This window comes from Zalophus californianus, chromosome 10 (assembly GCF_009762305.2).
Source record: "Zalophus californianus isolate mZalCal1 chromosome 10, mZalCal1.pri.v2, whole genome shotgun sequence".
Classification (NCBI taxonomy): Eukaryota; Metazoa; Chordata; class Mammalia; order Carnivora; family Otariidae; genus Zalophus; species Zalophus californianus.
In genome coordinates this window covers 91739176-91883354 of record NC_045604.1, presented here as the reverse complement: position 1 = coordinate 91883354, position 144179 = coordinate 91739176, and the positions used below count along the sequence as shown (strand labels likewise).

Genomic DNA, 144179 nt, shown 5'->3' with positions numbered 1-144179 from the left:
ACAGGAGAGGAAGAGAAGGGGAGTATGTCAGAGGGGGAGACGAACAATGAGAAATGATGGACAGTGAAAGCTAACTGAGGGTTCTAGAGGGTAGGGGGGTAGGGGGATGGGTTAGCCTGGTGATGGGTATTGAGGAGGGCACGTTCTGCATGGAGCACTGGGTGTAACGAACAAACAATGAGTCATGGAACACTGCACCAAAAATTAATGATGTAATATATGGTGATTTACATAACAATAAAGAAAGCTTTTGCACAGCAAATGAAACAGTCCACAAAACCAAAAGACAACCGACAGAACGGGAGAAAATATTTGCAAATGACATATCAGATAAAAGGATAGTATCCAAAATCTATAAAGAACTTATCAAAGTCAACACCCAAAGAACAAATAATCCAATCAAGAAATGGGCAGAAGACATGAACAGACATTTTTCCAAAGAAGACATTCAAATGGCCAACAGGCACATGAAAAAGTGCTCACCATCGCTTGACATAAGGGAAATCCAAATCAAAACCTCAATGAGATACCACCTCACACCCGTCAGAATGGCTAAAATTAACAAGTCAGGGAACGACTGATGTTGGCGGGGATGGGGAGAAAGGGGAACCCTCCTACACTGTTGGTGGGAATGCAAGCTGGTGCAACGACTCTGTAAAACAATATGGAGGTTCCTCAAACAGTTGACATTAGAGCTACCGTTCGATCCAGCAATTGCACTACTGGGTATTTACCACAAAGATACAAATGTAGGGAGGCGAAGGGGTACGTGTACCCTAATGTTTACAGCAGCAATGTCCACAATGGCCAAACTGTGGAAAGAGCCAAGATGTCAATCGACAGATGAATGGATAAAGAAGATGTGGTTTATATACACAATGGAATATTATGCAGCCATCAAAAGGAATGAGATCTTGCCATTTTCAACGACGGGGATGGAACTGAAGGGTGTTATGTTGAGTGAAATAAGTCAATCAGAGAAAGACACGTATCGCATGACCTCACTGATATTAGGAATTCTTAGTCTCAGGAAACAAACTGTGTGTCACAGGAGCGGTTGGGGGTGGGAGGGATGGGGTGGCTGGGTGATAGACATTGGGCAGGGTATGTGCTACGGTGAGTGCTGTGAATTGTGCAAGACTGTTGAATCAAAGGTCTGTACTTCTGAAACAAATAATACAACATATTTTAAGAAAAAAGAAAATGAAGAAGATAACAGGAGAGGAATCGAAGGGGAGTATGTCAGAGGGGGAGACGAAGCATGAGAAATGATGGACTCTGAAAACAAACTGAGGGTTCTAGAGGGTAGGGGGTTAGGGGGATGGGTTAGCCTGGGGATGGGTATTGAGGAGGGCACGTTCTGCATGGAGCACTGGGTGTTATGAACAAACAATGAATCATGGAACACTGCACCAAAAACTAATGATGTAATATATGGTGATTAACATAACAATAAAAAATTAAAAAAAAGCTTTTGCACAGCAAAAGAAACAGTCCACAAACGAAAAGACAACCGACAGAATGGGAGAAAATATTTGCAAATGACATACAAGATAAAGGGCTAGTATCCAAAATCTATAAAGAACTTATCAAACTCAACACACAAAAAACAAATAATCCAATCAAGAAATGGGCAGAAGACATGAACAGATATTTTTCCAAAGAAGATATCCAAATGGCCAAGAGGCACAAGAAAAAGTGCTCAAGATCGCTCGGCATCAGAGAAATCCAAATCAAAACCTCAATGAGATACCACCTCACACCCGTCAGAATGGCTAAAATTAACAAGTCAGGGAACGACAGATGTTGGCGTGGATGGGGAGACAGGGGAACCCTCCTACACTGTTGGTGGGAAGGCAAGCTGGAGCAACCACTCTGGAAAACAGTATGGAGGTTCCTCAAACAGTTGACATTAGAGCTACCGTTCGATCCAGCAATTGCACTACTGGGTATTTACCACAAAGAGACAAATGTAGGGACTCGAAGGGCTATGTGTACCCCAATGTTTAGAGGAGCAATGTCCACAAGAGCCAAACTGTGGAAAGAGCCAAGATGTCCATCTAGAGATGAATGGATAAAGAAGAAGTGGTATATATACACAATGGAATATTATGCAGCCGTCAAAAGGAATGAGATCTTGCCATTTGCAACGACGTGGTTGGAACTGGAGGGTGTTATGTTGAGTGAAATAAGTCAATCAGAGAAAGACATGTATGGCATGACCTCACTGCTATGAGGAATTCTTCATCTCAGGAAACAAACTGAGTGTTACTGGAGTGGTTGGGGGTGGGAGGGATGGGGTGGCTGGGTGATAGACATTGGGGAGGGTATGTGCTACGGTGAGCGCTGTGAATTGGGCAAGACGGTTGAATCACAGATCTGTACTTCTGAAACAAATAACGCATCATATTTTAAGAAAAAAGAAAAAGAAGAAGATCACACGAGAGGAAGAGAAGGGGAGTATGTCAGAGGGGGAGACGAACCATGAGAAATGATGGACTCTGAAAACAAACTGGGGGTTCCTGAGGGTAGGGGGGTAGGGGGATGTGTTAGCCTGGTGATGGGTATTGAAGAGGGCACGTTCGGCATGGAGCACTGGGTGTTATGAACAAACAATGAATCGTGGAACACTGCACCAAAAACTAATGATGTAATATATGGTGATTAACATAACAATAAAAAAATAAAAAAAAAGCTTTTGCACAGCAAAAGAAACAGTCCGCAAAACCAAAAGACAACCGACAGAATGGGAGAAAATATTTGCAAATGACAAAGCAGAGAAAGGGCTAGGATCCAAAATCTATAAAAACTTATCAAACTCAACCCCCAAAGAACAAATAATCCAATCAAGAAACGGGCAGAAGACATGAACAGACATTTTTCGAAAGAAGACATCCAAATGGCCAACAGGCACATGAAAAAGTGCTCAACATCGCTCGGCATCAGGGAAATCCAAATCAAAACCTCAATGAGATACCACCTCACACCCGTCAGAATGGCTAAAATTAACAAGTCAGGGAACGACAGATGTTGGCGGGGATGTGGAAAAAGGGGAACCCTCCTACACTGTTAGTGGGAATGCAAGCTGGTGCAACCACTCTGGAGAACAGTATGGAGGTTCTTCAAACGGTTGACATTAGAGCTACCGTTCGATCCAGTAATTGCACTAGTGGATATTTACCACAAAGAGACAAATGTAGGGACCCGAATGGGTATGTGTACCCCAATGTTTATAGCAGCAATGACCACAATAGCCAAACTGTGGAAAGAGCCAAGATGTCCATCGAGAGATGAATGGATAAAGAAGTGGTGGTATATATACACAATGGAATATTATGCAGCCGTCAAAAGGAATGAGATCTTGCCATTGGCAGCGATGTGGATGGAACTGGAGAGTGTTATGTTGAGTGAAATAAGTCAATCAGAGAAAGACATGTATTGCATGACCTCACTGATATGAGGAGTTCTTAATCTCAGGAAACAAACTGAGTGTTACTGGAGTGGTTGGGGTTGGGAGGGATGGGGTGGCTGGGTGATAGACATTGGGGAGGGCATATGCTACGGTGAGCGCTGTGAATTGTGCAAGAGTGTTGAATCACAGTTCTGTACTTCTGAAACAAATAACGCAACATATTTTAAGAAAAAAGATAAAGAAGAAGATAACAGGAAAGGAAGAGAAGGGGAGTATGTGAGAGGGAGAGAGGAACCATGAGAGATGATGGACTCTGAAAAACAAACTGAGGGTTCTAGAGGGGAGGGGCGTAGGGGGATGTGTTAGCCTGGGGATGGGTATTGAGGAGGGCACGTTCTGCATGGAGCACTGGGTGTTAGGAACAAACAATGAATCATGGAACACTGCACCAAAAACTAATGATGTAATATATGGTGTTTAACATAAGAATAAGAAAATTAAAAAAAAACTGAGGGAGAGAAAGGCCGGTGGCGGAGATGCCTCTCGGCTCAGCTCTTGTTCCTGTGGCTAGTACCCTTTCTCCGGTGTACTTGCAGGCCGAGAGCCCACCAACTAAGTCGATGGAAACACGCTGCAGAAAACCCCGACTTCGGCCAGATTAGGCCTTCCTGAGTGTGGAAACCTTTTGCTGTGTGAATGCGGGCGAGCGCTACCAGCGAGTCCAAAACCATTTTCCAGGGAGATGGATTCCGCGGCAGAAGGGAGCCTCACTGTTCCAGAGAGTGGAAACACTTGGAGTGTGTGTGCGTGAGAGCCTGGGAGACGAGTTCCCTACGTTACTGGGCGTAAGAAACGAACTCGGGCATCCGCACCTCTCCCACCAGCTCTCAGTGGCAGAATGCTAGCAGTCCTCAGGCATGTGTGCATGCAGGCTTAAGTTGCAGGAACCTCCCTGGAAGGCACAACAATGTGGAGAAACCGCGCTTTAGCTCTCGCCGGTCCCTAGCGTAGAGGACGCTGTATGCTGTGCGCTGTGCTTGAGAGCCCGGCGAACGGCTTCCTTATGTAAAACTGAGATAAAGAAAGGCCGGTGGCGGAGACGCCTCTCGGCTCAGCTCTTGTTCCTTGGGCTGGTACCCTTGCCACGGTGTGCTCGCAGGCCGAGAGCCAAGCAACTAAGTGGAGGGAAACACACTGTAGAAAATCCCGTGTTCGGCCAGATTAGGCCTTCCTGAGGGTGGAAACCTTTTTCTGTATGAATGCGGGCGGGAACAGCCAGCGAGTCCAAAACCATTTTCCGAGGGACACTGAGGTCGCGGCAGAAGGGAGAACACAACTCCCCACTTGTTTCCTGAAGCGAGGCCTGCGGCCACCCCCTTGAGCATACAAGTCTCACTGCTCCCGTACCAACGCAAGGAAACAGTAGGGTAGGGGACCAAGTTGCACAGAGCCTCACTGTTCCGGAGAGTGGAAACACTTGAAGTGTGTGTGTGTGAGAGTCTGGGAGAAGAGTCCCCTACTTTACTCGGCGAGAGAAACGAACTCCGGCAGCCGCACGTCTCCCACCAGCTCTCAGTGGTAGAATGCTAGCACTCCTTCAGCATGTGTGCGTGCAGGCCTAAGCTGCAGGCCCCTCCTTGAAAGGCCCAACACTGTGGAGAAACCGCGCTTTAGCTCTCGCCTGTCCCTAGCGGAGAGGACGCTGTATTCTGTGCGCTGTGCTTGAGAGCCCGGCGAAAGGCTTCCTTATGTAAAACCGAGGGAAAGAAAGGCCGGTGGCGGAGACCCCTCTCGGCTCAGCTCTTGTTCCTGGGGCTAGTACCCTTGCCCCGGTGTGCTTGCAGGCCGAGACCCAACCACCTAGGTCGAGGGAAACACACTGTAGAAAACACCGACTTCGGCCAGTTTAGGCCTTCCTGAGGGTCGAAACCTTTTGCTGTGTGAATGCGGGCGAGCACTGCCAGCGAGTCTAAAACCATTTTCCGAGGAAGACTGAGGCCGCAGCAGATGGGAGAACACAACTCCCCACTTGTTTCCTGAAGCCATCCCAGCGGCCGACCCCTTGGGCTTGCAAGTCTCACTGCTCGTGTACCAAAACAAAGAAACAGGAATGTAGGGGAACCGTGTTGTAATAGCCTCACTGTTCCGGAGAGTGGAAACACTTGAAGTGTGTGTGCGTGAGAGCTTCGGAGAAGAGTCCCCTACGTTACTGGGCGAGAGAAACGAACTCGGGCAGCCGCACCTCTCCTACCTCCTCTCAGTGACAGAATGCTAGCAGTCCTCTGGCATGTGTGCGTGAAGGCGTAAGTTGCAGGCCCCTCCTTGAAAGTCCCAACACTGTGCAGGAACCGCGCTTTAGATCCCACCGGTTCCTAGCGGAGAGGACGCTGTATGCTCTGCGCTGTGCTTGAGAGCCCGGCGAACGGCTTTCCTATGTAAAAGCGAGGGAAAGAAAGGCCGGAGCCGGAGACGCCCCTCGGCTCAGCTTTTGTTCCTGGGGCTAGCACCCTTGCCCCGGTGTGCTTGCAGGCCGAGAGCCAACCAAATAAGTCGAGGGAAACACACTGCAGAAAATCCCGACTTCGGCCAGATTAGGCCTTCCTGAGGGTGGAAACCTTTTGCTGTATGAATGTGGGCGAGAAGAGCCAGCGAGTCCAAAACCATTTTGCGAGGGAGACTGAGGCCGGGAAGAAGGGAGAACACAACTCCCCACTTGTTTCCTGAAGCCAGGCCTGTGGCCGCCACCTTTACCATACAAGTCTCACTGCTCGCGTACCAACGCAAGGAAACAGTAAGGTAGGGTACCGTGTTGTTGTACAGCCTCACTGTTCCGGAGAGTGGAAACACGTGGAGTGTGTGTGCATGAGAGCCTGGGAGACGAGTCCCCTACGTTACTGGGCGAGAGAAACGAACTCGGGCATCCGCACCTCTCCAACCAGCTCTCAGTGGCAAAATGCTAGCACTCCTCCAGCATGTGTGCGTTCAGGCCTATGTTTCAGGACTCTCCTTGAAAGGCCCAACACTGTGGAAAAACCGCGCTTTAGCTCCCGCCGGTCCCTAGCGGAGAGGAGGCTGTATGCTGTGAGCTGTGCTTGAGAGTCCGGCGAACGGCTTCCCTATGTAAAAGCGAGGGAAAGAAAGGCCGGTGGCGGAGACGCCTCTCGGCTCAGCTCTTGTTCCTGGGGCTAGCACCCTTGCCCCGGTGTGCTTGCAGGCCGAGAGCCAACCAACTAAGTCGAGGGAAACACAGTGTAGAAAAATCCGTCTGCGGCCAGATTAGGCCTTCCTGAGGGTGGAAACCTTTTGCTGTGTAAATGCGGGCGAGCACTGCCAGCGAGTCCAAAACCATTTTCCGAGGGACACTGAGGTCGTGGCAGAAGGGAGAACACAACTCCCCACTTGTTTCCTGAAGCCATCCAAGGGGGGGCCCCCTTGGGCTTGCAAGTCTCACTGCTCGCGTACCAAAACAAAGAAAAAGGAATGTAGGGGAACCGTGTTGTACAGAGCCTCACTGTTCCGGAGAGTGGAAACACTTGAAGTGTGTGTGCGTGAGAGCCTGGGAGACGAGTTCCCTACGTTACTGCGCTAGAGAAACGAACGCGGGTAGCCGCTCCTCTCGCACCAGCTCTCAGTGGCAGAATGCTAGCAGTCCTCCGGCCTGTGTGCGTGCAGGCCTAAGTTGCAGGCCCCTCCCTGTAAGACAGAACACTGTGGAGAAACCGCGCTTTAGCTCCCGCCGGTCCCTAGCGGAGAGAACGCTGTATGCTGTGCGCTGTGCTTGAGAGTCCGGCGAACGGCTTCCCTATGTAAAACCGAGGGAAAGAAAGGCCGGTGCCGAAGACGCCTCTCGGCTCAGCACTTGTTCCTGGGGCTGGTACCCTTGCCACGGTGTGCTTGCAGGCGGAGAGCCAAGCAACTAAGTCGAGGGAAACCCACTGTAGAAAATCCCGTCTTCGGCCAGTTTAGGCCTTCCTGAGGATGGAAACATTTTGCTGTATGAATGCGGGCGAGGACTGACAGAGAGTCTAAAACCATTTTCCGAGGGAGACTGAGGCCGCGGCAGAAGGGAGGACAAAACTCCCCACTTGTTTCCTGAAGCCATCCCCAGGGGCCGCCCCCTTGGGCTTGCAAGTCTCACTGCTCGCGTACCAAAACAAAGAAAAAGGAATGTAGGGGAACCGTGTTGTACAGAGCCTCACTGTTCCGGAGAGTGGAAACACTTGAAGTGTGTGTGCGTGAGAGCTTGGGAGACGAGTCCCCTACGTTACTGGGCGAGAGAAACGAACTCGGGCAACCGCACCTCTCCTACCTCCTCTCAGTGGCAGAATCCTAGCAGTCCTCCGGCATGTGTGCGTGCAGGCCTAAGTTGCAGGCCCCTCCCTGGAAGGCAGAACACTGTGGAGAAACCGCGCGTTAGCTCCCACCGGTCCGTAGCGGAGAGGACTCTGTATGCTGTGTGCTGCGCTTGAGAGCCCGGCGAACGGCGGCCCTATGTAAAACCGAGGGAAAGAAAGGTCGGTGCCGGAGACGCCTCTCGGCTCAGCTCTTTATCCTGGGGCTAGTACCCTTGCCCAGTGTGCTTGCAGGCCGAGGCCCAACCAACTAAGTCGAGGGAAACACACTGTAGAAAATCCCGACTTTGGCCAGATTAGGCCTTCCTGAGGGTGGAAACCTTTTGCTGTGTGAATGCGGGCGAGCACTGCCAGCGACTCCAAAACCATTTTCCGAGGGAGACTGAGGCCGCGCCAAAAGGGAGAACACAACTCCCCACTTGTTTCCTGAAGCCAGCCCAGCGGCCGCCCCCTTGAGCATGCCAGTCTCACTGCTCGCGTACCAAAACACAGAAACAGTAGTGTAGGGGAAGCCTATTGAAGATAGCCTCACTGTTGCGGGGAGTGGGAACACCTGGAGTGCCTGTGCGGAAGAGCCTGGCACACGAGTCCCCTAAGTTACTGGGCGAGAGAAATGGATTCGTGCAGCCGCAACTCTCCCACCAGCTCTCAGTGGCAGAATGCTAGCACTCCTCCGGCCTGTGTCCGTGCAGGCCTAAGGTGCAGGCCCCTCCCTGGAAGGCACAACACTGTGGAGAATCCGCGCTTTTGCTCCCGCCGTTCCCTAGCGGAGAGGACGCTGTATGCTCTGCGCTGTGTTTGAGAGTCCGGCGAACGGCTTCCCTAAGTAAAACCGAGGGAAAGAAAGGCCGGTGGCGGAGACGCCTCTCGGCTCAGCTCTTGTTCCTGGGGCTAGTACCGTTGCCCCGGTGTGCTTGCAGGCCGAGAGCCAACCTCCTAAGTCGAGGGAACCACACTGTAGAAATTCCTTACTTCGGCCAGACTAGGCCTTCCTGAGGGTGGAAGCCTTCTGCTGTGTGAATGCGGGCGAGCACTGCCAGCGAGTCCAAAACCATTTTCCGAGGGAGACTGAGGCCGCGGCAGAAGGGAGAACACAACTCCCCACTTGTTTCCTGAAGCGAGGCCTGCGGCCACCCCCTGGAGCATACAAGTCTCACTGCTCCCGTACCAACGCAAGGAAACAGTAGGGTAGGGGACCAAGTTGCACAGAGCCTCACTGTTCCGGAGAGTGGAAACACTTGAAGTGTGTGTGCGTGAGAGTCTGGGAGAAGAGTCCCCTACTTTACTCGGCGAGAGAAACGAACTCCGGCAGCCGCACGTCTCCCACCAGCTCTCAGTGGTAGAATGCTAGCACTCCTTCAGCATGTGTGCGTGCAGGCCTAAGCTGCAGGCCCCTCCTTGAAAGGCCCAACACTGTGGAGAAACCGCGCTTTAGCTCTCGCCTGTCCCTAGCGGAGAGGACGCTGTATTCTGTGCGCTGTGCTTGAGAGCCCGGCGAAAGGCTTCCTTATGTAAAACCGAGGGAAAGAAAGGCCGGTGGCGGAGACCCCTCTCGGCTCAGCTCTTGTTCCTGGGGCTAGTACCCTTGCCCCGGTGTGCTTGCAGGCCGAGACCCAACCACCTAGGTCGAGGGAAACACACTGTAGAAAACACCGACTTCGGCCAGTTTAGGCCTTCCTGAGGGTCGAAACCTTTTGCTGTGTGAATGCGGGCGAGCACTGCCAGCGAGTCTAAAACCATTTTCCGAGGAAGACTGAGGCCGCGGCAGATGGGAGAACACAACTCCCCACTTGTTTCCTGAAGCCAGGCCTGCGGCCGCCCCCTTAACCCTGCAAGTCTCACTCACGTACTAACACAAGGAAACAGGTAGGGGACCGTGTTGTACCGAGCCTCACTGTTCCGGAGAGTGGAAACACTTGGAGTGTGTGTGCATGAGAACCTGGGAGACGAGTTCCTTACGTTACTGGGCTAGAGAAACGAACTCGGGCAACCGCTCCTCTCGCACCAGCTCTCAGTGGCAGAATGCTAGCAGTCCTCCGGCCTGTGTGCGTGCAGGCTTAAGTTGCAGGCCCATCCCTGGAAGGCACAACACTGTGGAGAAACCGCGCTTTAGCTCCCGCCGGTCCCTAGGGGAGAGAACGCTGTATGCTGTGCGCTGTGCTTGAGAGTCCGGCGAACGGCTTCCCTATGTAATTCGTTACACTGGCCAGACTAGGCCGTCCTGAGGGTGGAAACCTTTTGCTGTGTGAATGCTGGCGAGCACTGCCAGCGAGTCCAAAACCATTTTCCGAGGGAGACTGAGGCCGCGGCAGAAGGGAGAACACAACTCCCCACTTGTTTCCTGAAGCCAGGCCTGCGGCCGCCCCCTCAAACATGCAAGTCTCACTGCTCGCGTACCAACACCAGGAAACAGTAGGGTAGGGGACCGTGTTGTACAGAGCCTCACTGTTCCCGAGAGTGGAAACACTTGGAGTGTATCTGCGTGAGAGCCTGGGAGAGGAGTCCCCTACTTTGCTGGGTGAGAGAAACGAACTCGGGCAGCCGCACCTCTCCCACCAGCTCTCAGTGGCAGAATGCTAGCACTCCGCCGGCATGGGCGCGTGCAGGCCTAAGTTGCAGGCCCCTCCTTGAAAGGCCCAACACTGTGGAGAAACCGCGGTTTAGCTCCAGCTGCTCCCTAGCAGAGAGGACGCTGTACGGTCAGCGCTGTGCTTGAGAGCCCGGCGAACGGCTTCCCTATGTAAAACCGAGGGAAAGAAAGGCCGGTGCCGGAGACGCCTCTCGGCTCAGCTCTTGTTCCTGGGGCTAGTACCGATGCCCCGGTGTCCTTGCAGGCCGAGAGCCAGCCTCTTAAGTCGAGGGAACCACACTGTAGAAATTCCTTACTTCGGCCAGACTAGGCCTTCCTGAGGGTGGAAACCTGCTGTGTGAATGCTGGCGAGCACTGCCAGCGAGTGTACAACCATTTTCTGAGGGAGACTGAGGCCACGGCAGAAGGGAGAACACAACTCCCCACTTGTTTCCTGAAGTCAGTCCTGCCGCTGCCCACTTGTGCATGCAAGTCTCACTGCTCGCGTACCAACGCAAGGAAACAGTAGGTTAGGGGACCGTGTTTTACAGAGCCTCACTCTTCCCGAGAGTGGAAACACTTGGAATGTATGTGCGTGAGACCCTGGGAGACGAGTCCACTACGTTATTGGGTGAGAGAAACGAACTCGGGCAGCCGCACCTCTCACACCAGCTCTCAGTGGCAGAATGCTAGCACTCCTCCGGCATGGGTGCGTGCAGGCCTAGGTTGCAGGCCCCTCCTGGGAAGGCCCAACACTGTGGAGAAACCGCGCTGAAGCTCCCGCCGGGCCCTAGCGGAGAGGACGCTGTATGCTGTGCGCTGTGCTTGAGAGTCCGGCGAACGGCTTCCCTATGTAAAACCGAGGAAAAGAAAGGCCGGGGCCGGAGACGCCTCTCGGCTCAGCTCTTGTTCCTGGGGCTAGTGTCGTTGCCCCGGGGTGCTTGCAGACCGAGAGCTAACTTCCAAGTCGAGGGAAGCACACTGTAGAAATTCCTTACTTCGGCTAGACTAGGCCTTCCTGAGGGTGGAAACATTTTGCTGTGTGAATGCGGGCGAGCACTGCCAGCAAGTCCAAAACTATTTTCCGAGGGAGACTGAGGCCGCGGCAGAAGGGAGAACACAACTCCCCACTTGTTTCCTGAAGCCAGGGCAGCGGCTGCCCCCTTGAGCATGCAAGTCCCACTGCTCGTGTACCAACGCAAGGAAACAGTAGGGTAGGGTACCCTGTTGTAGAGCCTCACTGTTCCGGAGAGTGGAAACACCTGGAGTTTGTGTGCCTGAGAGCCTGGTATACGAGTGCCCTACGTTACTGGGCGAGAGAAACGAACTCGGGCAGCCGCACCTCTCGCATCAGCTCTCACTGGCAGAATGCTAGCACTCCTCCTCCATGTGTGCCTACAGGCCTAAGTTGAAGGCCCCTCCTTGAAAGGCACAACACTGTGGAGAAACCGCGCTTTAACTCCCGCCGGTCCCTAGCGGAGAAAATGATGAATGCTGTGCGCTGTGCTTGAGAGGCAGGCGAACGGCTTCTCTATGTAAAACCGAGGGAAAGAAAGGCCAGTGCCGGAGACGCCTCCCGGCTCAGCTCTTGTTCCTGCGTCTAGTAACGTTGCCCCGGTGTGCTTGCAGGCCGAGAGCCAACCACCTAAGTCGAGGAAAACACACTGTAGAAATTCCCGACTTTGGCCAGATTAGGCCTTCCTGAGGGTCTAAACCTTTTGCTGTGTGAATGGGGGGGAATACGGCCAGCGATTCCAAAACCATTTAGCGAGGGAGACTGAGGTCGCGGCAGAAGGGAGAACACCACTTGTTTCCTGAAGCCAGGCCTGCGGCCGCCACCTTTACCATGCAACTCTCACTGCTCGCGTACCAAAGCAAGGAAACAGTAGGGTAGGGGACCGTGTTGTACAGAGCCTCACTGTTCCCGTGAGTGGAAACACTTGGAGTGTGTGTGCGTCAGAGCCTGGGAGACGAGTCCCCTACGTTACTGGGCGAAAGAAACGAACTCGGGCATCCGCACCTCTCCCACCAGCTCTCAGTGGCAGAATGCTAGCACTCCTCCGGCCTGTGTGAGTGCAGGCCTAAGTTGCAGGCCCCTCCCTGGAAGGCACAACACTGTGGAGAAACCGCGCTTTACCTCCCGCCGTTCTCTAGCGGAGAGGACGCTGTATGCTGTGCGCTGTGCCTGAGAGTCCGGCGAACGGCTTCCCTATGTAAAACCGAGGGAAAGAAAGGCCGGTGCCGGAGACGCCTCTCTGCTCAGCTTTTGTTCCTGTGGTGGTACCCTTGCCCTGGTGTGCTTGCAGGCCGAGAGCCAACCTCCTAAGTCCAGGGAACCGCACTGTAGAAATTCCTTACTTCGGCCAGACTAGGCCTTCCTGAGGGTGGAAACCTTTTGCTGTGTGAATGCGGGCGAGCACTGCCAGCAGCTCCAAAGCGATTTTCGGAGGGAGACTGAGGCCGCGGCAGAAGGGAGAACACAACTCCCCACTTGTTTCCTGAAGCCAGCCCAGGGCCGCCCCCTTGGGTGTTCAAGTCTCACTGCTCGCGTACCAAAACAAAGAAACAGTACTGTAGGAGAACCGTGTTATAGATAGCCTCATCGTTGTGGGGAGTGGGAACACAGGCAGTGCCTGTGCGTAAGAGCCTGGCATACGAGTCCCCTAAGTTACTGGGCGAGAGAAACGGTTTCGTGAAGCCACACCTCTCCCACCATCTCAGTATCAGAATGCTAGCACTCCTCCGGCCTGTGTGTGTGCAGGCCTAAGATGCAGGCCTCTCCCTGGAAGGCACAACACTGTGGACCGGCGGGAGTTAAAGCGCGGTTTCTCCACAGTGTTGTGCCTTTCAAGGAGGGGCCTTCAACTTAGGCCTGCAGGCACACATGGAGGAGGAGTGCTAACATTCTGCCACTGAGAGCTGGTGGGAGAGGTGCGGCTGCCCGAGTTCGTTTCTCTCGCCCAGTAACGTAGGGGACTCGTCTCCCAGGCTCTCACGCACACACACTCCAAGTGTTTCCACTCTCCGGAGCAGTGAGGCTCTGTACAACACGGTCTCCTACCCCACTGTTTCCTTGCGTTGGTACGCGAGCAGTGAGACTTGCATGGTTAAGGGGGCGGCCGCAGGCCTGGCTTCAGGAAACAAGTGGGGAGTTGTGTTCTCCCTTCTGCCGTGGCCTCAGTCTGCCTCGGAAAATGGTTTTGGACTCGCTGGCAGTGCTCGCCCGCATTCACACAGCAAAAGGTTTCGACTCTCAGGACGGCCTAATGTGGCCGAAGACGGGATTTTCTACACTGTGTTTCCCTCGACTTAGGTGGTTGGCTCTCGGCCTGCAAGGACACCGGGGCAACGTTACTAGACGCAGGAACAAGAGCTGAGCCGAGAGGCGTCTCCGGCACCGGCCTTTCTTTCCCTCGATTTTACATAGGGAAGCCGTTCGCCGGACTCTCAAGCACAGCGCACAGCATACAGCTTCCTCTCCGCTAGGGACCGCCGTGAGCTAAAGCGCGGTTTCTCCACAGTGTTGTGCCTTCCAGGGAGGGGCCTTCAACTCAGGCCTGCACGCACACAGGCCGTAGGAGTGCTAGCATTCTGATCCTGAGAGCTGGTGGGAGAGGTGCTGCTGCACGAATCCGTTTCTCTCGCCCAGGTACTTAGGGGACTCGTATGCCAGGCTCTTACGCACAGGCACTGCCTGTGTTCCCACTCCCCACAACGATGAGGCTATCTATAACACGGTTCTCCTACAGTACGGTTTCTTTTTTTGGTACGCGAGCAGTGAGACTTGAATACCCAAGGGGGCGGCCCTGGGCTGGCTTCAGGAAACAAGTGGGGAGTTGTGTTCTCCCTTCTGCCGCGGCCTCAGTCTCCCTCGGAAAATCGTTTTGCACTTGCTGGCAGAGCTCGCCCGGATTCACACAGCAAAAGGTTTCCACCCTCAGGAAGGCCTAGTCTGACCGAAGTAAGGAATTTCTACAGTGTGTTTCCCTGGACTTAGGAGGTTGGCTCTCGGGCTGCAAGCACACCGGGGCAAGGGTACTACCTCAGGAACAAGAGCTGAGCCCAGAGGCATCTCCGGCACCGGCCTTTCTTTCCCTCGGTTTTACATAGGGAACCCGTTCGCCGGACTCTCAGGCACAGCGCATAGCATACAGCGTCCTCTCCCCTAGGGAACGGCGGGAGGTAAAGCGCGGTTTCTCCACAGTGTTGTGCCTTCCAGGGAGGGGCCTGCAGCTTAGGCCTGCACGCACACATGCCGGAGGAGTGCTAGCATTCTGCCACTGAGAGCTGGTGTGAGAGGTGCGGCTGCCCGAGTTCGTTTCTCTCGCCCAGTAACGTAGGGGACTCTTCTCCCAGGCTCTCACGCACACACACTCCAAGTGTTTCCACTCTCCGGAGCAGTGAGGCTCTGTACAACACGGTCTCCTACCCCACTGTTTCCTTGCGTTGGTACGCGGGCAGTGAGACTTGCATGGATAAGGGGGCGGCCGCAGGCCTGGCTTCAGGAAACAAGTGGGGAGTTGTGTTCTCTCTTCTGCCGTGGCCTCAGTCTCCCTCGGAAAATGGTTTTGGACTCGCTGGCAGTGCTCGCCCGCATTCACACAGCAAAAGGCTTCCACCCTCAGGAAGGCCTAGTCCTGTCGAAGTAAGGAATTTCTACAGTGTGGTTCCCACGACTTAGAAGATTGGCTCTCGACCTGCAAGCACACCGGGGCAACGGTACTAGCCCCAAGACAAGAGCTGAGCCGAGACACGTCTCCGGCACCGGCCTTTCTTTCCCTCGATTTTACATAGGGAAGCCGTTCGCTGGACTCTCAAGCACAGCGCACAGCATACAGCGTCCTCTCCGCTAGGGAATGGCGGGAGGTAAAGCGCGGTTTCTCCACACTGTTGTGCCTTCCAGGGAGGGGCCTTCAACTCAGGCCTGCACGCACACAGGCCGTAGGAGTGCTAGCATTCTGATCCTGAGAGCTGGTGGGAGAGGTGCTGCTGCACGAATCCGTTTCTCTCGCCCAGGTACTTAGGGGACTCGTATGCCAGGCTCTTACGCACAGGCACTGCCTGTGTTCCCACTCCCCACAACGATGAGGCTATCTATAACACGGTTCTCCTACAGTACGGTTTCTTTTTTTGGTACGCGAGCAGTGAGACTTGAATACCCAAGGGGGCGGCCCTGGGCTGGCTTCAGGAAACAAGTGGGGAGTTGTGTTCTCCCTCCTGCCGCGGCCTCAGTCTCCCTCGGAAAATAGTTTTGCCCTTGCTGGCAGAGCTCGCCCGGATTCACACAGCAAAAGGTTTCCACCCTCAGGAAGGCCTAGTCTGGCCGAAGTAAGGAATTTCTACAGTGTGTTTCCCTGGACTTAGGAGGTTGGCTCTCGGGCTGCAAGCACACCGGGGCAAGGGTACTACCTCAGGAACAAGAGCTGAGCCCAGAGGCGTCTCCGGCACCGGCCTTCCTTTCCCTCGGTTTTACATAGGGAACCCGTTCGCCGGACTCTGAGGCACAGCGCATAGCATACAGCGTCCTCTCCGCTAGGGAACGGCGGGAGGTAAAGCGCGGTTTCTCCACACTGTTGTGCCTTCCAGGGAGGGGCCTGCAGCTTAGGCCTGCACGCACACATGCCGGAGGAGTGCTAGCATTCTACCACTGAGAGCTGGTGGGAGACGGTGCGGCTGCCCGAGTTCGTTTCTCTCGCCCAGTAAAGTAGGGGACTCCTCTTCCGGGCTCTCACGCACACACATTCCAAGTGTTTCCACTCTCTGGAACAGTGAGGCTCTGTACAACACGATCCCTTACCTTACTGTTTCCTTGCGTTGGTACGCGAGCAGTGAGACTTGCATGGTCAACGGGGCGCCCGCTGGGTTGGCTTCAGGAAAGAAGTGGGGAGTTGTGTTCTCCCTTCTACCGCAGCCTCAGTCTCCCTCGAAAATGATTTTGGACTCGCTGGCAGTGCTCGCCCGCATTCACAGAGCAAAAGGTTTCCACCCTCAGGAAGGCCTAATCTGGCCCAAAACGGTGTTTTCTGCAGTGTGTTTCCACCGAGTTAGTTGGTTGGCTCTCGGCCGGCAAGTACACCGGGGCAAGGGTACTAGCCACAGGAACAAGAGCTGAGCCGAGAGGCGTCTCCGCCACCGGCCTTCCATTCCCTCAGTGTTTATTTTTTAATTTTTTTAATTGTTATGTTAATCACCATATATTACATCATTAGTTTTTGGTGCAGTGTTCCATGATTCATTGTTTGTTCCTAACACCCACTGCTCCATGGAGAACGTGCCCTCCTCAATACCCATCACCAGGCTAAGCCAACCCATAGCCCCTCCCCTCTAGAACCCTCAGTTTGTTTTTCAGAGTCCATCATCTCTCATGGTTCGTCTCCCCCTCTGACATACTCCCCTTCTCTTCCTCTCCTGTTAACTTCTTCTTTTTCTTTTTTCTTAAAATATGTTGCGTTAATTGTTTCAGAAGTACAGATCTGTGATTCAACACTCTTGCACAATTCACAGCGCTCACCGTAGCACATACCCTCCCCAATGTCTATCACCCAGCCACCCCATCCCACCCAGCCACAACCACTCCGGTAACACTCAGTTTGTTTCCTGAGATTAAGAATTCCTCATATCAATGAGGTCATGCGATACGTGTCTTTCTCTGATTGACTTATTTCACTCAACATAACACCCTTCAGTTCCATCCACGTCGTTGCAAATGGCAAGATCTCATTCCTTTTGACAGCTGCATAATATTCCATTGTGTATATATACCACCTCTTCTTTATCCATTCATCTGTCGGTGGACATCTTGGCTCTTTCCACAGTTTGGCTATTGTGGACATTGCTGCTATAAACATTGGGGTACACGTACCCCTTCAGGTCCCTACATTTGAATCTTTGTGGTAAATACCCAGTAGTTCAATTGCTGCATCGAACGGTAGCTCTAATTTCAACTGTTTGAGGAACCTGCATACTGTTTTCCAGAGGGGTTGCACCAGCTTGCATTCCCACCAACAGTGTAGGAGGGTTCCCCTTTCTCCACATCCCCGCCAACATCTGTCGTTCCCTGACTTGTTAATTTTAGCCATTGAGACGGGTGTGAGGTGGTATCTCACTGAGGTTTTGATTTGGATTTCCTTGATGCCGAGCGATGTTGAGCACGTTTTCATGTGCCTGTTGGCCATTTGGATGTCTTCTTTGGAAAAATATCTGTTCATCTCTTCGGCCCATTTCTTGATTGGATTATATGTTCTTTCGTTGTTGAGTTGGATAAGTTTTTTATAGATTTTGGATACAAGCCCTTTATCTGATATGTCATTTGCCAATATTTTCTCCCATTCTGTCGGTTGTCTTTTGGTTTTGTGGACTATTTCTTTAGCTGTGCAAAAGCTTTTTTTTTTAATTTTTTATTGTTATGTTAATCACCATATATTACATCATTACTTTTTGGTGCAGTGTTCCATGATTCATTGTTTGTTCATAACACACAGTGCTCCATGCAGAACGTGCCCTCCTCAATACCCATCACCAGGTAACACAAACACCTACAGCCCTCCCCTCTAGAACCCTCACTTTGTTTTTCAGAGTCCATCATCTGTCATGGTTCGTCTCCCCCTCTGACATACTCCCCTTCTCTTCCTCTCCTGTTATCTTCTTCTTTTTCTTTTTCTTAAAATATGTTGCGTTATTTGTTTCAGAAGTACAGATCTGTGATTCAACAGTCTTGCCCAATTCACAGCGCTCACCGTAGCACATACCCTCCTCAATGTCTATCACCCAGCCCCCCCATCCCTCCCACCCCCAACCACTCCAGTAACGCTCAGTATGTTTCCTGAGATTAAGAATTCCTCATATCAGTGAGGTCATGCGATACGTGTCTTTCTCTGATTGACTTATTTCACTCAACATAACACCCTCCAGTTCCATCCACGTCTTTGCGGATGGCAACATCTCATTCCTTTTGAAGGCTGATAATATTCAATTGTGTATATATACCACCTCTTCTTTATCCTTTCATCTGTCGATAGACATCTTGGCTCTTTCCACAGTTTGGCTATTGTGGACATTGCTGCTATTAACTTTGGGGTACACGTACCCCTTTGGGTCCCTACATTTGTATCTTTGTGTTAAATACCCAGTAGTCAATTGCTGGATCGAACGGTAGCACTAATTTCAACTGTTTGAGGATCCTCCATACTGTTTTCCAGTGTGGTTGCACCAGCTTGCATTCCCACAAACAGGGGAGGAGGGTTCCCCTTTCTCCACATCCCCGGCAACATCTGTCGTTCCCTGACTTGTTAATTTTAGCCATTCTGACGGGTGTGAGGTGGTATCTCATTGAGCTTTTGATTTGGATTTCCCTGATGCCGAGCGATGTTGAGCACTTTTTCATGTGCCTGTTGGCCATTTGGATATCTTTTTTGGAAAAATGTCTGTTTATGTCTTCTGCCCATTTCTTGATTGGATTATTTGTTCTGTGGGTCTTGAGTTTGATAAGTTCTTTATAGATTTTGGATACTAGCCCTTTATCTGATATGTCATTTGCAAATATTTTCTCCCATTCTGTCGGTTTTCTTTTGGTTTTGTGGACTGTTTCTTTTGCTGTGCAAAAGCTTTTTTTATTGTTATTTTAATCACCATATATTACATCACTAGTTTTTGTTGCAGTGTTCCATGATTCATTGTTTGTTCCTAACACCCAGTGCTCCATGCAGAACGTGCCCTCCTCAATACCCATCACCAGGCTAACCCAAACCCCTACCCCCTCCCCTCTAGAACCCTCACTTTGTTTTTCAGAGTCCATCCTCTCTCATGGTTCGTCTCCCCCTCTGACATACTCCCCTTCTCTTCCTCTCCTGTTATCTTCTTCTTTTTCTTTTTCTTAAAATATGTTGCGTTATTTGTTTCAGAAGTACAGATTTGTGATTCAACAGTCTTGCCCAATTCACAGCGCTCACCGTAGCACATACCCTCCTCAATGTCTATCACCCAGCCCCCCCATCCCTCCCACCCCCAACCACTCCAGTAACACTCAGTTTGTTTCCTGAGATTAAGAATTCCTCATATCAGTGAGGTCATGTGATACATGTCTTTCTGTGATTGACTTAATTCACTCAACATAACACCCTCCAGTTCCATCCACTTCTTTGCAAATGGCAAGACCTCATTCCTTTTGACGACTACATAATATTCCATTGTGTATAATACCACCTCTTCTTTATCCATTCATCTGTCGATGGACACCTTGGCTCTTTAAACAGTTGAGCTCTTGTGGACATTGCTGGTATAAACCTTGGGGTACACGTATCCGTTCGTGTCCCTACATTTGAATCTTTGTGGTAAATACCCAGTAGTCAATTGCTGGATCGAACGGTAGCTCTAATTTCAACTGTTTGAGGAACCTCCATATTGTTTTCCAGAGTGGTTGCACCAGCTTGCATTCCCACCAACAGTGTAGGAGGGTTCCCCTTTCTCCACAACCACGCCAACATCTGTCGTTCCCTGACTTGTTAATTTTAGCCATTCTGACGGGTGTGAGGTGGTATCTCATTGAGGATTTGATTTGGATTTCCCTGATGCCGAGCGATGTTGAGCACTTTTTCTTGTGCCTGTTGGCCATTTGGATGTCTTCTTTGGAAAAATGTCTTTTCATGTCTTCTGCCCATTTCTTGATTGGATTATTTGTTCTTTGGGTGTTGAGTTTGATAAGTTCTTTATAGATTTTGGAGACTAGCCTTTTATCTGATATGTCATTTGCAAATATTTTCTCCCATTCTGTCGGTTGTCTCTTGGTTTTGTGGACTGTTTCTTTTCCTGTGCAAAAGCTTTTTTTACTGTTATGTTAATCACCATATATTAGATCATTAGTTTTTGGTGCAGTGTTCCATGATTCATTGTTTGTTCATAACACCCAGTGCTCCATGCAGAACGTGCCCTCCTCAATACCCATCACCAGGCTAACCCAAACCCCTACCGCCCTCCCCTCTAGAACCCTCACTTTGTTTTTCAGAGTCCATCATCTGTCATGGTTCGTCTCCCCCTCTGACATACTCCCCTTCTCTTCCTCTCCTGTTATCTTCTTCTTTTTCTTTTTCTTAAAATATGTGGCGTTATTTGTTTCAGGAGTACAGATCTGTGATTCAACAGTCTTGCACAATTCACAGCGCTCAACGTAGCACATACCGTCCCCAATGTCTATCACCCAGCCACCCCATTCCGCCCACCCACAACCACTCCATTAACACTCAGTTTGTTTCCTGAGATTAAGAATTCCTCATATCAGTGAGGTCATGCGATAGGTGTCTTTGTCTGATTGACTTATTTCACTCAACATAACACCCTCCAGTTCCATCCACGTCGTTGCAAATGGGAAAATCTCATTCCTTTTCATGGCTGCATAATATTCCTTTGTGTATATATACCACCTCTTCTTTATCCATTCATCTGTCGATGGACATCTTGGCTCTTTCCACAGTTGGGCTATTGTGGACATTGCTGCTATAAACATTGAGGTACACGTACCCCTTCCTGTCCCTACATTTGAATCTTTGTGGTAAATACCCAGTAGTCAATTGCTGGATCGAACGGTAGCTCTAATTTCAACTGTTTGAGGAACCTCCATACTGTTTTCCAGAGTGGTTGCACCAGCTTGCATTCCCACCAACAGTGTAGGAGGGTTCCCCTTTCTCCACAACCCCGCCAACATCTGTCGTTCCCTGACTTGTTAATTTTAGCCACTCTGAGGGGTGTGATGTGGTATCTCATTGAGGTTTTGATTTGGATTTCCCTGATGTCGAGCGATGTTGAGCACTTTCTCATGTACCTGTTGGCCATTTGGATGTCTTCTTTGGAAAAGTGTCTATTCATGTCTTCGGCCCATTTCTTGATTGGATTATTTGTTCTCTGGGTGTTGAGTTTGATAAGTTCTTTATAAATTTTGGATACTAGCCCTTTATCTGATATGTCATCTGCAAATATTGTCTCCCATTCTGTCGGGTGTCTTTTGGTTTGTGGACTATTTCTTTAGCTGTGCAAAAGCTTTTTTTTAATTTTTTATTGTTATGTTAATCACCATATATTACATCATTAGTTTTTCCTGGAGTGTTCCATGATTCATTGTTTGTTCCTAACACACAGTGCTCCATGCAGAACGTGCCCTCCTCAATACCCATCACCAGGCTAACCCAAACCCCTACCGCCCTCCCCTCTAGAACCCTCACTTTGTTTTTCAGAGTCCATCATCTGTCATGGTTCCTCTCCCCTTCTGACATACTCCCCTTCTCTTCCTCTCCTGTTATCTTCTTCTTTTTCTTTTTTCTTAAAATATGTTACGTTATTTGATTCAGAAGTACAGATCTGTGATTCAACAGTCTTGCACAATTCACAGCGCTCACTGTAACACATACCCTCCCCAATGTCTATCACCCAGCCACCCCATCCCGCCCACCCCCAACCACTCCATTAACACTCAGTTTGTTTCCTGAGATTAAGAATTCCTCATCTCAGTGAGATCATGCGATACGTGTCTTTGTCTGATTGACTTATTTCACTCAACATAACACCCTCCAGTTCCATCCACGTCGTTGCAAATGGAAAGATCTCATTCCTTTTCATGTCTGCATAATATTCCATTGTGTATATATACCACATCTTCTTTATCCAATCATCTGTCGATGGACATCTTGGCTCTTTCCAAAGTTTGGCTATTGTGGACATTGCTACTATAAACATTGGGGTACACGTACCCCTTCGGGTCCCTACATTTGTATCTTTGTGGTAAATACCCAGTAGTCAATTGCTGGATCGAACGGTAGCACTAATTTCAACTGTTTGAGGAACCTCCATACTGTTTTCCAGAATGGTTGCACCAGCTTGCATTCCCACCAACAGTGGAGGAGGGTTCCCCTTTCTCCACATCCCCGCCAACATCTGTCGTTCCCTGACTTGTTAATTTTAGCCATTCTGACGGGTGTGAGGTGGTATCTCATTGAGGTTTTGATTTGGATTTCCCTGATGCCGAGCAATGTTGAGCACTTTTTCATGTGCCTGTCGGCCATTTGGATGTCTTCTTTGGAAAAATGTCTGTTCATGTCTTCGGCCCATTTCTTGATTGGATTATTAGTTCTTTGGGTGTTGAGTTTGATAAGTTCTTTATAGATTTTGGAGATTATCCCTTTATCTGATATGTCATTTCCAAATATTTTCTCCCATTCTGTCGGTGTCTTTTGGTTCTGTGGACTGTTTCTTTTTCTGTGCCAAAGCTTTTTTTATTGTTATGTTAATCACCATATAGTACATCATTCGTTTTTGGTGCAGTCTTTTATGATTCATTGTTTGTTCATAACACCCAGTGCTCCATGCAGAAGCTGCCCTCCTCAATATCCATCACCAGACTAACCCATCCCCCTACCACCCTCTCCTCTAGAACCCTCAATTTGTTTTTCAGAGTCCATCATCTCTCATGCTTCGTCTCCCCCTTTGAAATACTCCCCTTCTCTTCCTATCCTGTTGTCTTCTTCTTTTATTTTTCTTAAAATATGTTGTGTTATTTGATTCAGAAGTACAGATCTGTGATTCAACAGTCTTGCACAATTCACAGCGCTCACCGTAGCACATACCCTCCCCAATGTCTATCACACAGCCACCCCATCCCTCCCAACCCAACCATTCCAGGACCAATGAATAATGGAACACTGCACCAAAAACTAATGATATAATATATGGTGATTAACATAACATTAAGAAATAAAAAAAAAGCTTTTGCACAGCAAAAGAAACAGTCCACAACCCCAAAAAACAACCGACAGAATGGGAGAAAATATTTACAAGTGACATATCAGATAAAGGGCTTGTATCCAAAATCTATAAAGAACTTATCAAACTCAACACCCAAAGATCAAATAATCCAACCAAGAAATGGGCAGAAGCCATGAGGAGACATTTTTCCAAAGAAGACATCCAAATGACCAACAGGCACATGAAAAAGTGCTCAACATCGCTCGGTATCAGGGAAATCCAACTCAAAACCTCAATGAGATACCACCTCACACCTGTCAGAATGGCTAAAATTAACAAGTCAGGGAACGACAGATGTTGGCGGGGATGTGGAAAAAGGGGAACCCTCCTACACTGTTAGTGGGAATGCAAGATGGTGCAACCACTCTGGAAAACATTATGGAGGTTCCTCAAACAGTTGACATTAGAGCTACCGTTCGATCCAGAAATTGCACTAATGGGTATTTACCACAAAGAAACAAATGTAGGGACCCGAAAGGTTATGTGTACCCCAATGTTTAGAGGAACAATGCCCACAATAGCCAAACTGTGGAAAAAGCCAAGATGTCCTTCGAGAGATGAATGGATAAAGAAGTTGTGGTATATATACACAATGGAATATTATGCAGCCGTCAAAAGGAATGAGATCTTGCCTTTTGCTACGACGTGGATGGACCTGGAGGGTGTTATGTTGAGTGAAATAAGTCAATCAGAGGAAGACATGTATCGCATGACCTCACTGATATGAGGAATTCTTAATCTCAGGAAACAAACTGAGTGTTACTGGAGTGGTTCCGGGTGGGAGGGATGGGGTGGCTGGGTGATAGATATTGGGGAGGGTATGTGCTACGGTGAGCGCTGTGAATTGTGCAAGACTGTTGAATCATAGATCTGTACTTCTGAAACAAATAACGCAACATATTTTTAGAAAAAAAAAAGAAGAAGATAACAGGAGAGGAAGAGAAAGGGAGTATGTCAGAGGGGGAGACGGACCATGAGACATGATGGATTCTTAAAAACAAACTGAGGGTTCTAGAGGGAAGGGGGTTAGGGGGATGGGTTAGCCTGGTGATGGGTATTGAGGAGGGCATGTTCTGCATGGAGCACTGGGTGTTATGAACAAACAATGTATCATGGAACACTGCACCAAAAACTAATGATGTAATATATGGTGATTAACATAACAATAAAAAATAAAAAAAAAGCTTTTGCACTGCAAAAGAAACAGTCCACAAACCAAAAGACAACCGACAGAATGTGAGAAAATATTTGCAAATGACATACCAGATAAAGGGCTAGTATCCAAATCTATAAAGAACATATCAAGCTCAACACCCAAAGAACAAATAATCCAATCAAGAAATGGGCAGAAGACATGAACAGACATTTTTCCAAAGAAGACATCCAAATGGCCAACAGGCACATGAAAAAGTGCTCAACATCGCTCGGCATCAGGGAAATCCAAATCAAAACCTCAATGAGATACCACCTCACACCCATCAGAATGGCTAAAATTAACAAGTCAGGGAACGACAGATGTTGGCGTGGATGTGGAGGCAGGGGAATCCTCCTACACTGTTGGTGGGAATGCAAGCTGGAGCAACCACTCTGGAAAACAGTATGGAGGTTCCTCAAACAATTGAAATTAAAGCTACAGTTCGATCCATCAACTGCACTACTGGGTATTTACAACAAAGATACAAATGTAGGGAGCCGAAGGGGTACGTGTACCCAAATGTTTAGAGCAGCAATATCCACAATACCTAAACTGTGGAAAGAGCCAAGGTGTCCATCGACAGATGAATGGATAAAGAAGAGGTGGTATATATACACAATGGAATATTATGCAGCCGTCAAAGGGAATGAGATCTTTCTACTTGCAACGACGTGGATGGAACTGGAGGGTGTTATGTTTAGTGACATAAGTCAATCAGAGAAAGACACGTATCGCATTACCTCACTGATATGAGGAATTCTTAATCTCAGGAAACAAACTTAGTGTTACTGGAGTGGTTGGGGGTGGGAGGGATGGGGTGGCTGGGTGATAGACATTGGGGAGGATATGTGCTACTGTGAGCGCTGTGAATCGTGCAAGACTGTTGAATCACAGATCTGTCCTTCTGAAACAAATAACGCAACATATTTTAAGAAAAAAGCAAAAGAAGAAGATAACAGGAGAGGAAGAGAAGGGGAGTATGTCAGAGGCGGAGACGAACCATGAGAAATGATGGACTCTGAAAAACAAACTGAGGGTTCTAGAGCGGAGGCGGGTAGGGGGATGGGTTAGCCTGGTGATGGGTATTGAGGAGGGCATGTTCTGCATGGAGCACTGGGTGTTATGAACAAACAATGAATCATGGAACACTGCACCAAAAACTAATGATGTAATATATGGTGATTAACATAACAATAAAAAATAAAAAAAAAGCTTTTGCACAGCAAAAGAAACAGTCCACAAACCAAAAGACAACCGACAGAATGTGAGAAAATATTTGCAAATGACATACCAGATAAAGGGCTAGTATCCAAATCTATAAAGAACTTATCAAGCTCAACACCCAAAGAACAAATAATCCAATCAAGAAATGGGCAGAAGACATGAAGAGACATTTTTCCAAAGAAGACATCCAAATGGCCAACAGGCACATGAAAAAGTGCTTAACATCGCTCGGTATCAGGGAAATCCAAATCAAAACCTCAATGAGATACCACCTCACACCCGTCAGAATGGCTAAAATTAACAAGTCAGGGAACGACAGATGTTGGCGTGGATGTGGAGACAGGGGAATCCTCCTACACTGTTGGTGGGAATGCAAGCTGGAGCAACCACTCTGGAAAACAGGATGGAGGTTCCTCAAACAATTAAAATTAAAGCTACCGTTCGATCCAGCAATTGCACTACTGGGTATTTACCACAAATATACAAATGTAGGGACCCGAAGGGGTACGTGTACCCCTATGTTTAGAGCAGCAATATCCACAAGCGCCAAACTGTGGAAAGAGCCAAGATGTCCATCGACAGATGAATGGATAAAGAAGAAGTGGTATATATGCACAATGGAATATTATGCAGCCCTCAAAAGGAATGAGATCTTGCCATTTGCAACGACGTGGATGGAACTGGAGGGTGTTATGTTGAGGGTAATAAATCAATCAGAGAAAGAGATGTATCGCATGACCTCACTGATATGAGGAATTCTTAATCTCAGGAGACAAACTGAGTGTTACTGGAGTGGTTGGGGGTGGGCGGGATGGGGTGTCTGGGTGATAGGCATTGGGGAGTGTATGTGCTACGGTGAGCCCTCTGAATTGTGCAAGACTGTTGAATGAAAGATCTGTACTTCTGAAACACATAATACAGCATATTTTATGAAAAAAGAAAAAGGAGAAAATAACAGGAGAGGAAGAGAAGGGGAGTATGTCAGAGGGGGAGACGAACAATGAGAAATGATGGACAGTGAAAGCTAACTGAGGGTTCTAGAGGGTAGGGGGGTAGGGGGATGGGTTAGCCTGGTGATGGGTATTGAGGAGGGCACGTTCTGCATGGAGCACTGGGTGTAACGAACAAACAATGAGTCATGGAACACTGCACCAAAAATTAATGATGTAATATATGGTGATTTACATAACAATAAAGAAAGCTTTTGCACAGCAAATGAAACAGTCCACAAAACCAAAAGACAACCGACAGAACGGGAGAAAATATTTGCAAATGACATATCAGATAAAAGGATAGTATCCAAAATCTATAAAGAACTTATCAAAGTCAACACCCAAAGAACAAATAATCCAATCAAGAAATGGGCAGAAGACATGAACAGACATTTTTCCAAAGAAGACATTCAAATGGCCAACAGGCACATGAAAAAGTGCTCACCATCGCTTGACATAAGGGAAATCCAAATCAAAACCTCAATGAGATACCACCTCACACCCGTCAGAATGGCTAAAATTAACAAGTCAGGGAACGACTGATGTTGGCGGGGATGGGGAGAAAGGGGAACCCTCCTACACTGTTGGTGGGAATGCAAGCTGGTGCAACGACTCTGTAAAACAATATGGAGGTTCCTCAAACAGTTGACATTAGAGCTACCGTTCGATCCAGCAATTGCACTACTGGGTATTTACCACAAAGATACAAATGTAGGGAGGCGAAGGGGTACGTGTACCCTAATGTTTACAGCAGCAATGTCCACAATGGCCAAACTGTGGAAAGAGCCAAGATGTCAATCGACAGATGAATGGATAAAGAAGATGTGGTTTATATACACAATGGAATATTATGCAGCCATCAAAAGGAATGAGATCTTGCCATTTTCAACGACGGGGATGGAACTGAAGGGTGTTATGTTGAGTGAAATAAGTCAATCAGAGAAAGACACGTATCGCATGACCTCACTGATATTAGGAATTCTTAGTCTCAGGAAACAAACTGTGTGTCACAGGAGCGGTTGGGGGTGGGAGGGATGGGGTGGCTGGGTGATAGACATTGGGCAGGGTATGTGCTACGGTGAGTGCTGTGAATTGTGCAAGACTGTTGAATCAAAGGTCTGTACTTCTGAAACAAATAATACAACATATTTTAAGAAAAAAGAAAATGAAGAAGATAACAGGAGAGGAATCGAAGGGGAGTATGTCAGAGGGGGAGACGAAGCATGAGAAATGATGGACTCTGAAAACAAACTGAGGGTTCTAGAGGGTAGGGGGTTAGGGGGATGGGTTAGCCTGGGGATGGGTATTGAGGAGGGCACGTTCTGCATGGAGCACTGGGTGTTATGAACAAACAATGAATCATGGAACACTGCACCAAAAACTAATGATGTAATATATGGTGATTAACATAACAATAAAAAATTAAAAAAAAGCTTTTGCACAGCAAAAGAAACAGTCCACAAACGAAAAGACAACCGACAGAATGGGAGAAAATATTTGCAAATGACATACAAGATAAAGGGCTAGTATCCAAAATCTATAAAGAACTTATCAAACTCAACACACAAAAAACAAATAATCCAATCAAGAAATGGGCAGAAGACATGAACAGATATTTTTCCAAAGAAGATATCCAAATGGCCAAGAGGCACAAGAAAAAGTGCTCAAGATCGCTCGGCATCAGAGAAATCCAAATCAAAACCTCAATGAGATACCACCTCACACCCGTCAGAATGGCTAAAATTAACAAGTCAGGGAACGACAGATGTTGGCGTGGATGGGGAGACAGGGGAACCCTCCTACACTGTTGGTGGGAAGGCAAGCTGGAGCAACCACTCTGGAAAACAGTATGGAGGTTCCTCAAACAGTTGACATTAGAGCTACCGTTCGATCCAGCAATTGCACTACTGGGTATTTACCACAAAGAGACAAATGTAGGGACTCGAAGGGCTATGTGTACCCCAATGTTTAGAGGAGCAATGTCCACAAGAGCCAAACTGTGGAAAGAGCCAAGATGTCCATCTAGAGATGAATGGATAAAGAAGAAGTGGTATATATACACAATGGAATATTATGCAGCCGTCAAAAGGAATGAGATCTTGCCATTTGCAACGACGTGGTTGGAACTGGAGGGTGTTATGTTGAGTGAAATAAGTCAATCAGAGAAAGACATGTATGGCATGACCTCACTGCTATGAGGAATTCTTCATCTCAGGAAACAAACTGAGTGTTACTGGAGTGGTTGGGGGTGGGAGGGATGGGGTGGCTGGGTGATAGACATTGGGGAGGGTATGTGCTACGGTGAGCGCTGTGAATTGGGCAAGACGGTTGAATCACAGATCTGTACTTCTGAAACAAATAACGCATCATATTTTAAGAAAAAAGAAAAAGAAGAAGATCACACGAGAGGAAGAGAAGGGGAGTATGTCAGAGGGGGAGACGAACCATGAGAAATGATGGACTCTGAAAACAAACTGGGGGTTCCTGAGGGTAGGGGGGTAGGGGGATGTGTTAGCCTGGTGATGGGTATTGAAGAGGGCACGTTCGGCATGGAGCACTGGGTGTTATGAACAAACAATGAATCGTGGAACACTGCACCAAAAACTAATGATGTAATATATGGTGATTAACATAACAATAAAAAAATAAAAAAAAAGCTTTTGCACAGCAAAAGAAACAGTCCGCAAAACCAAAAGACAACCGACAGAATGGGAGAAAATATTTGCAAATGACAAAGCAGAGAAAGGGCTAGGATCCAAAATCTATAAAAACTTATCAAACTCAACCCCCAAAGAACAAATAATCCAATCAAGAAACGGGCAGAAGACATGAACAGACATTTTTCGAAAGAAGACATCCAAATGGCCAACAGGCACATGAAAAAGTGCTCAACATCGCTCGGCATCAGGGAAATCCAAATCAAAACCTCAATGAGATACCACCTCACACCCGTCAGAATGGCTAAAATTAACAAGTCAGGGAACGACAGATGTTGGCGGGGATGTGGAAAAAGGGGAACCCTCCTACACTGTTAGTGGGAATGCAAGCTGGTGCAACCACTCTGGAGAACAGTATGGAGGTTCTTCAAACGGTTGACATTAGAGCTACCGTTCGATCCAGTAATTGCACTAGTGGATATTTACCACAAAGAGACAAATGTAGGGACCCGAATGGGTATGTGTACCCCAATGTTTATAGCAGCAATGACCACAATAGCCAAACTGTGGAAAGAGCCAAGATGTCCATCGAGAGATGAATGGATAAAGAAGTGGTGGTATATATACACAATGGAATATTATGCAGCCGTCAAAAGGAATGAGATCTTGCCATTGGCAGCGATGTGGATGGAACTGGAGAGTGTTATGTTGAGTGAAATAAGTCAATCAGAGAAAGACATGTATTGCATGACCTCACTGATATGAGGAGTTCTTAATCTCAGGAAACAAACTGAGTGTTACTGGAGTGGTTGGGGTTGGGAGGGATGGGGTGGCTGGGTGATAGACATTGGGGAGGGCATATGCTACGGTGAGCGCTGTGAATTGTGCAAGAGTGTTGAATCACAGTTCTGTACTTCTGAAACAAATAACGCAACATATTTTAAGAAAAAAGATAAAGAAGAAGATAACAGGAAAGGAAGAGAAGGGGAGTATGTGAGAGGGAGAGAGGAACCATGAGAGATGATGGACTCTGAAAAACAAACTGAGGGTTCTAGAGGGGAGGGGCGTAGGGGGATGTGTTAGCCTGGGGATGGGTATTGAGGAGGGCACGTTCTGCATGGAGCACTGGGTGTTAGGAACAAACAATGAATCATGGAACACTGCACCAAAAACTAATGATGTAATATATGGTGTTTAACATAAGAATAAGAAAATTAAAAAAAAAATGAGGGAGAGAAAGGCCGGTGGCGGAGATGCCTCTCGGCTCAGCTCTTGTTCCTGTGGCTAGTACCCTTTCTCCGGTGTACTTGCAGGCCGAGAGCCCACCAACTAAGTCGATGGAAACACGCTGCAGAAAACCCCGACTTCGGCCAGATTAGGCCTTCCTGAGTGTGGAAACCTTTTGCTGTGTGAATGCGGGCGAGCGCTACCAGCGAGTCCAAAACCATTTTCCAGGGAGATGGATTCCGCGGCAGAAGGGAGCCTCACTGTTCCAGAGAGTGGAAACACTTGGAGTGTGTGTGCGTGAGAGCCTGGGAGACGAGTTCCCTACGTTACTGGGCGTAAGAAACGAACTCGGGCATCCGCACCTCTCCCACCAGCTCTCAGTGGCAGAATGCTAGCAGTCCTCAGGCATGTGTGCATGCAGGCTTAAGTTGCAGGAACCTCCCTGGAAGGCACAACAATGTGGAGAAACCGCGCTTTAGCTCTCGCCGGTCCCTAGCGTAGAGGACGCTGTATGCTGTGCGCTGTGCTTGAGAGCCCGGCGAACGGCTTCCTTATGTAAAACTGAGATAAAGAAAGGCCGGTGGCGGAGACGCCTCTCGGCTCAGCTCTTGTTCCTTGGGCTGGTACCCTTGCCACGGTGTGCTCGCAGGCCGAGAGCCAAGCAACTAGGTCGAGGGAAACACACTGTAGAAAACACCGACTTCGGCCAGTTTAGGCCTTCCTGAGGGTTGAAACCTTTTGCTGTGTGAATGCGGGCGAGCACTGCCAGCGAGTCTAAAACCATTTTCCGAGGAAGACTGAGGCCGCGGCAGATGGGAGAACACAACTCCCCACTTGTTTCCTGAAGCGAGGCCTGCGGCCACCCCCTTGAGCATACAAGTCTCACTGCTCCCGTACCAACGCAAGGAAACAGTAGGGTAGGGGACCAAGTTGCACAGAGCCTCACTGTTCCGGAGAGTGGAAACACTTGAAGTGTGTGTGTGTGAGAGTCTGGGAGAAGAGTCCCCTACTTTACTCGGCGAGAGAAACGAACTCCGGCAGCCGCACGTCTCCCACCAGCTCTCAGTGGTAGAATGCTAGCACTCCTTCAGCATGTGTGCGTGCAGGCCTAAGCTGCAGGCCCCTCCTTGAAAGGCCCAACACTGTGGAGAAACCGCGCTTTAGCTCTCGCCTGTCCCTAGCGGAGAGGACGCTGTATTCTGTGCGCTGTGCTTGAGAGCCCGGCGAAAGGCTTCATTATGTAAAACCGAGGGAAAGAAAGGCCGGTGGCGGAGACCCCTCTCGGCTCAGCTCTTGTTCCTGGGGCTAGTACCCTTGCCCCGGTGTGCTTGCAGGCCGAGACCCAACCACCTAGGTCGAGGGAAACACACTGTAGAAAACACCGACTTCGGCCAGTTTAGGCCTTCCTGAGGGTCGAAACCTTTTGCTGTGTGAATGCGGGCGAGCACTGCCAGCGAGTCTAAAACCATTTTCCGAGGAAGACTGAGGCCGCAGCAGATGGGAGAACACAACTCCCCACTTGTTTCCTGAAGCCATCCCAGCGGCCGACCCCTTGGGCTTGCAAGTCTCACTGCTCGTGTACCAAAACAAAGAAACAGGAATGTAGGGGAACCGTGTTGTAATAGCCTCACTGTTCCGGAGAGTGGAAACACTTGAAGTGTGTGTGCGTGAGAGCTTCGGAGAAGAGTCCCCTACGTTACTGGGCGAGAGAAACGAACTCGGGCAGCCGCACCTCTCCTACCTCCTCTCAGTGACAGAATGCTAGCAGTCCTCTGGCATGTGTGCGTGAAGGCGTAAGTTGCAGGCCCCTCCTTGAAAGTCCCAACACTGTGCAGGAACCGCGCTTTAGATCCCACCGGTTCCTAGCGGAGAGGACGCTGTATGCTCTGCGCTGTGCTTGAGAGCCCGGCGAACGGCTTTCCTATGTAAAAGCGAGGGAAAGAAAGGCCGGAGCCGGAGACGCCCCTCGGCTCAGCTTTTGTTCCTGGGGCTAGCACCCTTGCCCCGGTGTGCTTGCAGGCCGAGAGCCAACCAAATAAGTCGAGGGAAACACACTGCAGAAAATCCCGACTTCGGCCAGATTAGGCCTTCCTGAGGGTGGAAACCTTTTGCTGTATGAATGTGGGCGAGAAGAGCCAGCGAGTCCAAAACCATTTTGCGAGGGAGACTGAGGCCGGGAAGAAGGGAGAACACAACTCCCCACTTGTTTCCTGAAGCCAGGCCTGTGGCCGCCACCTTTACCATACAAGTCTCACTGCTCGCGTACCAACGCAAGGAAACAGTAAGGTAGGGTACCGTGTTGTTGTACAGCCTCACTGTTCCGGAGAGTGGAAACACGTGGAGTGTGTGTGCATGAGAGCCTGGGAGACGAGTCCCCTACGTTACTGGGCGAGAGAAACGAACTCGGGCATCCGCACCTCTCCAACCAGCTCTCAGTGGCAAAATGCTAGCACTCCTCCAGCATGTGTGCGTTCAGGCCTATGTTTCAGGACTCTCCTTGAAAGGCCCAACACTGTGGAAAAACCGCGCTTTAGCTCCCGCCGGTCCCTAGCGGAGAGGAGGCTGTATGCTGTGAGCTGTGCTTGAGAGTCCGGCGAACGGCTTCCCTATGTAAAAGCGAGGGAAAGAAAGGCCGGTGGCGGAGACGCCTCTCGGCTCAGCTCTTGTTCCTGGGGCTAGCACCCTTGCCCCGGTGTGCTTGCAGGCCGAGAGCCAACCAACTAAGTCGAGGGAAACACAGTGTAGAAAAATCCGTCTGCGGCCAGATTAGGCCTTCCTGAGGGTGGAAACCTTTTGCTGTGTAAATGCGGGCGAGCACTGCCAGCGAGTCCAAAACCATTTTCCGAGGGACACTGAGGTCGTGGCAGAAGGGAGAACACAACTCCCCACTTGTTTCCTGAAGCCATCCAAGGGGGGGCCCCCTTGGGCTTGCAAGTCTCACTGCTCGCGTACCAAAACAAAGAAAAAGGAATGTAGGGGAACCGTGTTGTACAGAGCCTCACTGTTCCGGAGAGTGGAAACACTTGAAGTGTGTGTGCGTGAGAGCCTGGGAGACGAGTTCCCTACGTTACTGCGCTAGAGAAACGAACGCGGGTAGCCGCTCCTCTCGCACCAGCTCTCAGTGGCAGAATGCTAGCAGTCCTCCGGCCTGTGTGCGTGCAGGCCTAAGTTGCAGGCCCCTCCCTGTAAGACAGAACACTGTGGAGAAACCGCGCTTTAGCTCCCGCCGGTCCCTAGCGGAGAGAACGCTGTATGCTGTGCGCTGTGCTTGAGAGTCCGGCGAACGGCTTCCCTATGTAAAACCGAGGGAAAGAAAGGCCGGTGCCGAAGACGCCTCTCGGCTCAGCACTTGTTCCTGGGGCTGGTACCCTTGCCACGGTGTGCTTGCAGGCGGAGAGCCAAGCAACTAAGTCGAGGGAAACCCACTGTAGAAAATCCCGTCTTCGGCCAGTTTAGGCCTTCCTGAGGATGGAAACATTTTGCTGTATGAATGCGGGCGAGGACTGACAGAGAGTCTAAAACCATTTTCCGAGGGAGACTGAGGCCGCGGCAGAAGGGAGGACACAACTCCCCACTTGTTTCCTGAAGCCAGGCCTGCGGCCGCCCCCTTAAACATGCAAGTCTCACTGCTCGCGTACCAACACCAGGAAACAGTAGGGTAGGGGACCGTGTTGTAAAGAGCCTCACTGTTCCCGAGAGTGGAAACACTTGGAGTGTATCTGCGTGAGAGCCTGGTAGAGGAGTCCCCTACTTTGCTGGGTGAGAGAAACGAACTCGGGCAGCCGCACCTCTCCCACCAGCTCTCAGTGGCAGAATGCTAGCACTCCGCCGGCATGGGCGCGTGCAGGCCTAAGTTGCAGGCCCCTCCTTGAAAGGCCCAACACTGTGGAGAAACCGCGGTTTAGCTCCAGCTGCTCCCTAGCAGAGAGGACGCTGTATGGTCAGCGCTGTGCTTGAGAGCCCGGCGAACGGCTTCCCTATGTAAAACCGAGGGAAAGAAAGGCCGGTGCCGGAGACGCCTCTCGGCTCAGCTCTTGTTCCTTGGGCTAGTACCGATGCCCCGGTGTCCTTGCAGGCCGAGAGCCAGCCTCTTAAGTCGAGGGAACCACACTGTAGAAATTCCTTACTTCGGCCAGACTAGGCCTTCCTGAGGGTGGAAACCTGCTGTGTGAATGCTGGCGAGCACTGCCAGCGAGTGTACAACCATTTTCTGAGGGAGACTGAGGCCACGGCAGAAGGGAGAACACAACTCCCCACTTGTTTCCTGAAGTCAGTCCTGCCGCTGCCCACTTGTGCAGGCAAGTCTCACTGCTCGCGTACCAACGCAAGGAAACAGTAGGTTAGGGGACCGTGTTTTACAGAGTCTCACTGTTCCCGAGAGTGGAAACACTTGGAATGTGTGTGCGTGAGACCCTGGGAGACGAGTCCACTACGTTATTGGGTGAGAGAAACGAACTCGGGCAGCCGCACCTCTCACACCAGCTCTCAGTGGCAGAATGCTAGCACTCCTCCGGCATGGGTGCGTGCAGGCCTAGGTTGCAGGCCCCTCCTGGGAAGGCCCAACACTGTGGAGAAACCGCGCTGAAGCTCCCGCCGGGCCCTAGCGGAGAGGACGCTGTATGCTGTGCGCTGTGCTTGAGAGTCCGGCCAACGGCTTCCCTATGTAAAACCGAGGAAAAGAAAGGCCGGGGCCGGAGACGCCTCTCGGCTCAGCTCTTGTTCCTGGGGCTAGTGTCGTTGCCCCGGGGTGCTTGCAGACCGAGAGCTAACTTCCAAGTCGAGGGAAGCACACTGTAGAAATTCCTTACTTCGGCTAGACTAGGCCTTCCTGAGGGTGGAAACATTTTGCTGTGTGAATGCGGGCGAGCACTGCCAGCAAGTCCAAAACTATTTTCCGAGGGAGACTGAGGCCGCGGCAGAAGGGAGAACACAACTCCCCACTTGTTTCCTGAAGCCAGGGCAGCGGCTGCCCCCTTGAGCATGCAAGTCCCACTGCTCGTGTACCAACGCAAGGAAACAGTAGGGTAGGGTACCCTGTTGTAGAGCCTCACTGTTCCGGAGAGTGGAAACACCTGGAGTTTGTGTGCCTGAGAGCCTGGTATACGAGTGCCCTACGTTACTGGGCGAGAGAAACGAACTCGGGCAGCCGCACCTCTCGCATCAGCTCTCACTGGCAGAATGCTAGCACTCCTCCTCCATGTGTGCCTACAGGCCTAAGTTGAAGGCCCCTCCTTGAAAGGCACAACACTGTGGAGAAACCGCGCTTTAACTCCCGCCGGTCCCTAGCGGAGAAAATGATGAATGCTGTGCGCTGTGCTTGAGAGCCAGGCGAACGGCTTCTCTATGTAAAACCGAGGGAAAGAAAGGCCAGTGCCGGAGACGCCTCCCGGCTCAGCTCTTGTTCCTGCGTCTAGTAACGTTGCCCCGGTGTGCTTGCAGGCCGAGAGCCAACCACCTAAGTCGAGGAAAACACACTGTAGAAATTCCAGACTTTGGCCAGATTAGGCCTTCCTGAGGGTCTAAACCTTTTGCTGTGTGAATGGGGGGGAATACGGCCAGCGATTTCAAAACCATTTAGCGAGGGAGACTGAGGTCGCGGCAGAAGGGAGAACACCACTTGTGTCCTGAAGCCAGGCCTGCGGCCGCCACCTTTACCATGCAACTCTCACTGCTCGCGTACCAAAGCAAGGAAACAGTAGGGTAGGGGACCGTGTTGTACAGAGCCTCACTGTTCCCGTGAGTGGAAACACTTGGAGTGTGTGTGCGTCAGAGCCTGGGAGACGAGTCCCCTACGTTACTGGGCGAAAGAAACGAACTCGGGCATCCGCACCTCTCCCACCAGCACTCAGTGGCAGAATGCTAGCACTCCTCCGGCCTGTGTGAGTGCAGGCCTAAGTTGCAGGCCCCTCCCTGGAAGGCACAACACTGTGGAGAAACCGCGCTTTAGCTGCCGCCGTTCCCTAGCGGAGAGGAAGCTGTAGGGTGTGCGCTGTGCCTAGAGCCCGGCGAACGTCTTCCCTATGTAAAACCGAGGGAAAGAAAGGCCGGTGCCGGAGACGCCTCTCATCTCAGCTTTTGTTCCTGTGGTGGTACCCTTGCCCTGGTGTGCTTGCAGGCCGAGAGCCAACCTCCTAAGTCCAGGGAACCGCACTGTAGAAATTCCTTACTTCGGCCAGACTAGGCCTTCCTGAGGGTGGAAACCTTTTGCTGTGTGAATGCGGGCGAGCACTGCCAGCAGCTCCAAAGCGATTTTCGGAGGGAGACTGAGGCCGCGGCAGAAGGGAGAACGCAACTCCCCACTTGTTTCCTGAAGCCAGCCCAGGGCCGCCCCCTTGGGTGTTCAAGTCTCACTGCTCGCGTACCAAAACAAAGAAACAGTACTGTAGGAGAACCGTGTTATAGATAGCCTCATCGTTGTGGGGAGTGGGAACACAGGCAGTGCCTGTGCGTAAGAGCCTGGCATACGAGTCCCCTAAGTTACTGGGCGAGAGAAACGGTTTCGTGAAGCCACACCTCTCCCACCATCTCAGTATCAGAATGCTAGCACTCCTCCGGCCTGTGTGTGTGCAGGCCTAAGATGCAGGCCTCTCCCTGGAAGGCACAACACTGTGGACCGGCGGGAGTTAAAGCGCGGTTTCTCCACAGTGTTGTGCCTTTCAAGGAGGGGCCTTCAACTTAGGCCTGCAGGCACACATGGAGGAGGAGTGCTAACATTCTGCCACTGAGAGCTGGTGGGAGAGGTGCGGCTGCCCGAGTTCGTGTCTCTCGCCCAGTAACGTAGGGGACTCGTCTCCCAGGCTCTCACGCACACACACTCCAAGTGTTTCCACTCTCCGGAGCAGTGAGGCTCTGTACAACACGGTCTCCTACCCCACTGTTTCCTTGCGTTGGTACGCGAGCAGTGAGACTTGCATGGTTAAGGGGGCGGCCGCAGGCCTGGCTTCAGGAAACAAGTGGGGAGTTGTGTTCTCCCTTCTGCCGTGGCCTCAGTCTGCCTCGGAAAATGGTTTTGGACTCGCTGGCAGTGCTCGCCCGCAATCACACAGCAAAAGGTTTCGACTCTCAGGACGGCCTAATGTGGCCGAAGACGGGATTTTCTACACTGTGTTTCCCTCGACTTAGGTGGTTGGCTCTCGGCCTGCAAGGACACCGGGGCAACGTTACTAGACGCAGGAACAAGAGCTGAGCCGAGAGGCGTCTCCGGCACCGGCCTTCCTTTCCCTCGGTTTTACATAGGGAAGCCGTTCGCCGGGCTCTCAAGCACAGCGCACAAAATACGACTTTTTCGCCGCTAGGGACCGGCGGGAGCTAAAGCGCGGTTTCTCCACAGGGTTGGGCCTTTCAAGTAGGGTCCTTCAACTTAGGCCTAGAGGCAAACATGCAGCAGGAGTGCTACCATTCTGCCACTGAGAGCTGGTGGGAGAGGTGCGGCTACCGAGTTCGTTTCTCTCGCCCTATAACGTAGTGGACACGTCTCCCAGGCTCGCATGCACACACACTGCAAGTGTTTCCACTCTCCGGAACACTGAGGCTCTGTACAACCCGGTACCCTACCCTACTGTTTCCTTGCGTTGTTTCGCGAGCAGTGAGTCTTGCATGGTCAAGGGGGCAGCCTCAGGCCTGACTTGAGGAAACAAGTGGAGAGTTGTGTTCCTCCTTCTGCCGCGGCCTCAGTCTCCCTCGGAAAATGGTTTTGGACTCGCTGGCAGTGCTCGCCCGCATTCACACAGCAAAAGGCTTCCACCCTCAGGAAGACCTAGTCCTGTCGAAGTAAGGAATTTCTACAGTGTGGTTCCCACGACTTAGAAGATTGGCTCTCGACCTGCAAGCACACCGGGGCAACGGTACTAGCCCCAAGACAAGAGCTGAGCCGAGACGCGTCTCCGGCACCGGCCTTTCTTTCCCTCGATTTTACATAGGGAAGCCGTTCGCCGGACTCTCAAGCACAGCGCACAGCATACAGCTTCCTCTCCGCTAGGGACCGCCGTGAGCTAAAGCGCGGTTTCTCCACAGTGTTGTGCCTTCCAGGGAGGGGCCTTCAACTCAGGCCTGCACGCACACAGGCCGTAGGAGTGCTAGCATTCTGATCCTGAGAGCTGGTGGGAGAGGTGCTGCTGCACGAATCCGTTTCTCTCGCCCAGGTACTTAGGGGACTCGTATGCCAGGCTCTTACGCACAGGCACTGCCTGTGTTCCCACTCGCCACAACGATGAGGCTATCTATAACACGGTTCTCCTACAGTACGGTTTCATTTTTTGGTACGCGAGCAGTGAGACTTGAATACCCAAGGGGGCGGCCCTGGGCTGGCTTCAGGAAACAAGTGGGGAGTTGTGTTCTCCCTTCTGCCGCGGCCTCAGTCTCCCTCGGAAAATCGTTTTGCACTTGCTGGCAGAGCTCGCCCGGATTCACACAGCAAAAGGTTTCCACCCTCAGGAAGGCCTAGTCTGGCCGAAGTAAGGAATTTCTACAGTGTGTTTCCCTGGACTTAGGAGGTTGGCTCTCGGGCTGCAAGCACAACGGGGCAAGGGTACTACCTCAGGAACAAGAGCTGAGCACAGAGGCGTCTCCGGCACCGGCCTTCCTTTCCCTCGGTTTTACATAGGGAACCCGTTCGCCGGACTCTCAGGCACAGCGCATAGCATACAGCGTCCTCTCCGCTAGGGAACGGCGGGAGGTAAAGCGCGGTTTCTCCACACTGTTGTGCCTTCCAGGGAGGGGCCTGCAACTTAGGCCTGCACGCACACATGCCGGAGGAGTGCTAGCATTCTACCACTGAGAGCTGGTGGGAGACGGTGCGGCTGCCCGAGTTCGTTTCTCTCGCCCAGTAAAGTAGGGGACTCGTCTTCCGGGCTCTCACGCACACACATTCCAAGTGTTTCCACTCTCTGGAACAGTGAGGCTCTGTACAACACGATCCCTTACCTTACTGTTTCCTTGCGTTGGTACGCGAGCAGTGAGACTTGCATGCTCAACGGGGCGGCCGCTGGGCTGGCTTCAGGAAAGAAGTGGAGAGTTGTGTTCTCCCTTCTACCGCAGCCTCAGTCTCCCTCGAAAATGATTTTGGACTCGCTGGCAGTGCTCGCCCGCATTCACAGAGCAAAAGGTTTCCACCCTCAGGAAGGCCTAATCTGGCCCAAAACGGTGTTTTCTGCAGTGTGTTTCCACCGAGTTAGTTGGTTGGCTCTCGGCCGGCAAGTACACCGGGGCAAGGGTACTAGCCACAGGAACAAGAGCTGAGCCGAGAGGCGTCTCCGCCACCGGCCTTCCATTCCCTCAGTGTTTATTTTTTAATTTTTTTAATTGTTATTTTAATCAACATATATTACATCATTAGTTTTTGGTGCAGTGTTCCATGATTCATTGTTTCTTCATAACACCCACTCCTCCATGCAGAACGTGCCCTCCTCAATACCCATCACCAGGCTAAGCCAACCCCTAGCTCCTCCCCTCTAGAACCCTCAGTTTGTTTTTCAGAGTCCATCATCTCTCCTGGTTCGTCTCCCCCTCTGACATACTCCCCTTCTCTTCCTCTCCTGTTAATTTCTTCTTTTTCTTTTTTCTTAAAATATGTTGCGTTAATTGTTTCAGAAGTACAGATCTGTGATTCAACACTCTTGCACAATTCACAGCGCTCACCGTAGCACATACCCTCCACAATGTCCATCACCCAGCCACCCCATCCCACCCAGCCACAACCACTCCGGTAACACTCAGTTTGTTTCCTGAGATTAAGAATTCCTCATATCAGTGAGGTCATGCGATACGTGTCTTTCTCTGATTGACTTATTTCACTCAACATAACACCCTTCAGTTCCATCCACGTCGTTGCAAATGGCAAGATCTCATTCCTTTTGACAGCTGCATAATATTCCATTGTATATATATACCACCTCTTCTTTATCCATTCATCTGTCGGTGGACATCTTGGCTCTTTCCACAGTTTGGCTATTGTGGACATTGCTGCTATAAACATTGGGGTACACGTACCCCTTCAGGTCCCTACATTTGAATCTTTGTGGTAAATACCCAGTAGTTCAATTGCTGCATCGAACGGTAGCTCTAATTTCAACTGTTTGGGGAACCTGCATACTGTTTTCCAGAGGGGTTGCACCAGCATGCATTCCCACCAACAGTGTAGGAGGGTTCCCCTTTCTCCACATCCCCGCGAACATCTGTCGTTCCCTGACTTGTTAATTTTAGCCATTGAGACGGGTGTGTGGTGGTATCTCACTGAGGTTTTGATTTGGATTTCCTTGATGCCGAGCGATGTTAAGCACTTTTTCATGTGCCTGCTGGCCATTTGGAGGTCTTCTTTGGAAAAATGTCTGTTCGTGTTTTCTGCCCGTTTGTTGATTGGATTATTTGTTCTTTGGGTGTTGAGTTTGATAAGTTCTTTATAGATTTTGGATACTAGCCCTTTATCTGATATGTCATTTGCAAATATTTTCTCCCATTCTGTCAGTTGTCTTTTGGTTTTGTGGACTGTTTCTTTTGCTGTGGAAAAGCTTTTTTTATTGTTATGTTACTCACCATATATTACATCATTACTTTTTGGTGCAGTGTTCCATGATTCATTGTTTGTTCCTAACACCCAGTGCTCCATGCAGAACATGCCCTCCTCAATACCCATCACCAGGCTAACCCATCCCCCTAACCCCCTCCCCTCTAGAACCCTCACTTTGTTTTTCAGAGTCCATCATCTCTCATGGTTCGTCTCCCCCTCTGACATATTCCCCTTCCCTTCCTCTCCTGTTATATTCTTCTTTTTCTTTCTTCTTAAAATATGTTGTATTATTTGATTCAGAAGTACAGATCTGTGATTCAACAGTCTTGCAGAATTCACAGCGCTCACCGTAACACATACCCTCCCCAATGTATATCACCCAGCCACCCCATCCCTCCCACCCCCAACCACTCCAGTCACTCAGTTTGTTTCCTGAGATTAAAAATTCCTCATATCCGTGAGCTCATGCGATACGTGTCTTTCTCTGATTGACTTATTTCACTCAACATAACACCCATCAGTTCCATCCACGTCGTTGCAAATGGCAAGATCTCATTCCTTTTGACGGCTGCATAATATTCCATTTTCTATATATACCACCTCTTCTTGATCCATTCATCTGTCGATGGACATCTTGGCTCTTTCCACAGTTTGGCTATTGTGGACATTGCTGCTATAAACTTTGGGATACACGTACCCCTTCGAGTCCCTACATTTGTATCTTTGTGGTAAATACCCAGTAGTGCAGTTGATGGATCGAACGGTAGCTCTAATTTCAACTGTTTGAGGAACCTCCTTATTGTTTTCCAGAGGGGTTGCACCAGCTTGCATTCCCACCAACAGTGGAGGAGGGTTCCCCTTTCTCCACATCCCCACCAAAATCTGTCTTCCCTGAATTGTTAATTTTAGCCATTCTTACGGGTGTGAGGTGGTATCTCATTGAGGTTTTGATTTGGATTTCCCTGATGCCGAGCGATGTTGAGCACGTTTTCATGGGCCTGATGGCCATTTGGATGTCTTCTTTGGAAAAATATCTGTTCATGGCTTCGGCCCATTTCTTGATTGGATTATATGTTCTTTGGGTGTTGAGTTGGATAAGTTCTTTATAGATTTTGGATACTAGCCCTTTATCTGATATGTCATTTGCCAATATTTTCTCCCATTCTGTCGGTTGTCTTTTGGTTTTGTGGACTATTTCTTTAGCTGTGCACAAGCATTTTTTTAAATTTTTATTGTTATGTTAATCACCATATATTACATCATTACTTTTTGGTGCAGTGTTCCATGATTCATTGTTTGTTCATAACACCCAGTGCTCCATGCAGAACGTGCCCTCCTCAATACCCATCACCAGGTAACACAAACACCTACCGCCCTCCCCTCTAGAACCCTCACTTTGTTTTTCAGAGTCCATCATCTGTCATGGTCCGTCTCCCCCTCTGACATACTCCCCTTCTCTTCCTCTCCTGTTATCTTCTTCTTTTTCTTTCTCTTAAAATATGTTGCGTTATTTGTTTCAGAAGTACAGATCTGTGATTCAACAGTCTTGCCCAATTCACAGCGCTCACCGTAGCACATACCGTCCTCAATGTCTATCACCCAGCCCCCCCATCCCTCCCACCCCCAACCACTCCAGTAACGCTCAGTATGTTTCCTGAGATTAAGAATTCCTCATATCAGTGAGGTCATGCGATACATGTCTTTCTCTGATTGACTTATTTCACTCAACATAACACCCTCCAGTTCCATCCACGTCTTTGCAGATGGCAACATCTCATTCCTTTTGAAGGCTGATAATATTCCATTGTGTATATATACCACCTCTTCTTTATCCATTCATCTGTCGATGGACATCTTGGCTCTTTCCACAGTTTGGCTATTGTGGACATTGCTGGTATAAACTTTGGGGTACACGTACCCCTTTGGGTCCCTACATTTGTATCTTTGTGTTAAATACCCAGTAGTCAATTGCTGGATCGAACGGTAGCACTAATTTCAACTGTTTGAGGATCCTCCATACTGTTTTCCAGAGTGGTTCCACCAGCTTGCATTCCCACCAAAAATGGAGGAGGGTTCCCCTTTCTCCACATCCCCGCCAACATCTGTCGTTCCCTGACTTGTTAATTTTAGCCGTTCTGACGGGTGTGAGGTGATATCTCATTGAGGTTTGATTTGGATTTCCCTGATGCCGAGAGATGTTGAGCACTTTTTCATGTGCCTGTTGGCCATTTGGATGACTTCTTTGGAAAAATGTCTGTTCATTTCTTCTGCCCATTTCTTGATTGGATTATTTGTTCTTTGGGTGTTGAGTTTGATAAGTTCTTTATAGATTTTGGATCCTAGCCCTTTCTCTGCTTTGTCATTTGCCAATATTTTCTTCCATACTGTCGGGTGTCTTTTGGTTTTGTGGACTGTTTCTTTAACTGTGCAAAAGCTTTTTTTTCAATTTTTCATTGTTATGTTAATCACCATATATTACATCATTGGTTTTTCGCGCAGTATTCCATGATTCATTGTTTGTTCTTAACACCTAGTGCTCCATGCAGAACGAGCCCTCCTCAATACCCATCACCAGGCTAACCCAAACCCCTACCGCCCTCCCCTCTAGAACCCTCACTTTGTTTTTCAGAGTCCATCATCTCTCATGGTTCGTGCCCCCTCTGACATACTCCCCTTCTCTTCGTCTCCTGTTATCTTCTTCTTTTTCTTTTTCTTAAAATATGTTGCGTTATTTGTTAAAGAAGTACAGATCTTTGATTCAACAGTCTTGCACATTTCACAGAGCTCACCGTAGCACATACCCTCCCCAATGTCTATCACCCAGCCACCCCATCCCTCCCACCCCCAAACACTCCAGTAACACTCAGTTTGTTTCCTGAGATTAAGAATTCCTCATATCAGTGAGGTCATGTGATACAGGTCTTTCTCTGATTGACTTAATTCACTCAACATAACAACCTCCAGTTCCATCCACTTCTTTGCAAATGGCAAGATCTCATTCCTTTTGACGGCTACATAATATTCCATTGTGTTTAATACCACCTCTTCTTTTTCCATTCATCTGTCGATGGACATCTTGGCTCTTTCCACAGTTGGGCTATTGAGGATATTGCTGCTATAAACATTGGGGTACACGTACCCCTTCGTGTCCCTACATTTGAATCTTTGTGGTAAATACCCAGTAGTCAATTGCTGGATCGAACGGTAGCTCTAATTTCAACTGTTTGAGGAACCTCCATACTGTTATCCAGAGTGGTTGCACCAGCTTGCATTCCCACTAACAGTGTACGAGGGTTCCCCTTTCTCCACAACCGCGCCAACATCTGTCGTTCCCTGACTTGTTAATTTTAGCCATTCTGAGGGGTGTGAGGTGGTATCTCATTGAGGATTTGATTTGGATTTCCCTGATGTCGAGCGATGTTGAGCACTTTCTAATGTGCCTGTTGGCCATTTGGATGTCTTCTTTGGAAAAATGTCTGTTCATCTCTTCGGCCCATTTCTTGATTGGATTATTTGTTCTTTGGGTGTTGAGTTTGATAAGTTCTTTATAGATTTTGGATACTAGCCCTTTTTCTGATATGTCATCTGCAAATATTTTCTCCCATTCTGTCGGGTGTCTTTTGGTTTTGTGGACTGTTTCTTTAGCCGTGCAAAAGCTTTTTTTTTTAATTTTTTATTGTTATGTTAATTACCATATATTACATCATTAGTTTTTCGTGGAGTGTTCCATGATTCATTGTTTGTTCCTAACACCCAGTGCTCCATGCAGAACGTGCCCTCCTCAATAACCATCACCAGGCTAACCCAAACGCCTACCGCCCTCCCCTCTAGAACCCTCACTTTGTTTTTCAGAGTCCATCATCTGTCATGGTTCGTCTCCCCCTCTGACATACTCCCCTTCTCTTCCTCTCCTGTTATCTTCTTCTTTTTCTTTTTTCTTAAAATATGTCACGTTATTTGATTCAGAAGTACAGATCTGTGATTCAACACTCTTGCACAATTCACAGCGCTCACTGTGACACATACCCTCCCCAAAGTCTATCACCCAGCCACCCCATCCCTCCCACCCCCAACCACTCCATTAACACTCAGTTTGTTTCCTGAGATTAAGAATTCCTCATATCGGTGAGGTCATGCGATACGTGTCTTTGTCTGATTGACTTATTTCACTCAACATAACACCCTCCAGTTCCATCCACGTCGTTGCAAATGGAAAGATCTCATTCCTTTTCATGTCTTTATAATATTCCATTGTGTATATATACCACCTCTTCTTTATCCATTCGTCTGTCGATGGACATCTTGGCTCTTTCCAAAGTTTGGCTATTGTGGACATTGCTACTATAAACATTGGGGTACACGTACCCCTTCGGTTCCCTACATTTGTATCTTTGTGGTAAATACCCAGTAGTCAATTCCTGGATCGAACGGTAGCACTAATTTCAACTGTTTGAGGAACCTCCATACTGTTTTCCAGAATGGTTGCACCAGCTTGCATTCCCACCAACAGTGGAGGAGGGTTCCCCTTTCTCCACATCCCCGCCAACATCTGTCGTTCCCTGACTTGTTAATTTTAGCCATTCTGACGGGTGTGAGGTGGTATCTCATTGAGGTTTTGATTTGGATTTCCCTGATGTCGAGCGATGTTGAGCACTTTTTCATGTGCCTGTCGGCCATTTGGATGTCTTCTTTGGAAAAATGTCTGTTCATGTCTTCGGCCCATTTCTTGATTGGATTATTAGTTCTTTGGGTGTTGAGTTTGATACGTTCTTTATAGATTTTGGAGATTATCCCTTTATCTGATATGTCATTTGCAAATATTTTCTCCCATTCTGTCGGTGTCTTTTGGTTTTGTGGACTGTTTCTTTTGCTCTGCAAAAGCTCTTTTTTATTGTTATGTTAATCACCATATATTACATCATTCGTTTTTGGTGCAGTCTTCTATGATTCATTGTTTGTTCATAACACCCAGTGCTCCATGCAGAAGCTGCCCTCCTCAATATCCATCACCAGGCTAACCCATCCCCCTAACCCCCTCTCCTCCAGAACCCTCAGTTTGTTTTTCAGAGTCCATCATCTCTCATGCTTCGTCTCCCCGTTTGAAATACTCCCCTTCTCTTCCTATCCTGTTATCTTCTTCTTTTATTTTTCTTAAAATATGTTGTGTTATTTGATTCAGAAGTACAGATCTGTGATTCAACAGTCTTGCACAATTCACAGCGCTCACCGTAGCACATACCCTCCCCAATGTCTATCACACAGCCACCCCATCCCTCCCACCCCAACCATTCCAGGATCAATGAATAATGGAACACTGCACCAAAAACTAATGATATAATATATGGTGATTAACATAACATTAAGAAATAAAAAAAAAGCTTTTGCACAGCAAAAGAAACAGTCCACAACCCCAAAAAACAACCGACAGAATGGCAGAAAATATTTACAAGTTACATATCAGATAAAGGGCTTGTATCCAAAATCTATAAAGAACTTATCAAACTCAACACCCAAAGATCAAATAATCCAACCAAGAAATGGGCAGAAGACATGAGGAGACATTTATCCAAAGAAGACATCCAAATGACCAACAGGCACATGAAAAAGTGCTCAACATGGCCCGGTATCAGGGAAATCCAACTCAAAACCTCAATGAGATACCACCTCACACCTGTCAGAATGGCTAAAATTAACAAGTCAGGGAACGACAGATGTTGGCGGGGATGTGGAAAAAGGGGAACCCTCCTACACTGTTAGTGGGAATGCAAGATGGTGCAACCACTCTGGAAAACATTATGGAGGTTCCTCAAACAGTTGACATTAGAGCTACCGTTCAATGCAGAAATTGCACTACTGGGTATTTACCACAAAGAAACAAATGTAGGGACCAGAAAGGTTATGTGTACCCCAATGTTTACAGGAACAATGTCCACAATAGCCAAATTGTGGAAAAAGCCAAGATGTCCTTCGAGAGATGAATGGATAAAGAAGTTGTGGTATATATACACAATGGAATATTATGCAGCCGTCAAAAGGAATGAGATCTTGCCTTCTGCTACGACGTGGATGGACCTGGAGGGTGTTATGTTGAGTGAAATAAGTCAATCAGAGGAAGACATGTATCGCATGACCTCACTGATATGAGGAATTCTTAATCTCAGGAAACAAACTGAGTGTTACTGGAGTAGTTCTGGGTGGGAGGGATGGGGTGGCTGGGTGATAGATATTGGGGAGGGTATGTGCTTCGGTGAGTGTTGTGAATTGTGCAAGACTGTTGAATCATAGATCTGTACTTCTGAAACAAATAACGCAACATATTTAAAGAAAAAAAAAAGAAGAAGATAACAGGGGAGGAAGAGAAGGGGAGTATGTCAGAGGGGGAGACGAACCATGAGACATGATGGATTCTTAAAAACAAACTGAGGGTTCTAGAGGGAAGGGGGTTAGGGGGATGGGATAGCCTGGTGTTGGGTATTGAGGAGGGCATATTCTGCATGGAGCACGGGGTGTCATGAACAAACAATGAATCATGGAACACGGCACCAAAAACTAATGATGTAATATATGGTGATTAACATAACAATAAAAAATAAAAAAAAGCTTTTGCACAGCAAAAGAAACAGTCCACAAACCAAAAGACAACCGACAGAATGTGAGAAAATATTTGCAAATGACATACCAGATAAAGGGCTAGTATCCAAATCTATAAAGAACTTATCAAGCTCAACACCCAAAGAAAAATAATCCAATCAAGAAATGGGCAGAAGACATGAACAGACATTTTTCCAAAGAACATATCCAAATGGCCAACAGGCACATGAAAAAGTGCTCAACATCGCTCGGCATCAGGGAAATCCAAATCAAAACCTCAATGAGATACCACCTCACACCCATCAGAATGGCTAAAATTAACAAGTCAGGGAACGACAGGTGTTGGCGTGGATGTGGAGACAGGGGAATCCTCCTACACTGTTGGTGGGAATGCAAGCTGGAGCAACCACTCTGGAAAACAGTATGGAGGTTCCTCAACAATTGAAATTAAAGCTACCGTTCTATCCTGCAATTGCACTACTGGGTATTTACCACAAATATACAAATGTAGGGACCCGAAGGGGTACGTGTACCCCTATGTTTAGAGCAGCAATATCCACAAGCGCCAAACTGTGGAAAGAGCCAAGATGTCCATCGACAGATGAATGGATAAAGAAGAAGTGGTATATATGCACAATGGAATATTATGCAGCCCTCAAAAGGAATGAGATCTTGCCATTTGAAACGACGTGGATGGAACTGGAGGGTGTTATGTTGAGTGTAATAAATCAATCAGAGAAAGAGATGTATTGCATGACCTCACTGATATGAGGAATTCTTAATCTCCGGAGACAAACTGTGTGTTACTGGAGTGGTTGGGAGTGGGCGGGATGGGGTGTCTGGGTGATAGGCATTGGGGAGTGTATGTGCTACGGTGAGCCCTCTGAATTGTGCAAGACTGTTGAATGAAAGATCTGTACTTCTGAAACACATAATACAACATATTTTATGAATAAAGAAAAAGGAGAAAATAAAAGGAGAGGATGAGACGGGGAGTATGTCAGAGGGGGAGACGAACAATGAGAAATGATGGACAGTGAAAGCAAACTGAGGGTTCTACAGGGTAGGGGGGTAGGGGGATGGGTTAGCCTGGTGATGGGTATTGAGGAGGGCACGTTTTGCATGGAGCACTGGGTGTAATGAACAAACAATGAGTCATGGAACACTGCACCAAAAATTAATGAGGTAATATATGGTGATTTACATAACAATAAAGAAAGCTTTTGCACAGCAAATGAAACAGTCCACAAAACCAAAAGACAACTGACAGAACAGGAGAAAATATTTGCAAATGACATATCAGATAAAGGGATAGTATCCAATATCTATAAAGAACTAATCAAAGTCAACACCCAAAGAACAAATAATCCAATCAAGAAATGGGCAGAAGACATGAACAGACATTTTTCCAAAGAAGACATTCAAATGGCCAACAGGCATATGAAAAAGTGCTCACCATCGCTTGACATAAGGGAAATCCAAATCAAAACCTCAATGAGATACCACCTCACACACCTCAGAATGGCTAAAATTAACAAGTCAGGGAACGACTGATGTTGGCGGGGATGGGGAGAAAGGGGAACCCTCCTACACTGTTGGTGGGAATGCAAGCTGGTGCAACGACTCTGTAAAACAATATGGAGGTTCCTCAAACAGTTGGCATTAGAGCTACCGTTCGATCCAGCAATTGCACTACTGGGTATTTACCACAAAGATACAAATGTAGGGACGCGAAGGGGTACGTGTACCCTAATGTTTACAGCAGCAATGTCCACAATGGCCAAACTGTGGAAAGAGCCAAGATGTCAATCGACAGATGAATGGATAAAGAAGATGTGGTTTATATACACAATGGAATATTATGCAGCCATCAAAAGGAATGAGATCTTGCCATTTTCAACGACGTGGATGGAACTGAAGGGTGTTATGTTGAGTGAAATAAGTCAATCAGAGAAAGACACGTATCGCATGACCTCACTGATATTAGGAATTCTTAGTCTCAGGAAACAAACTGAGTGTCACAGGAGCGGTTGGGGGTGGGAGGGATGGGGTGGCTGGGTGATAGACTTGGGGAGGGTATGTGCTACAGTGAGTGCTGTGAATTGTGCAAGACTGTTGAATCAAAGGTCTGTACTTCTGAAACAAATAACGCAACATATTTTAAGAAAAAAGAAAATGAAGAAGATAACAGGAGAGGAATCGAAGGGGAGTATGTCAGAGGGGGAGACGAAGCATGAGAAATGATGGACTCTGAAAACAAACTGAGGGTTCTAGAGGGTAGGGTGTTAGGGGAATGGGTTAGCCTGGGGATGGGTATTGAGGAGGGCACGTTCTGCATGGAGCACTGGGTGTTATGAACAAACAATGAATCATGGAACACTGCACCAAAAACTAATGATGTAATATATGGTGATTAACATAACAATAAAAAATTAAAAAAAAGCTTTTGCACAGCAAAAGAAACAGTCCACAAACGAAAAGACAACCGACAGAATGGGAGAAAATATTTGCAAATGACATACAAGATAAAGGGCTAGTATCCAAAATCTATAAAGAACTTATCAAATTCAACACACAAAGAACAAATAATCCAATCAAGAAATGGGCAGAAGACATGAACAGACATTTTTCCAAAGAAGACATTCAAATGGCCAACAGGCACATGAAAAAGTGCTCACCATCGCTTGACATAAGGGAAATCCAAATCAAAACCTCAATGAGATACCACCTCACACCCCTCAGAATAGCTAAATTAACAAGTCAGGGAACGACTGATGTTGGCGGGGATGGGGAGAAAGGGGAACCCTCCTACACTGTTGGTGGGAATGCAAGCTGGTGCAACGACTCTGTAAAACAATATGGAGGTTCCTCAAAAAGTTGACATTAGAGCTACCGTTCGATCCAGCAATTGCAGTACTGGGTATTTACCACAAAGATACAAATGTAGGGACGCGAACGGGTACGTGTACCCTAATGTTTACAGCAGCAATGTCCACAATGGCCAAACTGTGGAAAGAGCCAAGATGTCAATCGACAGATGAATGGATAAAGAAGATGTGGTTTATATACACAATGGAATATTATGCCGCCATCAAAAGGAATGAGATCTTGCCATTTTCAACGACGTGGATGGAACTGAAGGGTGTTATGTTGAGTTAAATAAGTCAATCAGAGAAAGACACGTACCGCATGACCTCACTGATATTAGGAATTCTTAGTCTCAGGAAACAAACTGTGTGTCACAGGAGCGGTTGGGGGTGGGAGGGATGGGGTGGCTGGGTGATGGACTTGGGGAGGGTATGTGCTACGGTGAGTGCTGTAAATTGTGCAAGACTGTTGAATCAAAGGTCTGTACTTCTGAAACAAATAATAGAACATATTTTAAGAAAAAAGAAAATGAAGAAGATAACAGGAGAGGAATCGAAGGGGAGTATGTCAGAGGGGGAGACGAAGCATGAGAAATGATGGACTCTGAAAACAAACTGAGGGTTCTAGAGGGTAGGGGGTTAGGGGGATGGGTTAGCCTGGGGATGGGTATTGAGGAGGGCACGTTCTGCATGGAGCACTGGGTGTCATGAACAAACAATGAATCATGGAACACTGCACCAAAAACTAATGATGTAATATATGGTGATTAACATAACAATAAAAAATTAAAAAAAAGCTTTTGCACAGCAAAAGAAACAGTCCACAAACGAAAAGACAACCGACAGAATGGGAGAAAATATTTGCAAATGACATACAAGATAAAGGGCTAGTATCCAAAATCTATAAAGAACTTATCAAACTCAACACACAAAAAACAAATAATCCAATCAAGAAATGGGCAGAAGACATGAACAGATATTTTTCCAAACAAGATATCCAAATGGCCAAGAGGCACATGAAAAAGTGCTCAACATCGCTCGGCATCAGGGAAATCCAAATCAAAACCTCAATGAGATACCACCTCACACCCGTCAGAATGGCTAAAATTAACAAGTCAGGGAACGACAGATGTTGGCGTGGATGGGGAGACAGGGGAAACCTCCTACACTGTTGGTGGGAAGGCAAGCTGCAGCCACCACTCTGGAAAACAGTATGGAGGTTCCTCAAACAGTTGACATTAGACCTACCGTTCGATCCAGCAATTGCACTACTGGGTATTTACCACAAAGAGACAAATGTAGGGACTCGAAGGGCTATGTGTACCCCAATGTTTACAAGAGCAATGTCCACAATAGCCAAACTGTGGAAAGAGCCAAGATGTCCATCTAGAGATCAATGGATAAAGAAGAAGTGGTATATATACACAATGCAATATTATGCAGGTGTCAAAAGGAATGAGATCTTGCCATTGGCAGCGATGTGGATGGAACTGGAGGGTGTTATGTTGAGTGAAATATGTCAATCAGAGAAAGACATGTATCGCATGACCTCACTGATATGAGGAATTCTTAATCTCAGGAAACAAACTGAGTGTTACTGGAGTGGTTGGGGGTGGGAGGGATGGGGTGGCTGGGTGATAGACATTGGGGAGGGTATATGCTACGGTGAGCGCTGTGAATTGTGCAAGAGTGTTGAATCACAGTTCTGTACTTCTGAAACAAATAACGCAACATATTTTAAGAAAAAAGATAAAGAAGAAGATAACAGGAAAGGAAGAGAAGGGGAGTATGTGAGAGGGAGAGAGGAACCATGAGAGATGATGGACTCTGAAAAACAAACTGAGGGTTCTAGAGGGGAGGGGCGTAGGGGGATGTGTTAGCCTGGTGATGGGTATTGAGGAGGGCACGTTCTGCATGGAGCCCTGGGTGTTAGGAACAAACAATGAATCATGGAACACTGCACCAAAAACTAATGATGTAATATATGGTGTTTAACATAAGAATAGGAAAATTAAAAAAAAACTGAGGGAGAGAAAGGCCGGTGGCTGAGATGCCTCTCGGCTCAGCTCTTGTTCCTGTGGCTAGTACCCTTTCCCCGGTGTACTTGCAGGCCGAGAGCCCACCAACTAAGTCGATGGAAACACGCTGCAGAAAACCCCGACTTCGGCCAGATTAGGCCTTCCTGAGTGTGCAAACCTTTTGCTGTGTGAATGCGGGCGAGCGCTACCAGCGAGTGCAAAACCATTTTCCAGGGAGATGGATTCCGCGGCAGAAGGGAGCCTCACTGTTCCAGAGAGTGGAAACACTTGGAGTGTGTGTGCGTGAGAGCCTGGGAGACGAGTTCCCTACGTTACTGGGCGTAAGAAACGAACTCGGGCATCCGCACCTCTCCCACCAGCTCTCAGTGGCAGAATGCTAGCAGTCCTCAGGCATGTGTGCATGCAGGCCTAAGTTGCAGGAACCTCCCTGGAAGGCACAACAATGTGGAGAAACCGCGCTTTAGCTCTCGCCGGTCCCTAGCGTAGAGGACGCTGTATGCTGTGCGCTGTGCTTGAGAGCCCGGCGAACGGCTTCCTTATGTAAAACTGAGATAAAGAAAGGCCGGTGGCGGAGACGCCTCTCGGCTCAGCTCTTGTTCCTTGGGCTGGTACCCTTGCCACGGTGTGCTCGCAGGCCGAAGGCCAAGCAACTAAGTGGAGGGAAACACACTGTAGAAAATCCCGTGTTCGGCCAGATTAGGCCTTCCTGAGGGTGGAAACCTTTTTCTGTATGAATGCGGGCGGGAACAGCCAGCGAGTCCAAAACCATTTTCCGAGGGACACTGAGGTCGCGGCAGAAGGGAGAACACAACTCCCCACTTGTTTCCTGAAGCGAGGCCTGCGGCCACCCCCTGGAGCATACAAGTCTCACTGCTCCCGTACCAACGCAAGGAAACAGTAGGGTAGGGGACCAAGTTGCACAGAGCCTCACTGTTCCGGAGAGTGGAAACACTTGAAGTGTGTGTGCGTGAGAGTCTGGGAGAAGAGTCCCCTACTTTACTCGGCGAGAGAAACGAACTCCGGCAGCCGCACGTCTCCCACCAGCTCTCAGTGGTAGAATGCTAGCACTCCTTCAGCATGTGTGCGTGCAGGCCTAAGCTGCAGGCCCCTCCTTGAAAGGCCCAACACTGTGGAGAAACCGCGCTTTAGCTCTCGCCTGTCCCTAGCGGAGAGGACGCTGTATTCTGTGCGCTGTGCTTGAGAGCCCGGCGAAAGGCTTCCTTATGTAAAACCGAGGGAAAGAAAGGCCGGTGGCGGAGACCCCTCTCGGCTCAGCTCTTGTTCCTGGGGCTAGTACCCTTGCCCCGGTGTGCTTGCAGGCCGAGAACCAACCACCTAAGTCGAGGGAAACACACTGTAGAAATTCCTTACTTCGGCCAGACTAGGCCTTCCTGAGGGTGGAAACCTTTTGCTGTGTGAATACGGGCGAGCACTGCCAGCAAGTCCAAAGCGACTTTCGGAGGGAGACTGAGGCCGCGGCAGAAGGGAGAACACAACTCCCCACTTGTTTCCTGAAGCCAGCCCAGGGCCGCCCCCTTGGGTATTCAAGTCTCACTGCTCGCGTACCAAAACAAAGAAACAGTACTGTAGGACAACCGTCTTATAGATAGCCTCATCTTTGTGAGGAGTGGGAACACAGGCAGTGCCTGTGCGTAAGAGCCTGGCATACGAGTCCCCTAAGTTACTGGGCGAGAGAAACGGTTTCGTGAAGCCACACCTCTCCCACCATCTCAGTATCAGAATGCTAGCACTCCTCCGGCCTGTGTGTGTGCAGGCCTAAGTTGCAGGCCTCTCCCTGGAAGGCACAACACTGTGGACCGGCGGGAGTTAAAGCGCGGTTTCTCCACAGTGTTGTGCCTTTCAAGGAGGGGCCTTCAACTTAGGCCTGCAGGCACACATGGAGGAGGAGTGCTAGCATTCTGCCACTGAGAGCTGGTGGGAGAGGTGCGGCTGCCCGAGTTCTTTTCTCTCGCCCAGTAACGTAGGGGACTCGTCTCCCAGGCTCTCACGCACACACACTCCAAGTGTTTCCACTCTCCGGAGCAGTGAGGCTCTGTACAACACGGTCTCCTACCCCACTGTTTCCTTGCGTTGGTACGGGAGCAGTGAGACTTGCATGGTTAAGGGGGCGGCTGCAGGCCTGAATTCAGGAAACAAGTGGGGAGTTGTGTTCTCCCTTCTGCCGTGGCCTCAGTCGACCTCAGCAAATGGTTTTGGACTCGCTGGCAGTGCTCGCCCGCATTCACACAGCAAAAGGTTTGGACTCTCAGGACGGCCTAATGTGGCCGAAGACGGGATTTTCTACAGTTTGTTTCCCTCGACTTAGGTGGTTGGCTCTCGGCCTGCAAGCACACCGGGGCAACGTTACTAGACGCAGGAACAAGAGCTGAGCCGAGAGGCGTCTCCGGCACCGGCCTTCCTTTCCCTCGGTTTTACATAAGGAAGCCATTCGCCGGGCTCTCCAGCACAGCGCACAAAATACAACTTTTTCGCTGCTAGGGACCGGCGGGAGCTAAAGCGCGGTTTCTCCACAGGGTTCGCCTTTGAAGTAGGGTCCTTCAACTTAGGCTTAGAGGCAAACATGCGGCAGGAGTGCTAGCATTCTGCCACTGAGAGCTGGTGGGAGAGGTGCGGCTACCGAGTTCGTATCTCTCGCCCTATAACGTAGTGGACACGTCTCCCAGGCTCTCACGCACACACACTGCAAGTGTTTCCACTCTCCGGAACACTGAGGCTCTGTACAACCCGGTACCCTACCCTACTGTTTCCTTGCGTTGTTTCGCGAGCAGTGAGTCTTGCATGGTCAAGGGGGCGGCCTCAGGCCTGACTTCAGGAAACAAGTGGGGAGTTGTGTTCTCCCTTCTGCCGCGGCCTCGGTCTCCCTCGGAAAATGGTTTTGGACTCGCTGGCAGTGCTCGCCCGCCTTCACACAGCAAAAGGCTTCCACCCTCAGGAAGGCCTAGTCCTGTCGAAGTAAGGAATTTCTACAGTGTGGTTCCCACGACTTAGGAGATTGGCTCTCGGCCTGCAAGCACACCGGGGCAACGGTACTAGCCCCAGGACAAGAGCTGAGCCGAGACGCGTCTCTGGCACCGGCCTTTCTTTCCCTCGATTTTACATAGGGAAGCCGTTCGCCGGACTTTCAAGCACAGCGCACAGCATACAGCTTCCTCTCCGCTACGGACCGCCGTGAGCTAAAGCGCGGTTTCTCCACAGTGTTGTGCCTTCCAGGGAGGGGCCTTCAACTCAGGCCTGCACGCACACAGGCCGGAGGAGTGCTAGCATTCTGATACTGAGAGCTGGTTATGTTAATCACCAGATATTACATCATTAGTTTTTCGAGCAGTGTTCCATGATTCATTGTTTGTTCATAACACCCAGTGCTCCATGCAGAAAGTGCCCTCCTCAATACCCATCACCAGGCTAACCCAAACCCCTACCGCCCTCCACTCTAGAATCCTCATTTTGTTTTTCAGTGTCCATCATCTCTCATGGTTCGTCTCCCCCTCTGACATACTCCCTTTCTCTTCCTTTCCTGTTATCTCCTTCTTTTTCTTTTTCTTAAAATATGTTGCGTTATTTGTTTCAGAAGTACAGATCTGTGATTCAACAGTCTTGCACAATCACAGTGCTCACCGTAGCACATACTCTCCCCAATGTCTATCACCCAGCCACCCCTTCCCACCTACCCCCAACCACTCCAGTAACACTCAGTTTGTTTCCTGAGATTAAGAATTCCTCATATCAGTGAGGTCATGCGATACATGTCTTTGCCTGATTGACTTATTTCACTCAACATAACACCCTCCAGTTCCATCCACGTCTTTGCAAATGGCAACATCTCATTCCTTTTGAAGGCTGCATAATATTCCATTGTGTATATATACCACCTCTTCTTTATCCATTCATCTGTCGATGGACATCTTGGCTCTTTCCACAGTTTGGCTATTGTGGACATTGCTGCTATAAACTTTGGGGTACACGTACCCCTTCGGGTCCCTACATTTGTATCTTTGTGTTAAATACCCAGTAGTCAATTGATGGATCGAACGGTAGCACTAATTTCAACTATTTGAGGATCCTCCATACCGATTTCCAGAGTGGTTTCACCAGTTTGCATTCCGCCCAACAGTGTAGGAGGGTTCCCCTTTCTCCACATCCCCGCCAACATCTGTCGTTCCCTGACTTGTTAATTTTAGCCGTTCTGACGGGTGTGAGGTGATATCTCATTGAGGTTTGATTTGGATTTCCCTGATGCCGAGAGATGTTGAGCACTTTTTCATGTGCCTGTTGGCCATTTGGATGACTTCTTTGGAAAAATGTCTGTTCATTTCTTCTGCCCATTTCTTGATTGGATTATTTGTTCTTTGGGTGTTGAGTTTGATAAGTTCTTTATAGATTTTGGATACTAGCCCTTTATCTGATATGTCATTTGCCAATATTTTCTTCCATACTGTCGGGTGTCTTTTGGTTTTGTGGACTGTTTCTTTAACTGTGCAAAAGCTTTTTTTTTAATTTTTTATTGTTATGTTAATCACCATATATTACATCATTGGTTTTTCGCGCAGTATTCCATGATTCATTGTTTGTTCTTAACACCTAGTGCTCCATGCAGAACGAGCCCTCCTCAATACCCATCACCAGGCTAACCCAAACCCCTACCGCCCTCCCCTCTAGAACCCTCACTTTGTTTTTCAGAGTCCATCATCTCTCATGGTTCGTGCCCCCTCTGACATACTCCCCTTCTCTTCGTCTCCTGTTATCTTCTTCTTTTTCTTTTTCTTAAAATATGTTGCGTTATTTGTTAAAGAAGTACAGATCTTTGATTCAACAGTCTTGCACATTTCACAGCGCTCACCGTAGCACATACCGTCCCCAATGTCTATCACCCAGCCACCCCATCCCTCCCACCCACAACCACTCCAGTAACACTCAGTTTGTTTCCTGAGATTAAGAATTCCTCATATCAGTGAGGTCATGCGATACGTGTCTTTCTCTGATTGACTTATTTCACTCAACATAACACCCTCCCGTTCCATCCACGTCTTTGCAAATGGCAAGATCTCATTCCTTTTGAAGGCTGCATAATATTCCATTGTGTATATATACCACCTCTTCTTTATCCATTCATCTGTCGATGGACATCTTGGCTCTTTTCGCTATTGTGGACATTGCTGCTATAAACCCTGTGGTACACGTACCCTTTCGGGTCCCTACATTTGTATCTTTGTGTTAAATACCCAGTAGTCAATTGCTAGATCGAACGGTAGCACTAAATTCAACTTTTTGAGGATCCTCCACACTGCTTTCCAGAGTGGTTGCACCAGCTTGCATTCCCACCAACAGTGGAGGAGGGTTCCCCTTTCTCCACATCCCCGCCAACATCTGTCGTTCCCTGACTTGTTCATTTTAGCCATTCTGACGGGTGTGAGGTGGTATCTCATTGAGGTTTTAATTTGGATTTCCCTGATGCCGAGCGATGTTGAGCACTTTTTCATGTGCCTGTTGGCCATTTGGATGTCTTCTTTGGAAAAATGTCTGTTCATGTTTTCGGCCCATTTCTTGATTGGATTATTTGTTCTTTGGGTGTTGAGTTGGATAAGTTCTTTATAGATTTTGGATACTAGCCCTTTATCTGATATGTCATTTGCAAATATTTTCTCCCATTCTGTCGGTTGACTTTTGGTTTTGTGGACTGTTTTTTGCTGTGCAAAAGCTTTTTTTTAATGTTATGTTAATCACCATATATTACATCATTAATTTTTGGTGCAGTGTTCCATGATTCTTTGTTTGTTCCTAACACCCAGTGCTACATGCAGAACGTGCCCTCCTCAATACCCATCACCAGGCTAACCCAGACCCTTACCCCCTCCCCTCTAGAACCCCCACTTTGTTTTTCAGAGTCCATCATCTCATGGTTCGTCTCCCCCTCTGACATACTCCCCTTCCCTTCCTCTCCTGTTATCTTCTTCTTTTTCTTTTTTTTTTAAATATGTTGCGTTATTTGTTTCAGAAGTACAGATCTGTGATTCAACACTCTTGCACAATTCACAGCGCTCCCCGTAGCACATACCCTCCCCAATGTCTATCACCCAGCCACCCCATCCCTCCCAACCCCAACCACTCCAGTAACACTCAGTTTGTTTCCTGAGAGTAAGAATTCCTCATATCAGTGAGCTCATGCGATACATGTCTTTCTCTGATTGACTTATTTCACTCAACATAACACCCTTCAGTTCGATCCACGTCGTTGCAAATGGCAAGATCTCATTCCTTTGAATGGCTGCATAATATTCCACTGTGTATATACACCACCTCTTCTTTATCCATTCATCTGTCGATGGACATCTTGGCTCTTTCCACAGTTTGGCTATTGTGGACATTGCTCCTATAAACATTGGGATACACGTAACCCTTCGGGTCCCTACATTTGTATCTTTGTGGTGAATACCCAGTAGTGCAGTTGATGGAAGAACAGTAGCTCTAATTTCTACTGTTTGAGGAACCTCCATATTGTTTTCCAGAGTGGTTGCACCAGCTTGCGTTCCCACCAACAGTGTAGGAGTGTTCCCCTTTATCCACATCCCCGCCAAAATCTGTCGTTCCCTGACTTGTTAACTTTAGCCATTCTGACGGGTGTGAGGTGGTATCTCATTGAGGTTTTGATTTGGATTTCCCTGATGCCGAGCGATGGTGAGCACTTTTCATGTGCCTGTTGGCCATTTGGAAGTCTTCTTTGGAAAAATGTCTGTTCGTGTCTTCGGCCCATTTCTTGATTGGATTATATGTTCTTTGGGTGTTGACTTTGATTAGTTCTTTATAGATTTTGGATACTAGCCCTTTATGTGATATGTCATTTGCCAATATTTTCTCCCATTCTGTCGGGTGTCTTTTGGTTTTGTGGACTGTTTCTTTAGCTGTGCAAAAGTTTTTTTTTAAATTTTTTATTGTTATGTTAATCACCATATATTACATCATTAGTTTTTCTTGCAGTGTTCCATGATTCATTGTGTGTTCATAACACTCAGTGCTCCATGCAGAACGTGCCCTCCTCAATACCCATCACCAGGATAACCCAAACCCCTGCCGCCCTCCCCTCTAGAACCCTCACTTTGTTTTTCAGAGTCCATCATCTGTCATGGTTCGTCTCCCCCTCTGACATACTCCCCTTCTCTTCCTCTCCTGTTATCTTCTTCTTTTTCTTTTTCTTCAAATATGTTGCGGTATTTGTTTCAGAAGTACAGATGTGTGATTCAACAGTCTTGCACAATTCACAGCGCTCACCGTAGCACATACCCTCCCCAATGTCTATCACCCAGCCACCCCATCCCTCCCACCCCCAACCACTCCAGTAACACTCAGTTTGTTTCCTGAGATTAAGAATTCTTCATATCAGTGAGGTCATACGATACATTTCGTTCTCTGATTGACTTATTTCTCTCAACATAACACCCTCCAGTTCCATCCACGGCGTTGGAAATGGCAAGATCTCATTCCTTTGGACGGCTGCATAATATTCCATTGTGTATATATACCACCTCTTCTTTATCCATTCATCTGTCCATGGACATCTTGGCTCCTTCCAGAGTTTGGCTATTGTGGACATTGCTGCTATAAACATTGGGGTACACGTACCCCTTCGGGTCCCTACATTTGTATCTTTGTGGTAAATACCCACTAGTGCAATTCCTGGTTCGAACGGTAGCTCTAATTTCAACTGTTTGAGGAACCTCCATACTGTTTTCCAGTGTGGTGGCACCAGCTTGCATTCCCACCAACAGTGTAGGAGGGTTCCCCATTCTCCACATCGCCGCCAACATCTGTCGTTCCCTGACTTGTTAATATTAGCCATTCTGACGGGTGTGACCTGGTATCTCATTGAGGTTTTGATTTGGATTTCCCTGATGCCGAGCGATGTTGAGCACTTTTTCATGTGCCTGTTGGCCATTTGGATGTCTTCTTTCGAAAAATGTCTGTTCCTGTCTTCTGGCCCTTGCTTCAGTGGATTATATGTTCTTTGGGTGTTGAGTTTGATAAGTTCTTTATAGATTGTGGATACTAGCCCTTTATCTGATATGTCATTTGCAAATATTTTCTCCCATTCTGTCGGTTGTCTTTTGGTTTTGTGGACTGTTTCTTTTGCTGAGGAAAAGCTTTTTCTCAAAAATTTTTTATTGTTATGTTAATCACCATATATTCCTTCATTAGTTTTTGGTGCAGTGTTCCATGATTCATTGTTTGTTCATAACACCCAGTGTTCCGTGCAGAACGTGCCCTCCTCAATACCCATCACCAGGCTAACCCATCCCCCTACCCCCCTCCCCTCTAGAACCCTCAGTTTCTTTTTGGGAGTCCATCATATCTCATGGTTCGTCTCCCCCTCTGACATACTCCCCTTCTCTTCCTCTCCTGTTATCTTCTTCCTTTCTTTTTTCTTAAAATATGTTGCGTTATTTGTTTCAGAAGTACAGATCTGTGATTCCACAGTCTTGCACAATTCACAGCATTCACCGTAGCACATACCCTCCCCAATGTCTATCACACAGCCACCGCATCCCTCCAACGCCCAAACACTCCAGTAAGACTCAGTTTCTTTCCTGGGATTAAGAATTCCTCACATCAGTGAGGTCATGCGATACATGTCTTTCTCTGATTGACTTATTTCACTCTACATAACACCCTCCAGTTCCATCCACGTCGTTGCAAATGGCAAGATCTCATTCCTTTTGACGGCTGCATAATATTTCATTGTGTATATATACCACCTCTTCTTTATCCATTCATCTGTCGATGGACATCTTCGCTCTTTCCACAGTTTGGCTATTGTGGACATTGCTGCTATAAACATTGGGTTACACGTACCCCTTCGGGTCCCTACATTTGTATCTTTGTGGTAAATACCCAGTAGTGCAATTGCTGGCTCGAACGGTAGCTCTAATTTCAACTGTTTGAGGAACCTCCATACTGTTTTCCAGAGTGGTTGCCCCAGCTTGCATTCCCAGCAACAGTGTAGCAGAGTTCCCCTTTCTCCACATCCCCGCCAACATCTGTAGTTCCCTGACTTGTTAATTTTAGCCATTCTGACGCATGTGAGGTGGTATCTCATTGAGGTTTTGATTTGGAATTCCCTGATGCTGAGCGATGTTGAGTACTTTTTCATGTGCCTGTTGGCCATTTGGATGTCTTCTTTGGAAAAATGTCTGTTCATGTCTTCTGCCCATTGCTTGATTGGATTATTTGTTCTTTGGGTGTTGAGTTTGATAAGTTCTTTATAGATTTTGAATACTAGCCCATTATCTGATGTGTCATTTGCAAATATTTACTCCCATTCTGTCGGTTCTCTTTTGGTTTTGTGGACTGTTTCTTTTGCTCTACAAAAGCTTTTTTTAAACATTTTATTTTGTTATGTTAACCACCATGTATTCCATCATTAGTTTTTGGTGCAGTGTTCCATGATTCATTGTTTGTTCATAACACCCAGTGCTCCATAAAGAACGTGCCCTCCTCAATACCCATCACCAGGCTAACCTATCCCACTACCGCCCTCCCCTCTAGAACCCTCAGTTTGTTTTTCAGAGTCCATCATCTCTCATGGTTCGTCTCCCCCTCTGACATACTCCCCTTCTCTTCCTCCCCTTTGTTTCTTCTTTTTCTTTTTCTTAAAATATGTTGCGTTATTTGTTTCAGAAGTACAGATCTGTGATTCCACAGTCTTGCACAATTCACAGCCCTCACCATAGCACATACCCTCCCCAATGTTTGTCCCCCAGGCACCCCATCCCTCCCATCCTCAAACACTCCAGTAACAGTGAGTTTGTTTCCTGAGATTAAGAATTCCTCATATCAGTGAGGTCATGTGATACATGTCTTTCTCTGATTGACTTATTTCACTCAACATAACACCCTCCAGTTCCATCCACGTCGTTGCAAATGGCAAGATCTCATTTATTTTGACGGCTGCATAATATCCCATTGTGTATATATACCACCTCTTCTTTATCCATTCATCTGTCGATGGACATCTTGGCTCTTACCACAGTTTGCCTATTTTGGACATTGCTGCTATAAACTTTGTGGTACACGTACCCCTTTGGTCCCTAAATTTGTATCTTTGTGGGAAATACCCAGTAGTGCAATTGCTGGCTCGAACGCTAGCTCTAATTTCAACTGTTTGAGGAACCTCCATACTGTTTTCCAGACTGGTTGCCCCAGCTTGCCTTCCCCCCAACAGTGTAGGAGAGTTCCTCTTTCTCCACATCCCCGCCAACATCTGTCGTTCCCTGACTTGTTAATTTTAGCCATTCTGACGGGTGTGAGGTGGTATCTCACTGAGATTTTGATTTGGATTTCCCTGATGCCGAGCAGTGTTGAGCACATTTTCATGTGCCTGTTGGCCATTTGGATGTCTTCTTTGGAAAAATGTCTGTTCATGTTCTGCCCATTTCTTGATTAGATTATTTGTTTATTCGGTGTTGAATTTGATAAGTTCTTTATAGATTTTGGATACTAGCCCTTTATCTGATATGTCATTTGCAAATATTTTCTCCCATTCTGTTGGTTGTCTTTTGGTTTTGTGGACTGTTTCTTTTGCTGAGGAAAAGCTCTTAATTTTTTTATTTTTCATTGTTATGTTAATCACCATATATTCCATCATTAGTTTTTGGTGCAGTGTTCCATGATTCATTGTTTGTTCATAACACCCAGTGCTCCATGCAGAACGTGCCCTCCTCAAAACCCATCACCAGGCTAACCAAAACCCCAAACCCCCTCCCCTCTAGAACCCTCAGTTTTTTTTCAGAGTCCATCATCTCTCATGGTTCGTCTCCCCTTCTGACATACTCCCCTTCTCTTCCTCTCCTGTTATCTTCTTGTTTTTTTTTCTTAAAATATGTTGCGTTACTTCTTTCAGAATTACAGATCTGTGATTCCACAGTCTTGCACAATTCACAGCGCTCACCGTAGCACATACCCTGCCCAATGTCTGTCACCCAGCCACCCCATCCCTCTCACGCCCAACCCCTCCAGTAACACTCAGTTTGTTTCCTGAGATTAAGAATTCCTCATATCAGTGAGGTCATGCGATACATGTCTTTCTCTGATTGACTTATTTTACTCAACATAACGCCCTCCAGTTCCATCCAGGTCGTTGCAAATGACAAGATCTCAGTCCTTTTGACGGCTGCATAATATTCCATTGTGTATATATACCAACTCTTCTTTATCCATTCATCTGTCGATGGACATCTTGACTCTTTCCACATTTTGACTATTGTGGACATTGCTGCTATAAACATTGGGGTACATGTACCCCTTCGGGTCCCTACATTTGTATGTTTGTGGTAAATACCCAGTAGTGCAATTCCTGGCTCGAACGGTAGCTCTAATTTCAACTGTTTGAGGAACCGCCATACTGTTTTCCAGAGTGGTTGCCCCAGCTTGCATTCCCACCAACAGTGTAGGAGGGTTCCCCTTTCTCCACATCCCCGCCAACATCTGTCGTTCCCTGACTTGTTACTTTTAGCCATTCTGACGGGTGTGAGGTGGTATCTCATTGAGGTTTTGATTTGGATTTCCCTGATGCCGAGCGATGTTGAGCACTTTTTCATGTGCCTGTTGGCCATTTGGATGTCTTCTTTGGAAAAATGTCTCTTCAAATCTTCTGCCCATTTCTTGATTGGATTATTGGTTCTTTGGGTGTTGAGTTTGATAAGTTCTTTATAGATTTTGGATACTATCCCTTTATCTGATATGTCATTTGCAAATATTTTTTCCCATTCTGTCGGTTGTCTTTTGGGTTTGTGGACTGTTTCTTTTGCTCTGCAAAAGCTTTTCTTTATTTTTTTTTTTGATATGTTAATCACCATATATTCCATCATTAGTTTTTGGTGCAGTGTTCCATGATTCATCGTTTGTTCATAACACCCAGTGCTCCATGCAGAACGTGCCCTCCTCAATGCCCATCACCAGGCTAACCGATCCCCCTAACCCTCTCCCCTCTAGAACCCTCAGTTTGTTTTTCAGATTCCATCATCTCTCATGGTTCGTCTCCCCCTCTGACATACTCCCCTTCTCTTCCTCTCCTGTTATCTTCTTCTTTTTCTTTTTTCTTAAAATATGTTCCGTTATTTGTTTCAGAAGTACAGATCTGTGATTCCACAGTCTTCCACAATTCACAACGCTCAACGTTGCACATACCCTCCCCAATGTCTATCACCCAGCCACCCCATCTCTCCCACCCCCAACCACTCCAGTAACACTCAGTTTGTTTCCTGAGATTAAGAATTCCTCATATCAGTGAGGTCATGCGATACATGTCTTTCTCTGATTGACTTATTTCACTCAATATAACACCCTCCAGTTCCATCCACGTCGTTGCAAATGGCAAGATCTCATTCCCTTTGTCGGCTGCATAATATTCCATTGTGTATATACACCACCTCTTCTTTATCCATTATCTGTCGATGGACATCTTGGCTCTTTCCACAGTTTGCCTATTGTGGACATTTCTGCTATACACATTGGGGTACAAGTACCCCTTCGGGTCCTTACATTTGTACCTTTGTGGTAAATACCCAGTAGTTCAATTGCTGGATCGAAGGGTAGCTCTAATTTCAACTGTTTGAGGAACCTCCATACTGTTTTCCAGAGTGGTTGCACCAGCTTGCATTCCCACCAACAGTGTAGGAGGGTTCCCCTTTCTCCACATCCCCGCCAACATCTGTCGTTCCCTGACTTGTGAATTTTAGCCATTCTGACGGGTGTGAGGTGGTATCTCATTGAGGTTTTGATTTGGATTTCCCTGATGCTGAGGGATGTTTAGCACTTTTTCATTTGCCTGTTGGCCATTTGGATGTCTTCTTTGGAAAATTGTCTGTTCTTGTCTTCTGCCCATTTCTTGATTGGATTATTTGTTCTTTGGTTGTTGTGTTTGATAAGTTCTTTATAGATTTTGGATACTAGCCCTTTATCTGATATGTCATTTGCAAATATTTTCTCCCATTCTGTCGGTTGTCTTTTGGTTTTGTGGACTGTTTCTTTTGCTGTGCAATGGCTTTTTTTTTTAATTTTTTTATTGTTATCTTAATCATCATATATTCCATCATTAGTTTTTGGTGCAGTGTTCCATGATTCATTGTTTGTTCATAACACCCAGTGCTCCATGCAGAACGTGCCCTCCTCAATACCCATCACCAGGCTAACCCATCCGCCTACCCCCTCCCCTCTAGAACCCTCAGTTTGTTTTTCAGAGTCCATCATCTCTCATGGTTCGTCTCCCCCTCTGACATACTCCCCTTCTCTTCCTCTCCTGTTATCTTCTTCATTTTCTTTTTCTTAAAATATGTTGCATTATTTGTTTCAGAAGTACAGATCTGTGATTCCACAGTCTTGCACAATTCACAGCGCTCACCGTAGCACATACCCTCCCCAATGTCTGTCACCCAGCCACCCCATCCCTTTCACCCCCAACCACTCCAGTAACGCTCAGTTTGTTTCCTGAGATTAAGAATTCCTCATATCAGTGAGGTCATGCGATACATGTCTTTTCTGATTGACTTATTTCACTCAGCATAACACCCTCCAGTTCCATCCACGTCGTTGCAAATGGCAAGATCTCATTCCTTTTGACGGCTGCATAATATTCCATTGTGTATATATACCACCTCTTCTTTATCCGTTCATCTGTCGATGGACATCTTCGCTCTTTCCACAGTTTGGCTATTGTGGACCTTGCTGCTATAAACATTGGGGTACACGTACCCCTTCGGGTCCCTACATTTGTATCTTTGTGGTAAATACCCAGTAGTGCAATTCCTGGCTCGAACGGTAGCTCTAATTTCAACTGTTTGAGGAACCTCCATACTGTTTTCCAGAGTGGTTGCACCAGCTTGCATTCCCACCAACAATGTAGGAGGGTTCCCCTTTCTCCACATCCCCGCCAACATCTGTGGTTCCCTAACTTGTGAATTTTAGCCTTTCTGACGGTTGTGAGGTGGTATCTCTTTGAGGTTTTGATTTGGATTTCCCTGATGCTGAGCGATGTTGAGAACTTTTTCATGTGCCTGTTATCCATTTGGAAATCTTCTGTGGAAAAATATCTGTTCTTGTCTTCTGCCCATTTCTTCATTGGATTATTTGTTCTTTGCGTTTTGAGTTTCATAAGTTCTTTATACATTTTGGATACTAGGCCTTTATCTGATATGTCATTTGCATATCTTTTCTCCCATTCTGTCGGTTGTCTTTTGGTTTTGTGGACTGTTTCTTTTGCTGTGCAAAAGCTTTTTATTTTTTTATTTTTTTATTGTTATGTTAATCAACATATATTCCATCATTAGTTTTTGGTGCAGTGTTCCATGATTCATTGTTTGTTCATAACACCCAGTGCTCCATGCAGATCGTGCCCTCCTCAAATCCCATCACTAGGCTAACCCATCCCCCTACCCCCCTCCCCTCTAGAACCCTCAGTTTGTTTTTCAGAGTCCATCATCTCTCATGGTTCGTCTCCCCCTCTGAAATACTACCCTTCTCTTCCACTCCTGTTATCTTCTTCTTTTTCTTTTTTCTTCAAATATGTTGCGTTATTTCTTTCAGAATTACAGATCTGTGATTCCACAGTCTTGCAAAATTCACAGCGCTCATCGTAGCACATACCCTCCCCAATGTCTTTAACCCAGCCACCCCATCCCTCTCACGCCCAACCACTCCAGTTACACTCAGTTTGTTTCCTGAGATTAAGAATTCCTCATATCAGTGAGGTCATGCGATACATGTCTTTCTCTGATTGACTTATTTCACTCAACATAACACCCTCCAGTTCCATCCACGTCGTTGCAAATGGCAAGATCTCATTCCTTTTGACGGCTGCATAATATTCCATTGTGTATATATACCACTTCTTCTTTATCCATTCATCTGTCGATGGACATCTTGGCTCTTTCCACAGTTTGGCTATTGTGAACATTGCTGCTATAAACATTGGGGTACATGTATCCCTTCGGGTCCCGACATTTGTATCTTTGTGGTAAATACCCAGTAGTGCAATTCCTGGCTCGAACGGTAGCTCTAATTTCAACTGTTTGAGGAACCTCCATACTGTTTTCCAGAGTGGTAGCACCAGCTTGCATTCCCTTAAACAGTGTAGGAGGGTTCCCCTTTCTCCACATCCCCGCCAACATCTGTCGTTCCCTGACTTGTTAATTTTAACCATTCTGACGGGTGTGAGGTGGTATCTCTTTGAGGTTTTGATTTCGATTTCCCTGATGCCGAGCGATGTTGAGCACTTTTTTATGTGCCTGTTGGCCATTTGGATGTCTTCTTTGGAAAATTGTCTGTTCATATCTTCTGCACTTTTCTTGATTGGATTATTTGTTCTTTGGGTGTTGAGTTTGATAAGTTCTTTACAGATTTTGGATACTAGCCCTTTATCTGTTATGTCATTTGCAAATATTTTCTCCAATTCTGTCGGTTGTCTTTTGGTTTTGTAGACTGTTTCTTTTGCTGTGCAAAAGATTTTTTTATTGTTATGTTAATCACCATATAGTAAATCATTAGTTTCTGGTGCAGTGTTCCATGATTCATTGTTTGTTCATAACACCAATGTTCCATGCAGAACGTTCCCTCCTCAATACCCATACCCAGGCTAACCCATCCCCCTACCTCCCTCCCCTCTAGAACCCTCAGTTTGTTTTTCAGAGTCCATCACCTCTCATCGTTCGTCTCCCCCTCTGACATACTCCCCTTCTCTTCGTCTCCTGTTATCTTCTTCTTTTTCTTTTTTCTTAAAATATGTTGCGTTATTTATTTCAGAAATACAGATCTGTGATTCCACAGTCTTGCACAATTCACAGCGCTCACCGTAGCACATACCCTCCCCAATGTCTATCACCCAGCCACCCCATCCCTCCCACCCCCAACCACTCCAGTAACACTCAGTTTGTTTCCTGAGATTAAGAATTCCTCATATCAGCTTCTTTTTCGAGAGAACACCAAATGGCGGATGACGCCGGTTCTGCGGGAGGGCCCGGAGGGCCCGGGGGCCCCGGAATGGGAGGCCGCGGCGGCTTCCGCGGAGGCTTCGGCAGCGGCATCCGGGGCCGCGGTCGCGGCCGTGGTCGGGGCAGGGGTCGAGGCCGCGGAGCTCGTGGAGGCAAGGCCGAGGACAAGGAGTGGATCCCCGTCACCAAGCTGGGCCGCCTGGTCAAGGACATGAAGATGAATTCTTTAGAGGAGATCTATCTTTTCTCTCTGCCTATCAAGGAATCTGAGATCATTGATTTCTTTCTGGGAGCATCCCTCAAGGATGAGGTTCTGAAAATCATGCCTGTGCAAAAGCAGACCCGTGGTGGCCAGCGGACCAGGTTCAAGGCGTTTGTTGCCATCGGAGATTACAACGGACATGTCGGCCTGGGTGTTAAGTGCACCAAGGAGGTCGCCACTGCCATCCGTGGGGCCATCATCCTAGCCAAGCTTTCCATCGTCCCCGTGAGGCGAGGCTACTGGGGGAACAAGATCGGCAAGCCTCACACTGTCCCATGCAAGGTGACTGGCCGCTGTGGCTCTGTGCTGGTGCATCTCATCCCCGCCCCCAGAGGCACTGGCATTGTTTCAGCCCCTGTGCCCAAGAAGCTACTGATGATGGCCGGTATTGACGACTGCTACACTTCAGCCAGAGGCTGCACTGCCACGCTGGGGAACTTCGCTAAGGCTACTTTTGATGCCATCTCCAAGACTTACAGCTATCTCACCCCTGACCTCTGGAAGGAGACAGTGTTCACCAAGTCTCCATATCAGGAATTCACTGATCATCTTGTGAAGACCCACACCAGAGTCTCTGTGCAGAGGACCCAGGCTCCAGCTGTGGCCACCACCTAGTTTTATACAAGAAAAATAAAGTGAACTAAAACTTGAAAAAAAAAAAAAGAAGAATTCCTCATATCAGTGAGGTCATGCGACACATGTCTTTCTCTGATTGACTTATTCCACTCAACATAACACCCTCCAGTTCCATCCACGTCGTTGCAAATGGCAAAATCTCATTCCTTTTGACTGTTGCATAATAATCCATTGTGTATATATACCACCTCTTCTTTATCCATTCATCTGTCGATGGACATCTTGGCTCTTTCCATAGTTTGGCTATTGTGGACATTGCTGCTATAAACATTGGGATACACGTACCCCTGCGGGTCCCTACATTTGTATTTTGTGGTAAATACCCAGGAGTGCAATTGCTGGATCGAACGGTAGCTCTAATTTCAACTGTTTGAGGAACCTCCATACTGTTTTCCAGAGGGTTTGGACCAGCTTGCTTTCCCACCAACAGTGTAGGAGGGTTCCCCTTTCTCCACAACCCCGCCAACATCTGTCGTTCCCTGACGTGTTAATTTTAGCCATTCTGACGGATGTGAGGTGGTATCTCATTGAGGTTTTGATTTGGATTTCCGTGATGCCGAGCGATGTTGAGCACTTTTTCATGTGCCTGTTGGCCATTTGGATGTCTTCTTTGGAAAAATGCCTGTTCATGTCTTCTTCCCATTTCTTGATTGGATTATTTGTTCTTTGGTTGTTGAGTTTGATAAGTTCTTTATAGATTTTGGATACTAGCCCTTTATCTGATATGTCATTTGCAAATATTATCTCCCATTCTGTCGGTTGTCCTTTGGTTTTGTGGACTGTTTCTTTTGCTGTGCAAAAGCTTTTTATCTTGATGAAATCCCAATAGTTCATTTTTGCCCTGGCTTCCCGTGCCTTTGGCGATGTTTCTAGGAAAAATTTGCTGCGGCTATGATCAAAAAGGTTGCTACCTGTGTTCTTCTTTAGGATTTGGATGGACTCCTGTCTCACGTTTAGGTCTTTCATCGATTTGGAGTCTATTTTTGTGTGTGGTGTAAGGAAATGGTCCAGTTTCATTCTTCTGCATGTGGCTGTCCAATTTTCCCAACAGCACTTGTTGAAGAGACTGTCTTTTTGCCATTGGATATTCTTTCCTGCTTTGTCAAAAATAAGTTGACCATAGAGTTGAGGGTCCATTTCTGGGCTCTCGATTCTATTCCATTGATCTATGTGTCTGTTTTTGTGCCAGTACCATACTGTCTTGATGATGACAGATTTGTAATAGAGCTGGAAGTCCGGAATTGTGATGCCGCCAGCTTTGCTTTTCTTTTTCAGTATTCCTCTGGCTATTCTGGGTCTCTTCTGGTTCCATACAAATTTTAGGATTATTTGTTCCATTTCTTTGAAAAAAGTGGATGGTATTTTGATGGGGATTGCATTGAATGTGTAGATTGCTCTAGGTAGCATTGACATCTTCACAATGTTGATTCTCCCAATCCATGAGCATGGAACGTTTTTCCATTTCTTTGTGTCTTCTTCAATTTCTTTCATGAGTATTTTATACTTTTCTGAGTACAGATCCTTTGCCTCTTTGGTTAGATTTATTCCTAGGTATCTAATGGTTTTGGGTGCAATTGTGAATGGGATCGACTCCTTGATTTGTCTCTCTTCGGTCTTGTTGTTGGTGTATAGGAATGCCACTGATTTCTGTGCATTGATTTTATAGCCTCCTACTTGACTGAATTCCTGTATGAGTTCTAGGAGTTTTCGGGTGGAGTCTTTTGGGTTTTCCACATACAGTATCCTATCATCTGCAAAGAGTGAGAGTTTGACTTCCTCTTTGCCGATTTGGATGCCTTTGATTTCTTTTTGTTGTCTGATTGCTGTGGCTAGGACTTCTAATACTATGTTGAATAGCAGTGGTGAGAGTGGACATCCCTGCCGCGTTCCTGACCTTAGGGGAAAAGCTCTCAGCTTTTCCCCATTGAGAATGATATTCGCTGTAGGTTTTTCATAGATGGCTTTCATGATATTGAGGTATGTACCCTCTATCCCTACACTCTGAAGAGTTTTGATCAAGAAAGGATGTTGTACTTTGTCAAATGCTTTTTCTGCATCTATTGAGAGGATCATATGATTCTTGCTCTTTCTTTTGTTAGTGTATTGTATCACGTTGATTGATTTGCAGATGTTGAACCAGCCTTGCAGCCCAGGGATAAATCCCACTTGGTCATGGTGAATAATCCTTTTAATGTACTGTTGGATCCTATTGGCTAGTATTTTGGTGAGAATTTTTGCGTCCATGTTCATCAAAGATATTGGTCTGTAAATCTCTTTTTTGATGGGGTCTTTGTCTGGTTTTGGGATCAAGGTAATGCTGGCCTCATAAAATGAGTTTGGAAGTTTCCCTTCCATTTCCATTTTTTGGAACAGTTTCAGGAGAATAGGTATTAATTCTTCTTGAAATGTCTGATAGAATTCCCCTGGGAAGCCATCTGGCCCTGGGCTTTTTTTTCTTGGGAGATTGTTGATGACTGTTTCAATTTCCTTAGTGGTTATAGGTCTGTTCAGGTTTTCTATTTCTTCCTGGTTCAATTTTGGTAGTTGATACATCTCTAGGAATGCACCCATTTCTTCCAGGTTATCTAATTTGCTGGCGTGGAGTTGCTCATAATATGTTCTTATAATTGTTTGTATTTCTTGGGTGTTGGTTGTGATCTCTCCTCTTTCATTCATGATTTTGTTGATTTGGGTCATTTCTCTTTTCTTTTTGATCAGTCTGGCCAGGGGTTTATCAATCTTGTTAATTCTTTCAAAGAACCAGCTCCTAGTTTCGTTGATCTGTTCTACTGTTCTTTTGGTTTCTAGTTCATTGATTTCTGCTCTGATCTTTATGATTTCTCTTCTCCTGCTGGGTTTAGGCTTTATTTGCTGTTCTTTCTCCAGCTCCTTTAGGTGTAGGGTTAGGTTGTGTATTTGAGACCTTTCTTGTTTCTTGAGAAAGGCTTGTATTGCTATATACTTTCCCCTCAGGACTGCCTTTGCTGTATCCCAAGGATTTTGAACAGTTGTGTTTTCATTTTCATTGGTTTCCATGAATTTTTTTAATTCTTCTTTAATTTCCTGGTTGACCCATTCATTCTTTAGTAGGATGCTCTTTAGCCTCCATGTATTTGAGTTCTTTCCGACTTTCCTCTTGTGGTTGAGTTCTAGTTTCAAAGCATTGTGGTCTGAAAATATGCAGGGAATGATCCCAATCTTTTGGTACCGATTGAGACCTGATTTGTGACCTAGGATGTGATCAATTCTGGAGAATATTCCATGGGCACTAGAGAAGAATGTGTATTCCGTTGCTTTGGGATGGAATGTTCTGAATATGTCTGTGAAGTCCATTTGGTCCAGTGTGTCATTTAAGGTCTTTATTTCCTTGTTGATCTTTTGCTTAGATGATCTGTCCATTTCAGTCAGGGGGGTGTTAAAGTCCCCACTATTATTGTATTGTTGTCAATGTGTTTCTTTGCTTTTGTTATTAATTGCCTGATATAATCGGTTGCTCCCATGTTCGGGGCATAGATATTTACAATTGTTAGATCTTCTTGTTGGATAGACCCTTTATGTAGGATATGGTGTCCTTCCTCATCTCTTATTACAGTCTTTGTTTTAAAATCTAGTTTGTCTGATATAAGGATTGCCACCCCAGCTTTCTTTTGGTGTCCATTAGCATGGTAAATGGTTTTCCACCCCCTCACTTTCAATCTGGGGGTGTCTTTGGGTCTAAAAGGAGTCTCTTGCACACAGCATATGGATGGGTCTTGTTTTTTAATCCAATCTGATAGCCTGTGTCTTTTGATTGGGGCATTTAGCCCATTTGCATTCAGGGTAACTATCGAAAGGTATGAATTTAGTGCCATTGTATTCCCTGTAAGGTGACTGTTAACTGTCTGTTGTCTGGGTTCGTTTCTACTCTTTGCTGCTTTTAGGTTCTCTCTTTGCTTAGAGGACCCCTCTCAATATTTCTTGGATGGCTGGTTTCGTGTTTGAAAATTCCTTTAGTTTTTGTTTGTTCTGGAAGCTTTTTATCTCTCCTTCTATTTTCAATGATAGCCTAGCTGGATATAGTATTCTTGGCTGCATATTTTTCTCGTTTAGTGCTCTGAAGATATCTTGCCAGTCCTTTCTGGCCTGCCAGGTCTCTGTGGATAGGTCTGTTGCCAATCTAATGTTTCTACCATTGTAGGTTACATATCTCTTCTCCCGAGCTGCTTTCAGGATTTTCTCTTTGTCTCTGAGTCTCGTAAGTTTTACTATTAGATGTCGGGGTGTTGACCTATTATTATTGATTTTGAGAGGGGTTCTCTGCGGCACCAGCCTTTCTTTCCCTCAGTTTTACATAGGGAAGCCGTTCGGCGGGCTCTCAACCACAGCGCACAGCATACAGCGTCCTCTCCGCTAGGGACCGGCGGGAGCTACAGCGCGGTTTCTCCACAGTGTTGGGCCTTTCAGGGAGGGGCCTTCAACTTAGGCTTCCAGGCACACATGCCAGAGGAGTGCTAGCATTCTGCCACTGAGAGCTGGTGGGAGAGGTGCGGCTGCCGGAGTTCGGTTCTCTCACCCAGTAACGTATGGGACTCGTCTCCGAGGCTTTCACGCACACACACTCCAAGTGTTTCCACTCTCGGGAACTGTGAGGCTCTGTACAACACGGTCCCCTACCCTACTGTTTCCTTGCCTTGGTACGCGAGCAGTGAGACTTGCATGTTTAAGGGGGTGGCCGCAGGCCTGGCTTCAGGAAACAAGTGGGGAGTTGTGTTCTCCCTTCTGCCGCGGCCTCAGTCTCCCTCGGTAAATGGTTTTGGACTCGCTGGCAGTGCTCGCCCGCATTCACACAGCAAAAGGTTGCCACCCTTGGGAAGGCCTAGTCTGGCCGAACTAAGGAATTTCTACAGTGTGGTTCCCTCCACTTAGGAGGTTGGCTCTCGGCCTGCAAGCACACCGGGGCAACGATACTAGCCCCAGGAAAGAGAGCTAAGCCAAGAGGCGTCTCCGGCACCGGCCTTTCTTTCCCTCGGTTTTACATAGGGAGGCCGTTCGCTGGGCTCTCAAGCACAGCGCACAGAATACAGAGTTCTCTCCGCTAGGGACCGGCGGGAGCTAAAGCGCGGTTTCTCCACAGTGTTGGGCCTTTCAAGGAGAGGCCTGAAACTTAGGCCTGCACGCACACATGCTGGAGGAGTGCTAGCATTCTGCCACTGAGAGCTGGTGGGAGAGGTGCGGATGCCCGAGTTCGTTTCTCTCGCCCAGTAACGTAGGGGACTCCTCTCCAAGGCTCTCACGCACACACACTCCAAGTGTTTCCACTCTCCGGAACAGTGAGGCTCTACAACACGGTACCCTACCCTACTGTTTCCTTGCGTTGGTACGCGAGCAGTGAGAGTTGTATGGTAAAGGGGGCGGCCACAGGCCTGGCTTCAGGAAACAAGTGGGGAGTTGTGTTCTCCCTTCTGCCGCAGCCTCAGTGTCCCTCGGAAAATGGTTTTGGACTCACTGGCAGTGCTCGCCCGCATTCACACAGCAAAAGGTTTCCACCCTCAGGATGGCCTAGTCTGGCCAGAGTAACGAATTTCTACAGTGTGGTTCTGTCGACTTAGGAGGTTGGCTCTCGGCCTGCAAGCACACCTGGGCAACGGTACTAGCCCCAGGAACAAGAGCTGAGCCGAGAGGCGTCTCCGGCATCGGCCTTTCTTTCCCTCGGTTTTACGTAGGGAAGACGTTCGCCGGGCTCTAGGCACAGCGCACACCCTACAGCGTTCTCTCCGCTAGGGAACGGCGGCAGCTAAAGCGCGGTTTCTCCACAGTGTACTGCCTTCCAGGGAGGGGCCTGCAACTTAGGCCTGCACGCACACAGGCCGGAGGAGTGCTACCATTCTGATACTGAGAGCTGGTGCGAGAGGTGCGGCTGCCCGAGTTCGTTTTTCTAGCCCAGTAACGTAGGGAACTCGTCTCCCAGGCTCTCACGCACACACACTCCAAGTGTTTCCACTCTCCGGAACAGTGAGGCTCTGTACAACACGGTCCCCTACCCTACTGTTTCCTTGTGTTAGTACGCGAGAGAGACTTGCATGGTGAAGGGGGCGACCGCAGGCCTGGCTTCAGGAAACAAGTGGGGAGTTGTGTTCTCCCTTCTGCCGCGGCCTCAATCTCCCTGGGAAAATGGTTTTGGACTCGCTGGCAGTGCTCGCCCGCATTCACACAGCAAAAGTTTTCGACCCTCAGGAAGGTCTAAACTGGCCGAAATCGGGGTTTTCTACAGTGTGTTTCCCTCGACTTAGGTGGTTGGTTCTCGGCCTGCAAGCACACCGGGGCAAGGGTACTAGCCCCAGGAACAAGAGCTGAGCCGAGAGGGGTCTCCGCCACCCGCCTTTCTTTCCCTCGGTTTTACATAAGGAAGCCATTCGCTGGGCTCTCAAGCACAGCACACAGAATACAGCGTCCTCTCCGCTAGGGACCGGCGGGAGCTAAAGCGCGGTTTCTCCACAGTGTTGTGCCTTTCAAGGAGGGCCCTGCAACTTAGGCCTGCACGCACACAGGCCGGAGGAGTGCTAGCATTCTACCACTGAGAGCTGGTGGGAGACGTGCGGCTGCCCGAGTTCTTTTCTCTCGCCGAGTAATGTAGGGGACTCTTCTCCCAGGCTCTCACGCACACACACTTCAATTGTTTCCACTCTCCGGAACAGTGAGGCTCTGTGCAACATGGTCCCCTACCCTACTGTTTCCTTGCGTTGGTACGCGAGCAGTGAGAATTGTATGCTCAAGGGGGTGGCCGCAGGCCTGGCTTCGGGAAACAAGTGAGGAGCTGTGTTCTCCCTTCTGCCGCGACCTCAGTGTCCCTCGGAAAATGGTTTTGGACTCGCTGGCTGTGCTCGCCCGCATTCACACAGCAAAAGGTTTCCACCCTCAGGAAGGCCTAATCTGGCCGAAGACGGATTTTTCTACAGTGTGTTTCCCTCGACTTAGTTGGTTGGCTCTCGGCCTGCAAGCACACCGGGGCAAGGGTGCTAGCCCCAGGAACAAGAGCTGAGCCGAGAGGCCTCTCCGCCACCGGCCTTTCTTTCCCTCGGTTTTACATAGGAAAGCCGTTCGCCGGGCTCTCAAGCACAGTGCACAGCATACAGCGTCCTGTCCGCTAGGGACCGGCGGGAGCTAAAGCGCGGTTCCTCCACAGTGTTGGGCCTTTCAAGGAGGTGCCTGCAACTTAGGCCTTCACGCACACATGCCGGAGGACTGCTAGCATTCTGCCACTGAGAGCTGGTAGGAGAGGTGCGGTTGCCCGAGTTCCTTTCTCTCGCCCAGTAATGTCGGGGACTCGTCTCCCAAGCTCTCATGCACACACACTTCAAGTGTTTCCACTCTCCGGAACAGTGAGGCTCTGTACAACACGTTCCCCTACCCTACTGTTTCCTTGCGTTGGTACGCGAGCAGTGAGAGTTGCATGCTCAAGCGGGCGACCGCTGGGCTGGGTTCAGGAAACAAGTGGGGAGTTGTGTTCCCCCCTCTGCCGCGGCCTCAGTCTCCCTCGGAAAATGGTTTTGGACTCGCTGGCAGTGCTCTCCCGCATTCACACAGCGAAAGGTTTCGACCCTCAGGAAGGCCTAATCTGGCCGAAGTCGGGATTATCTACAGTGTGTTTCCCTCGATTTAGGAGGTTGGCTCTTGGCCTGCAAGCACACCGGGGCAAGGTTACTAGCCGCAGGAATAAGAGCTGAGCCAAGAGGCGTCTCTGGCACCGGCCTTTCTTTCCCTCGATTTTACATAGGGATGCCGTTCGCCGGGCTCTGAAGCACAGCGAACAGCATACAGCGTCCTCTCTGCTAGGGACCGGCGGGAGCTAAAGCGCGGGTTCTCCACAGTGTTGTGCCTTCCAGGGAGGGACCTGCAGCTTAGGCCTGCACGCACACAGGCCGGAGGAGTGCTAGCATTCTGATACTGAGTGCTGGTGGGAGAGGTGCGGCTGCACGAATCCGTTTCTCTCGCCCAGTAACTTAGGGGACTCGTCTGCCAGGCTCTTACGCACAGGCACTCCAGGTGTTCCAACTACCCGCAACAGTGAGGCTCTGTATACACGGTTCCCCTACATTACTGTTTCTTTGTTTTGGTACACGAGCAGTGAGACTTGCAAGCCCAAGGGGGTGGCCGCTGGGCTGGCTACAGGAAACAAGTGGGGAGTTGTGTTCTCCCTTCTGCCGCGGACTCAGTCTCCCTCGGAAAATGGTTTTGGACTCGCTGGCTGTTCTGGCCCGCATTCATACAGCAAAAGGTTTCCACCCTCAGGAAGGCCTAAATTGGCCGAAGACGGGATTTTCTACAGTGTGTTTCCCTCTACTTAGTTGCTTGGCTCTCGGCCTGCAAGCACACCGTGGCAAGGGTACCAGCCCCAGGAACAAGAGCTGAGCCGAGAGGCGTCTCCGCCACCGGCCTTTGTTTACCTCGGTTTTACATAAGGAATCCGTTCGCCGGGCTCTCAAGCACAGCGCACAGCATACAGCGTCCTCTCCGTTAGGGACCGGCGGGAGCTAAAGTGCGGTTTCTCCACAGTGTTGGGCCTTTCAAGGAGAGGCCTGAAACTTAGGCCTGCACGCACACATGCTGGAGGAGTGCTAGCATTCTGCCACTGAGAGCTGGTGGGAGAGGTGCGGATGCCCGAGTTCGTTTCTCTCGCCCAGTAACGTAGGGGACTCCTCTCCAAGGCTCTCACGCACACACACTCCAAGTGTTTCCACTCTCCGGAACAGTGAGGCTCTACAACACGGTACCCTACCCTACTGTTTCCTTGCGTTGGTACGCGAGCAGTGAGAGTTGTATGGTAAAGGGGGCGGCCACAGGCCTGGCTTCAGGAAACAAGTGGGGAGTTGTGTTCTCCCTTCTGCCGCAGCCTCAGTGTCCCTCGGAAAATGGTTTTGGACTCACTGGCAGTGCTCGCCCGCATTCACACAGCAAAAGGTTTCCACCCTCAGGATGGCCTAGTCTGGCCAGAGTAACGAATTTCTACAGTGTGGTTCTGTCGACTTAGGAGGTTGGCTCTCGGCCTGCAAGCACACCTGGGCAACGGTACTAGCCCCAGGAACAAGAGCTGAGCCGAGAGGCGTCTCCGGCACCGGTCTTTCTTTCCCCCGGTTTTAAATAGGGAAGACGTTCGGCGGTCTCTCAAGCACAGCGCACACCCTACAGCTTCCTCTCCGGTAGGGACCGGCGGCAGCTAAAGCGCGGTTTCTCCACAGTGTACTGCCTTCCGGGGGGGGGCCTGCAACTTAGGCCTGCACGCACACAGGCCGGAGGAGTGCTACCATTCTGCCACTGAGAGCTGGTGCGAGAGGATCGGTTGCCCGAGTTCGTTTTTCTAGCCCAGTAACGTAGGGAACTCGTCTCCCAGGCTCTCACGCACACACACTCCAAGTGTTTCCACTCTCCGGAACAGTGAGGCTCTGTACAACACGGTCCCCTACCCTACTGTTTCCTTGTGTTAGTACGCGAGAGAGACTTGCATGGTGAAGGGGGCGACCGCAGGCCTGGCTTCAGGAAACAAGTGGGGAGTTGTGTTCTCCCTTCTGCCGCGGCCTCAGTCTCCCTCGGAAAATGGTTTTGGACTCGCTGGCAGTGCTCGCCCGCATTCACACAGCAAAAGTTTTCGACCCTCAGGAAGGTCTAAACTGGCCGAAATCGGGGTTTTCTACAGTGTGTTTCCCTCGACTTAGGTGGTTGGTTCTCGGCCTGCAAGCACACCGGGGCAAGGGTACTAGCCCCAGGAACAAGAGCTGAGCCGAGAGGGGTCTCCGCCACCCGCCTTTCTTTCCCTCGGTTTTACATAAGGAAGCCATTCGCTGGGCTCTCAAGCACAGCACACAGAATACAGCGTCCTCTCCGCTAGGGACCGGCGGGAGCTAAAGCGCGGTTTCTCCACAGTGTTGTGCCTTTCAAGGAGGGCCCTGCAACTTAGGCCTGCACGCACACAGGCCGGAGGAGTGCTAGCATTCTACCACTGAGAGCTGGTGGGAGACGTGCGGCTGCCCGAGTTCTTTTCTCTCGCCGAGTAATGTAGGGGACTCTTCTCCCAGGCTCTCACGCACACACACTTCAATTGTTTCCACTCTCCGGAACAGTGAGGCTCTGTGCAACATGGTCCCCTACCCTACTGTTTCCTTGCGTTGGTACGCGAGCAGTGAGAATTGTATGCTCAAGGGGGTGGCCGCAGGCCTGGCTTCGGGAAACAAGTGAGGAGCTGTGTTCTCCCTTCTGCCGCGACCTCAGTGTCCCTCGGAAAATGGTTTTGGACTCGCTGGCTGTGCTCGCCCGCATTCACACAGCAAAAGGTTTCCACCCTCAGGAAGGCCTAATCTGGCCGAAGACGGATTTTTCTACAGTGTGTTTCCCTCGACTTAGTTGGTTGGCTCTCGGCCTGCAAGCACACCGGGGCAAGGGTGCTAGCCCCAGGAACAAGAGCTGAGCCGAGAGGCCTCTCCGCCACCGGCCTTTCTTTCCCTCGGTTTTACATAGGAAAGCCGTTCGCCGGGCTCTCAAGCACAGTGCACAGCATACAGCGTCCTGTCCGCTAGGGACCGGCGGGAGCTAAAGCGCGGTTCCTCCACAGTGTTGGGCCTTTCAAGGAGGTGCCTGCAACTTAGGCCTTCACGCACACATGCCGGAGGACTGCTAGCATTCTGCCACTGAGAGCTGGTAGGAGAGGTGCGGTTGCCCGAGTTCCTTTCTCTCGCCCAGTAATGTCGGGGACTCGTCTCCCAAGCTCTCATGCACACACACTTCAAGTGTTTCCACTCTCCGGAACAGTGAGGCTCTGTACAACACGTTCCCCTACCCTACTGTTTCCTTGCGTTGGTACGCGAGCAGTGAGAGTTGCATGCTCAAGCGGGCGACCGCTGGGCTGGGTTCAGGAAACAAGTGGGGAGTTGTGTTCCCCCCTCTGCCGCGGCCTCAGTCTCCCTCGGAAAATGGTTTTGGACTCGCTGGCAGTGCTCTCCCGCATTCACACAGCGAAAGGTTTCGACCCTCAGGAAGGCCTAATCTGGCCGAAGTCGGGATTATCTACAGTGTGTTTCCCTCGATTTAGGAGGTTGGCTCTTGGCCTGCAAGCACACCGGGGCAAGGTTACTAGCCGCAGGAATAAGAGCTGAGCCAAGAGGCGTCTCTGGCACCGGCCTTTCTTTCCCTCGATTTTACATAGGGATGCCGTTCGCCGGGCTCTGAAGCACAGCGAACAGCATACAGCGTCCTCTCTGCTAGGGACCGGCGGGAGCTAAAGCGCGGATTCTCCACAGTGTTGTGCCTTCCAGGGAGGGGCCTGCAACTTAGGCCTGCACGCACACAGGCCGGAGGAGTGCTAGCATTCTGATACTGAGTGCTGGTGGGAGAGGTGCGGCTGCACGAATCCGTTTCTCTCGCCCAGTAACTTAGGGGACTCGTCTGCCAGGCTCTTACGCACAGGCACTCCAGGTGTTCCAACTACCCGCAGCAGTGAGGCTATGTATACACGGTTCCCCTACATTACTGTTTCTTTGCGTTGGTACACGAGCAGTGAGACTTGCAAGCCCAAGGGGGTGGCCGCTGGGCTGGCTACAGGAAACAAGTGGGGAGTTGTGTTCTCCCTTCTGCCGCGGACTCAGTCTCCCTCGGAAAATGGTTTTGGACTCGCTGGCTGTTCTGGCCCGCATTCATACAGCAAAAGGTTTCCACCCTCAGGAAGGCCTAATCTGGCCGAAGACGGGATTTTCTACAGTGTGTTTCCCTCTACTTAGTTGCTTGGCTCTCGGCCTGCAAGCACACCGTGGCAAGGGTACCAGCCCCAGGAACAAGAGCTGAGCCGAGAGGCGTCTCCGCCACCGGCCTTTGTTTACCTCGGTTTTACATAAGGAATCCGTTCGCCGGGCTCTCAAGCACAGCGCACAGCATACAGCGTCCTCTCCGTTAGGGACCGGCGGGAGCTAAAGCGCGGTTTCTCCACAGTGTTGGGCCTTTCAAGGAGAGTCCTGAAACATAGGCCTGCACGCACACATGCTGGAGGAGTGCTAGCATTCTGCCACTGAGAGCTGGTGGGAGAGGTGCGGATGCCCCAGTTCGATTCTCTCGCCTAGTAACGTAGGGGACTCCTCTCCCAGGCTCTCACGCACACACACTCCAAATGTTTCCACTCTCCGGAACAGTGTGGCTCTACAACACGGTACCCTACCCTACTGTTTCCTTGCGTTGGTATGCGAGCAGTGAGAGTTGTATGGTAAAGGGGGCGGCTGCAGGCCTGGCTTCAGGAAACAAGTGGGGAGTTGTGTTCTCCCTTCTGCCGCGGCCTCAGTCTCCCTCGCAAAATGGTTTTGGACTCGCTGGCAGTGCTCGCCCGCATTCACACAGCAAAAGGTTTCGACCCTCAGGAAGGCCTAATCTGGCCAAACTCGGGATTTTCTACAGTGTGTTTCCCTCGACTTAGGTGGTTGGCTCTCGCCCTCAAGCACACCGGGGCAACGTTACTAGCCGCAGGAACAAGAGCTGAGCTGAGAGGCGTCTCCGGCACCGGCCTTTCTTTCCCTCGGTTTTACATAGGGAAGCCGTTCGCCAGACTGTCAAGCACAGCGTACAGCATACATCTTTTCTCCGCTAGGGACCTGCGGGAGCTAAAGCGCGGTTTCTCCACAGTGTTGTGCCTTTCAGGGAGGGGCCTTCAACTTAGGCCTGCAGGCACACATGGAAGAGGAGTGCTAGCATTCTGCCACTGAGAGCTGGTAGGAGAGGTGCGGCTGCCCGAGTTGGTTTCTCTCGCCCAGTAAAGTAGGGGACTCCTCTCCCAAGCTCTCACGCACACACATTCCAAGTGTTTCCACTCTCCGGAACAGTGAGGCTCTGTACAACACGGTCCCCTACCCTACTGTTTCCTTGCGTTGGTACGCGAGCAGTGAGACTTGTGTGGTCAAGGGGGCGGCCGCAGGCCTGGCTTCAGGAAACATATGGGGAGTTGTGTTCTCCCGTCTGCTGCGGCCTCAGTGTCCCTCGGAAAATGGTTTTGGACTCGCTGGCAGTGCTCGCCCGCATTCACACAGCAAAAGGTTTCCACCCTCAGGAAGGCCTAGTCTGCCCGAAGTAAGGATTTTCTACAGTGTGGTTCCCTCGAGTTAAAAGGTTGGCTCTCAGCCTGCAAGCACACCGGGGCAAAGGTACTAGTCCCAGGAACAAGAGCTGAGCCGAGAGGCGTCTCCGGCACCGGCCTTTCTTTCCCCCGGTTTTACATAAGGAAGCCATTCTCCGTGCTCTCAAGCACAGCGCACAGCATACAGCGTCCTCTCTGCTAGGGAGCGGCGGCAGCTAAAGTGCGGTTTCTCCACAGTGTAGTGCCTTCCTGGGAGTGGCCTGCATCTTAGGCCTGCACGCACACAGGCCGGAGGAGTGCTACCATTCTGATACTGAGAGCTGGTGTGAGAGGTGCGGCTGCACGATTCCGTGTCTCTTGCCCAGTAATTTAGAGGACTCGTCTCCCAGGCTCTCATGTACACACACTCCACGTGTTTTCACCCTCTGTAACAGTGAGGCTCTCTACAACACGTTCTCCTACCCTACTGTTTCCTTGGGTTGGTACGCGAGTAGTGAGATTTGCATGCTGAAGGGGGCGGCCGCAGGGCCAGTATTAAACAAGTGGGGAGTTTTGTTCTCCCTTCTACTGCGGCCTCAGTTTCCCTCAGAAAATGGTTTTGGACTCCCTGGCGGAGCTCATACGCATGCACACAGCAAAAGGCTTCCACCCTCAGGAAGGCCTAGTCTAGCCGAAGCCCGGAATCTCTATAGTGTGATTCCCTCGAGTTAGGTGGTTGGCGTTTGGCCTTCAAGCACACTAGGGCAACGGTACTAGCCCCAGGAACAAGAGCTGAGCCGAGAGGCGTCTCCGGCACCGGCCTTTCTTTCCCCCGGTTTTACGTAGGGAAGCCATTCCCCGGACTCTCAAGCACAGAGCACACGATACAGCGTCCTCCCTGCCGGGGACCGGCGGGAGCTAAAGCGCGCTTTCACCACAGTGTTGTGCCTTCCAGGGAGGGGCCTGCAACTTAGGCCTCCACGCACACAGGCCGGAGGAGTGCTAGCATTCTTCCACTGAAAGCTGGTGGGAGAGGTGCGGCTGCACGAGTCCGTTTCTCTAGCCCAGTAACTTAGGGGACTCGTCTTCCAGGCTCTCACGCACACACGCTCCAAGTGTTTCCACTCTCCGGAACAGTGAGGCTCTCTACAACATGGTCCCCTACCCTACTGTTTCTTTGTTTTGGTACGCGAGCGGTGAGACTTGCATGCTCAAGGGGGCGGCCGCGGGGGAGGCTTCAGGAAACAAGTGGGGAGTTGTGTTCTCCCTTCTGCCTCGGCCTCAGTCTCACTCAGAATATGGTTTCGGACTCGCTGGCAGTGCTCGCACTCAAGCACAAAGCAAAAGGCTTCCACCCTCAGAAAGGGCTAGTCTGGCCGAATTCCGGGTTCACTACAGTGTGCTTACCTCGAGTTAGGTGGTTGGCTCTCGGCCTGCAAGCACACCGGGGCAACGATGCGAGCCCCAGGATCAAGAGCTGAGCCGAGAGGCGTCTCCGGCACCGGCCTTTCTCTCCCTCGGGTTTACGTAGGGAAGCCGTTCCCTGGGCACTCAAGCCCAGCGCACACCCTACAGAGTCCTCCCCTCCAGGGACCGGTGGGAACTAAAGCGTGCTTTCTCCACAGTGTTGTGCCTTCCAGGGAGGGGCCTGCAACGTACGCCTCCTCGCACACATGCCTGAGGAGTGCTAGCTTTCTGCCACTGAGAGCCGCGGGAAGAGAAACAGCACGAAGCCGTTTCTCTTGCCCAGTAACTCTGGGGACTCGTCTGCCAGGCTCTCACGCACACACACTCCAACTGTTTCTACCGTCCGCAACCGTGAGGCTCTGTACAACAGGGTCCTCTACACTAATGTTTCTTTGCGTTGGTACGCGAGCAGTGAGACCTGCATGCCGAAGGAGGCGGCGGCAGGGCTGGCTTCAGGAAACAAGTGGGGAGTTGTGTTCTCCCTTCTGCTGCGGCTTCAGCCTCCCTCAGAAAATGGTTTTAGATTCGCTAGCTGTGCTCGCACGCATACACAGGGCAAAAGGCTTCCACCCTCAGGAAGGCCTAGTCTGGCCGAAGCCCGGATTCTCTACAGTGTGGTTCCCTCGAGTTAGGTGTTTGGCTTTTGGCCTGCACGCAAACCGGGGCAACTGTACTAGCCCCAGGAACAAGAGCTGAGCCGAGAGGCATCTTCGGGACTGGCCTTTCTCTCCCTCGGGTTTATGTAGGGAAGCCGTTCCCCGGGCTCTCAGGCACAGCGCACACCATACAGCGTCCTCCCCGCCAGGGATCGGCGGGAACTAAAGCGCGCTTTCTCCAGTGTTGTGCCTTCCAGGGAGGGGCCTGCAACGTAGGCGTGCTCGCACACATGCCCGAGGAGTGCTAGCTTTCTGCCACTTAAAGCCGCTGGGAGAGAAACAGCACCAAGCCGTTTCCCTCGCCCTGTAACTTTGGGGACTCGTCTGCCAGGCTCTCATGCACACACACTCCAAGTGTTCCAACCCTCCACAACAGTGAGGTTCTCTACACACGGTCCCTTTACCCTACTGTTTCTTTGCGTTGGTACGCGAGCAGTGAGACTTGCATGCCCCATGCTTTAATAAAATCACCTTTTTGGAGGGGGCAGAGCAAGATGGCAGAGGAGTAGGAGACCTAGATTTCGTCTGGTTTCAGGAATTCAGCTGAATAGGGATCAAAACCATTCTGAACACCTACGAACTCAACAGGAGATCGAACAGGAGAGTAGCAACAACTCTCTGAACAGAGAAGCGACCACTTACTGGAAGGTAGGGCGTGCGGAGAAGTGAATCCGAGGCGATATTCGGGAGGATAGACGGCGGGGGAGGGGCCTCCGCCGACCACTTCTGGCAAGTGATAGAGCCGCGGAGCACAAAATCGGACCTTTTAGAAGTTGGCTCCGCGGAGGGACGTCGCTGCAGTGGCTAAGCGGGGGGTGGAAACCTCCCGGGACAGTGTGGTCTCAGGACCCTTGGGGTCACAGAGAGACCGGGGGTGCCTGAGTGCGCCAGAGCTCCCAGGTATCAGAGCGGGGAAGCCGGCTGCAGAGACGGAGCAGAGTCGCGGGCTCTCAGCTCGGGGTTGCCATAAACTGTGATCCGCGGCCCAGTCAGGGCACGGCTCCTCCAGCAGGGACCCAACAAGCGGCAGAGCCGGGGAGACTCCCCTTCCTTCCCGGGGAGGAGCGGTGAGGGAACGCACTGCAGGGATCTGCTGGGTTTGGAGACTCCGCGCGGGGTCGGGTGCCAGAGATAGCAACGCTCGATCACAGGCCGGGTGAGCACAGAGTGCGGCCGGAGACCGGGGACACGGAAGTGACTGCTTTTCTCTGGGGGCGCACTGAGGAGCGGGGCCCTGAGTTCTCAGCTCCTGCGGGTGGAGATTGGGAGGCCACCATTTCTGCCCTGGTCCTCCAAAGCTGGACCAAGAGCTGGCAGGGAACAAAAGCTCCTGAGAGCAAACCGGAACAGCTTCCTTAGCCCGGACCGACAAGGGCGGGGCAATTCCGCCTCCGGCAAAGACATTTGGAAACCACAGCAACAGGCCCCTCCCCCAGAAGATCAGCACAAACAGCCAGCAAGCCAAGACCAAGTTGATCGATCAAGGAGAACGGGAGAACTCCAGCGCTAGGGGAATACCGCACATAGATTCACGGCTTTTTTTTTTTTACCATGATTCATTATTTCATCAAAGTTAATTTTTGTTGACTATTTTTTTTATTTTTCTTTTTCCCCTTTTCAACCAACATCTTATCAATCCCTTTTAAAAAAAAAACAAACATTTTTTATTTTTCATTTTTAGAGTCATATTTTATCCCTTCATAGTAGTTACCCTTATTTTTGGCATATATATATAAGTTGTTCTCTCTTTAAAATTTTGAGGTACAGTTTCTTCTAACAGATCAAAAGATACCCTAAATCACTAGTGTATGGCTTTGTTCTAGTCTCCTGCCTGATCACATTCTCTCCCTTTTTCTTTTTTTTTTCTTAAATCTTCTTTCCTTTTTCAAACAACTTATCTTACCAAGTCCTTTTATAAAATCCTTTATAATTTTCATCTTTACAGTCATCTTCCATCCCTTCATTGTATCAACCCTTATTTTGTACATATATGTCTGTCTTCCTTTAAAATTTTAGGAGGCACTTTTTTCTAACAGACCAAAATACGCCCAAAATCTAGTGTGTGGCACTGATCTATGCACTAGCCTGATCATATTTGATCATATTCTGCTTTTTTTTGTATTGTTTTGTTTTTGTTTTTATCTTTTATTTTTTTCTTTTTTTTTTCTCTTTCTTTTTTCTTTCTTTCCCTTTCTTTCCCCCTGGTTTCAGGTCTTTTCTGATTTGTATACAGTATATTTCCTGGGGACGTTGTAAACCTGTTAGCATTTTGTTCTCTCATTCATCAATTCTCCTCTGGACAAAATGACAAGACGAAAGAAATCACCTCAGCAAAAAGAACAAGAGGTAGTACCGTCAGCCAGGGACCTACTCAATATGGACATTAGTACGATGTCAGACCTAGAGTTCAGAATCATGACTTTAAAGATACTAGCTGGGCTTGAAAAAAGCGTGGAAGTTATTAGAGAAACCCTTTCTGGAGAAATAAAAGAACTAAAATCTAACCAAATCGAAATCAAAAAGGCTATTGATGAGGTGCAATCAAAAATGGGGGCACTAAATGCTAGGATAAATGAGGCAGAAGAGAGAGTCAGTGATATAGAAGACCAAATGATGGAAAATAAGGAGGCTGAGAAAAAGAGAGAGAAACAACTACAGGATCACCAGGGCAGAATTCGAGAGATAAGTGATATGATAAGACGAAACAACATTAGAATAATTGGGATCCCAGAAGAAGAAGAGAGAGAGAGAGGGGCAGAAGGTATATTGGAGCAAATTATAGCAGAGAACTTCCCTAATGTGAGGAAGGAAACAGGCATTAAAATCCAGGAGGCACAGAGAACCCCTCTCAAAATCAATAATAATAGGTCAACACCCCGACATCTAATAGTAAAACTTACGAGTCTCAGAGACAAAGAGAAAATCCTGAAAGCAGCTCGGGAGAAGAGATATGTAACCTACAATGGTAGAAACATTAGATTGGCAACAGACCTATCCACAGAGACCTGGCAGGCCAGAAAGGACTGGCAAGATATCTTCAGAGCACTAAACGAGAAAAATATACAGCCAAGAATACTATATCCAGCTAGGCTATCATTGAAAATAGAAGGAGAGATAAAAAACTTCCAGAACAAACAAAAACTAAAGGAATTTGCAAACACGAAACCAGCCATCCAAGAAATATTGAGAGGGGTCCTCTAAGCAAAGAGAGAACCTAAAAGCAGCAAAGAGCAGAAACGAACACAGACAACAGACAGTTAACAGTCACCTTACAGGGAATACAATGGCACTAAATTCATACCTTTCGATAGTTACCCTGAATGCAAATGGGCTAAATGCCCCAATCAAAAGACACAGGCTATCAGATTGGATTAAAAAACAAGACCCATCCATATGCTGTCTGCAAAAGACTCATTTTAGACCCAAAGACACCCCCAGATTGAAAGTGAGGGGGTGGAAAACCATTTACCATGCTAATGGACACCAAAAGAAAGCTGGGGTGGCAATCCTTATATCAGACAAACTAGATTTTAAAACAAAGACTGTAATAAGAGATGAGGAAGGACACTATATCCTAATGAAAGGGTCTATCCAACAAGAAGATCTAACAATTGTAAATATCTATGCCCCGAACATGACAGCAGCCAATTATATAAGGCAATTAATAACAAAAGCAAAGAAACACATTGACAACAATACAATAATAGTGGGGGACTTTAACACCCCCATGACTGAAATGGACAGATCCTCTAAGCAAAAGATCAACAATGAAATAAAGACTTTAAATGACACACTGGACCAAATGGACTTTACGGACATATTCAGAACATTCCATCCCAAAGCAACGGAATACACATTCTTCTCTAGTGCCCATGGAACATTCTCCAGAATTGATCACATCCTAGGTCACAAATCAGGTCTCAATCGGTACCAAAAGATTGGGATCATTCCCTGCATATTTTCAGACCACAATGCTTTGAAACTAGAACTCAACCACAAGAGGAAAGACAGAAAGACCTCAAATACATGGAGGCTAAAGAGCATCCTACTAAAGAATGAATGGGTCAACCAAGAAATTAAAGAAGAATTAAAAAAATTCATGGAAACCAATGAAAATGAAAACACAACTGTTCAAAATCTTTGGGATACAGCAAAGGCAGTCCTGAGAGGAAAGTATATAGCAATACAAGCCTTTCTCAAGAAACAAGAAAGGTCTCAAATACACAACCTAACCCTACACCTAAGGGAGCTGGAGAAAGAACAGCAAATAAAGCCTAAACCTAGCAGGAGAAGAGAAATCATTAAGATCAGAGCAGAAATCAATGAACTAGAAACGAAAAGAACAGTAGAACAGATCAACGAAACTAGGAGCTGGTTCTTTGAAAGAATTAACAAGATTGATAAACCCCTGGCCAGACTGATCAAAAAGAAAAGAGAAATGACCCAAATCAACAAAATCATGAATGAAAGAGGAGAGATCACAACCAACACCAAAGAAATACAAACAATTAGAAGAACATATTATGAGCAACTCTATGCCAGCAAATTAGATAACCTGGAAGAAATGGGTGCATTCCTAGAGATGTATCAACTACCAAAATTGAACCAGGAAGAAATAGAAAACCTGAACAGACCTATAACCACTAAGGAAATTGAAACAGTCATCAAAAATCTCCCAAGAAACAAAAGCCCAGGGCCATATGGCTTCCCAGGGGAATTCTATCAGACATTTCAAGAAGAATTAATACCTATTCTCCTGAAACTGTTCCAAAAAATAGAAATGGAAAGGAAACTTCCAAACTCATTTTATGAGGCCAGCATTACCTTGATCCCAAAACCAGACAAAGACCCCATCAAAAAAGAGAATTATAGACCAATATCCTTGATGAACATGGATGCAAAAATTCTCACCAAAATACTAGCCAATAGGATCCAACAGTACATTAAAAGGATTATTCACCATGACCAAGTGGGATTTATCCCTGGGCTGAAAGGCTGGTTCAACATCCGCAAATCAATCAACGTGATACAATACGTTAACAAAAGAAAGAACAAGAATCATATCATCCTCTCAATAGATGCAGAAAAAGCATTTGACAAAGTACAACATCCTTTCTTGATCAAAACTCTTCAGAGTATATGGATAGAGGGTACATACCTCAATATCATGAAAGCCATCTATGAAAAACCTACAGCGAATATCATTCTCAATGGGGAAAGGCTGGGAGCTATTCCCCTAAGGTCAGGAACGCGGCAGGGATGTCCACTCTCACCACTGCTATTCAACATAGTATTAGAAGTCCTAGCCACAGCAATCAGACAACAAAAAGAAATCAAAGGCATCCAAATCGGCAAAGAGGAAGTCAAACTCTCACTCTTTGCAGATGATATGATACTGTATGTGGAAAACCCAAAAGACTCCACCCCAAAACTGCTAGAACTCATACAGGAATTCAGTCAAGTAGCAGGCTATAAAATCAATGCACAGAAATCAGTGGCATTCCTATACACCAACAACAAGACAGAAGAGAGACAAATCAAGGAGTCGATCCCATTTACAATTGCACCCAAAACCATTAGATACCTAGGAATAAATCTAACCAAAGAGGCAAAGGATCTGTACTCAGAAAAGTATAAAATACTCATGAAAGAAATTGAAGAAGACACAAAGAAATGGAAAAACGTTCCATGCTCATGGATTGGGAGAATCAACATTGTGAAGATGTCAATGCTACCTAGAGCAATCTACACATTCAATGCAATCCGCATCAAAATACCATCCACTTTTTTCAAAGAAATGGAACAAATAATCCTAATATTTGTATGGAACCAGAAGAGACCCAGAATAGCCAGAGGAATACTGAAAAAGAAAAGCAAAACTGGCGGCATCACAATTCCGGACTTCCAGCTCTATTACAAAGCTATCATCATCAAGACAGTATGGTACTGGCACAAAAACAGACACATAGATCAATGGAACAGAATCGAGAGCCCAGAAATGGACCCTCAACTCTATGGTCAACTTATTTTTGACAAAGCAGGAAAGAATGTCCAATGGAAAAAAGACAGTCTCTTCAACAAATGGTGTTGGGAAAATTGGACAGCCACATGCAGAAGAATGAAACTGGACCATTTCCTTACACCACACACAAAAATAGACTCCAAATGGTTGAAAGAACTAAACGTGAGACAGGAGTCCATCCAAATCCTAAAGGAGAACACAGGTAGCAACCTTTTCGACCTTAGCCGCAGCAACTTCTTCCTAGAAACATCGCCAAAGGCACGGGAAGCCAGGGCAAAAATGAACTATTGGGATTTCATCAAGATAAAAAGCTTTTGCACAGCAAAAGAAACAGTCCACAAAACCAAAAGACAACCGAGGGAATGGGAGAAAATATTTGCAAATGACATATCAGATAAAGGGCTAGTATCCAAAATCTCTAAAGAACTTATCAAACTCAACACCCAAAGAACAAATAATCCGATCAAGAAATGGGCAGAAGACATGAACAGACATTTCTCCAAAGAAGACATCCAAATGGCCAACAGGCACATGAAAAAGTGCTCAACATCGCTCGGCATCAGGGAAATCCAAATCAAAACCTCAATGAGATACCACTTCACACCCGTCAGAATGGCTAAAATCAACAAGTCAGGGAACGACAGATGTTGGCGGGGATGTGGAGAAAGGGGAACCCTCCTACACTGTTGGTGGGAATGCAAGCTGGTGCAACCCCTCTGGAAAACAGTATGGAGGTTCCTCAAACAGTTGAAATTAGAGCTACCGTTCGATCCAGCAATTGCACTACTGGGTATTTACCACAAAGATACAAATGTAGGGACCCGAAGGGGTACGTGTACCCCAATGTTTATAGCAGCAATGTCCACAATAGCCAAACTGTGGAAAGAGCCAAGATGCCCATCGACAGATGAATGGATAAAGAAGAGGTGGTATATATACACAATGGAATATTATGCAGCCATCAAAAGGAATGAGATCTTGCCATTTGCAACGACGTGGATGGAACTGGAGGGTGTTATGCTGAGTGAAATAAGTCAATCAGAGAAAGACATGTATCACATGACCTCACTGATATGAGGAATTCTTAATCTCAGGAAACAAACTGAGTGTTACTGGAGTGGTTGGGGTTGGGAGGGATGGGGTGGCTGGGTGATAGACATTGGGGAGGGTATGTGCTACGGTGAGCGCTGTGAATTGTGCAAGACTGTTGAATCACAGATCTGTACTTCTGAAACAAATAATGCAACATATGTTAAGAAAAAAGAAAAAGAAGAAGATAACAGGAGAGGAAGAAAAGGGGAGTATGTCAGAGGGGGAGACGAACCATGAGAGACGATGGACTCTGAAAAGCAAACTGAGGGTTCTAGAGGGGAGGGGGGTAGGGGGATGGGTTAGCCTGGTGATGGGTATTGAGGAGGGCACATACTGCATGGAGCACTGGGTGTTATGAACAAACAATGAATCATGGAACACTGCATCAAAAACTAATGATGGAATATATGGTGATTAACATAACAATAAAGAAATTTTAAAAAATCACCTTTTTGCAGCATCAAAGTCATCTCAGGAATCATTTCTTGGTGGTGGGCTCCAGAAAGTATGATGGCAGGACGAGAAAATGTGCCTAAAAATGATACAAACACACAGTTCAAAAAGCAGGCAAAAGACTAAGAAAAATATCTGCCCAAAAAAGGCTGATGAGGGTCTTTTATCAAAGAACGTATCTTTATGTTCTAAAGGATTCCTAGCAATTGAAAAGAAAATGAAACAATGCCACTGACACAATTCCAAAGGATATTTACAAAGAAAAGCAGCAGGCCAATAAAAGGAAGGAAGGCTACTCCACCTCCCTAGCACAAAATTATTTAAAAAATTTTAAATTAATAGGTTTGGCAGATTGGCAGGATTTTTTAAAAATGATAATAGCCAGTGTTAGTGAGGGTGTAGGGAAAGAGAACCCTCATCTACTCTCGTGAAAACACATATTAGTAAAGAGGATCTCGAAGAATGGTTTGGCAGTAGCTATTAGAATTCCTAAGGGACAATTCCTAGAACCAGAAATTCCTGCAAATATGCATGTGTACCTGTGCTTTCTACAACACTGTTTAATAGAAAACCATAAGAAGCACAGCTATCTAAAGGATCATCAGTACTGAATACATTAAGTAAAATGGAATATCCATGCCAAGGAGAATGAGAAAGCCATCAGAAATAATGAGGCAGACCTATATATGATGACACGAAGACAGCCACGAGTCACTAAGGATACAGAAAGAGCAAGTAACAAAACGGACGTGTAAATTACTCCCATTATTAAAATTACACATAAATCTACTTCTTTTGAGAAATATATACTGAACTACAACGTATGTATTTAGTCAATGTGTATATGCATTCTTTCAACAAAAATTTATTGAACCTTCTAGATGCCAGGCACTGGATTCTATTTATGTGTGATATTGATCCATCTCTAGGTGCACTGTTTCTTCACAGGAGAAAAAAATCTGAACATTGGTTATCTTGGTGGGGGGAGAGATTGTGGAAGGTCTTTACTTTCTACTTCATACGTTTGTGTCCTGATGGATCAAAAGTAATGCCAAGTGTTAGCTCTTTCATTACAGGTAATCATTTTGACACAAGTACTCACCAAATACACAGAAAACCAGGGTAGCTACAGTGTGGAGAAAACAGCTAGGCCAGCACATGGCAAAGCCTGCACAGCTTCTACTTATAATTTGTAGGAGGAAACAAAGGGTGGGGGAGATGTTCTACCTGGAGGAGTTTCTTCACAGGGAGCATGACTATGGCACTGTGGTTGCATAGAGGCCTGTCTAGTTGTCCGATGTTTCCTGTGTCATCTGTGTCCACCATCCAAGAAGGCCATCCTTCTGGGCGAGTCTTCTGACCTGAATTATTAATACGTCTCTTGAACTACTCTGCCAGACACAGACTGGAAACGATGGAACATTCTGGAAGAAGTTTCCCTTGGTTTGAAAGGCTTAGAAGTGAGCAGAGCATTGCTGGAAACACCCATAATTAAAATGTGAGGGCAAAAACCGGAGTACAGTGGCCAAGGAGGTGACTTAATAGGTGGAGCAGGTCAGGTACATACAGTGGGGAGCAGTAGGGGTGAGACTGGAGGGTGACTGCCCCCCTCCATGAGGCAGCCATGTAGGAGGGAGGGTCTGATGTTGCCAGACTGGATGTTCCCCAGGAAAGCTGGAAACGGAGATTCTCTGGAAAAAAAATCTATTTTTGCACCATTTGCAAATCACTGAAACACATTTTTAAAGATTTAAGAATGGGAACCTATGGACATCTGCTTTAAATTCCTTCATGGTAAATGCGATGCAGTGTAAATGTATCAGCAGAAGTAAAATCTGTGTGACATCATGGGCACACACACACATTCTGATGCACAGACAGACAGACAGACAGACACACACACACACACACACACACACACACACACACACACACACCATTTAAAAGGAAAAGGGGGAAAAAAGCAAAGAGAGCTCTATAGTCCGTGCTGTTCCACATAGGATAAGGGTACCTGCCGATTTGAAGTGGGTCCTCTGAATGTAATTCTATAATGGGTTGTGATAAGAAAGATTTGACTCTGTGGGAAGATGGGAAAGAGAGAGAAATGAGTCCAGGAGCTCAGTTTCAGCAAAACTGCAAACACCCACTCCAGAAATGGCAAATACATCCTGCTCCTGTTCAAAGCAAGGGCCACTCACTGCACAGGGCCTTCTGCTTCATGACAACTGGCCATCGGCACACGCACTCACACTTCAGGGGATCCAGGCTCAGGAGAGGTCACTAAGCAGGACACTCAGAATCGGATGTCCACTCACAATCTGACCATCCCTGAAGTAGGTCAGAGTGGGAAAACCAGGAACAAAGAAACACAACAGCTACAACCTAGAAAATGCTATAGTAGCTTGCACTCTCTGGTCTACACAACCTGGAAAATGCTAGGGTAGCCTAAACTCTCCCCAGTCTACACCACAAGGACTCAACGTTTTAGTGTTCTAAACCAGGGAGCTGAAGCCCAGATTACCACTGAAGGTCTTCTGGCAGCCATGAGTGGAACCAGCCTTAGGAAATTAAGAAGTAGGGGAAGGAGCCTGGAATCCTAAGGCTATGCCAAGCCATTGTGGGCCTGGAGTTGCTCTGCCTCTCATCGGTTATCTTGTGCATTCATATACGTGTTTACCATTTATTTATTTTTTTAAGGTTTTATTTATTTATTTATTTGAGAGAGAGAATGAGCAAAAGAGCACAAACAATGGAAGCAACAGAGGGAGAAGGACAGGGAGAAGCTGACTTCCCACTGAGAGGGAGCCTGATGTAGGGCTCCATCTTAGGACCCTGAGATCGTGACCTGAGCCTAGGGTAGTCACTTAACCAACTGAGGCCACCCAGGCGCTACTGTGTTTACCATTCAACCAAATGGAGGGGAACCTGGGTGGCTCAGTCAGTTTAGCGGCCAACTCTTGGTTTAGGCTCAGCTCATGATCTCGGGGTCCTGGAATCGAGCTCTGTGTTGGACTCCGTGCTCAGCGGGGAGTCTGCTTCAGGATTCTCTCTCCCTCTGTCCCTCCCTCCACTCACTGTCTAAAATAAATAAATCTTTTTTTAAAAAAGTAATAAATGGATGGAGGCAAAATGGTGGAACAGTAGGGAACCTCGTTTCATCTGTTCCCTTGAATGTAGCTAGATAACTATCAAATCATCCTGCACACCTATGAATTTAACCTGAGATGTAAGGAAAGAATTGCTGGGATTCTACAAATAAGGAAGTGACCACTTTCTGCAAAGCAGGAGGTGCAGAGAAGTGAATCTGCAGGGATATATGGGAAGATCATCTGCGGGGAGAGGGAGCCTGTGTAAGCTGGCCACAGGAAAGTGATAGAGCCCTAGAGCATCAAATCAGAACCTGTAGAAATCTGCTCCAGTGAGAGATGTCCCTGCCTGAAAGGTACCCAGGTGGTGAAGTGGGGCAGTATCCAAGGTGGGACTGTGTGGTCTCAGGATCCCTGGGGTCACAGGAAGAACAGGGGTGCCTGCGCCGACAGAGTTCCCAGGCATTGGAGTGGGGAAATCGCTTAAGGTCAGAGAGCAGAGGAGAGGTCTCTCGACTCGGTTTGCCATAAACCGCGAACCATGGCTCAGTCAGGCAAAAGTTCTTGTGTGGGGGCCCTACAAAGGACAGAAAAAGCGGCGACCCTCTGCCTTCTCCTGGAAGGACTGGTGCCGGCACGCACCGCAGGATACTGCAGAGTTTGGCACACACAAAAGTGAAGACCGCTGATCCCTGAGGGTTTATTGAAGAGAGGGGACCGCCATCTCAGCCCTGGGCCTGGAAATCAGGGCGTGGCTATTTTTATTTTCATCCTCTCAAGTGGCCCAGAAAGCCTGCAAGGAATAAAGACCACCTAAAGCAACTACAAGCAGTTTACACTGAGCCCGGGCCCCTGGCAAGGGGCGGTATAACTCCCGCAGGCAAAGACACCTGAGAATCAGCACAGCAGGCCACTCCCCCAGGAAACCAGCTGGGAGAACAGGTGAACACCAAGTTTAGGAGCACACAGGAGTGCAAAACTCCAGCACTAGGGGAAAACAGTAAATCGAATTCCAAGGTTTTTTCATGATTCGTTTATCTTTCAGTTTAAAATTTTCCTTTATTTTTTCTTTTTTCCTTTTCAACTAGTTTCTTATTTTATCAACTCTTTGTTTTTAAGTCTTTTTTTAAATTTTCATGTTTTACATTTACATTTTTTACTTTTATATTCTTCGTTTTTGGCTTCCATTCACTGTATTCAATTTTATGTTTCTTTGTGTGTGTGTATATATAAAACTTTGGTGATTTTCCTCGTCTAAGATTTAGTGTCTTTTCACAAACAAACCAAAATATACCCAGGACCAAGTGGATCACCCTGATTTGACCACCTGGGAGATGATATTCTCTCTTCTCCCCCACCCTTTTCCTTTTTGGTTTCTGACCGCTTTGGAGTGTCTAGTGTGTATTTCGCTTGGGTCATGGTTGATATTTTTGATTTTGCTGTCTTGTTCATCCATTCCTCTCCGGGCAAAATATGACTAGAAGGAGGAATTCACAACAAAAGAAAGAAACAGAAGCAATAGTCTCTGCCACAGATCTAATGGCTATGGATATAAGTAAAATATCAAAGCTGGAATTTGGGATAAAGATTATAAAGTTATTAGATGGGCTTTCAAAAAAGCATAAAAGACACTAGAGAATCTCTTAGTGCAGAAATAAAATCTAATCAGGCCAAATTTAAGAATGCTTTAACTGAGAGGCAGTCTAAATTGGATGCTCTAACAGCTAGGGTAAATGAGGCAGAAGACAGGGTAACTGACAAAGAAGACAAGTTGATGGAAAGGAAGGAAGCTGAGGAAAAGAGAAAAAAAACACTTAATGGACCATGAACAGAGGCTTCAAGAAATCAGCAATATCATAATGCAAAACAATAGAATTATTGGGGTCCCCGAGGACAAAGAAAGAGAGAGAGAAGGTATATTTCAGCAAATCATAGCTGAGAACTTCCCTAATCCCGGGACGGATACAGGTATACAAGTCCAAGAGGTAGAGAGGACCCCTCTCAAAACCAGTAAAAAGGGATCAAGAACCCAACATATAATAGTGAAGCCTGCACATTTCAGAGACAAAGAGAAAATCCTGAAAGCATCTCAAGACAAAAGGTTCCTAACCTAGAGGGGTAGGAATATTAAGCTGGCATCAGACCTATCCACGGAGATCTGGGAGGCCAGAAAGGGCCTGATATATTCAGGGTACTAAATGAGAAAAACATATAGCCAAGAATATTTCATCCAGCTAGGCTATCATTCAGAATGGAAAGAGGGATAAAGGGCTTCCTGGACAAACGGAAACTGAAAGAATATGCGGCCACTAAACCAGCCCTGCAAGAAATATTGAAAGGGATCTTCTAAGCCAAGAGAGAGCCCAAAAGTAACACAGACCAGAAAGAAACCATCTACAGAAACAGGGACCGTACAGGTAATACAATGGCACTAAATTCATCTCTCTCAATAGTTACTCTGAATGTAAATGGGCTAAATGCTCCAACCCAAAGACACGGGATATCAGATTGGATCAAAAAGCAAGACCCATCCATATGCTATCTACAAGAGACTCTGACACCTCCAGATTCAAAGTGAGGGAGTAGAGATCCATTATCATGCCAGTGGGCTTCAAAAGAAAGCTGGGGGTAGCAATCCTCATAACAGACACATTAGATTTTAAACCAAAGACTGTAGAAATGGATGAAGAGGGATGCTATATCATACCTAAAGGGTCTACCCAACAAGAAGATCTAACAATTACATTTATGCTCCTAACATGGGAGCAGCCAATTATATAATCCAGGTAATAATCAAATGAAAGAAACACATTGATAATAATACAATAACCGTAGGGGACTTCAATACTCACTCACAGCAATGCACACATCATCTAAGCAGGGGATCAACAAGGAAACAAGGGCTCTGAATGACACACCGGACCAGATGGATTTCACGGATATACACAGAGCAGATATACCATCCTAAAGCAACAGAATACACATTCTTCTCCAGGGCACATGGAACATTCTCTAGAAGAAATCACATACTGGGTCACAAATCAGGTCTCAACCAGTACCAAACCCTGGGATTATTCCCTGCATAATTTCAGACCACAATGCTTTCAAATTGGAACTCAATCACAAGAAGAAATATGGAAGGAACTCAAACACTTGGAGGCTAAAGAGCATCCTACTAAAGAATGAATGGGTCAACCAGGAAATTAAGGAAGAATTTAAAAAAATTCATGGAAATGAATGAAAATGAAAACACAGCTGTTCAAAACCTTTGGGATACAGCAAAGGCGGTCCTAAGAGGATAGTGCAGAGCAATACAAGCTTTACTCGAAAAATTAGAAAAGGCTCAAATACACAACCTAACTTTAAACCTAAAGGAGCCAAAGAATGAATAACAAATAAAGCCTAAACCAAGCAGGAGAAGAGAAATTATAAAGATTAGAGCAGAAATCAATGAAACAAACCAGAAGAACATTACAACAGATCAACGAAAGTAGCAGCTGGTTCTTTGAAATTATTAATAAGATTGATGAACCTCTAGCCAGACTTATCCAAAAGAAATGGAAAGGACCCAAAATAATAAGATCATGGATGAGAGATCACGACCAACACCAAGGAAATACAAACTATCTTTTCTTTTTAAGATTTTATTTATTTATTTGACAGAGAGAGATAGCGAGAGCAGGAACACAAACAGGGGGAGTCGGAGAGGGAGAAGCAGTCCTCCCGCTGAGCAGGGAGCCCAATGTGGGGCTCGATCCCAGGACAACGGGACCATGACCCGAGCGAAGGCAGACACCCAATGACTGAACCACCCAGGCGCCCCAAATACAATCATTCTTAAGAACATATAATTAGCAACCATATGACAACAAATTAGGCCCTCTGGAAGAAATGGATGCATTCCTGGAAACTTACAAACTACTAAAACTGAATCAGGAAGAAAGAGAAAACCTGAACAGACTCATAACCATCAAGGAAATTGAAGCAGTGACCAATAATGTACCCACACACAAGAGTCCGGGGCCAGATGGCTTCCCAGGGGAATTCCACAAAACATTTAAAGAAAAACTAATACCTATTCTTCTGAGGCTGTTTTGAAAAAACAGAAATAGGAGGAAAACTTCCAAATTGTTCTGTAAGGTCAGCATAACCTTGATCCTGAAACCAGACAAGGACCCCATGGATGCAAAAATTCTTGCCAAGATACTAGCCCATAGGATCCAACAGTACGTTAAAACGAGTATTCACCACGACCAAGTGGGATTTATTCCTGGGCTGTAAGGGTGGTTCAACACTGTTCAACGTGATACATCACATTAATAAAAGAAAGGACAAGATCCATATGATCCTCTCAATTGAGGCAGAAAAAGCACTGGACAAAATGCAGCATCCCTTCTTGATTAAAACTCTCCACACTATAGGAATAGAGGGAATGTACCCCAATAACATAAAAGCCATCTATGAAAAGCCCACAGTGAATATCATTCTCAATGGGGAAAAACCGAGACCTTTTCCCCGAAGGTCAGGAACACGACAGGGATGCCCACTCTCACCACAGTTTTTCAGCTAGAACTCCTAGCCTCAGCAATCAGACAATAATAACAACAACCTAAGAAAAGTCATCCGAATGGGCAAAGAAGAAGTCAAACTCTCACTCTTTGCAGATGACAATGATACTTTCTGTTGAAAACCCAAAAGACCCCCGTCTCCAAATTGCAAGAACTCATATAAGAATTCAACAAGATATAAATCAATTCACAGGAATCAGTTGCATTTCTATACACTAACAATGAGACAGAAGAAAGAGAAACAGAGAGAAGAAAGAGATCCCATTTACAAATGCACCAAAACCCATAAGATACCTATGAATAAACCTAACCAAAGAGGTAAAGGATCTGCACTCCAAAACCTACACAACACTTATGAAAGAAATTGAGGAAGACACAAAGAAATGAAAAAAATGTTTCATGCTCGTGGATTGGAAAAACATTGTCAAAATGTCGATGCTACACAGAGTGATCTATACATTCCACGCAATCCCTATGAAAACACCATCAACTTTTTTCACAGAGTGTACCAAATTATCCTAAAATTTGTGTGGAACCAGAAAGCACCCTGCATAGCCAGAGGAAGGTTGAAAAAGAAAACCAAAGCTGGTGGCATCGCAATGCCAAACTCCAAGCTATAGTACAAAGCTGTAATCATCAAGACAGTATGGTGCTGGCACAAACACAGACACATGGATCAGTGGAACAGAAGAGAGAACCAGAAATGGACCCTCAACTCTATGGTCAACTAATCTTCCACAAAGCAGGAAAGAATATCCAGTGGAAAAAAGGGCAGTCTCTTCAATAAATGGTGCTGGGAAAACCGGACAGCCACACATAGAAGAATGAAAGTGGACCATTTTCTTGCACCATACACAACAATAAACTCAAGATGGATGGAAGACCTTAAGGGAGACAGGAATCCATCAGAATCCTAGAGGAGAACATAGGCAGGAGGCTCTTCGACCTCAGCCGCAGCAACTTCTTCCTAGATACATCTCCAAAGGCAAGGGAAGCAAAAGTAAAAATGACCTATTGCGACTTCATCAAGATAAAAAGCTTCTGCACAGCAAAAGAAATGGTCAACAAAACTAAAAGGCAACCTACAGAATGGGAGAAGATATTTGCAAATGTCTTATCAGATAAAGGCTAGTATCCAGGATCTATAAAGAACTTACCAAACTCAACACTCAAAAAACAATTAGTCCAGTCCAGAATTGGGCAGAAGACATGGACAGACATTTCTCCAAAGAACACATACAAATGGCCCACAAACACATGAAAAACTGTTCCACTTCATTCGGCATCAGGGAAATACAAATCAAAAGCACAATGAGATGTCACCTCATACGAGTCAGAATGGCTAAAATTAACAAGACGGGAAATAACAAATGTTGGCGAGGATGTGGATAAAGGGGAACCCTCTTACACTGTTGGTGGGAAGGCAAGCTGGTGCAGCCACTCTGCAAAACAGTATGGAGGTTCCTCAAGAAGTTAGATAGAGCTACCTTGGGGCACCTGGGTGGCTCAGTCAGTTGAGCGTCTGCCTTTGGCTCAGGTCATGATCCAGGGTCCTGGGATTGAGTCCCGTATCGGGCACATTTTTCAGTGGGGAGCCTACTTCTCCCACTGCCTGCCGCTCCCCCTGCTTAGGCTCTCTCCCTCTCTGACAAATAAATAAAATCTTAAAATAAAAAAGATAGAGCTAGGCCTACGACCCAGCAACTGCACTACTAGGTATTTACCCCAAAGATACAAATGTTGTGATCCGAAGGGGCATGTGATGTGATGACCACTGGGTGTTAGATGAAACTGACAAACTACTGAACACTACATCTGAATCTAATGATGTACTGTAAGTTGGCTAATTAAATTTACATTAAAAAGGTAATAAGTAAACCAAATGGAGTTGGTCTTCTGTTACACCCTGAAACATCCTAAGTGGTATTCTGAGTGCATCAGCTCATTTTCATTTGCTTGATGAGTAAGCTGAAAGTCAGGGTAGGGTGCGTGTGTGTGCATGTGTGTGTGTGTGTGTGCATGTGCGTGCGTGCGTGTGTGTGTGTGTGTGTGTTTGTATGTGTATGTGATGTCACCCAGCTGGGATCCGAGCTCCCAGAAGCAGATAGATAATATACCTTCTCTTCATATCCACTGACAAGGCTTACTGCTGCCTTGACTACAGTAGGTGCTAATCCTGTACAAACATGTCCCTCGCCGTCTCCCACGTCCATGTTCCCACATCCACAGACACCCATAAGGAAGCACATACCTACCGATACTCAAGGCAGCAACTCAACACAGAAACACACCAAGTACGCACTAAGGGACCCAATGTGCTACAGCCCAGACTGTCAAGGAAAACTGACCGATAGAGTTTTACAAGGCTGAACAGGCTGCGTTGTCTAAAACAGTGCTTTATCAAACAGTGACTTGTGACCCATCCATGTCATAAAATCAATGTAATAGTTTGCAAGTCCTCATCTTAGAAAATGCAGTCTACTAGAGTAAAGTAGAAAAAATCAGTATGCATTACATACTGTAAGAGTTAAAGACTGTTTTGTGAAGTTGTTTTTCAACTGTGTGTTTGGGGTATAAGTGCCATGAAAAATCTGTTCTCTACACAAACAAAATAAATAGACCCTTAAACACAGAAAGCAAACTGATGGTTGCCAGAGGGAAAGGTGGGGGGGGTGAAATTGGTGAAGGGATTAAGAGTTACAAACTTCCACTTATATAAATAACTCACAAAGATGAAAAGTACAACAGCCGGAATATAGGTAAATAATATTGTCATAACAACTGTACCCTGACAGATGGTGACTATACGTAATCTTGGTGAGTGCTGAGTAATGAACAAACCCGTCGAATCACTATGTTGCACACCTGAAACTGACATAATATTGTACAGATCAACTATATTTCAATAATGAAAGAGAAAATTGTGTTCTCACTGTTGGTGGTTTGAGCACTGTCCTCCAAGCCATCATCTAGTGCCACCTAGTGGTAAAATCCCTATCTGCAGTTGAGAAAGAACCACAGACCAGTGACAAGTCCGCAAACAGGGATGTCTGGTTGGAAGGGGCCTTCCAAGGGACCTGGTCAACCCTGACATCCAGAGCAAGCACCCTTCAACAACACCGAGCCACTGCCTGAGCACGCCCCACAAGAAGGCACTCGCTCCCCCGCTGAGCGGCTCTACCTGCTGAAAAGCTGACCAAGCTGCCTTCCTCTAGGAGCTCCTCCCCGTACTTCCTACTGCCCTCTCCTGGATGACAAGGAGCAGCTTCTGTACGCGCCCTCAGTTTAACGCTCTTGATCCAGGCAAGCAATACTTGTTGAGTGTCCGCTAAGTGCCAGGCACTGGGGATACAGTGGGGAACCCGGGAAGACACAGAGACAGAGACAAAGAGAAAGTAAGAGCTTATGCCAGATGAAGGACAACAGCATGGGGTCAGGAAGCGCCTCGGAATGTTCCAGTAGCAGAAGGTAGGCAGGGAGGTTGAAGAACAGAAAGAAACAGGAGAAATCTCAGAGATTTCGGGGGGAGGGTGTTTTAATTTCTCTGTTTTAAAATTTTCTACACTAACCATATGCTATATTTTCATCTAAGACACCATCAGTTGTAAGACTGAAAAAGGAAAGAAGAAACACTGCCGTTAGTCCATGTTTATCTTATTGCTTGGAATTCTAATTTTGTGTTTATGAAAAAACGCTTTTAGACTTTTTGAACTGAATGAAAGGGAAAGGATGAGTGACACGATTTGGTTAAGTCTTCCCTTTCAGGAGATCTGTGAGTCTCCACACAACATTGACCTTCGAGCGGCCAAGGGCACTGGCGAGGCTGAGTTTCTGGAGAGATCGCCATCATCGGCTCTGAGATTTCTTTCCATGCTCCCAACCCTCCAGGTGTAGGCTGTGTTCCTGAGTCTTTCTTGATCTCGTCAGAAGGTGACACCTTCTGATGGTTGGTTCTGGAAGAGCAATCAGGATTTGTGCTCCTTCTTCCAACGGCCCTTAAAGGGTACATGGATTGTAGCAGCCAGGGGCTACAGGTGCAGTGGTCCAGCCATGCCAGGGGGAAGACTGAGCACGTCCACGTTCACAAATAAGGACAACTCTAACATGACGCACAGTGACTGCAAGATACATCAGGAATGAATCACAGGCGCCTGGGTGGTGCAGTCTTTTGGGCAATCGACTCCTGCCTGAGGCGCAGGTTGTGATTTCAGGGACTTGAGATGGAGCCCCATGTCTGGCTCTGCACTGGGCATGGAGCCTGCTTGGGATCTTTCTCTCTCCCCTCCCCTCCCTACCACTGCTCTCAAAAAGTTAAATAAGTAAATAAAACCCAAAGAATGAAAGATCTCATATTTAGAAAGACCTTTTCTCAGTGTTCATTCAATCCACTATTGCCCTGAAATGTTCATGACGTTCACATACCACCTGCTCTATTTAATATTCCTTATATATTTTTAAAAGATTTTATGTATTTATTTGAGAGGGAGAGAGAAAGCGAGGGAGAGAGCCCAAGCAGGGGGAGTGGCAGAGGGAGACGGAAAGGGAGAAGCAGGCTCCCCGCTGAGCAGGGACCCCCCCCCCCGAGATCAGGAAGGCAGATGCTCAACCGACTGAGCCCCTCAGACACCCCTTAATATTCCTTTAAATCAACTCACTTCTTTTTAGTACCCAGGTCTGACGTGCTACTTAATATTTTCTTCTAAGACACCCTGTAATAAATACCTTTTAAAATATAAAACTTCTCTCCGGGTGCCACCTCAAGCCATCTCACATTCCTCCCGTGGGAAACACTGATCTGCTCCAGCCACCTGTTCATTTAAGAAGCACTGACTGACTTGGCCCCTTTGGCAGGAGCGTCACCTGCAATGGTGGGAACTTGCCAGGAAAGGTGTGACATGCCCTGCACTGGGTATTTTTCCATCGGAGGGAATGGGAAGGGGCCCTCCCCGCTCTCCCAGCCAGTGAGGGTCGAGGCTGGGACTGTTTCATTTCACTTCTAATCAACACTCATGAGTGCTGGCTACAATGCAAGGCATTATTCCACACGCTGGACAAATAGGAACATGTACAGCCCTCGGAAACACCCTCCATCGAAGGCACCGCTTTACAGACAGAGGCCAAGGTTGTTTCCTCCAACTGTGCAACCTTGGAGGAAACTTAATTCCATTGCTTTTCAAACCTACTTTCCCACTTGGACTTCCATCCCTTCCCCCCAACACTTGAGTTGCTCAAATGGTGTCTGTGTGTATGTGTGTGTGTGTGTGTATGTGTGTATTTATATGCACCATATGTACATATATACGTACCTACAATGTTTATATCTGCAACTGTAACGGTCAATCTGATACCCTTAGCATCAGTTTTCAAGTTTGGAATTTTAACTGCGTGCTGCATACTGGCCTTTAAGATATGCTCTACCTCTCATTTTTAATTTTATCCTTGTTCTTTTGCATGGATTTGTCTCAGTTTTTGGTTTCTATTTCCTGTTGGTTTTATTCTTGGTTATAAATGGAAGGCAGGAAGCAAAGTCTTAAGGGCAACAGACTTTGTACCTACACAGACTTGGAGTTTATTTCCCTTCTTGTGAGTGCTGTTGCTTTCTTCAGTAGATCCGCAAGGCCTTAAGTGTTTAATCACCTAGGAAAACAAAACAAAACAAAACAAAACACACCCTTGAACAACAGGGGTGCCTGGGTGGCTCAGGCGTTTAAGTGTCTGACTCTTGATTTGGCTCAGGTCATGATCTCAGAGTCATGAGAGCCCTGCGTTCAGGCTCCAACACTCAGCGAGGAGACCGCTTCTCCTTCTCCCCTCTGCCCTCCCAACCCCATCACTCTCACTCTCTCTTAAATAAATAAATGAATAGACTAGACTAGACTAGACTAGACTAGACTAGAATAGCATAGCATAGCATAGCTTAGCATAGCATAGCATAACATAGCATAGAATAATATTTTAAAAAACCAAAAAAACAACACTAGGCCTCAATTAAATAAGACCCGTAAGCTATCATTTCCTCCCAAAGGAAGTTACCGGTATTGCCTTCTGGCTTCATCTAACAACCAGTGACTTCACAAGGATTAAGAGGATCTCAAATCTACTGTCTCTATTGCAAGGAGTCCCTGAACACTGGGCAAGACATTAAAAGAAAAGGAACCAACATTCACCAGAAGGTGAATAAGGAGAAGTCAATCAGAAAGTTCCCGTGGTACAATGTCTCATATCGGACTTACACAAACAAACAATAAAATAAAACAGTCAGCATAGAATAGAATAATAGGATACCAAGGATCTGAATAATGTTAAAGTACTTTTGGAAAAAATAAAACATTAATGAACATGTATTCTGAAAATTTTCTCCCAGTCTTGCCTATTCATTTTCTTAGTGCATTTATTTTTCCTTTGTAATTACTGCTTTTTGTGTTCTGTATAAAAAATATTTGCCTACCCCAACCAAGGTTGTCAAGATATTCTCCAATGTTTTCAGACAAAACTCTTATGGTTCTAGCTTTTTTCTTTTAAATGTTTATTTGAGAGGGGCAGAGGGAGCACACAGGGGGAGGGGTGGAGGGAAAGAATTTCAACCAGACACCCTGCTGAGCATGGACCCTGACACAGAGCATGACATGGGCTTGATCTCATGACCCTGAGACCATGAGCTGAGCCAAAACCAAGACTACGACTCTTAAGAGACTGAATTACCCAGTGCCCCTGGTTCTGGCTTTTATATTTAGGTTCATGATTCATCCCAAATTAATGTGTATGTACAAAATCAAGCAGGGGTCAAGGACCATTCTGTTTCCAATTGAATAGCCATTTCATTCAGAATTATTCATTAAAAAGACGTGCCTTTCCCCCACTGACCTTATTTAACTCTCTGGGTAAAAATCAATCAACAGTACTTCTGGAGATTCATCTTTTTTTTAATTTTATTCCTGTTATCTTAATCAGCATACATGACATCATTCGTTTGTGATGTAGTGTTCCATGATTCATTGTTTGTGCATAACACCCAGTGCTCCACGCAGAACGTGCCCTCTTTAATACCCATCCCCAGGCTAACCCATTCCCCACCCTCCTCCCCTCTAGAACCCTCGGTTTGTTTTTCAGAGTCCATCGTCTCTCATGGTTCGTCTCCCCCCCCCACCCCCGACTTACTCCCCTTCATTCTTCCCGTCCTGCTATCTTCTCTTTTTCTTTTTCTCTTAAGATATGTTGCGTTATTTGTTTCGGAGGTACAGATCGGTGATTCAACACAATGGTCTTGCACAATTCACAGCGCTCGCCATAGCACTTACGCTCCCCAATGCCTATCACCCAGCCACCCCATCCCTCCCAACCCCCACCACTCCAGCAACACTCAGTTTGCTTCCTGAGTTGAAGAATTCCTCATATCAGTGAGGTCATATGATACATGTCTTTCTCCGATTGACTTATTTCACTCAGCATAACGCCCTGCAGTTCCATCCACGTCGTTGCAAATGGCGAGATCTCATTCCTTTTGATGGCTGCCTAATATTCCCTTGTGTATATATACACCACATCTTCTTGATCCATTCATCTGTTGATGGACATCTTGGCTCTTTCCACAGTTTGGCTATTGTGGACATTGCTGCTCTAAACATTGGGGTGCACGTACCCCTTCGGATCCCTGCATTTGTATCTTGGGGTAAATACCCAGTAGTGCAATGGCTGGGTCGTATGGTAGCTCTATTTTCAACCCTTTGAGGAACCTCCATACTGTTTTCCAGAGTGGTTGCACCAGCTTGCATTCCCACCAACAGTGTAGGAGGGTTCCCCTTTCTCCACATCCCCGCCAACATCTGTCGTTTCCTGACTTGTTAATTTTAGCCACTCTGACTGGGGTGCGAGGTGGTATCTCCTTGAGGTTTTGATTTGGATTTCCCTGATGCCGAGCGATGTTGAGCACTTTTTCATGTGTCTCTTGGCCATTTGGATGTCTTCTTTGGAAAAATGTCTGTTCGTGTCGTCTGCCCGTTTCTTGACTGGATTATGTGTTCTTTGGGTGTTGAGTTTGATAAGTTCTTTATAGATTTTTGGATACTAGCCCTTTATCTGATATGTCATTTGCAAATATTTTCGCCCATTCTGTCGGTTGTCTTTTGGTTTTGTGGACTGTTTCTTTTGCTGTGCAAAAGCTTTTTCTCTTGATGAAATCCCAATAGTTCATTTTTGCCCTTGCTCCCCTTGCCTTTGGTGATGTTTCTAAGGAAGAAGTTGCTGCGGCTGAGGTCGAAGAGGTTGCTACCTGTGTTCTCCTTTAGGATTTTGATGGACCCTGTCTCCCGTTTAGGTCTTTCAACCACTTGGAGTCTATTTTTGTGTGTGGTGTAAGGAAATGGTCCAGTTTCATTTCTTCTGCATGGGGCTGTCCAATTTTCCCAACAGCACTTGTTGAAGAGACTATCTTTTTTTTCCATTGGACAGTCTTTCCTGCTTTGTCAAAGATTAGTTGACCATAGAGTTGAGGGTCCATCTCTGGGCTCTTGATTCTGTTCCATTGATCGACGTGTCTGTTTCTGTGCCAGTACCATACTGTCTTGATGATGACAGCTTTGTAATAGAGCTGGAAGTCCGCAATTGTGACGCCGCCAGCTTTTGCTTTCCTTTTCAAAATTCCTCTGGCTATTCGGGGTCTCTTCTGATTCCATACAAATTTTAGCATTATTTGTTCCATTTCTTTGAAAAAAGTGGATGGTACTTTGATGGGGATTGCACTGAATGTGTAGATTGCTCTCGGTAGCATGGACATCTTCCCAATGTTGGTTCTTCCAACCCATGAGCCTGGAACATTTTTCCATTTCTTTGTGTCTTCTTCAGTCTCCTTCACGGGTATTTTATAGTTTTCTGAGTACAGATCCTTTGCCTCTTTGGTTAAATTTATTCCTCGGTATGTTATGGTTTTGGGTGCCATTTTAAATGGGATCGACTCCGTGATTTGTCTCTCTTCTGTCTTGTTGTTGGTGTATAGGAATGCCACTGGTTTCTGGGCATTGATTTTATATCGTGCTACTTTCCTGACTTCCTGAATGAGTTCTAGCAGTTCTGGGGGTGGAGTCTTTTGGGTTTTCCACATACAGTATCCTATCATCTGCAAAGAGTGAGAGTTTGACTTCCTCTTTGCCCGATTTGGATGCCCTTGGATTTCTTTTCGTTGTCTGATTGCTGTGGCTAGGACTTCTAATAGCAGTGGTGATAGTGGACATCCCTGCCCGCGTTCCTGACCTTCGGGGAATAGCTCTCGGCTTTTCCCCATTGAGAATGAGATTCGCTGTAGGTTTTTCAGAGATGGCTTTTATGATATTGAGGTATGTACCCTCTATCCCTATGCCCTGAAGAGTTTTGATCAAGGAAGGATGCTGTACTTTGTCAAATGCTTTTCTTCTGCATCGATTGGGAGGATCATATGATTCTTGTTCTTTCTTTTGTTAATGTACCGTATCACGTGGATTGATTTGCGGATGTTGAACCGGCCTTGCAGCCCAGGGATAAATCCCACTTGGTCATGGTGAATAATCCTTTGAAGGTACCGTTGGATCCTGTGGGCTAGTATTTTGGTGAGAATCTTTGCATCCATGTTCATCAAGGGATATTGGTCTGTAATTCTCCTTTGGTATGGGGTCTTTGTCTGGTTTGGGGATCAAGGTAATGGTGGCCTCCTAAAATGAGTTTGGAAGTCTTCCTTCCATTTCTATTTTTTGGAACAGTTTCAGGAAAATAGGTACTAATTCTTCTTTAAATGTCTGATAGAATTCCGCTGGGAAAACCGTCTGGCCCTGGGCTTTTGTTTGTCGGGAGATTGTTGATGACTGCCTCAATTTCCTTAGTGGTTCTAGGTCTGTTCAAGTGTTCTCTTTCTTCCCGGTTCAATTTTGGTAGTTGATACATCTCTAGGAAGCACCCAGTTCTTCCAAGGCTATCTAATTTGCTGGCGTGGAGTTGCTCATAATATGTTCTTATCATTGTTTGTATTTCTTGGGTGTTGGTTGTGATCTCTCCTCTTTCATTCATGATTTTGTTGATTTGGGCCATTTCTCGTTTCTTTTTGATAAGTCTGGCCAGGGCTTTCTCAATCCTGTGGATTCTTTCAAAGAACCAGCTGCTAGTTTCGTTGATCCGTTCTACTGTTCTTTGGGTTTCTATTCATTGATTTCTGCTCTGATCTTTATTATTTCTCTTCTCCTGCTGGGTTTGGGCTTTCTTTGCTGTTCTTTCTCCAGCTCCTTTAGGTGTAGGGTTAGGTTGTGTATTTGAGACCTTTCTTGTTTCTTGGGAAAGGCTTGTATTGCCTATATACTTTCCTCTTAGGACTGCCTTTGCCGCATCTCAAAGATTTTGAACAGTTTTCTTTTCTTTTTCATTGGTTTCCATGAATTTTTTTTCTCTTAATTCTTCTTTAATCTCCTGGTTGATCCATTCATTCTTTAGTAGGATGCTGTTTAGTCTCCATGTACTTGAGTTCTTCCCGACGTTCCTCTTGTGATCGAGTTCTAGTTTCACAGCACTGTGGTCTCCAAATATGCAGGGAAGGATCCCAGTACTTTGGTACCAGTTAACACTTGATTCGTGACCTAGGATGTGATGTATTCTGGAGAATGTTCCATGGGCCCTAGAGGAGAATGTGTATTCCGTTGCTTTGGGATGGAATGTTCTGAATATATCTGTGAAGTCCATTTGGTCCAGTGTGTCATTTAAAGTCTTTATTTCCTTGTTGATCTTTTGCTTAGATGATCTGTCCACTTCAGTGAGGGGGTGTGACACATCCCCCACTATTATTGTATTGTTGTCAAAGTGTTTCTTTGCTTTTGTTATTAATTGGCTTCTCTATTTGGCTGCTCCCATGTTAGGGGCGTCGATATTTACAATTGTGAGATCTTCTTGTTGGGTAGACCCTTTAAGTAGGATAGAGTGTCCTTCCTCATCTCTTATTACAGTCTTTCGTTTACAGGACTAATGTGTCTGATATAAGGATTGCCACCCCAGCTTTCTTTTGGTGCCCATTAGCATGGTAAATGGTTTACCACCCAGTCACTTTCAATCTTTAAACCCAAATTTAGACTTTGGGCCTAAAATCAGTCTTTTGCAAACAGCATATTGACGGGTCTTGGTTGTTTGATTTTTTTTTTTTTTTTATCCAATCTGATAGCCTGTGACTTTTGATGGGGGCATTGGGCCCATTTCGATTCAGGGTAACTATTGAAAGATAGGAACTTAGGGCCATTGTATTGCCTGTGGAGTGACTATTACTGTATATTGTCTCTATTCCTTTCTGGTTTATGTTTACTTTTAGGCTCTCCCTTTGCTTAGAGGACCCCTTCGAATATTTCTTGTAGCGCTGGTTTCGTGGGTGCGAATTCCTTTAGTTTTGGTTTGTCCTGGGAGATTTGTATCCTTCCTATTTTCTTTTTTAACTTTTTTTATTGTCATGTTAATCAGCATACATGACATCATTCGTTTGTGATGTAGTGTTCCATGATTCATTGTTTGTGCATAACACCCAGTGCTCCACGCAGAACGTGCCCTCTTTAATACCCATCCCCAGGCTAACCCATCCCCCCACCCCCTCCCCTCTAGAACCCTCGGTTTGTTTTTCAGAGTCCATCGTCTCTCATGGTTCATCTCCACCTCCGATTTACTCCCCTTCATTCTTCCCCTCCTGCTATCTTCTTCTTTTTTTTTTCTTAACATATATTGCATTATTTGTTTCAGAGGTACAGATCTGTGATTCAACAGTCTTGCACAATTCACAGCGCTCACCATAGCACATGCCCTCCCCAATGTCTATCACCCATCCACCCCATCCCTCCCACCCCCCCACCACTCCAGCAACCCTCAGGTTGTTTCCTGAGTTTAAGAATTCCTCATATCAGTGAGGTCATATGATACATGATTTTTTTTTTTTTTACTTCTTTCTGGGTTCTTTTTTTTTATTATTATGTTATGTTAGTCACCATAGAATACATCATTACTTTTTCATGTAGTGATCCATGCTTCATTGTTTTATCATTTTTTAAAGATTTTATTTATTTGAGAGAGAGAAAGACAGAGATAGCGACAGAGAGTACAAGTGGGAGGTGAGGGAGAAGTAGGTTCTCCCCCAGCCCCCGAAAAGGGAGCCCCATGTGGAGCTTGATCCCAGGACCTGAGGATCATAACCAAGCCGAAGGCAGATGCTTAATTCACTATGCCACCCAGGTGCCCCTACCGATCTTTTCTTTTTCTAGAAGAAATGAACAAGTTGATTCTAAAATGTATATGGAAATGTAAAGGGTCTAGAATAACCAAAATAGTCTTCAAAAGAAGAACACAGTTGAAGAAACTACACTGCTTATTCCCACTTAATTTTAAGACATAGTAAAGACACAGGAATCAAAGTGTTTGCTATAAAGACAGATCAGTGAACTAGAATAGAGAGTCCAAAAAATAGAGCAATCACAAGTACTGTCAGTTGATTTTTGTGCAGAGTGTTAAGTCAGTTCAGTGGGGGAAAGGGAAGTCTTTTTAGTGAATAATTCTCGGTAAACTGGATATCCAAGCGGAACCAAAATGGACCTCGACCCTGACCTCATTCTGTACACACACATTAATTTGGGATGGATCATAAACCTAAATATAAAACTTTGCACCAGGGGCACCTCATTGGCTATGTCCCTTAAGAGTCTGACTCTTGATTTTGGCTCAATCACGATCTCAAGATTATGAGATCAATCTGGTGTGGAGTCAAGCACTGTGTCAGGCTTCATGCTCAGTGGGGAGTCTGCCTGAGACTTTTCCCTCTGCCCCTCCCCGTGCACTCTCTCTCTAAAATAAATATCAAAACAAAAAAAAAAGCTAGAACCATAAAACTTTTGTATGAGAACTTGGGAAAATAACCTAACAAACTTGAGATAGGCAAATGATATGTATACAGAACACAAAAAGCTCTAATTAGAAAGGAAAAATAGATACACTAAGAAAATGAACAGGAAAGACAGACTGGGAGAAAATATTCAGAATACAAGTTCTTAAATGTTTTATTTTTTCCAAAAATATTTTACCATTATTGAGATCCCTGGCATCCTATTATTCTATTCTGTATTAACTGATTTTTTATTGTTTAAGTCAGATATGTGACATTGTACCACGGGAACTTTCTGTTTGGCTTCTCCTCCTTATTCACCCTCTGGTGAAACTTGGTTCCTTTTCCATTTTTCTCTTGCCCCGTGTTCAGGGACTACTTGCAATAGAGACAGTAGATTTGAGATTCTCTTAATCCTTGTGAAGTAACTGGCAGTTAGATGAAGCCAGAAGGCAATAGCAGCAACTTCCTTTGGGAGGGAACGATAGCATATGAGTCTTAGTTAATTGAGGCCCATTGTTGTTTTTTGTTTTCAGAAAATATTTTATTTCTTTATTATTTATTTATTTGAGGTGAGAGAGAGACTGGGGTTGGGGGGGGCAGAGGGAAAGGAAGAAGCAAAGTCTGCACTGAGCGTGGAGCCTGAACACGGTGTTTGATCTCACGACCCTGGGATCATAACCTGAGCCGAAATCAAGAGTCAGACACTTAAACCAACAGAGCCACACAGTCGCCCCTGTTTTTCATGGGGTTTTCTTTTTCTTTGTTTTAGATAATTAAACACTTAAGACCTTGCAGATCTGCTGAGGAAAGCAACAGAGCTCACAAGAAAGGAAACAAACTCAAAGTCTGTGTAGGTACAAAGCCTGTTGCCCTTAAGACTTTGCTTCTTGCCTTCCATTTATAACCAAGAATAAATCGAGTAGGACATAGAAACCAAAAAATTGAGACTAAAGGATGCAAAAAAACAATGATAAAATTAAAAATAAGAGGTATTTTTTTTAGAAAAGAAAAAGAAGAAGATAGCAGGAGGGGAAGAATGAAGGGGAGTAAATCGGAGGTGGAGATGAACCATGAGAGATGATGGACTCTGAAAAACAAACCGAGGGTTCTAGAGGGGAGGGGGTGGGGGGATGGGTTAGCCTGGGGATGGGTATTAAAGAGGGCACGTTCTGCGTGGAGCACTGGGTGTTATGCACAAACAATGAATCATGGAACACTACATCACAAACGAATGATGTCATGTATGCTGATTAACATGACAATAAAAAAAGTTAAAAAAGAAAATAGGAAGGATACAAATCTCCCAGGACAAACCAAAACTAAAGGAATTCGCACCCACGAAACCAGCGCTACAAGAAATATTCGAAGGGGTCCTCTAAGCAAAGGGAGAGCCTAAAAGTAAACATAAACCAGAAAGGAATAGAGACAATATACAGTAATAGTCACTCCACAGGCAATACAATGGCCCTAAGTTCCTATCTTTCAATAGTTACCCTGAATCGAAATGGGCCCAATGCCCCCATCAAAAGTCACAGGCTATCAGATTGGATAAAAAAAAAAAAAAAATCAAACAACCAAGACCCGTCAATATGCTGTTTGCAAAAGACTGATTTTAGGCCCAAAGTCTAAATTTGGGTTTAAAGATTGAAAGTGACTGGGTGGTAAACCATTTACCATGCTAATGGGCACCAAAAGAAAGCTGGGGTGGCAATCCTTATATCAGACACATTAGTCCTGTAAACGAAAGACTGTAATAAGAGATGAGGAAGGACACTCTATCCTACTTAAAGGGTCTACCCAACAAGAAGATCTCACAATTGTAAATATCGACGCCCCTAACATGGGAGCAGCCAAATAGAGAAGCCAATTAATAACAAAAGCAAAGAAACACTTTGACAACAATACAATAATAGTGGGGGATGTGTCACACCCCCTCACTGAAGTGGACAGATCATCTAAGCAAAAGATCAACAAGGAAATAAAGACTTTAAATGACACACTGGACCAAATGGACTTCACAGATATATTCAGAACATTCCATCCCAAAGCAACGGAATACACATTCTCCTCTAGGGCCCATGGAACATTCTCCAGAATACATCACATCCTAGGTCACGAATCAAGTGTTAACTGGTACCAAAGTACTGGGATCCTTCCCTGCATATTTGGAGACCACAGTGCTGTGAAACTAGAACTCGATCACAAGAGGAACGTCGGGAAGAACTCAAGTACATGGAGACTAAACAGCATCCTACTAAAGAATGAATGGATCAACCAGGAGATTAAAGAAGAATTAAGAGAAAAAAAAGATTCATGGAAACCAATGAAAAAGAAAAGAAAACTGTTCAAAATCTTTGAGATGCGGCAAAGGCAGTCCTAAGAGGAAAGTATATAGGCAATACAAGCCTTTCCCAAGAAACAAGAAAGGTCTCAAATACACAACCTAACCCTACACCTAAAGGAGCTGGAGAAAGAACAGCAAAGAAAGCCCAAACCCAGCAGGAGAAGAGAAATAATAAAGATCAGAGCAGAAATCAATGAAATAGAAACCCAAAGAACAGTAGAACGGATCAACGAAACTAGCAGCTGGTTCTTTGAAAGAATCCACAGGATTGAGAAAGCCCTGGCCAGACTTATCAAAAAGAAACGAGAAATGGCCCAAATCAACAAAATCATGAATGAAAGAGGAGAGATCACAACCAACACCCAAGAAATACAAACAATGATAAGAACATATTATGAGCAACTCCACGCCAGCAAATTAGATAGCCTGGAAGAAATGGGTGCATTCCTAGAGATGTATCAACTACCAAAATTGAACCGGGAAGAAAGAGAACACTTGAACAGACCTAGAACCACTAAGGAAATTGAGGCAGTCATCAACAATCTCCCGACAAACAAAAGCCCAGGGCCAGACGGTTTCCCAGCGGAATTCTATCAGACATTTAAAGAAGAATTAGTACCTATTTTCCTGAAACTGTTCCAAAAAATAGAAATGGAAGGAAGACTTCCAAACTCATTTTAGGAGGCCACCATTACCTTGATCCCCAAACCAGACAAAGACCCCATACCAAAGGAGAATTACAGACCAATATCCTTGATGAACATGGATGCAAAGATTCTCACCAAAATACTAGCCCACAGGATCCAACGGTACCTTCAAAGGATTATTCACCATGACCAAGTGGGATTTATCCCTGGGCTGCAAGGCCGGTTCAACATCCGCAAATCAATCCACGTGATACGGTACATTAACAAAAGAAAGAACAAGAATCATATGATCCTCCCAATCGATGCAGAAAAAGCATTTGACAAAGTACAGCATCCTTCCTTGATCAAAACTCTTCAGGGCATAGGGATAGAGGGTACATACCTCAATATCATAAAAGCCATCTCTGAAAAACCTACAGCGAATCTCATTCTCAATGGGGAAAAGCCGAGAGCTATTCCCCGAAGGTCAGGAACGCGGCAGGGATGTCCACTATCACCACTGCTATTAGAAGTCCTAGCCACAGCAATCAGACAACGAAAAGAAATCCAAGGCATCCAAATCGGCAAAGAGGAAGTCAAACTCTCACTCTTTGCAGATGATAGGATACTGTATGTGGAAAACCCAAAAGACTCCACCCCCAGAACTGCTAGAACTCATTCAGGAAGTCAGGAAAGTAGCACGATATAAAATCAATGCCCAGAAACCAGTGGCATTCCTATACACCAACAACAAGACAGAAGAGAGACAAATCACGGAGTCGATCCCATTTAAAATGGCACCCAAAACCATAACATACCGAGGAATAAATTTAACCAAAGAGGCAAAGGATCTGTACTCAGAAAACTATAAAATACCCGTGAAGGAGACTGAAGAAGACACAAAGAAATGGAAAAATGTTCCAGGCTCATGGGTTGGAAGAACCAACATTGGGAAGATGTCCATGCTACCGAGAGCAATCTACACATTCAGTGCAATCCCCATCAAAGTACCATCCACTTTTTTCAAAGAAATGGAACAAATAATGCTAAAATTTGTATGGAATCAGAAGAGACCCCGAATAGCCAGAGGAATTTTGAAAAAGGAAAGCAAAGCTGGCGGCGTCACAATTGCGGACTTCCAGCTCTATTACAAAGCTGTCATCATCAAGACAGTATGGTACTGGCACAGAAACAGACACGTCGATCAATGGAACAGAATCAAGAGCCCAGAGATGGACCCTCAACTCTATGGTCAACTAATCTTTGACAAAGCAGGAAAGACTGTCCAATGGAAAAAAGATAGTCTCTTCAACAAGTGCTGTTGGGAAAATTGGACAGCCCCATGCAGAAGAATGAAACTGGACCATTTCCTTACACCACACACAAAAATAGACTCCAAGTGGTTGAAAGACCTAAACGGGAGACAGGGGTCCATCAAAATCCTAAAGGAGAACACAGGTAGCAACCTCTTCGACCTCAGCCGCAGCAACTTCTTCCTTAGAAACATCACCAAAGGCAAGGGGAGCAAGGGCAAAAATGAACTATTGGGATTTCATCAAGAGAAAAAGCTTTTGCACAGCAAAAGAAACAGTCCACAAAACCAAAAGACAACCGACAGAATGGGCGAAAATATTTGCAAATGACATATCAGATAAAGGGCTAGTATCCAAAATCTATAAAGAACTTATCAAACTCAACACCCAAAGAACACATAATCCAGTCAAGAAACGGGCAGACGACACGAACAGACATTTTTCCAAAGAAGACATCCAAATGGCCAAGAGACACATGAAAAAGTGCTCAACATCGCTCGGCATCAGGGAAATCCACATCAAAACCTCAAGGAGATACCACCTCGCACCCCAGTCAGAGTGGCTAAAATTAACAAGTCAGGAAACGACAGATGTTGGCGGGGATGTGGAGAAAGGGGAACCCTCCTACACTGTTGGTGGGAATGCAAGCTGGTGCAACCACTCTGGAAAACAGTATGGAGGTTCCTCAAAGGGTTGAAAATAGAGCTACCATACGACCCAGCCATTGCACTACTGGGTATTTACCCCAAAGATACAAATGCAGGGATCCGAAGGGGTACGTGCACCCCAATGTTTAGAGCAGCAATGTCCACAATAGCCAAACTGTGGAAAGAGCCAAGATGTCCATCAACAGATGAATGGATCAAGAAGATGTGGTGTATATATACACAAGGGAATATTAGGCAGCCATCAAAAGGAATGAGATCTCGCCATTTGCAACGACGTGGATGGAACTGCAGGGCGTTATGCTGAGTGAAATAAGTCAATCGGAGAAAGACATGTATCATATGACCTCACTGATATGAGGAATTCTTCAACTCAGGAAGCAAACTGAGTGTTGCTGGAGTGGTGGGGGTTGGGAGGGATGGGGTGGCTGGGTGATAGGCATTGGGGAGCGTATGTGCTATGGCGAGCGCTGTGAATTGTGCAAGACCATTGTGTTGAATCACCGATCTGTACCTCCGAAACAAATAACGCAACATATCTTAAGAGAAAAAGAAAAAGAAGAAGATAGCAGGACGGGAAGAATGAAGGGGAGTAAGTCGGGGGTGGGGGGGGAGACGAACCATGAGAGACGATGGACTCTGAAAAACAAACCGAGGGTTCTAGAGGGGAGGAGGGTGGGGAATGGGTTAGCCTGGGGATGGGTATTAAAGAGGGCACGTTCTGCGTGGAGCACTGGGTGTTATGCACAAACAATGAATCATGGAACACTACATCACAAACGAATGATGTCATGTATGCTGATTAAGATAACAGGAATAAAATTAAAAAAAAGATGAATCTCCAGAAGTACTGTTGATTGATTTTTACCCAGAGAGTTAAATAAGGTCAGTGGGGGAAAGGCACGTCTTTTTAATGAATAATTCTGAATGAAATGGCTATTCAATTGGAAACAGAATGGTCCTTGACCCCTGCTTGATTTTGTACATACACATTAATTTGGGATGAATCATGAACCTAAATATAAAAGCCAGAACCAGGGGCACTGGGTAATTCAGTCTCTTAAGAGTCGTAGTCTTGGTTTTGGCTCAGCTCATGGTCTCAGGGTCATGAGATCAAGCCCCATGTCATGCTCTGTGTCAGGGTCCATGCTCAGCAGGGTGTCTGGTTGAAATTCTTTCCCTCCACCCCTCCCCCTGTGTGCTCCCTCTGCCCCTCTCAAATAAACATTTAAAAGAAAAAGCTAGAACCATAAGAGTTTTGTCTGAAAACATTGGAGAATATCTTGACAACCTTGGTTGGGGTAGGCAAATATTTTTTATACAGAACACAAAAAGCAGTAATTACAAAGGAAAAATAAATGCACTAAGAAAATGAATAGGCAAGACTGGGAGAAAATTTTCAGAATACATGTTCATTAATGTTTTATTTTTTCCAAAAGTACTTTAACATTATTCAGATCCTTGGTATCCTATTATTCTATTCTATGCTGACTGTTTTATTTTTATTGTTTGTTTGTGTAAGTCCGATATGAGACATTGTACCACGGGAACTTTCTGATTGACTTCTCCTTATTCACCTTCTGGTGAATGTTGGTTCCTTTTCTTTTAATGTCTTGCCCAGTGTTCAGGGACTCCTTGCAATAGAGACAGTAGATTTGAGATCCTCTTAATCCTTGTGAAGTCACTGGTTGTTAGATGAAGCCAGAAGGCAATACCGGTAACTTCCTTTGGGAGGAAATGATAGCTTACGGGTCTTATTTAATTGAGGCCTAGTGTTGTTTTTTTGGTTTTTTAAAATATTATTCTATGCTATGTTATGCTATGCTATGCTAAGCTATGCTATGCTATGCTATTCTAGTCTAGTCTAGTCTAGTCTAGTCTAGTCTATTCATTTATTTATTTAAGAGAGAGTGAGAGTGATGGGGTTGGGAGGGCAGAGGGAGAAGGAGAAGCGGTCTCCTCGCTGAGTGTTGGAGCCTGAACGCAGGGCTCTCATGACTCTGAGATCATGACCTGAGCCAAATCAAGAGTCAGACACTTAAACGCCTGAGCCACCCAGGCACCCCTGTTGTTCAAGGGTGTGTTTTGTTTTGTTTTGTTTTGTTTTCCTAGGTGATTAAACACTTAAGGCCTTGCGGATCTACTGAAGAAAGCAACAGCACTCACAAGAAGGGAAATAAACTCCAAGTCTGTGTAGGTACAAAGTCTGTTGCCCTTAAGACTTTGCTTCCTGCCTTCCATTTATAACCAAGAATAAAACCAACAGGAAATAGAAACCAAAAACTGAGACAAATCCATGCAAAAGAACAAGGATAAAATTAAAAATGAGAGGTAGAGCATATCTTAAAGGCCAGTATGCAGCACGCAGTTAAAATTCCAAACTTGAAAACTGATGCTAAGGGTATCAGATTGACCGTTACAGTTGCAGATATAAACATTGTAGGTACGTATATATGTACATATGGTGCATATAAATACACACATACACACACACACACACATACACACAGACACCATTTGAGCAACTCAAGTGTTGGGGGGAAGGGATGGAAGTCCAAGTGGGAAAGTAGGTTTGAAAAGCAATGGAATTAAGTTTCCTCCAAGGTTGCACAGTTGGAGGAAACAACCTTGGCCTCTGTCTGTAAAGCGGTGCCTTCGATGGAGGGTGTTTCCGAGGGCTGTACATGTTCCTATTTGTCCAGCGTGTGGAATAATGCCTTGCATTGTAGCCAGCACTCATGAGTGTTGATTAGAAGTGAAATGAAACAGTCCCAGCCTCGACCCTCACTGGCTGGGAGAGCGGGGAGGGCCCCTTCCCATTCCCTCCGATGGAAAAATACCCAGTGCAGGGCATGTCACACCTTTCCTGGCAAGTTCCCACCATTGCAGGTGACGCTCCTGCCAAAGGGGCCAAGTCAGTCAGTGCTTCTTAAATGAACAGGTGGCTGGAGCAGATCAGTGTTTCCCACGGGAGGAATGTGAGATGGCTTGAGGTGGCACCCGGAGAGAAGTTTTATATTTTAAAAGGTATTTATTACAGGGTGTCTTAGAAGAAAATATTAAGTAGCACGTCAGACCTGGGTACTAAAAAGAAGTGAGTTGATTTAAAGGAATATTAAGGGGTGTCTGAGGGGCTCAGTCGGTTGAGCATCTGCCTTCCTGATCTCGGGGGGGGGGGGTCCCTGCTCAGCGGGGAGCCTGCTTCTCCCTTTCCGTCTCCCTCTGCCACTCCCCCTGCTTGGGCTCTCTCCCTCGCTTTCTCTCTCCCTCTCAAATAAATACATAAAATCTTTTAAAAATATATAAGGAATATTAAATAGAGCAGGTGGTATGTGAACGTCATGAACATTTCAGGGCAATAGTGGATTGAATGAACACTGAGAAAAGGTCTTTCTAAATATGAGATCTTTCATTCTTTGGGTTTTATTTACTTATTTAACTTTTTGAGAGCAGTGGTAGGGAGGGGAGGGGAGAGAGAAAGATCCCAAGCAGGCTCCATGCCCAGTGCAGAGCCAGACATGGGGCTCCATCTCAAGTCCCTGAAATCACAACCTGCGCCTCAGGCAGGAGTCGATTGCCCAAAAGACTGCACCACCCAGGCGCCTGTGATTCATTCCTGATGTATCTTGCAGTCACTGTGCGTCATGTTAGAGTTGTCCTTATTTGTGAACGTGGACGTGCTCAGTCTTCCCCCTGGCATGGCTGGACCACTGCACCTGTAGCCCCTGGCTGCTACAATCCATGTACCCTTTAAGGGCCGTTGGAAGAAGGAGCACAAATCCTGATTGCTCTTCCAGAACCAACCATCAGAAGGTGTCACCTTCTGACGAGATCAAGAAAGACTCAGGAACACAGCCTACACCTGGAGGGTTGGGAGCATGGAAAGAAATCTCAGAGCCGATGATGGCGATCTCTCCAGAAACTCAGCCTCGCCAGTGCCCTTGGCCGCTCGAAGGTCAATGTTGTGTGGAGACTCACAGATCTCCTGAAAGGGAAGACTTAACCAAATCGTGTCACTCATCCTTTCCCTTTCATTCAGTTCAAAAAGTCTAAAAGCGTTTTTTCATAAACACAAAATTAGAATTCCAAGCAATAAGATAAACATGGACTAACGGCAGTGTTTCTTCTTTCCTTTTTCAGTCTTACAACTGATGGTGTCTTAGATGAAAATATAGCATATGGTTAGTGTAGAAAATTTTAAAACAGAGAAATTAAAACACCCTCCCCCCGAAATCTCTGAGATTTCTCCTGTTTCTTTCTGTTCTTCAACCTCCCTGCCTACCTTCTGCTACTGGAACATTCCGAGGCGCTTCCTGACCCCATGCTGTTGTCCTTCATCTGGCATAAGCTCTTACTTTCTCTTTGTCTCTGTCTCTGTGTCTTCCCGGGTTCCCCACTGTATCCCCAGTGCCTGGCACTTAGCGGACACTCAACAAGTATTGCTTGCCTGGATCAAGAGCGTTAAACTGAGGGCGCGTACAGAAGCTGCTCCTTGTCATCCAGGAGAGGGCAGTAGGAAGTACGGGGAGGAGCTCCTAGAGGAAGGCAGCTTGGTCAGCTTTTCAGCAGGTAGAGCCGCTCAGCGGGGGAGCGAGTGCCTTCTTGTGGGGCGTGCTCAGGCAGTGGCTCGGTGTTGTTGAAGGGTGCTTGCTCTGGATGTCAGGGTTGACCAGGTCCCTTGGAAGGCCCCTTCCAACCAGACATCCCTGTTTGCGGACTTGTCACTGGTCTGTGGTTCTTTCTCAACTGCAGATAGGGATTTTACCACTAGGTGGCACTAGATGATGGCTTGGAGGACAGTGCTCAAACCACCAACAGTGAGAACACAATTTTCTCTTTTCATTATTGAAATATAGTTGATCTGTACAATATTATGTCAGTTTCAGGTGTGCAACATAGTGATTCGACGGGTTTGTTCATTACTCAGCACTCACCAAGATTACGTATAGTCACCATCTGTCAGGGTACAGTTGTTATGACAATATTATTTACCTATATTCCGGCTGTTGTACTTTTCATCTTTGTGAGTTATTTATATAAGTGGAAGTTTGTAACTCTTAATCCCCTTCACCAATTTCACCCCCCCCACCTTTCCCTCTGGCAACCATCAGTTTGCTTTCTGTGTTTAAGGGTCTATTTATTTTGTTTGTGTAGAGAACAGATTTTTCATGGCACTTATACCCCAAACACACAGTTGAAAAACAACTTCACAAAACAGTCTTTAACTCTTACAGTATGTAATGCATACTGATTTTTTCTACTTTACTCTAGTAGACTGCATTTTCTAAGATGAGGACTTGCAAACTATTACATTGATTTTATGACATGGATGGGTCACAAGTCACTGTTTGATAAAGCACTGTTTTAGACAACGCAGCCTGTTCAGCCTTGTAAAACTCTATCGGTCAGTTTTCCTTGACAGTCTGGGCTGTAGCACATTGGGTCCCTTAGTGCGTACTTGGTGTGTTTCTGTGTTGAGTTGCTGCCTTGAGTATCGGTAGGTATGTGCTTCCTTATGGGTGTCTGTGGATGTGGGAACATGGACGTGGGAGACGGCGAGGGACATGTTTGTACAGGATTAGCACCTACTGTAGTCAAGGCAGCAGTAAGCCTTGTCAGTGGATATGAAGAGAAGGTATATTATCTATCTGCTTCTGGGAGCTCGGATCCCAGCTGGGTGACATCACATACACATACAAACACACACACACACACACACGCACGCACGCACATGCACACACACACATGCACACACACGCACCCTACCCTGACTTTCAGCTTACTCATCAAGCAAATGAAAATGAGCTGATGCACTCAGAATACCACTTAGGATGTTTCAGGGTGTAACAGAAGACCAACTCCATTTGGTTTACTTATTACCTTTTTAATGTAAATTTAATTAGCCAACTTACAGTACATCATTAGATTCAGATGTAGTGTTCAGTAGTTTGTCAGTTTCATCTAACACCCAGTGGTCATCACATCACATGCCCCTTCGGATCACAACATTTGTATCTTTGGGGTAAATACCTAGTAGTGCAGTTGCTGGGTCGTAGGCTAGCTCTATCTTTTTTATTTTAAGATTTTATTTATTTGTCAGAGAGGGAGAGAGCCTAAGCAGGGGGAGCGGCAGGCAGTGGGAGAAGTAGGCTCCCCACTGAAAAATGTGCCCGATACGGGACTCAATCCCAGGACCCTGGGATCATGACCTGAGCCAAAGGCAGACGCTCAACTGACTGAGCCACCCAGGTGCCCCAAGGTAGCTCTATCTAACTTCTTGAGGAACCTCCATACTGTTTTGCAGAGTGGCTGCACCAGCTTGCCTTCCCACCAACAGTGTAAGAGGGTTCCCCTTTATCCACATCCTCGCCAACATTTGTTATTTCCCGTCTTGTTAATTTTAGCCATTCTGACTCGTATGAGGTGACATCTCATTGTGCTTTTGATTTGTATTTCCCTGATGCCGAATGAAGTGGAACAGTTTTTCATGTGTTTGTGGGCCATTTGTATGTGTTCTTTGGAGAAATGTCTGTCCATGTCTTCTGCCCAATTCTGGACTGGACTAATTGTTTTTTGAGTGTTGAGTTTGGTAAGTTCTTTATAGATCCTGGATACTAGCCTTTATCTGATAAGACATTTGCAAATATCTTCTCCCATTCTGTAGGTTGCCTTTTAGTTTTGTTGACCATTTCTTTTGCTGTGCAGAAGCTTTTTATCTTGATGAAGTCGCAATAGGTCATTTTTACTTTTGCTTCCCTTGCCTTTGGAGATGTATCTAGGAAGAAGTTGCTGCGGCTGAGGTCGAAGAGCCTCCTGCCTATGTTCTCCTCTAGGATTCTGATGGATTCCTGTCTCCCTTAAGGTCTTCCATCCATCTTGAGTTTATTGTTGTGTATGGTGCAAGAAAATGGTCCACTTTCATTCTTCTATGTGTGGCTGTCCGGTTTTCCCAGCACCATTTATTGAAGAGACTGCCCTTTTTTTCCACTGGATATTCTTTCCTGCTTTGTGGAAGATTAGTTGACCATAGAGTTGAGGGTCCATTTCTGGGTTCTCTCTTCTGTTCCACTGATCCATGTGTCTGTGTTTGTGCCAGCACCATACTGTCTTGATGATTACAGCTTTGTACTATAGCTTGGAGTTTGGCATTGCGATGCCACCAGCTTTGGTTTTCTTTTTCAACCTTCCTCTGGCTATGCAGGGTGCTTTCTGGTTCCACACAAATTTTAGGATAATTTGGTACACTCTGTGAAAAAAGTTGATGGTGTTTTCATAGGGATTGCGTGGAATGTATAGATCACTCTGTGTAGCATCGACATTTTGACAATGTTTTTCCAATCCACGAGCATGAAACATTTTTTTCATTTCTTTGTGTCTTCCTCAATTTCTTTCATAAGTGTTGTGTAGGTTTTGGAGTGCAGATCCTTTACCTCTTTGGTTAGGTTTATTCATAGGTATCTTATGGGTTTTGGTGCATTTGTAAATGGGATCTCTTTCTTCTCTCTGTTTCTCTTTCTTCTGTCTCATTGTTAGTGTATAGAAATGCAACTGATTCCTGTGAATTGATTTTATATCTTGTTGAATTCTTATATGAGTTCTTGCAATTTGGAGACGGGGTCTTTTGGGTTTTCAACAGAAAGTATCATTGTCATCTGCAAAGAGTGAGAGTTTGACTTCTTCTTTGCCCATTCGGATGACTTTTCTTAGGTTGTTGTTATTATTGTCTGATTGCTGAGGCTAGGAGTTCTAGCTGAAAAACTGTGGTGAGAGTGGGCATCCCTGTCGTGTTCCTGACCTTCGGGGAAAAGGTCTCGGTTTTTCCCCATTGAGAATGATATTCACTGTGGGCTTTTCATAGATGGCTTTTATGTTATTGGGGTACATTCCCTCTATTCCTATAGTGTGGAGAGTTTTAATCAAGAAGGGATGCTGCATTTTGTCCAGTGCTTTTTCTGCCTCAATTGAGAGGATCATATGGATCTTGTCCTTTCTTTTATTAATGTGATGTATCACGTTGAACAGTGTTGAACCACCCTTACAGCCCAGGAATAAATCCCACTTGGTCGTGGTGAATACTCGTTTTAACGTACTGTTGGATCCTATGGGCTAGTATCTTGGCAAGAATTTTTGCATCCATGGGGTCCTTGTCTGGTTTCGGGATCAAGGTTATGCTGACCTTACAGAACAATTTGGAAGTTTTCCTCCTATTTCTGTTTTTTCAAAACAGCCTCAGAAGAATAGGTATTAGTTTTTCTTTAAATGTTTTGTGGAATTCCCCTGGGAAGCCATCTGGCCCCGGACTCTTGTGTGTGGGTACATTATTGGTCACTGCTTCAATTTCCTTGATGGTTATGAGTCTGTTCAGGTTTTCTCTTTCTTCCTGATTCAGTTTTAGTAGTTTGTAAGTTTCCAGGAATGCATCCATTTCTTCCAGAGGGCCTAATTTGTTGTCATATGGTTGCTAATTATATGTTCTTAAGAATGATTGTATTTGGGGCGCCTGGGTGGTTCAGTCATTGGGTGTCTGCCTTCGGCTCGGGTCATGGTCCCGTTGTCCTGGGATCGAGCCCCACATTGGGCTCCCTGCTCAGCGGGAGGACTGCTTCTCCCTCTCCGACTCCCCCTGTTTGTGTTCCTGCTCTCGCTATCTCTCTCTGTCAAATAAATAAATAAAATCTTAAAAAGAAAAGATAGTTTGTATTTCCTTGGTGTTGGTCGTGATCTCTCATCCATGATCTTATTATTTTGGGTCCTTTCCATTTCTTTTGGATAAGTCTGGCTAGAGGTTCATCAATCTTATTAATAATTTCAAAGAACCAGCTGCTACTTTCGTTGATCTGTTGTAATGTTCTTCTGGTTTGTTTCATTGATTTCTGCTCTAATCTTTATAATTTCTCTTCTCCTGCTTGGTTTAGGCTTTATTTGTTATTCATTCTTTGGCTCCTTTAGGTTTAAAGTTAGGTTGTGTATTTGAGCCTTTTCTAATTTTTCGAGTAAAGCTTGTATTGCTCTGCACTATCCTCTTAGGACCGCCTTTGCTGTATCCCAAAGGTTTTGAACAGCTGTGTTTTCATTTTCATTCATTTCCATGAATTTTTTTTAAATTCTTCCTTAATTTCCTGGTTGACCCATTCATTCTTTAGTAGGATGCTCTTTAGCCTCCAAGTGTTTGAGTTCCTTCCATATTTCTTCTTGTGATTGAGTTCCAATTTGAAAGCATTGTGGTCTGAAATTATGCAGGGAATAATCCCAGGGTTTGGTACTGGTTGAGACCTGATTTGTGACCCAGTATGTGATTTCTTCTAGAGAATGTTCCATGTGCCCTGGAGAAGAATGTGTATTCTGTTGCTTTAGGATGGTATATCTGCTCTGTGTATATCCGTGAAATCCATCTGGTCCGGTGTGTCATTCAGAGCCCTTGTTTCCTTGTTGATCCCCTGCTTAGATGATGTGTGCATTGCTGTGAGTGAGTATTGAAGTCCCCTACGGTTATTGTATTATTATCAATGTGTTTCTTTCATTTGATTATTACCTGGATTATATAATTGGCTGCTCCCATGTTAGGAGCATAAATGTAATTGTTAGATCTTCTTGTTGGGTAGACCCTTTAGGTATGATATAGCATCCCTCTTCATCCATTTCTACAGTCTTTGGTTTAAAATCTAATGTGTCTGTTATGAGGATTGCTACCCCCAGCTTTCTTTTGAAGCCCACTGGCATGATAATGGATCTCTACTCCCTCACTTTGAATCTGGAGGTGTCAGAGTCTCTTGTAGATAGCATATGGATGGGTCTTGCTTTTTGATCCAATCTGATATCCCGTGTCTTTGGGTTGGAGCATTTAGCCCATTTACATTCAGAGTAACTATTGAGAGAGATGAATTTAGTGCCATTGTATTACCTGTACGGTCCCTGTTTCTGTAGATGGTTTCTTTCTGGTCTGTGTTACTTTTGGGCTCTCTCTTGGCTTAGAAGATCCCTTTCAATATTTCTTGCAGGGCTGGTTTAGTGGCCGCATATTCTTTCAGTTTCCGTTTGTCCAGGAAGCCCTTTATCCCTCTTTCCATTCTGAATGATAGCCTAGCTGGATGAAATATTCTTGGCTATATGTTTTTCTCATTTAGTACCCTGAATATATCAGGCCCTTTCTGGCCTCCCAGATCTCCGTGGATAGGTCTGATGCCAGCTTAATATTCCTACCCCTCTAGGTTAGGAACCTTTTGTCTTGAGATGCTTTCAGGATTTTCTCTTTGTCTCTGAAATGTGCAGGCTTCACTATTATATGTTGGGTTCTTGATCCCTTTTTACTGGTTTTGAGAGGGGTCCTCTCTACCTCTTGGACTTGTATACCTGTATCCGTCCCGGGATTAGGGAAGTTCTCAGCTATGATTTGCTGAAATATACCTTCTCTCTCTCTTTCTTTGTCCTCGGGGACCCCAATAATTCTATTGTTTTGCATTATGATATTGCTGATTTCTTGAAGCCTCTGTTCATGGTCCATTAAGTGTTTTTTTCTCTTTTCCTCAGCTTCCTTCCTTTCCATCAACTTGTCTTCTTTGTCAGTTACCCTGTCTTCTGCCTCATTTACCCTAGCTGTTAGAGCATCCAATTTAGACTGCCTCTCAGTTAAAGCATTCTTAAATTTGGCCTGATTAGATTTTATTTCTGCACTAAGAGATTCTCTAGTGTCTTTTATGCTTTTTTGAAAGCCCATCTAATAACTTTATAATCTTTATCCCAAATTCCAGCTTTGATATTTTACTTATATCCATAGCCATTAGATCTGTGGCAGAGACTATTGCTTCTGTTTCTTTCTTTTGTTGTGAATTCCTCCTTCTAGTCATATTTTGCCCGGAGAGGAATGGATGAACAAGACAGCAAAATCAAAAATATCAACCATGACCCAAGCGAAATACACACTAGACACTCCAAAGCGGTCAGAAACCAAAAAGGAAAAGGGTGGGGGAGAAGAGAGAATATCATCTCCCAGGTGGTCAAATCAGGGTGATCCACTTGGTCCTGGGTATATTTTGGTTTGTTTGTGAAAAGACACTAAATCTTAGACGAGGAAAATCACCAAAGTTTTATATATACACACACACAAAGAAACATAAAATTGAATACAGTGAATGGAAGCCAAAAACGAAGAATATAAAAGTAAAAAATGTAAATGTAAAACATGAAAATTTAAAAAAAGACTTAAAAACAAAGAGTTGATAAAATAAGAAACTAGTTGAAAAGGAAAAAAGAAAAAATAAAGGAAAATTTTAAACTGAAAGATAAACGAATCATGAAAAAACCTTGGAATTCGATTTACTGTTTTCCCCTAGTGCTGGAGTTTTGCACTCCTGTGTGCTCCTAAACTTGGTGTTCACCTGTTCTCCCAGCTGGTTTCCTGGGGGAGTGGCCTGCTGTGCTGATTCTCAGGTGTCTTTGCCTGCGGGAGTTATACCGCCCCTTGCCAGGGGCCCGGGCTCAGTGTAAACTGCTTGTAGTTGCTTTAGGTGGTCTTTATTCCTTGCAGGCTTTCTGGGCCACTTGAGAGGATGAAAATAAAAATAGCCACGCCCTGATTTCCAGGCCCAGGGCTGAGATGGCGGTCCCCTCTCTTCAATAAACCCTCAGGGATCAGCGGTCTTCACTTTTGTGTGTGCCAAACTCTGCAGTATCCTGCGGTGCGTGCCGGCACCAGTCCTTCCAGGAGAAGGCAGAGGGTCGCCGCTTTTTCTGTCCTTTGTAGGGCCCCCACACAAGAACTTTTGCCTGACTGAGCCATGGTTCGCGGTTTATGGCAAACCGAGTCGAGAGACCTCTCCTCTGCTCTCTGACCTTAAGCGATTTCCCCACTCCAATGCCTGGGAACTCTGTCGGCGCAGGCACCCCTGTTCTTCCTGTGACCCCAGGGATCCTGAGACCACACAGTCCCACCTTGGATACTGCCCCACTTCACCACCTGGGTACCTTTCAGGCAGGGACATCTCTCACTGGAGCAGATTTCTACAGGTTCTGATTTGATGCTCTAGGGCTCTATCACTTTCCTGTGGCCAGCTTACACAGGCTCCCTCTCCCCGCAGATGATCTTCCCATATATCCCTGCAGATTCACTTCTCTGCACCTCCTGCTTTGCAGAAAGTGGTCACTTCCTTATTTGTAGAATCCCAGCAATTCTTTCCTTACATCTCAGGTTAAATTCATAGGTGTGCAGGATGATTTGATAGTTATCTAGCTACATTCAAGGGAACAGATGAAACGAGGTTCCCTACTGTTCCACCATTTTGCCTCCATCCATTTATTACTTTTTTAAAAAAAGATTTATTTATTTTAGACAGTGAGTGGAGGGAGGGACAGAGGGAGAGAGAATCCTGAAGCAGACTCCCCGCTGAGCACGGAGTCCAACACAGAGCTCGATTCCAGGACCCCGAGATCATGAGCTGAGCCTAAACCAAGAGTTGGCCGCTAAACTGACTGAGCCACCCAGGTTCCCCTCCATTTGGTTGAATGGTAAACACAGTAGCGCCTGGGTGGCCTCAGTTGGTTAAGTGACTACCCTAGGCTCAGGTCACGATCTCAGGGTCCTAAGATGGAGCCCTACATCAGGCTCCCTCTCAGTGGGAAGTCAGCTTCTCCCTGTCCTTCTCCCTCTGTTGCTTCCATTGTTTGTGCTCTTTTGCTCATTCTCTCTCTCAAATAAATAAATAAATAAAACCTTAAAAAAATAAATAAATGGTAAACACGTATATGAATGCACAAGATAACCGATGAGAGGCAGAGCAACTCCAGGCCCACAATGGCTTGGCATAGCCTTAGGATTCCAGGCTCCTTCCCCTACTTCTTAATTTCCTAAGGCTGGTTCCACTCATGGCTGCCAGAAGACCTTCAGTGGTAATCTGGGCTTCAGCTCCCTGGTTTAGAACACTAAAACGTTGAGTCCTTGTGGTGTAGACTGGGGAGAGTTTAGGCTACCCTAGCATTTTCCAGGTTGTGTAGACCAGAGAGTGCAAGCTACTATAGCATTTTCTAGGTTGTAGCTGTTGTGTTTCTTTGTTCCTGGTTTTCCCACTCTGACCTACTTCAGGGATGGTCAGATTGTGAGTGGACATCCGATTCTGAGTGTCCTGCTTAGTGACCTCTCCTGAGCCTGGATCCCCTGAAGTGTGAGTGCGTGTGCCGATGGCCAGTTGTCATGAAGCAGAAGGCCCTGTGCAGTGAGTGGCCCTTGCTTTGAACAGGAGCAGGATGTATTTGCCATTTCTGGAGTGGGTGTTTGCAGTTTTGCTGAAACTGAGCTCCTGGACTCATTTCTCTCTCTTTCCCATCTTCCCACAGAGTCAAATCTTTCTTATCACAACCCATTATAGAATTACATTCAGAGGACCCACTTCAAATCGGCAGGTACCCTTATCCTATGTGGAACAGCACGGACTATAGAGCTCTCTTTGCTTTTTTCCCCCTTTTCCTTTTAAATGGTGTGTGTGTGTGTGTGTGTGTGTGTGTGTGTGTGTGTGTGTGTCTGTCTGTCTGTCTGTGCATCAGAATGTGTGTGTGTGCCCATGATGTCACACAGATTTTACTTCTGCTGATACATTTACACTGCATCGCATTTACCATGAAGGAATTTAAAGCAGATGTCCATAGGTTCCCATTCTTAAATCTTTAAAAATGTGTTTCAGTGATTTGCAAATGGTGCAAAAATAGATTTTTTTTCCAGAGAATCTCCGTTTCCAGCTTTCCTGGGGAACATCCAGTCTGGCAACATCAGACCCTCCCTCCTACATGGCTGCCTCATGGAGGGGGGCAGTCACCCTCCAGTCTCACCCCTACTGCTCCCCACTGTATGTACCTGACCTGCTCCACCTATTAAGTCACCTCCTTGGCCACTGTACTCCGGTTTTTGCCCTCACATTTTAATTATGGGTGTTTCCAGCAATGCTCTGCTCACTTCTAAGCCTTTCAAACCAAGGGAAACTTCTTCCAGAATGTTCCATCGTTTCCAGTCTGTGTCTGGCAGAGTAGTTCAAGAGACGTATTAATAATTCAGGTCAGAAGACTCGCCCAGAAGGATGGCCTTCTTGGATGGTGGACACAGATGACACAGGAAACATCGGACAACTAGACAGGCCTCTATGCAACCACAGTGCCATAGTCATGCTCCCTGTGAAGAAACTCCTCCAGGTAGAACATCTCCCCCACCCTTTGTTTCCTCCTACAAATTATAAGTAGAAGCTGTGCAGGCTTTGCCATGTGCTGGCCTAGCTGTTTTCTCCACACTGTAGCTACCCTGGTTTTCTGTGTATTTGGTGAGTACTTGTGTCAAAATGATTACCTGTAATGAAAGAGCTAACACTTGGCATTACTTTTGATCCATCAGGACACAAACGTATGAAGTAGAAAGTAAAGACCTTCCACAATCTCTCCCCCCACCAAGATAACCAATGTTCAGATTTTTTTCTCCTGTGAAGAAACAGTGCACCTAGAGATGGATCAATATCACACATAAATAGAATCCAGTGCCTGGCATCTAGAAGGTTCAATAAATTTTTGTTGAAAGAATGCATATACACATTGACTAAATACATACGTTGTAGTTCAGTATATATTTCTCAAAAGAAGTAGATTTATGTGTAATTTTAATAATGGGAGTAATTTACACGTCCGTTTTGTTACTTGCTCTTTCTGTATCCTTAGTGACTCGTGGCTGTCTTCGTGTCATCATATATAGGTCTGCCTCATTATTTCTGATGGCTTTCTCATTCTCCTTGGCATGGATATTCCATTTTACTTAATGTATTCAGTACTGATGATCCTTTAGATAGCTGTGCTTCTTATGGTTTTCTATTAAACAGTGTTGTAGAAAGCACAGGTACACATGCATATTTGCAGGAATTTCTGGTTCTAGGAATTGTCCCTTAGGAATTCTAATAGCTACTGCCAAACCATTCTTCGAGATCCTCTTTACTAATATGTGTTTTCACGAGAGTAGATGAGGGTTCTCTTTCCCTACACCCTCACTAACACTGGCTATTATCATTTTTAAAAAATCCTGCCAATCTGCCAAACCTATTAATTTAAAATTTTTTAAATAATTTTGTGCTAGGGAGGTGGAGTAGCCTTCCTTCCTTTTATTGGCCTGCTGCTTTTCTTTGTAAATATCCTTTGGAATTGTGTCAGTGGCATTGTTTCATTTTCTTTTCAATTGCTAGGAATCCTTTAGAACATAAAGATACGTTCTTTGATAAAAGACCCTCATCAGCCTTTTTTGGGCAGATATTTTTCTTAGTCTTTTGCCTGCTTTTTGAACTGTGTGTTTGTATCATTTTTAGGCACATTTTCTCGTCCTGCCATCATACTTTCTGGAGCCCACCACCAAGAAATGATTCCTGAGATGTCTTTGGTGCTGCAAAAGGGTGATTTTATTAAAGCACGGGGACAGGACCCATGGGCACAAAGAGCTGCACCGGGGTCATGAGGAGTAGCCCATTATATACTTTCAAGTCAGGAGGGGGTTGGGGATAGTGTAAGTCTCTAAGGAATTTTGGAAGCAAGGTGTCCAGGAGCATGAGGCCCTAACTATTGTTGGCAAAAGGTCATTTATTACCGTCTAATAAAACCTTAGTCATGACACCTTTCAGCTGTATATCAGTGGGTCATATGCTTGAGGGATGATTGCCAACATGTATCTTAGGGGTACAGATAAAGGAAATTTCCAAAATAATATTTATATGTTAAAGTAGGCTTACAGGATCCTGGGAGGAAGAGTTGGGCTAGGATTGCCTTTTGCCCTTCGCAGAGTTAAAAGATGATCTCAAGGAGGAAATCAGAGAGCAACAGGAGATCATTCACAACCAGCAGCAGGGGGAGATAGGACTGCTTCATTCTTTACAAGAGCAGAAGCAGAAAGTGGACCATATCCAATACCAGCAGGAGCAGATGAACATTGAACATGCTCAGCTCCTTTCAGCAAAAGACGAGGAGATTCAGAATTTGCAGGACACGATAGAACAAATGAAAGCCCGGCTGCCTGACAAAAGTCAGCACATTCCAACAGAAGACTGTGATGATGTGGAAGTCACAAGTCAGCCTCTTCCTAGAGAAAATGGAAGTGAAAAAGCATGATTTATTATTAAGAAGAGGAAGAACTTAAACTATCACTTTTTTATTAAAGTGAACAAGGAGCAAGAAGTCATTGAATGCACACCTACAGGAAACATGAATTTGGATTCACAGGTAAGTCAATTAAGGCAACTCTGAATGGAACCAGCCTTAGGAAATGAGAAGTGGAAGGAGCCTATATCTCAAGGCCATGTCTTGACACTGTGGGCAATGGAGTCTGCTCTACCTCTCAATGAACCTTGTGAGCTAATAAGTGTCTTTACCATTTACACCAAACTGAGGGGCGCTTGGTAGGTTCAGTTGGTTGAGAGGCCCACTCTTGTTTTCAGCTGAAGTCATGATCGCAGGGTCCTGGGATCGAGCCCTGCATCAGACTCCTGACTCAGCGAGGGGCCTCTTCCAGGATTCTCTCCCCCTCTGCTCCTCCCCCCCTGCCAAATAAATAAATGTTTAAAAAAAAAGTAATAAACTAAATGGAGTTGGTCTTCTGTTACTTACACCCAGAAACATCTTAAGTGATACCCTAAGTGCATTAACTCATTTCCATTTCCTTGAAGAGTAAGCTGAAATGGGTAGGGTGTGTGTGTGTATGTCTCTGTGTGTCTGTGTGTATATGTGTGTGTCCACGTGTGTCTGTGTTTGTGTGTGATGTCACCTAGCTCAGTTCTGAGCTCGCAGAAGCAGAGCTTCTGCTGCTTACTGCTGCCTTGACTGCAGTTGATGCCAGTCCTGTAGAACCATGCCACCCCCAACCCTCGCCCCGTCTTCCACGTCCATGTTCCCACATCTGCAGATCCCATAAGGAAGCACCTACCTTCGGCTACTCAAGTCAGCAACTCAACACAGGAACACACCAAGTACGCAGTAAGGGACACAATTTGCTACAAGCCCAGATTATCCAAGGAAAACTGACCCACAGAGTTTTAAAAGAGTGAACAGGAGGCGCCTGGGTAGCTCAGTCAGTTGGGCATCTGCCTTCGGGTCAGGTCATGATCTCAGGGTCCTGGGATCAAGCCCTGCATCGGGTTCCCTGCTCAGCCGGGAGCCTGCTTCTCCCTCTCCCTCTGCCACCGCCCCACTTGTGATCTCTCTCTCTCTCTGTCAAATAAATAAATAAAGTCTTAAAAAAAAAAAAAAAGAGTGCACAGGATCCGTTGCCTAAAGTAGTGCTTTTCAAACAAAGAATTACTACTCATCCACATAAAATCAGTGTAGTAGTCTGCAAATCCCATTCTTAGAAAATGCAGTCAAATAGGGCACCTGGGTGGCTCAGGCGGGAAGCGTCTGCCTTTGGCTCAGGACAGGATCCCAGGGTCCTGGGATTGAGCCCCGCATCGGGCTCCCAGCTCAGCGGGAAGCCTGCTTCTCCCTCTCCCTCTGCCCGCCGCTCTGCCTACTTGTGATTTCTCTCTCTCTCTGGCAAATAAATAAATAAATAAGAAAATGCAGTCAACTAGAGTAAAATAGAAAATATCAATATGCATTACATAGAGTAAGTGTTAAAGACTGTTTTGTGAAGCTTTCGTTGAAGTGTGTGTTTGGGGTATAAGTGCCATGAAAAATCTGTTCTCCAAGGAAAACAGAACCAATGGTGCCAGAGGCAAAGAGGGGGAGGATGGGTGAAACTGGTGAAGGGGATTAAGAGGCACAAACTTCCACTTATATAAATAACTCACAAAAACAAAAATAGACGTCGGAATATAGTCAATAATATAATAACAACTGTACTGTGACAGAGGGTGACTGTACTTAATCCTGGTGAGTGCTTAGTAATGCATAGACTTGTCGAATCACTATGTTGCACACCTGAAACTAACATAACATTGTGCAGATCAACTATATTTCAATAATGAAAAGAGAAAATTGTGCTCTCGCTGTTGGTGGTTTGATGAGCACTGTCCTCAAAGCCATCATCTAGTGCCACATAATGGTAACAGCCATATCTGCTGTTGAGACACAACCACAGACCAGTGACAAGAGTCTGCAAACATGGATGTCTGGTCGGAAGGGGCCTTCCAAATGACCTGGTCAACCCTGACATCCAGGGCAAGCACCCTTGAACAACACCGAGCCACTGCCTGAGCATGCCCCACAAGAAGGCACTTGCTCCCCCGCTGAGCGGCTCTACCTGCTGAAAAGCTGACCAAGCTGCCTTCCTCTAGGAGCTCCTCCCCGTACTTCCTACTGCCCTCTCCTGGATGACAAGGAGCAGCTTCTGTACGCGCCCTCAGTTTAACGCTCTTGATCCAGGCAAGCAATACTTGTTGAGTGTCCGCTAAGTGCCAGGCACTGGGGATACAGTGGGGAACCCGGGAAGACACAGAGACAGAGACAAAGAGAAAGTAAGAGCTTATGCCAGATGAAGGACAACAGCATGGGGTCAGGAAGCACCTCGGAATGTTCCAGTAGCAGAAGGTAGGCAGGGAGGTTGAAGAACAGAAAGAAACAGGAGAAATCTCAGAGATTTCGGGGGGAGGGTGTTTTAATTTCTCTGTTTTAAAATTTTCTACACTAACCATATGCTATATTTTCATCTAAGACACCATCAGTTGTAAGACTGAAAAAGGAAAGAAGAAACACTGCCGTTAGTCCATGTTTATCTTATTGCTTGGAATTCTAATTTTGTGTTTATGAAAAAACGCTTTTAGACTTTTTGAACTGAATGAAAGGGAAAGGATGAGTGACACGATTTGGCTAAGTCTTCCCTTTCAGGAGATCTGTGAGTTTCCACACAACATTGACCTTCGAGCGGCCAAGGGCACTGGCGAGGCTGAGTTTCTGGAGAGATTGCCATCATCGGCTCTGAGATTTCTTTCGAAGCTCCCAACCCTCCAGGTGTAGGCTGTGTTCCTGAGTCTTTCTTGATCTCGTCAGAAGGTGTCAATGGATGGTTCTGGAAGAGCAATCAGGATTTGTGCTCCTTCTTCAAACGGTCTTTAAATGGTACGTGGACTGTAGCAGCCAGGGGCTACAGGTGCACTGGTCCAGCCATGCCAGGGGGAAGACTGAGCACATCCACGTTCACAAATAAGGACAACTCTAACATGACGCACAGTGACTGCAAGATATATCAAGAATGAATCACGGGCACCTGGGTGATTTCTGCTCTGATCTTTATTATTTCTCTTCTCCTGCTGGGTTTGGGCTTTATTTGCTGTGCTTTCTCCAGCTCCTTTAGGTATAGGGTTTGGTTGTGTATTTGAGACCTTTCTTGTTTCTTGGGAAAGGCTTGTATTGCCTATATACTTTCCTCTTAGGACTGCCTTTGCCGCATCTCAAAGATTTTGAACAGTTTTCTTTTCTTTTTCATTGGTTTGCATGAATCTTTTTTTTTCTTAATTCTTCTTTAATCTCCTGGTGGATCCATTCATTCTTTAGTCTCCATGTACTTGAGTTCTTCCCGACGTTCCTCTTGTGATCGAGTTCTAGTTTCACAGCACTGTGGTCTCCAAATATGCAGGGAAGGATCCCAGTTCTTTGGTTCCAGTTAACACTTGATTCGTGACCTAGGATGTGATGTATTCTGGAGAATGTTCCACGGGCTCTAGAGGAGAATGTATATTCCGTTGCTTTGGGATGGAATGTTCAGAATATATCTGTGAGGTCCATTTGGTCCCGTGTGTCATTTAAAATCTTTATTTCCTTGTTGATCTTTAGCTTAGATGACCTGTGCACTTAAGTGAGGGGGTGTGACACATCCCCCACTATTATTGTATTGTTGTCAATGTGTTTCTTTGCTTTTGTTATTAATTGGCTTCTCTATTTGGCTGCTCCCATGTTAGGGGCGTAGATATTTACAATTGTGAGATCTTCTTGTTGGGTAGACCCTTTAAGTAGGATAGAGTGTCCTTCCTCATCTCTTATTACAGTCTTTCGTTTACAGGACTAATGTGTCTGATATAAGGATTGCCACCCCAGCTTTCTTTTGGTGCCCATTAGCATGGTAAATGGTTTACCACCCAGTCACTTTCAATCTTTAGACCGAAATTTAGACTTGGGGCTAAAATGAGTCTTTTGCAAACAGCATACTGACGGGTCTTGGTTGTTTTTTTCTTTTTTTATCCAATCTGATAGCCTGAGTCATTTGATTGGGGCATTTGGCCCATTTCGATTCAAGGTAACTATTGAAAGATAGGAACTTAGGGCCATTGTATTGCCTGTGGAGTGACTAATACTGTATATTGTCTCTATTCCTTTCTGGTCTATGTTTACTTTTAGGCTCTCTCTTTCCTTAGAGGACCCCTTCCAATATTTCCTGTAGTGCTGGTTTCATGTGTGCGAATTTCTTTAGTTTTGGTTTGTCCTGGGAGATTTGTATCCCTCCTATTTTCTTTTTTAACTCTTTTTATTGTCATGTTAATCAGCATACATGACATCATTCGTTTGTGATGTAGTGTTCCATGATTCATTGTTTGTGCATAACACCCAGTGCTCCACGCAGAATGTGACCTCTTTAATACCCATCCCCAGGCTAACACACCCCCCCACCCTCCTCCCCTCTAGAACCCTCGGTTTGTTTTGCAGAGTCCATCGTCTCTCATGGTTCGTCCCCCCGCCCCCGACTTACTACCCTTCATTCTTCCCGTCCTGCTATCTTCTTCTTTTTCTTTTTCTCTTAAGATATGTTGCATTATTTGTTTCGGAGGTACAGATCGGTGATTCAACACAATGGTCTTGCACAATTCACAGCGCTCGCCATAGCACATACGCTCCCCAATGCCTATCACCCAGTCACCCCATCCCTCCCAACCCCCACCACTCCAGCAACACTCAGTTTGCTTCCTGAGTTGAAGAATTCCTCATATCAGTGAGGTCATATGATACATGTCTTTCTCCGATTGACTTATTTCACTCAGCATAACGCCCTGCAGTTCCATCCACGTCGTTGCAAATGGCGAGATCTCATTCCTTTTGATGGCTGCCTAATATTCCCTTGTGTATATATACACCACATCTTCTTGATCCATTCATCTGTCGATGGACATCTTGGCTCTTTCCACAGTTTGGCTATTGTGGACATTGCTGCTCTAAACATTGGGGTGCACGTACCCCTTCGGATCCCTGCATTTGTATCTTTGGGGTAAATACCCAGTAGTGCAATGGCTGGATCATACGGTAGCTCTATTTTCAACTGTTTGAGGAACCTCCATACTCTTTTCCAGAGTGGTTGCACCAGCTTGTATTCCCACCAACAGTGTAGGAGGGTTCCCCTTTCTCCACATCCCCGCCAACATCTGTCGTTTCCTGACTTGTTAATTTTAGCCACTCTGACTGGGGTGCGAGGTGCTATCTCATTGAGGTTTTGATTTGGATTTCCCTGATGCCGAGCGATGTTGAGCACTTTTTCATGTGTCTCTTGGCCATTTGGATGTCTTCTTTGGAAAAATGTCTGTTCGTGTCGTCTGCCCGTTTCTTGACTGGATTATGTGTTCATGGGTGTTGAGTCTGATAAGTTCTTTATAGATTTTGGATACTATTCCTTTATCTGATATGTCCTTTGCAAATATTTTCTCCCATTCTGTCGATTGTCTTTTGGTTTTGTGGACTGTTTCTTTTGCTGTGCAAAAACTTTTTCTCTTGATGAAATCCCAATAGTTCATTTCTGCCCTTGCTCCCCTTGCCTTTGGTGATGTTTCTAAGGAAGAAGTTGCTGCGGCTAAGGTCGAAGAGGTTGCTACCTGTGTTCTCCTTTAGGATTTTGATGGAATCCTGTCTCCCGTTTAGGTCTTTCAACAATTTGGAGTCTATTTTTGTGTGTGGTGTAAGGAAATGGTCCAGTTTCATTCTTCTGCATGTGGCTGTCCAATTTTCCCAACAGCATTTGTTGAAGAGACTGTCTTTTTTTCCATTGGATATTCTTTCCTGCTTTGTCAAAGATTAGTTGACCATAGAGTTGAGGGTCCATCTCTGGGCTCTCGATTCTGTTCCATTGATCGACGTGTCTGTTTCTGTGCCAGTGCCATAGTGTCTTAATGATGACAGCTTTGTAATAGAGCTGGAAGTCCGGAATTGTGACGCCGCCAGCTTTGCTTTTCTTTTAAAAATTCTTGTGGCTATTCGGGGTCTCTTCGGGTTCCATACAAATTTAAGCATTATTTGTTCCATTTCTTTGAAAAAAGTGGATGGTACTTTGATGGGGATTGCACTGAATGTGTAGATTGTTTTAGGTAGCATGGACATCTTCATAATGTTGGTTCTTCCAACCCATGAGCATGGTACATTTTTCCACTTCTTTGTGTCTTCTTCACTTTCTTTCACGGGTATTTTATAGTTTTCTGAGTACAGATCCTTTGCCTCTTTGGTTAAATTTATTCCTCGGTATCTTATGGTTTTGGGTGCCATTTTAAATGGGATCGACTCCTTGATTTGTCTCTCTTCTGTCTTGTTGTTGGTGTATAGGAATGCCACTGGTTTCTGGGCATTGATTTTATAGCCTGCTACTTTCCTGACTTCCTGAATGAGTTCTAGCCGTTTTGGGGGTGGAGTCTTTTGGGTTTTCCACATACAGTATCCTATCATCTGCAAAGAGTGAGAGTTTGACTTCCTCTTTGCCGATTTGGATGCCTTGGATTTCTTTTCGTTGTCTGATTGCTGTGGCTAGGACTTCTAATAGCAGTGGTGAAGTGGACATCCCTGCCCCATTCCTGACCTTCAGGGAATAGCTCTCAGCTTTTCCCCATTGAGAATGAGATTCGTTGTAGGTTTTTCATAGATTTCTTTTATGATATGGAGATATGTAACCTCTATCCCTATACTCTGAAGAGTTTTGTTTAAGAAAGGATGCTGTACTTTGTCAAATGCTTTTTCTGCATCTATTGAGAGGATCACGTGATTCTTGTTCTTTCTTCTGTTAATGTATTGTATCACGTTGATTGATTTGCCGATGTTGAACCAACCTTCAGCCCAGGGATAAATCTCAGTTGGTCATGCTGAATAATCCTTTGAATGTACTGTTGGATCCTATTGGCTAGTATTTTGGTCAGAATTTTTGCATCCATGTTCATCAAGGATATTGGTCTGTAATTCTCCTTTTTGATGGGATCTTTGTCTGGTTTTGGGATCAAGGTAATGGTGGCCTCATAAAATGAGTTTGGAAGTCTTCCTTCCATTTCTATTTTTTGGAACAGTTTCAGGAGAATAAGTATTAATTCTTGATTTAGGGTATATTTTGATCTGTTAGAAGAAAATGTATCTCAAAATTCTAAATATTTGGTAGAATTTCCCTGGGAAGGCAACTGGCCCTGGGCCTTTGTTTGTTGGAAGATTTTTGATGACTGCTTCAATTTCCTTCGTAGTTATAGGTCTGTTCAGGTTTTCTATTTCTTCCTGTTTCAATTTTGGTAGTTATTAAATCTCTAGGAATGCATCCATTTCTTCCAGGTTATCTAATTTGTTGGCATAAATTTGCTCATGATATGTTCTTATGATTGTTTGTATTTCTTTGGTGTTGGTTGTGATCGCTCCTCTTTCCTTCATGATTTTGTTGATTTGGGTCATTTCTCTTTTCTTTTTGATAATTCTGGTCAGGGGTTTCTCAATCTTGTTAATTCTTTCAAAGAACTAGCTCCTAGTTTCATTGATCTGTTCTACTGCTCTTTGGGTTTCTATTTCATTGATTTCTGCTCTGATCTTTATTATTTCTTTTCTCTTGCTGTGTTTGGGCGTATTTGCTGTTTTTTCCCTAGCTCCTTTAGGTGTAGGGTTATGTTGTGTATTTGAGACCTTTCTTGTTTCTTGGGAAAGGCTTGTATTGCTATATACTTTCCTCTTAGGACTGCCTTTGCTGTGTCCCAAAGATTTAGAACAGTTGTGTTTTCATTTTCATTGGTTTCTGTGAATTTTTTAAATTCTTCTTTAATTTCCTGGTTGACTCATTCATTCTTTAGTAGGATGTCCTTTAGCCTCCATGTATTTTCGTTCTTTCCAACTTTCCTCTTGTGTTTGAGTTCTAGTTTCAAAGCACCGTGGTCTGAAAATATGCAAGGAATAATCCCAATCTTTTGGTACCGGTTGAGACCTCATTTGTGATCTAGGATGTGATCAATTCTGTAGAATGTTCCACGGGCACTAGAGAAGAATGTGTATTCCGTTGCTTTGGGGTGGAATATTCTGAATATGTCTGTGAAATCCATTTGTTCCAGTGTTTCATTTAGTCTTTATTTCCTTGTTGATCTTTTGATTAGATCATCTGTTCTTTTCAGATAGGGTGTTGTTATAGTCCCCCACTCTTATTGTGTTATTGTTGACGTGTTTCTTTGCTTTTGTTATTAATTACCTTATATAATTGGCTGTTCCCATGTTAGGGGCATAGATATTTATAACTGTTAGATCTTCTTGCTGGATAGACCCTTTAAGTAGGATATAGTGTCCTTCTTCATCTCTTATTACAGTCTTTGTTTTAAAATCTAATATGTCTGATATAAGATTGCCACCCCAGCTGTCTTTTGGTGTTCATTAGCATGGTAAATTATTTTCCACCCCCTCACTTTCAATCTGGGGGTGTCTTTGGTTCTAAAATGAGTCTTTTGCAGACAGCATATTGATGAGTCTTGTTTTTTTATCCAATCTGATAGCCTGCGTCTTTTGATTGGAGTATTTAACCCATTTACATTTAGGGTAATATTGAAAGGTATGAATTTAGTGCCATTGTATTGCCTGTAAGATGACTGTTACTGTATATTGTCTGTGTTCCTTTCTGATCTATGCTGCTTTTAGGCTCTCTCTTTGCTTAGGGGACCCCTTTCAATATTTCTTGGAGGGCTGGTTTCATGTTTGCAAATTCCTTATTTTTTGTTTGTCCCAGAAGCACTTTATTGCTCCTTCTATTTTCAGTGATAGCCTAGCTGAATATAGTATTCTTGGCTGCATATTTTTCTCATTTAGTGCCCTGAAGATATCATGCCAGTCCTTTCTGGCCTGCCCAGTCTCTGTGGATAGGTCTACATTGCCAATCTAATGTTTCTACCATTGTAGGTTATATATCTCTTCTCCTGATCTGCTTTCAGGATTTTCTCTTTGTCTCTGAGACTCGTAAGTTTTACTATTAGATGTCGGGGTGTTGACCTATATTTATTGATTTTGAGAGGGGTTCTTTGTGCCTTCTGGATTTTGATGCCTGTTTCCTTCCACACATTAGGGAAGTTCTCTGCTGTAATTTGCTCCAATATACCTTCTGCCCCTCTCTCTCTTTCTTCTTCTTCTGGGATCCCAATTATTCTAATGTTGTTTCATCTTATCGTATTGCTTATGTCTCGAATCTGCCCTCGTGATCCTGTAATTGTTTATCTCTCTTTTTCTCAGCCTCTTTATTTTCCATCATTTGGTCTTCTATATCGCTGATTCTCTCTTCTCCCTCATTTATCCTAGCAGTTAGTGCCCCCATTTTTGATTGCACCTCTTTAATAACCTTTTTGATTTCGACTTGGTTAGATTTTAGTTCTTTTATTTCTCCAGAAAGTGTTTCTCTAATAACTTCCACGCTCTTTTCAAACCCAGCTAGTATCTTTAAAGTCATGATTCTGAACTCTAGGTCGGACATCGTACTATTGTCCGTATTGAGTAGGTCTCTGGCAGACAGTACTACCTCTTGTTCTTTTTGCTGAGGTGATTTTTTCGTCTTCTCATTTTGTCCAGAGGAGAATAGATGAATGAGAGAACAAAATGCTAACAGGTTAACAACGTCCCCAGCAAATACACTCTATACAAATCAGAAAAGACCTGAAACCAGTGGAAAAGAAAGGGAAAGAAAGAAAAAAGAAAGAGAAAAAAAACCACAAAAATAAAAAGATAAAAACAAAAACAGAACAATACAAAAAAAGAAACAAAATATGATCAAATATGATCAGGCTAGTGTATAGATCAGTGCCACACACTAGATTTTGGGCATATTTTGGTCTGTTAGAAGAAAGTGCCTCCTAAAATTTTAAAGGAAGAAAGACTTATATATGTACAAAATAAGGGTTGCTACAATGAAAGGATGTGAGATGACTGTAAAAATGAAAATTATAAAAGATTTTATAAAAGGAATTGATAAGATAAGAAGTTGTTTGAATAAAGAAAGAAGATTTAAAAAAAAGAAAAGAAAAAAAAAGAGAGAGAATGAGATCAGGCAGGAGACTAGAACAAAGCCATACACTAGTGATTTAGGGTATATTTTGATCTGTTAGAAGAAAATGTATCTCAAAATTTTAAAGAGAGAACAACTTATATATATATATGCCAAAAATAAGGGTAAGTAATATGAAGGGATAAAATATGACTCTAAAAATGAAAAATAAAAAATGTTTTTTTAAAAAAGGGATTGATAAGTTGTTGGTTGAAAAGGGGAAAAAGAAAAATTCAAAAAAAAACAGTTAAAACAATTAACTTTGAAAAACTAATGAATCATGGTAAAAAAAAAAAGCCATGAATTCTATGTGGAGTATTCCCCTGGCGCTGGAGTTCTCCCGTTCTCCTTGATCGGTAAACTTGGTCTTGGCTTAGCTGGCTGTTCATGCTGATCTTCTGGGGGAGGGGCCTGTTGCCGTGGTTCCCAAATGTCTTTGCTGGAG

At 46.1% G+C, this 144179-nt stretch overlaps 1 protein-coding gene across 1 annotated transcript; it reads left to right on the top strand.

Annotated features, from left to right (window-relative positions):
* The first annotated feature begins 68398 nt into the window (after positions 1-68398).
* LOC113915771 (40S ribosomal protein S2-like) lies at positions 68399-69319 on the top strand. The gene has a single exon (XM_035722348.1). It carries the CDS (start codon positions 68403-68405, stop codon positions 69282-69284), a length of 882 nt encoding a protein of 293 aa, XP_035578241.1. The 5' UTR covers positions 68399-68402; the 3' UTR covers positions 69285-69319.
* Positions 69320-144179: the final 74860 nt, after the last annotated feature.

Excerpts from the sequence above, each read along its gene's own strand:
- LOC113915771 (XM_035722348.1), top strand. The coding sequence starts at position 68,403 with ATGGCGGATGACGCCGGTTCTGCGGGAGGGCCCGGAGGGCCCGGGGGC.